This window comes from Taudactylus pleione, unplaced genomic scaffold (assembly GCF_031769625.1).
Source record: "Taudactylus pleione unplaced genomic scaffold, aTauple2 ptg000333l, whole genome shotgun sequence".
In the NCBI taxonomy this organism is placed as follows: Eukaryota; Metazoa; Chordata; class Amphibia; order Anura; family Myobatrachidae; genus Taudactylus; species Taudactylus pleione.
In genome coordinates, this window is record NW_028284734.1 from 9,185,590 (window position 1) to 9,306,497 (window position 120,908).

General features: G+C 45.5%; 1 protein-coding gene and 1 pseudogene across 5 annotated transcripts; both read right to left on the reverse strand.

Moving 5' to 3' along the window:
• Window positions 1-372: 372 nt before the first annotated feature.
• Window positions 373-92,643, reverse strand: GTF2H2C (GTF2H2 family member C). Of its 5 annotated transcripts, XR_015869498.1 has the most exons (19): window positions 92,497-92,624; window positions 88,955-89,041; window positions 88,792-88,869; window positions 86,344-86,380; window positions 86,172-86,258; window positions 83,608-83,658; window positions 74,948-75,002; window positions 58,734-58,839; window positions 57,902-57,992; window positions 57,723-57,810; window positions 50,228-50,335; window positions 49,840-49,903; window positions 49,417-49,520; window positions 45,526-45,628; window positions 43,599-43,638; window positions 42,143-42,286; window positions 4,057-4,159; window positions 2,189-2,228; window positions 373-1,092 (listed from the first exon to the last, which is right to left on the reverse strand). XR_015869498.1 is itself a non-coding variant. In XM_088443703.1 (17 exons), exons 2-16 carry the CDS (start codon window positions 89,008-89,010, stop codon window positions 42,167-42,169), a joined length of 1,188 nt encoding a protein of 395 aa, XP_088299829.1. In that variant the 5' UTR covers window positions 89,011-89,041; window positions 92,497-92,624; the 3' UTR covers window positions 34,882-35,036; window positions 42,143-42,166. The 5 variants fall into 5 exon arrangements, 4 of the variants coding, with proteins under 4 accessions (XP_088299829.1, XP_088299831.1, XP_088299832.1 ...); XM_088443703.1 differs by lacking the exons at window positions 373-1,092; window positions 2,189-2,228; window positions 4,057-4,159 and adding an exon at window positions 34,882-35,036; XM_088443705.1 differs by lacking the exons at window positions 373-1,092; window positions 2,189-2,228; window positions 4,057-4,159 and adding an exon at window positions 35,059-35,081.
• LOC148509033 (5S ribosomal RNA) lies at window positions 62,552-62,670 on the reverse strand (annotated as a pseudogene).
• Window positions 92,644-120,908: the final 28,265 nt, after the last annotated feature.

Here is a 120,908-nt window from a genome sequence, read left to right on the forward strand (position 1 = left end):
TGCACATCATTATCCCAACAGTACCTTTAAAAATACGTCTTAATTGGCAGTACAGAAACAGTGTTTCTGGAAGGAATAAATTGCTACTGCTGATTTCTTCACAAGTAGTCAGCATGGCTTTGAAATCCCTGCAGAGTGCATGCACAGCTTGAACATAACTAGACCATCTTGTGTTGCTACGTGCGTAACAGTTGATGTGAAAGCAAGTCACTTTTTTTTATGGGTTTTTTTTTGCATATGCACCAAAAGAGTATAAGTTCATATCAGTATTTTGCATAGTACTGCTTTCATTAACATTGTGTTTATTTGTAAGATGTTTAATTGTAAGGTCTCACTGAATTATGTAGTTCCGTACAGGCACAATTAATGCAAATAATAACAATTAATGCAAATAATACATTTTATGAACCTCACTGATACAATAAAATTAATTGAGACACCACATGATGTCTATACACAAAAAAGAATAAAAAACCTTCAAAGCCGCTTTTTCATGCTATAACCAATTTGTGCACAGCCGCTCTTGATTGGTTATTTGAGAACAAGCCCCTGGTCTGTAGTTTGTCTTACAGCTCTGCAAAAAGCAAGTGGTCATCATCTAACATGGTTTATCATCTTTTATTCTATGGATTATCACACAAAAGGAAAGAAGAGCATGTCAAGCCAGATGAATTAGCCCTAAAGAGATCCCCTTATTGGTAACCAAACAGCACTTTTTCTTACAAGTGACTTAAGTGAGAAGGAGAATACACATTTTTGAAAATCCTTACAAATTATTACCATAAGTACAATTAAAATATTTTCTAAGTATGCTAGGAAGGGTAGCTTATACATAAAATGCTTTGTTCTTTTCTGGAATGCAAATGGACAATCAAACCATGCAAATAGTGCCCATTTCTGATCACGTTCTGTGGTCTTCCTTGGCACACACCACACATCGCTTCTCACCTCCCTGGCACTGGAGAAACGTTGTCATACTACAGAAGGGTTCGGCTGTGCATGAATACATCCAGGGCAGCAGTGTAGAGAATCGTGAATAAACATATCACACTCCACACAGAATACACCCTGACAAACTAGGCAAATGTAAACCTAAAACAGAAATGAACACAATTTTAGTCATAGTAGTAAACTACTATTGGAAGAGAACTAGTAAACAATATTTCAGAAGTAATTTGACCGAAACAAAAATGTAAAAGTGTAGATTTTCATAATCTATTTCAAATACCTGCACCCCCTTGCCTAGTACTAAACTGTTTCCTCCAAAATGCCCAGGTGCCTTCTCCAAGACCCCTAAACTGTGTGATGTAGGTGTTCCTGAAGAAATCCTTATAATAAACCTAAAACCCATATAGCAGGTCTGCTTTGGAGCAAACAAAAAGACAATGATCTTCTGCACTCACCAGCCAGAACGAGAAGATTTTAGCATGAGTTGGTCAGCTTAAAATATAGTATAATATGTGTAACTAACAATCCATGTTTTTAATAAAGTTTACAGCTAGAAGGAACTGTAATAGCTATGAAAATGTCTAAGGCGAGTACAATGGAGCAACGTCTTTTGGTTGCACAATGTGGTCACACCCCTCTAGCGCTACATTTAATTTTATTTCTCTATATTCATTAGCCTGATTTGGCGTAGCAAACAGGATACTGTGTTGGATCTTACCATACAAGGACTTTTAGGTGGACCCATGATGTAGACATAGAGCTAACTACACAAATAAGGAATTTATGTTTTGGGCCAATTTGTTTGGGGCCCTGTATGACAGAGAATGTATCAGTAAGTGTTAGCCAGAGGTTAGTTTATAATGTGTTACACCCAAAGGGCAATCTCTGTTTTGTACAATGGGGAGCAACAACCATTATTAGAGGATATGAATAAGAAAGTTTTACTGTTCTGGAGTTTAATTTGGGTGTCAAATTAGATATGGTTATAATAACATAATCAGTGGGGTCCTGCATAGGTTTCAGGAATAGGACACTTATTTCAGCTTAATGCAATCACCCCACAATCTTCTAGGCAGATACTCGGTACAGCAGGTGTCAAGAACATCACATATGTTGAGAACAAATGATATGTGGACTAATGCCAAGGCTGCTTCCCACATAATGCAAGATTCTGTATGTCAAATTGGCATCACCTTATTCCCCCTAAACACTCTTGGCTTCATACAATTCTTTTACTTACTTGCTGGTCTTTTAGCTCTCCGTCACAGCCCCAACGGCACCTTCAAAAAGCGAAATTAAGAAAATAGTTGTATAAACTTTTTACTAAAACAGTGTTCTATGGTATCCTCACAAGCAGAAGACACATCCATGTTTTATTGAATATATTACGAAACAGTGATTAGCAATAACGCAACAACTCAAGGTGACATTGAAGAACAATACTGCATGATTTACAGTGAAAACATGCATGTTAAGATACTCACAAATACAAAGTTAAGCAGTAGAATAATATTTTAGTTGTATAATGCTTAAACGTATTATAACCTGTACTTAATATACAACTGCAATTCAGGAGAATGAACTTCTAGTTAATGCCAATCACAAACTGCACATATACAGATAATCTGCATCAGTACAAATTTATGCTGCCCCATTCCCTGAAATGACACGTTTTGGTGTTTTTTCCATTAAAACGGAATGTAGTCCAACCTCCAGGAGGTATTTTGCTTTACATTTTGAATAACTAATTATTAGGTTACCCAGTTGAATTCTATGTATTTAGTTCGCATACAGGGATTTCTTTAGTTGGCATTTTTCAATAGATATTATTTTCTATTCAAATTATATAGGCAAATATGGACAAATAATACACTTTTTAAAGGTTTTTTAGGACCATTTTTAAAGGACCATTTGATCCTGAACTCTATGGCTGGCTATTATTTGAAATCTCTGCATTACAATCTCCCTGTTCTGGAGCTGCTAAAAGCGAGAGGACATGGTGATGGATACATGTAAATACTAGAAATGATAGTGGTCTCAGTGGACTACCACCAGCGTACTATGATAAATAGGGGTATATGGAAAAAGAAAAGACGCTCCACTCACTTCCACTTTTTATTTGCTGGAGTAAATATGGATAAGATTGTAAACTTGCAAGCAGGGCCCTCTTACCCTTATGTATGTCTTTTATGTATGTATGTATGTCTTTTACAACCCAGTATAATGTCAATGTTCATTGAAATTGTAAAACGCGACGGGATTTGCTGCGCTATATAAGAAACTGTCAATAAATAATAATAAATGGTGAACGGTCACATATGTTGGTACAAGCAAAGACTGTAATCCAGGAAACCAGCACACAGGAATTGGTTTATATATATATATATATATATATATATATATATATATATATATACACTTTATTCATACATAGAGTAAAGTATGCAAGATGCATCCTAAAGATCGTATCAGGCATTTGGTCACCAAAATGTTTGTTAGGACACCAGTTGCAAACTTGACTTTCATTATATGTATATTTATAAAAAAAATAAATTAAAACATATTCAGTGTCCTGGATTTACATTCCACTTGGACCTGATCTTAATCTAACCAGGCATCTGTGGGATGAGGTGGAACAAACTATTTGTAGCAGAGATCCCCCACCAATGAGACACCCTGACACCCTGAAACAGACATAACCCAGAGAAGCACTTTCAATACTTTGCTGAGTCAATGATCTGAAAAATCAGGATATCCTGAGAGAGGAAGCTGTAACTAATAAAGTAGCTACTCCATGTAAGGGTTTGTGAACGCAGCTAGAGGCTCTTCTAATAAGAAACTTTAGCACCTTTTAGTTTAGCTATCTTAATTATTGTAAATATTTGTTTTAGTTTGATAGCACCAAAATATTTCACAGCACATTTCAGAAAATATTGAATCACTCACATCAGTCCCTCATAGTCTAAATTACGCAGCACAAATGTACAGTATGCACACACTAAAGTCCATCATTCTCATTAACATATGTTACTATGACAGTTAACAATATCAAGTAAATTGCTTTAAATATTTTGGGGCTTTTTGTACTAGATAATATAAAAATATCACCTCTCCCCTTCATATTCTGCAAAAGAAACTTCTTTAAAAGCATCGAGAGGAAACAGATGATGATACGATCGGGCCAAGTGAGGCGCAGACACTAATGTAAGACCTGAAAGAGAGAGAGTAAAAAAAATATATATAGTGTTGTTTGGTTTCAACAGTTTCCACAACAGGAAGTAAACTGCAGGCGAATGAGCATTTTACTTTTTATTGAGAAAGACAGCATGACAATAGATGCATATTTAACAATATTTCTATGTTATTTAATATCTGTATACTTGGAAAAAAAAACATAATTTACTGGCAGAAAAGAACATACAGGTCCATCCAGCGGAATGGGTATGTAATGCCGGCTGTTGGGATGCCTCCTGTCAGAATAACGACAGCAGCATCCCGATGGTTGGTATCCCGGTAGTCGGCCCCCCGGATTTACCTCAGTCAGGTTCGCGTTCCGGTATTGGGATTAAGACGCCTATCTTAAGTCCCATGTTGGGATTTCACTGTAGGTATTGAGACCGGTGGCATCGCGGCCCCCAGTCATAACTACATCCCCATCCAGCATTCTTTAATATTTGTTTGTTTTTCATGTTCTACTGTAGAACCACATCTTAATAACAATCATGTTAGTTTTCTTGAATTATATTAAAAAAAACATTAATGACAGTGGTTAAGGGACTTTGCAGCCCAAAATTGTAAAAGTACCTCCATTTTGTTTTAGAATACTTCATTATTATATTAATTCTACTTACTTATTATGTCAACATTATGTTTGTCAGAAGACGGTAATATATTTATGTATTATGTTATATAGAGAAGGGGATATCATGGAGGGTTTGTGCGCAATAGTTAAATAAAGGGAAGCAATAGTGTATTCAATTGAAGGATACACAGAGCTAGGGCATAATGTTATTGTCTATTAAGTGAGAGAAGCTAATCTCTTGCCACTGAGGAGGTGCTGTGAAGGCAGCTATCAACGTGGTGGATACACTAAGGGCCTGATTCAGAGATGGATGGTATTGCAGAGCCACAGGGAAGCGGATGTGCAACACCATCCAACTAAAATGTAAATGCAGCAGGAGGTGTTTGTAGGAAATGACACATCCTGCATGCATCTGCGCTCAGAGTGCAGAGTCCATAGACACTGCCTCGGATCACCATCGCGACCATCGATAAGGTTCGGCACTCCTCTTGGACAACACGCCCGTTTTGGAGAATGGTCCTTGTTTCCGCCCCCAAACATGTCAATCATGCTGCAGTTAAGGGGAGACTGAGCGATCACACAGGACCCATTCTGCACATGCGCAGACCCCAAACAAACGAATATGTACGCAAACCATCGGGTTAGCCAACATCTCTGAATTAGACCCTAAGTACAGTCTTTAGGCAAAATGGAAGGAATGAATAATGGAAATAGTCCTTTCCAATGATGAACGTAAAAGACTCTGAGTTCCTCCCATATATGAATGTGGAAACCTGCATTCTGAGTGTCTACAGGTGTCACAAAGCTGCCTGGATGAAATGCATGGATGACCCCACCCACTTCAATTACTCCTAGCCAAAAAAACGGTCAGGACTTTAAGGCCCAACACAGGAAAGGAAATGTAGTTTTTGAGAACCAAGGAAAAAATTTTACAGAAACTCAAGGCAGAATTCCATAGGAGACTGAAAGCTGATGAATGTTGCATTTCCCAGGTTGGATTCCAGAATGCCAATAAAATCTAGAACTCAACTGAAGAATTTTTGTGCCTCTCCTCAGGCACTAAATAAAAACAAATCAGTTGGTGGAGGAAGTGGGATGGCTTAGAGCAGGGGTAGACAGACTTTTGGACTCTGTGATCTACTTTTAAAACTTAAAACCTTTAGTGATCTACCGAGCCAAAAACGGGGGCTTGGTATGCAAAAAAAGGGGGCGTGACCTCACAGCAAGGACGTGGGGGTCTGTCCTGGCAAAATCACACATGGTATCTCCAATCAAACTACTCCACACAACAGCACAATTTTATTCACATTACACCACATAGTAGTGTCCCTTATTCACATTACGACACACAGTAATGCCCCTTATACACAATTCCCACAGTAGTGCCCCTTATACAATGACCACCGTAGTAGTGCCCTTATTCAATGCCCTCAGTAGTAGTGACCCTTATGCAATGCCCCAGTAGTTGTGCCCACTATGCAATGCCCCCTGTATTTGAGCCGCTTATGCAATTCCTCTCTAGTTGTACCATTTACGAAATGCCCTCTGTATTAGAGCCTCTTAAGCAATGCCCCTGTAGTTGAGAACATTATGCAATGCCCCCTATATTAGAGCCCCTTATACAGTGCCCCAGTAGTGCCCTTTATGCAGTGCCCCAGTTGTGATATTTATGCTGTGACCCCATTAGTGCCCTTTATGCAGTGTCCCCCATTGAGCCCTTTATGCAGTGCCCCTTATACAGTGCCACCAGTAGTGCCCCTTATGCTGTGCCCCCTTCCCTCTGCATTACTTACCTGGCCATTCGCTGCCTGATGCGGGCTGGATCTATTTAGATCCAGCAGACACGCAGGCTCTTCACATCGCAGGAGACGTCATGATATCACCCACGCTCCCGCGCACTGCATCACTGGGAACGCTGGCCTCTGAAGCGATCAGAGGATTCTTTAGTCTCTGTTCACTTCAGAGACCAGCATTCCCAGGAACTGCAGCAGGTTGGTCGCTATCTACAGGTGGGAGCTCCGCGATCGACCTTTTGGACGGCCCTGGCTTAGAGTGTCCCCCAGACAGGATGAAAGTGGAAAGACAGCTAAATCCACCAATTCATCCAGCAGCCATCAGTGTCATTAAGGAACATAAGCAACTGCTAGCCTGCATGTATCTGGGCGAAGAATAAGGGAAAAGAGGGAAATTGGGAGTGAGTCATTTTGGATTATTCAGTGGGTTTAGTGGTTTTTTTACCCTTTAAATAGTGTTGGGATGGGAGGGCCTCTATGTCGAGTAACAAAAACAACTAGATTAAGAAAGTGGGAGGACATCAGTTCAATTTTAGTCCAGAAAGGTACATCAACTACCTTCTCTAACAGAGGGTTAATTATCTGTGAATGGCACGGGGACTTATAATATTTTCTTTGAATTGTGATCTGCAGACAAATTCATCAGGTGTAGGTTCTTATTTTCACAACCAATGAGTCGAGTGAGATTCTGATCAAAATTGTGGTGTTCTAGGTCTACATGGAGTCAAACAATACAGTTCCTGAGCCCACTTCTTCTTTGTTTTTGTCGTCCAAGCACCATAGACTAAGGGGTGTAGTATTGTATCTGTTGTCAAAAATACAGAATTATGGGGGCGTGGCCAAGATGGACATGGAGTAGCTAGCACTTTGCTGAGCTCTCCAGCCGCAATATCCGTTGCCAATATCCTGACCTCTGCCCAGCGGTACCCACTATACCTGGCTTGTGGGGGAAGGTGTGCTGCCTCTACATGAACAATTTGAGCCATCTCCCACCTCCTCCTGTCCGTCCGCGCGGCTCTGCAGTGTGAGTCCTCCTGCCCTTACACGTGGCTCAGTCTCCTGCTGTGGCTTCCTTCCTGCCGCTGAGCTCCCTGGCTTTAATACTTGCAGTGTCTGCTGCTGGAGAACCCTGCGGCTATCTGCGGGACACGTGCTCCCTCCTCCTGCCCTTCTATTACCGGGTGCTTCCTGAGACTGCCACAGGGGAATCAAGAATCCTGCAACCTGCCGGAGCTGGTTGTGCAACTGCTACAAGTGAGTGCCTGACACCCCTCTCATCATCCTTGGATCTCCTGAGCAGCGGTGCTGAGCTACCCTTCCGATTGCTGCACAGCGCTGGTCTTATTACTTCTCTGGGGCTGTTAAGCTCTGTGCTGCTCAGTGCTGGTCTCTGAGGCTGTGAAGCTGTATCCTGAGTTCCTGGTAGCGGCCATTTTCCCTTCTCAGTTAACCCATTGACTCTCTGTCTGCAGTAGCTCTCTATATCACAAGTCTGTGTTGCCCTCCAGCTATGGGGAAAACAAACCACACATCAGCTGCTGCTAAACTGGAGCGCTTCTCTCGTACTCCACAGAAGGAAGTTCTTGTGGAAACGTCTGATTAATCACCTCCTTTAACTACAGCTCCTCCGGGGCGGAGATCACCTTACAGCAGGTGTTGGTTGCTGTAACTACCAGTGAGAAGCGCTTAGCTGACCAGATTGGCTCTGTACAGTCTGATCTGACTGTTATTCATCAAGATTTACAGCGTGTTCGCGAGAGGGTTGGAGAGGCTGAGACACGCATTTCCACCTTGGAAGACTCATTCTCCCTGCTTAAAGTATGAGTTAATACCTTGGATTCTCAAATGTCGGCCGTGCAACGCAAGTTGTCAGATATGGAGGGGCGATTACGTCGCAACAATGTTCGCTTCGTAGGATTGCCAGAAAAGGAGGAGGGGAATAATCCTGAAGAATTTCTAGAAATATGGTTCCTGGAAGTTTTTGGTCGCGATGCTTTTACTTCTCACTTTGTGGTGGAACGGGCTCATCTCGTCCCTACTAGGGCACCACCACCTGGAGCACCTGCCCGCATGTTTATAGCCAAATTCATTATCAAGATCGTGACTCAGAATAGTTCGTGTCAAAGGTCCTATGGAAAGGAATGGCTGTCGGGTCTCAGTATTTCTTGATTTTTCTATTGATGTGCAAAAGGAGAGAGCTCAATTTATGCCAATTAAGAGACGCCTACGTGAATTGAATCTCCCATATGCAATGTTATTCCCATCCAAGCTAAGAGTCATTGCTGACGGGGAAACAAAGTTCTTTTTGTCTCCGAAAGAGGCTGCTCTATGGCTAGATCGCAACAGGCCCGGTCGCAGAAGATTAATTCAGCTGGATCATAATTTGCCTTGAACTCACGTAACTATGCTTTAATTCTGGGTACTGACTGTTGTTCTCATATAGGCTGGGTGCTTATGGCTTGCTGTGATCTCCAAGTTATTAATAATTTGTTGACAATAAGCCTGATAGCATTATGAGATCACTATATTCATATTTGTTACTGATTGCAAATAACGACTATTGTTTATTTGTCGGTTTATTGCATTGTACTCTGATTGCGCTATACAAGCTTATGTCACCTTTCTACTGTATGTATTATGTTTAGGTTTGTGCACCTTCCCCTGCTATTGTGTTTTTTTGTTTTTTTTTGCGGGGGCACTGAGGGCATTATTGGCTGGAGAGCTCCCTCATGTCTAGGGGTCATTTAAATGCTTTGCTCCGTACACTGTAGGGGGGTTGCTGTATCGGGATAGTTATTAGAAATTATAGTTAGGGATTTAAGTATGCCAAAGTTGGGGTTAGGTATACGGGGAGGTAATAAGGGTTGGGGTTTTTCTTTTGTTTTTTTTGTGTTTTTTAATGGATGTTTCTATAGTGATGCCATGTTAATTTTTTTTGTATCGCAATTTTTTTTTGTTTTCTTTTATGCATATACCATTGTATATTTAATTTATCTATTTGATTGTCTCGCACATTCTAATGCTATTTTGCGGGTTATCCGCTGTCTATTGTTGCTATTATCTGTTGTTAATCTGGGATGATGGCTACTCCATTGAGAATTGTATCTTGGAATGTCCGAGGGCTTAACAATAAAATTAAAAGATCCTTAGTCCTCCGGCAGCTCCGACAATATGGTTCTGTCATTGCATGCCTCACTGAAACACATTTGCTGGGGGTAGGTTAATGTCACTCAAAAAAAACATGGGTTATCATACCTCGCACACTTAATCATCTAGGGGTGTTTCAATCCTTATACGCAGATCACTTGGTTTTGAGTTGGTTTCCCTGCAAAGTGACCCTTGGGGACGGTATGTTTTTTTACAATGTCGAATAAATGCTGCCCCCATTCTTTTACTGGCTACATATTTCCCAACCCCGTACACATCTGAAGTTATGAAAAAAGCAGCAGAATTTATGGCTAGATTTCCAGATACACCTGTAATTTGTGTAGGGGACTTTAACAACATAATGGATCCTGTTCTTGATAGGCGGAGCAATGCCTCTGGTTCCTCTTCCTCCAGTAGTGGTCGCTTCAGGGCCCTTGTGGCAGAGCTGGGTTTGGTGGATGCTTGGAGGACGAGACATCCTACGGAGAAACAATATTCCTGTTTTTCACATAGCTATCATTCGTTCTCCAGGATTGACCTTGCCCTGATCTCCCCCAATCTGTTGCCTAAACTTCAGTCAGTTTTATACGAAGCAAGAGGGATTTCAGACCACTCCCCATTAGTACTTGGGTTGGACCTGATTGGTCAACGCGGGCATTCCTTCTGGAAGCTCAACCCCTTTTGGTTAACTCATATGGGAGCAGGGTCAGAACTAGAGGCTACCTGGGGTGAATTCTTCTCTAATAACCATGGCTCGGCTTCCACTACGGTAGTTTGGGATGCCTTTAAATCCTTCTTAAGGGGTACCCTGATTAGACGTGTGTCTGAATTAAAATCTTCCTACAAGCACCAGAAGAAAGAGTTGGAATCCTCCTGCAGGGTTTTGGAAGCAGCGTATCTGTCTGATGGGCAGGACTCTTCCAGACTTGCCTGGCTTGCCACGCAAAAGGAGTGGAGTGACTTACGATTGGCTAAGACTCAGTATAGGCTGTTGTTTGCAGCACATTCCCACTATGCCTTGGCTGACTGGCGGGGAAGTTACCTTGTTAATCTGACATGAGCCGAGAGGTCCCCTGTAGCTGTGCTTGAAGTTCTTGATTTGCTGGGGTGGCCCAGATACAGACCCCAGATATTGCTGCAATCTTTGTATACTTCTAGACTGACCTGCACGTTAGACGATGTACAATCCTATCTCGCAGGTATATTACTGCCCACTTTGACGGCGGAGGACAGGGATTACTTGGACTCTCCCCTGACTCGGGAGGAGGTAGATGAGGCTTTGCGTTCATTCCCTGGCGGTAATGCACCCGGGCTAGATGCAGTTCTGATTGTACTTCTTGTACAGCTCAATCAGTTTTATGTCCCACGTCTCCTTGACTTGTTTAACCAGCTATATGAGGGTACTGCTCTCCCACATTCTATGTCAGAGGCACTTGCCTAAGCCGGGGAAGGATCCGAGGATTTCTGACTCTTACCAACCCATATCCCTTCTCCCTACAGATGTTAAAATTTTAGCTAAATTATTGGCCATTCGATTAGGTAGGGTGATTTTATCTGTTGTCCACCCAGACCAGACAGGGTTTATGCCCGGCAAGTCCACATCCATTAATTTACGTCGTCTTTTCACTAATTTGCAGGTCTCTCGTGGTCAAGGTACCTCCTCAGTTGTTGTCTCACTGGATGCAGCAAAAGCTTTCGATTCTGTGGAGTGGCCCTTCCTATGGGAGACCATGCGCTGTTTTGGGATTGGTCCTGGGTTTATAAAATGGGTTCAGCTCCTATATTCAGCCCCAACAGCTAGGGTGTCAATTAATGGCTTTGGCCCTCATTCAGACCCGGACGCAAATGGCCATTCGTACGTTCGGCGTACGTAAAAAAATATGTAAATTCAAGCACTCCCTCGTATTTTTGAACGCAGCCAAACATCCTCCCCAAACTCTACCGACCCCTCCTCTAACTAACGAGCGTGCCAAATAGCGAGCGTACATCCCCAAAGTGGCTTGAAGGGAACGCACGCCCAAGTTCAAACCGGAAGTGGGACTGTCAGATTCCGATTACCTGCTCCTTTTTTCTGCCTACCTCCCTCAATCGTATCATGCCAATCAATATATCAATTAGCTTAATTGTTTTTTTTCACAATGCAATAAACTTTAATCTTGTCCGTGTGTGTGTTTACCCGCAGAATACGTACGGCTTAAACATTCGCTTTTCTTTGTCAAAATACATGTTAGAACCAATTAAACAATTGTTTTATTTGTTTTTAACCACGCATATTTTCCTGGGTTCATTTCTTTATTTAAATTTGCTTACGCATGTCACTGCATCAAGCCTATCATAACTCTCAAGAGATTTCTGGCCCTGTCGAACACATGACTCATACACTAACCAATAGAATTGGTCCTGATAATTACCCAAATACATTAGCCAATCAAATTTATTTTCGGGTCTTTATTAAAAATGATTTTTAACAAATACACCATTGCCATCATGAGAGCCTCGGCATTCACCAGGCACGAGCTGCTGGTGTTAACCGAGGTGATGGATAGGCGGATCACCAGCCAGCCTCCACCCATCACAAATCGCGAGAAGCGTTCCGCATATGCGGAGGTACGTGGCCGCCTGCGTTCCTTCGGCTCACGCCGCCAGATCGGCCAGCTGGAGCGCAGGTGGTCGGACCTGCAACGGCGGACGCGCCGCTTGCTGGCATGCTTTCGCATGCAGATCGCTGAAAGTAAGTTTTTGGGACTGTGGTTTTCATGTTTATCTTTGTGGCCCTAACTGCATGTGCATGTTTTCATGTATGTCCTATTTATTCATTGTACTCATATCTGCATGGCCATGTTTTCATGTATGTCCTATTTATTCATTGTACTCATATCTGCATGGCCATGTTTTCATGTATGTCCTATTTATTCATTGTACTCATATCTGCATGGCCATGTTTTCATGTATGTCCTATTTATTCATTGTACTCATATCTGCATGGCCATGTTTTCATGTATGTCCTATTTATTCATTGTACTCATATCTGCATGGCCATGTTTTCAGATTTGTGTTGTCATAAATTAGTGTTTTACTCGGTTTTGGTTGAAACTAACCACAATTTGTTTCACATCTTTTAGGGGCACAGCGAAGACTACGGCGTCATCGCCATCCAAGACGGCACTCTCGCCCACTCTCCCCAACCCCAAGCCAACCCTCCACACACCCAAATTCCCCTATTTCCCCCTCCTCCCCAGCCTGCCCAGACCCTGTGGAGGATATTTCGGGGCTCCTTCCCCTCCATCCCTATTCCCCCTCTCCTCCAACCACCCCTCTTCGAACTACCCCCTCCCCTGATTCCCAAATCACCCCGCCCAGCTCTTTGGGGAATGGAGGCACCTCCGAGGCGGACGAGGGAGTGGCTTCAGGAGCGGGCGTTATTTTGAACGGTATGGGGTTTTTTTTGTTTATTTTTTGGCAAAAACTGTTTGGATGTAATCATGTGTCGTTCCCTTTTTTTCTGTTTTTTTTGCGAATTTTGGGGAGTTTTCGGGTTGTCTTTACCTGTTCCTGCTGATTTCACCATACACATATCACACCTGTCTGAATCTGATTTTTGGACTTGTAATTTTGGGGTAGACCATTTTGGGGGGCTTGGTTTTTTCGGTGTAATTCTGCTTTGGGCCACAATATTGACATTTTTTGGTAGCTTGGTTTGGCTTGTTTTTTAATGTGGTTTCATTATTGATGTATTAATCCCCACACTTTTCTAACCCACAGAGGAACAGAGGCGTATGGCTGAATTAGCCGGCTGTGTGGGGCGGATGCGGGAACACGTCATCGGGCTGCTGGTGGTCCTTGACCATATTTCGGTCCTCCTTAGGAACCAGTTTTAGTTTTTTTTTGGTCAAAAGATAAATAAATTAATATTTTAAAGTTAACGTTCTGTCTCATTCCCTGTTTCCAAATCAGAGATTGTTTACACTGACATAAGTAGACTCTTCCAGCAAGGATTTGCAATTATTGACACTAAGATTGTGTGTTGTATTTTTTAGGAAAATAGGCACAAGAAACACCTAACAGTAACAATCTGATTGGCCTTTTTTGGTGTTGTACAAATTATCTATTCCTACATTTTACAGGTTCCTATTTGGGGGGCAAGCTGCTTAGGCCGATATTACGAAGCCAACTGATTGTACAGGATTCCTTTGGGTGTTGGTTTGGACCCAGAAAACATCTTACATTTTAGCTCAACTTGCGTCATTACAGGCTTACCCCTTATGCAAATGTAACGTGTGTGAACCTGGTTACACTTGCTTGTAATGGGCCAAAAAAGGTACACAATTACACTCTCCAGACATTTATTCACAACATAACTAAAATAACAAAGTGTTCACTCACAAACAAAACACACAGTGATAATCATAAATACAACACATACAAAAAACTTTACAAAATCACACAAAAAATCAAGAACTGGTTGACGAAGGACCATGCCAACATGATTCCACAAATGTGGCGTTGCAATATGGGTTCCATAATATATTCCCAAAGTTTCCACATGAAGGTTTTTTGAGGGTAGCAGGAAGTAGTCATCGTTGGAGTCCCAAAGATTATGAAAACAAACAGAAAATGGAGAAAAAAAAAACAATAATTAGATGTTCTCAAACAATCCGTACCACATTGTGTCTAAACACTGTTGTTTTGCCAATATTTACCTAAAATATCTGGCCACCACATCATCGCGTATGGCTCCCCCACATACTGACCTCCGACCAACCTCGGGGGGGGGCATCCTCAGGTAAGGCATCCTCTGGCTGCATTGGGACACCACTCCTTATGGCGATGTTGTGAAATATCCCACACAGGACCACAATTTTCGAAACCATATCCGTCAAATACATGAGCTCGCCACCAGAGCGGTGGAGGCATCTGAATCGGCCTTTTAAAAGGCCGATACAGCGCTCCGCCACTTGCCTGGTGGCTGTAAGTGCGGCATTAAAATTACTTTGTGGCCCTGGTGTGGGAGCCAAATAAGGAGTGAGCAGCCAGGGCGTGCAAGGGTAGCTACTGTCTCCTGTGAAAAAGAAGTGACAACATCAGGATCACTGTGTATCAAGCTTAACATTGTTATGTACTAAAGGTCTCCACTTACCCAGAAGCCACGCATCACCAGCTTGTAGGTTGTTTAATTTGTGCCATATCCCTGATTACCGGATAACGAATGAGTCATGTGCACTTCCTGGTAATTTGGCATTCAGGGACAAGATCTGGAGGGAGGCATCACATACCACCATAACATTCAGGGAGTGAGTGTTTACGGTTGCGAAATATGGCCTCCAGGCGTGCTGGAGGCTGAAGTGGTATGTGAGCACCATCCACAACCCCTATGATGTGTGGAAAGCCAGCTATTTGGTAAAAATTGGCCTTGGCCACACTAAGGGAACCCATATCCAAAGGCATTTGAATAAAATGATGGAGGTGCTTGAAAAGTGCCTCCATCACTGCCCTCAGGATCCGGGAAAAGGAGGATTGTGAGATGCCCGCCACTATTCCCACCGTTGTTTGAAACGATCCTGAGGCACAGAAATGTAACACCGCCATAAATTGCGTAAGTGGTGGTATTGCTGTAGGACTGTCAATTTGCCGCTCAAGATCACTCTCTATTAATGAGAGAGTGTCTATGATGATTTTGGGAGGAAGACGGTAGCGTCTTAAAACCTCATCATCGGGCATTCCAAAAAGGGTGACACGTGTTCGAAATATCTGGGGCCTTGCACGCCTACGATGCCTACGTCTGGGACGAGATTGAGGTTGGTCGGCTTCCGGGAGCATGGCCAGAGCAATCCGACCCAGATCAACCTGAAATGGCAAGATTTGAATGTAAGGCTTTTTAACCCCCCAAATAAATATATTTTTACTTAGCTTGATGATACCATCCATTTATGCTTACATGCCGGGGTATTGTCATGATACGTGAAAACTGTAAAAAATCACAATATAAAAATACATAAATGTATGCTGGGCATTTCTGTTTCAAAATTGGGTGCAATGTCGTTTTGCCCAAAGACCAAAACGACATTGCGCAGAATACCTCAAATTGGGGCCAAATGTAATCCACAAATGCTAAAGGGAAAACACAACCAATTTAAGTGGTCTAAATATCAGTTAAAAATGCGCTAATTAGTTCGCAAATACCAGTCACAATAGAAACAGTTAAAAATGCGCTAATTAGTTCGCAAATACAAGTACAAAGATACGCAGACAGAAAAACACGAAATTTTTGAAACATTTCGGACTAATCAAAACAAAGGTTACAAGTGTAAGGTCAAACAAAGTTGCGAAAATACAAACATGAACATTTAATAACCAAGTGAAAAATAAACTTACCAATAGATAATATATAAGTTTCCGGATCAAAAGGTCGTTGGGGCAGAGCCAAAAAAAAAACCTAACAAAGATGAAATTACGAAAAATTAACGTTCCAAAATTCAGGAAAAGAAGGAGACACAAATTGAACAAAAGTTAGACTGCCAAAAACTTACCAAATAAAGAAACGCCAAAAACAAAACCACCAGAAAAAAAGCGAACGGAAAAAAATTAAAGAAATTTAGCCAAAAAAAACAACTCCCACCAACGCCAACTCCAAAACCCGCCAACAATCAACTCCGACCAACGTAACCTCCAACAATCAACAAACGCCACCTCGACTCGAGACGCCCCAAGCCATAAAGTGTTTAGTTTCCCGCACAAATTAAGGAGGGATCATAGGAACGCACAATGATGCGGCCGAAAAATAAGGACGCATGTATAAATACATCACGAGCCAAACAAAAAGTTCTGGTGTATTTCTTGTTTTGAGCTAAGACATGGCTACAGACCAGGGAAACAATGGGCAACAGTCTGGCGGTAAGTATTTCAGGCATTTGGAAACAATGATTAATTTGAAACATAATATAGTGCAAGTTGTGAAGTTTACAATTCTCAACATTTAAACAAATAGGTGAGGAGGATGACATGGAAGAGGCTGCTGGGCCCAGTATTCCGGCCAAAGCTGGCAAAAAGAAAAGGCAGCCACAATTCACAAGAAAGGAGATGGAGGTTTTGGTTCAGAAGTGTGTGGACATCCTGCCACAGGCAGACAGGAATATGAGTGCAAGCCAGAAGTGGAGAATGTTGGAGGAGGTAGCCGTTGCGGTCAATAGGGTGGGTGATTTTGTCCGTCTAGCCCGGGATGTCAAACGGCGGTAAGTAAAAAACTTGACCACCCAAAAAAACTGGGGGAAAGAATGCATGAATAATGGCTACTTTATCACCCACAGATGGCAAGACTTCAAATATCGCCGGAAACAAAAAATGGCTGACAGGGCTAGGCATGCAAGGGGGACAGGTGGGGGTCCCACCCCTGTGTCATTGGAGTTGAATGATTTAGAAGAGCTGGCACAGGGGTGTGTGCAGGCTGTGGAGGTGTTTGGCGTGTCCAACATGGATACGGACATGCCAGACTTTGCGGCTCCTCATGTTGTCCAAGGTAAATATTGTGATGTCACCAACTCTGAAATGTTAATGTGCCAATATGTAGATTCTAATGTGACTCTTTTCTCATTTTACCAACAGAGACACAGGCGGATGAGTCTGCTCCAGAGGGGAGCCTTGGCCGCAGAATTCTGCAGGCTCTGCAGGGGAGGAACCAGTACATCCGGCTGAGGACCCTGCAGAAGCCAGTCCAGGGCAATCCCCCTCGCAGGCAGTGTCCCTCCTCACAGAACTCAATTTTAAATCGGATTTCCATACGGAGATTCTGCAGAGGATGGACGCCAGTCTGGTACGGATGGCTGAGGCCCTGGAGCAAAATGCTGCGGCCAACGTGACCATTGGTCAGGCCCTGGTGGAAAATACCAGGGCCAACATCCGCATCGCCAATGCCCTGGAGCAGCTCGTTCGCCAGCACATGGTGGAGCCGACCTCCCTTCCTGCCGGAACATCAGGATCCTCCACCTCTGGCACCACATCAGCCAATCCTCCAAATGTGCCTAGCCCTGTGCCTAGTCCAGAGGCCACAACATCTGCCTCTGGATAGGCCAGCCCGATGACATCCCTGACCCGGTCTGGCGCCCACCCTCCCCCTGCCAAATGGGGGAAAAAACGTTGACTGCACTGGCTACTTTTCCCACACTCCTTCTGTGCTTGCCCCATATTCCTTTCTGGCCAAAACTTCCCTCTCCTTTCTTGTGAATTGTTTTTAATTTTTAACTTTACGTTTCCATAACTTTTATGTTTGCACAATTATTAAAATGTTTGGAATTAACACTGAAAAAAATGTTTGTGTTAAAAATGTGCATGAAATTGATTTTTTTATAGCAATAAATTTGCCAAAAATATACGACTTTGTATTCTGACATTATAGTAAAAATGGTTTACATTTAATCCTGGCCCACAAGGCAAAAACGCGCACAACCAACATTTTACATGAGAAAAAAAAAGGGCTCTTTAAGGAACGTTTAAAAATTTACCTAAGGATGCAAAATCACCAGGCAAAAGCAAAATGCCCAAAAAAACACAAACATGATGTCATTATTGTTACAATAGGCCAAAAACCAAATATTAACCCAAAAATAAACCCCCACAAATGTACGCAAATTGATTGTGTAATCCTGACATTAGCAGCTATGATTTCCACCTGCGTACGGTTTTGTGCTAACCAAAAAAACTGATTTCAAAACACATACCAAGCCGGTTTTCAATCCAACACTGATTGATTTTCTGACAAGCCGTGATTAATCGATGCAACATCGTGGAGTGCCGAGACGGAGGAGAAGGCCATCGCCAATGTGGTCGAGTAATCCAGACCCTAAGCTGTGCAAGCATTTTAAAGGGAAAGAGGATCATCCAGTGACGTATGAGTTGGTACGAACACATTTGACGTTCGCATCTGCTAATGTATGTACGCCCCAAAAACGCCTCGCCATGCCTGCGTTTTTCCATCTCCACCCCCGTCAACGCCCAAAAACGCCCTGTTCTGTCAATCACATTTGACATGTCACTTCCTGTACGCTATTTGACGAACGAGACAAAAAAAGCTCGCAATCTGCCGTACGCACATGCGCAGTGTTACACCGACGCATGCGCGGTTACTCAACATCGGAACGCAACGAGCGTACTGCTGTTAATGAACGGCTCTGAATCAGGGCCTTTATCTCCTCTTCTTTTCCTTTATCACGTGGAACAAGACAGGGATGCCCTTTCTCTCCCGCCCTGTTTGCTATAGCAATTGAGCCTTTGGCTTGTCTCATTCGGGCACATAGGTGTATCAGGGGATTGGAGCTGGGGGCCAGAACAGACAAAGTGGCGTTGTACGCTGATGATATGTTGCTCTTTGTTTCTGACTATTCCAGCTCCATGCCTCATGTTCTTGATCTCATTACTCGGTTTGGTAGTTTCTCGGGATTTACAATAAATTGGGATAAATCTTGTATTCTCCCCCTTACAGGACCATGCCCTCTGAGTCCGAGTGTTTCACTCCCGCTGAAGTGGGTCAATACCTTTAAATATCTTGGTATTTGGATATCTAATGCTCCCCGAGATTAACAGGGGTATTCAATATGGCAGCGATAAGTCCGTTTTTGCGTTAATATCGGAGCTATGACGTCATTTTCGGAGGTTTTACTTTTACACCTTATTCAATATCAAAGACTTATCGCAGTTTTGAAAAGTCGAAGATAAAAAACGGGGATAAGTTTTCACCATTGAATAGGTGTCGAAAAAAAGTGCAGAATTGGAGTTTAGGGGTGCAGGCTTAAAAAAAATAGCCTGCACCCTTCAGAATTACCCCTTGAAACAATCTGTGTCAAAAAAAAAAAAAATCGGGACACCCCAAAAAAAGCACTTTGAATTTGGGCGCCAAAAAAAAAAAATGTTGGGGAACAAAGTTAAAAAATAGCGAACTTGACTCTGGGGGGGTCCCCAAGTATGCCCCAGGTGTTTTTTCATTGCAGCTCCTTGTGCAAGTGGGTTTTTCACGATTTTATCAAGTCTGTTTAGCAACTTTAAAATATGCTGACCCCCATTTTCAAGTACCCCAAATTTGCTGGGCATAGTTATTTTTCCCCAAAAAAAATTCTAAATGCTCTTTTGCACCACTTTCTTCAAAGTCGCATTTATGCACTTGCCGCGGCTATTAGAAAGCCCGACTTCCTTCAGGAGTTAAAAATGGGGGTAACCATAGTGATCCCCCATGTCTAGACATCATTAGGGGGGTCCCCAGAATATTTCCCGAAAATTCCCGTTTTTGTTAACCTGTAAAAAAAATGTGTAAAAATTTAGAAAAAAAAATGACATAAGGTCCCCCCCCAAAAGCCAAACCGGCCCCACGCTTGCCAGCCAGTGGTGGTTTCTAAAATTACGGGGAACAAGATGTGTAGGGTTCCACCGTATTTTAGAAACCAGCACCAGGCTGCAGGGACTAGTGCTGGTTTTAAATATAGGGGGCAAAAACGACGTGGGGTACCCCTTATATTTAAGACCAGCACCAGACCCAACCGACCGAGGTGTAATGCCACAGCCCGGAGACCCAATCACCGGGGCTCCAGGTCCAAAGCATTACACCCTAAGGCGGTCAGCGCAAGCCGGTGATCTCGGGGGAGTCGGGGACCCCCCCAAAAAAGGGTCCCCCCTCTCCCGAGCACCACAGGCTTACGCTGAAGCCTGGGGCTCTTCCCCATACCCCTTGCTTGGTGGGTATGGCGGTAATAGGGGGGCCAAATAATGTAACACTATTGTACTTTACAGTGGAACTACAAGTGCCAGCATGCCTGTAATTTCACTGTAAAATAAAGACAAAACACACACACCGTGACTAGTATAAGTTTATTACATACACCTACCCATTCACACATACTTACCTATACCAGAAGTTTCTGTCCCCTTGTCCAGTAAAGATCCTTCAAATTTGGCCCTGTAAGGTAGATTTCATACTCACCTACATCCAGCGCTGGTCTCCGCAGTAATCCATGGGATTAAAAAACAAAAAAAACGAGTTACCCGATCCACGCTACAAGCTATCTGTATGTGTGTTGTCACACATACAGATAGCTCCCGAATGGCCGCTGCCGGGGACTTCACGGGGCATTGCAGTCCCATCAGCCAATCAGCGGCAGCGCTCACTGTAGAGCGCCCGCTGATTGGCTCCGGCAACTGACAGTTCCCACGTGGGCTGATCACCTTTGACTGTGTCAAAAAAAGTTTTTAAAAAAATAGGGACACCCCAAAAAATTAATTTAAAAATTGGGGTGAAAAAAAAAAAGGGGAAAAAAAATTGTTTAACAATAGGGAAATAGGTTCAGGGCTATTCTGTATGTATGCGGCAGATGTTTTGAAGAATAGATTTATAGCGGCAGGTGCACAAATGCAGAATTTTTAAAAACTTACTTTAGGGACTTAAAAATAGGCTAGTACCCATTTTCATGTACCCCAAATTTGATGGGACCACTTAAAAAAACGAAAAAAAATAACCTAAATGCTCTTCTGCATCACTTCTTCAATGTCGGGAAAAAAACACCTGCTGCGGCTATTTAAATCCCCGACTTTCAATTAAATAATTATGTTTTTACAACTTTAGGGGGGTCTTACAATTATTTTAAGGAAAAATTCGTAACTTTACGCAAATCCAACTTCGGAGTTTCCCGTTTTCGTTAATTTTATATTGAATACGGGGATAAGCAGGAGCGCGCCCGATACTTTAACGCAGGTAAAAACTCCGATATGAAACGTTAACTTCGACAGTGAAGTTAACGTTTCATATTGAATACCCCTGTATGTGACCTTAAATGTGGTGCTCCAGGTGGACTATTTACGGGCTTGGGCAAAGACATGGAGTAAACTTCCGCTCTCACTCACTTGGCGTGTCAACTTAATTAAAATGGTGTTACAACCTAAACTGTTATATGTATTCCATAACACTCCGATTTAATTTCCCCAAAAACTTTTCCATCAAATAAATAGTTTGATCTCCTCTCTGGTCTGGGCGGATCGTCGAGCTCGCATAAAATTGGATGTGCTTAGTAAGCCTCGTACACAAGGGGGTCTGGCACTTCCCCACTTTCGCATGTATTATTTTGCATCTCAACTGGCGCATTTGTGGCATTGGATAAATGACACCAACCCTCAGGCCCTACATGCCGTTATGATCTCCCAAGTTACTCCAGGCCGTACTCCTCTGCAGGCACTACTTAGTGGTAATATATGTAACACTATGTTACCTATACTTAATCAAGCTGTCAGAATATGGGACTCTGTCTCAAAACTTCTGAAGACACAGGGCTTAGATCCGGCTACTCCATTATGGTGCTCTCGAGCTTTGCCTGAACTTTTGGCGTTGCAGACCAGGGGGGATTTGGGGCAGGTGGGGAGTGGTCTCCTTGGGACAGCTGTATACTGCAGGTGTGCTTAAATCCTTTAGTCAGTTACAATTTGAATTTGGCCTCCCACAGCCACATTTCTTTAGATACCTGCAACTTAGTCATGCGCTAGTGACCCAATTCCCCGATGCTCCCCCAAACATTCAAGATTCCCCTGTCAAAAAATTCTTGTCTATAGGCAGACCTCGTCGTTTTGTCTCTCATGCCTACTCCTTTGTAATGCAGGCTCACCACCATGATGATCTGCCAGTTCTCAGAGCTAAATGGGAAGTTAATCTGGGTGCAATACAGGACGATTCATGGCAGGATGCATTGGGATGTCCACGATTAGCTACCACCTCAATTTGTTTCCAACAAATCCAGCTATTCCTATTGCACCAAGTTTATTTAACCCCTGATCATCTGTTCAGGTTTGGTGGACGTTCAGATTCAAATTGCCCTAAATGTAGTGCCCCATCGGCCAACTTTTGGCATTTGCTTTGGGATTGTCCTCAGATTATGTAATTCTGGGAAAAAATACTCAGGGTAATCTCCTCTACAGGAGTTCCGCGGGCAGTTCTTACTCCTATTGTATGTACGCTTGGAATTATAGATGAACATTTGCTTGATAGACACACTCATCAGTATGTACTGAATGTTTGCATGTTGGCCAAAGTTTGCATTGCCCGCTCCTGGATGGCCTCCACAGGGCCGGAGTATTATGATTGGTTATCATTAGTCTCTACCACAATAGCACATGAAAAATATACCTATTTGGCTAGAAACGCTGAATCTAAATTTGAGCACATATGGGCCAAATGGCTTAATTCTGCTCATGCTCAGACCTCACATCGCCGACTCTATGTCTCCAATTTTGCATCTAGGTCTGTTATGTAATAGTACCAATGGGGGAAATAATGCTACACAATCACTTATTGGTTTCAGAGAGAAGAAAGGGGAAAAAAAATAAATAATTATATATATGTAGACAATTGTTATATATAAATGTTATATGCTAGTCTGTTTGCCCATTGTAATGTGACATCAACGATATGCTATTTCTACATCCTTTTAATTTATTTTATGTTTGTTATTTGTTGTTGTTTTCTTTTTTGAAAAATCAATAAGAAACACTTAATTAAAAAAAAAAATACAGAATTATGGTATAACATACGTTTGATCATTCTTTTTCTTCGAGGTCCATAGGGTCCACAGGAATTACCTTGGGGTATATAGTTGGATTGCATCCAATGCACCAAACAGCAAAGCTTTGGAGCTCCCAGCATACACTGGTCCTCCTTCCTATATAGCCCGCCCCCAGCCACAGGCATTTACTTTGTAACCAAGTCTTGCGGCAAGTGACGGATAGTGGAGAAGAAAGAAAAATTGCACAAGAAAAACTCAATCATGCTAGGAGGGAATCTGTGAAAAAGAGCTTGAAGAACAGATTCCAACTGAGGCCAGGTGCGTCAGGTTGGGAGCCCTGTGGACTTCGAAGAAAAAGAATTATCAAAAGGTATGTTATACCAGAATTCTGTATTTCATCTTCGGGTTCCATAGGGTCCACAGGAATTACCTTGGGGACATCCTAAAGCAGTTCCCTTACGGGTGGGGACGCTCTTGCGCAGAGGAGGCGAATCCATCGCCCAAAGGAAGCATCCTGGGAGGCACACACATCAAAAGAATAGAATTTGATAACGTATTTACAGAAGACCAAGTGGCTGCCTTAAAAAGCTGTTCAGCCGGGCACCATGTCTTACTGCCCACGACGGTCCCACTGACCGAGTGGAATCTGTTGTTACCCTGTTAGGGGCAGAGAGAGCAGCCTGAGTATAGACTTGCGAAATTGTCATACGAAGCCAGCGAGCCAAAGTCTGTTTGTTCGCTGGCCAGCCTGTCTTCTGAAATCCCTATAACACAAAGAGAGACTCAGATTTCCTGATGGCGCTGGTCCGTTCCATGTAAATGTGAAGAGCCCGAACCACATCCAAGGAAGCTTCACCTATAGATAGGTCTGAAGACTTGAAGACCGGGACTACAATTTCCTCATTTATGTGAAAACTGGAAACCACTTTTGGGAGGTAGCTGGCCTTGGTACAGAAGACAGCGCTATCTTGATGAAAAATCAGATATGGTGAGCGACATGACAATTCTGCCGTCAGAAACTGTGAGCTGAAGAGATGGCGAGGACAAAAAGTGTCTTTGCTATCAGCTATCCAAGGGTTCAAAGGGATGCGCCTGCAATACCCTAAGAACCAAAGACAAATCCCATGGTGCCACCGGTGGGAGAAATGGAGGTTGCAGCCGAAGAACCCCCTGAAAGAATGTTCTAACATCCGGCAGAGTGGCAAACTTTCGCTGGAACCAAACTGTCAAAGCTGAAACTTGGACTCTCAAGGTAGCCAGGCGAAGACCTAAGTCTAATCCTGCTTGCAAAAAAGCCAGGACCATAGATACCTTGAACACTTTAGGGTCATATTTTCTGTGGGAGTACCAAAGAAAAAATGAGTGCCAAATTCTGTGATAGATGCGAGCAGAAGCAGGCTTCCTTGCTCTCAGCATCATCCAGGGGTATCTGGACTTTTGGCAGCTGGATTCTTGCAAAGTGATGGCCTTTTTTCAGATCCCACTTGCACTAGCCTGGTAGATAGAGAGATGTCCAACATGCTGTTTGAGCAGGGATGATGGCGGTATCTGTCAGCTCATTGGCGCTGGCCAGGCCCAAAACCCATTAGGCAGAGCAATTGGTGACAACACTCTGCACCTATGACCTACTATCAGAGTGCCGGTAGCAGAAGATCTATCAAAGTTAAGTGCATCGGGAAGTGCTGGGTAGAATAGTCCTCCAGACAGATTGATGACCCAGGATGCAATATACTTGGCCAGAATATATGTTGTGTTAAATATGGTGGTTATTGTACATGTGTTACAGCTTAACCAGTTCTTTATTGAAACATGTAGAACATTTGGCATAAAATAATAGGAATGGCCATCGGTGGGTTAGCCATTGATGGTCACCATCGATGGTACAATCTGTGGTTAGCCTCAATGCTATGAAACTATCTGCTGACAATCATCTATAGTTTCATCCACCAATGTTCATCCCTGCTTTAATAATTGCCAGGCTGTGGCCAATCAGGGAGTGGGGGTGGGGCTTTGCAGGTTATATCGGGGGCAGAGCCCTGTGTCCCTAACAAAAAAAAACACTGTTTTGCTCTGTGCCATCGATAGAGGATCTCTGCTATCAATGGCAAAACCATCGATGGTCAATGGCCATCCCTATAGAATACAGGGATGTCATAGATGTAATAGCGATAAACATATAAAAGCAGCCTTGAGATGTTGCTGGGCATTGTAGTGCGCCGGGCAAGATCGAGGTAAATGCCCAGGTGGGTGGAAGCAGTATTGCCCCTAATTATAGCAGTGGTCATATAGTGCTGTTTGGTGGGAGCCTCCATTTGAATGGAACACCACGGAGGAAAGATGTACTGAGATGCTGCACATTTGCACTAGTGCATGTCAGAGGTTTTGTCGGCTGGCTGAGCTCTGGTGGTTCCTAGTGACTGCCAAGTCAGCTTACCTTGTGGGCACCTTGGACTGCAGGAGCGCACTCCATCTAACATAATGAATTCTAACAGTCATATTTCTGGCGTTATTAGAGCCATACACATCTTGAGATGTGTATAGCTCAACATTGGCAGCACATTTGCATTAGCAGCACATGCTCCTTACACAAGGCAGGACCATATAGCAGGTGGTGTGTACCGCCAGCCAAGTCGTATAAGGTCAAGGGGTGGGCATAGTTGATGCCCTAGCGGCACCTGTGTCCAGCATGAAGGACTTCACCGGGATATAGACTCTGCTCTCGACAGCAAGGTTTCTCTTCTTTGCAGTGCATGTGACGTCATGACATTGAAGCGATGACAGTAAAGAGGAGCCTTTGGAACCCACCAGAAATAAATAGCATGGGCAGGGGGAATTTTAGGCAGTGGAGAAAACTCGTGAGTTTAGTGCCACAGAATCCTGTCCAGGGCTCTGCAATCCTTAGGTACAGCACTGCCGCCAGGCATACATTACATGCATGTAAATCCATTTTTTTAGCCATTTGTTTCTGTAATATCCCGATATGCAAGGGATTACTTGTGACACTAAGCAACGTGCTACAGTGTATGTGCCAACCATGGACTACAATTCCAAGCAGCCGCTGCAGAAGTCAGGACGATGTCACATGAGTGGTGTCAGGGTCACATGAGTGGTGTCCAGTGGTAAGGAAAGTGAGAATTGGAAGCAAAAAGCAACTAAGAAGCAAAAAGAAAAAAGCAACTAAGAACAAAAAGAAGTTGCCAAAAGCAACTAACCAGCGTCTGTCATTTATCTAGCCAGTGCTATTTCTCAGCAGGAACAAGCAGGAACTCAGTTCCTGAAACTCTCATTAACACTATGCTCTCTAATAACACACACACACACACACACACACACACACACACACACACACACACACACACACACACACACACACATATATATATATTTATTTATTATATACCAGGGGATAGAACACCCCAATTACAGAGAAGCACAGATGGACAGCACTCCAAGACTGGTAAATTGTGAAAGAAGTGGTGTTCACATGACACAGTGCAACATACAAACTATATATACTGCCAGTGTCCAAAGCTCCACTTCCGGTTGCAGCCCAGCTGGAGTGCCTGGGGTTTCAATGGGTATCTGTAAACAAATCCGCTCCAGCTAGCGCCACAGTAGCTAGGACTAGCTCATATGGGTTGCGCTGTACCAAGTGAGAAGGTCGCGGCCCTCTCGAAAGGTACCTGGGAGTAGCAGGAAGACCGGAACTATATTAGCATGAATACCTGAACACAAGAGATGAAGTTAATACTTGAACACAGGAGTTGAAACGAATACTTGAACACAGGAGAATGTACTGGAATAGCTAGAGGTCCAGATGAAAGCTAACTAGCAATTAGCACGAAAGCTGACACCACAGGGAGGTGGTTAGAGAGCTGAGCAGCACAATAAAAGACAACACAGGAATTTACAAGAAACACTGGAGTTGAGTGATAGCCAAAGTAACACGCTGGGAATAGCATGGGAACTAATATAAGTAACACTGGTGGTCAGCGTGTGGGCTGAAACAACACACTGTAGATTCTTTGTGGAAAACACCAGAGAGCATAGTAATCACTGGAACAGCAAAGTTGAACAGCAGTTTCCTGTTCACCTGGAGTCCTGTTTATACCCCAGGTTGCTGTCCATTGGATGAGGAAGTCAGCTGTGAACTGACACAGCTACCCCTGGATAAGGATCTATTAGGTGATTCAGCCAAGATGGCTGCACCCATGACCATCGCCGCAGGAACTCCGATATGGAGGATTGCGTGGAAGTCATTTGGGTCCCGTTGAGAATACACAGCAAGTCACCTACCACTGCACCTGACGTCTCACTGCTCTCGCTAATGAGGGGAAGCCAGCGCTGCGGTAAGTAACAGCTGATCCCAGGCAGAATCCTGACATTATGCAGGAGTTTTTCTCTTATATAAGCTATCTGTCAGTATGCAATCAGCCTATTGCTCAATGTACGAGATCCAGCTCCAAGGTGTTGGAGGGGCTCCTGGGAAGGAAACCATTTATGTTCTGAGTAGATGAACTGACAAGAAAGTATTAATACTTTTCTTTTTCTTAAATGTCTTTTTAACTGATATTTGTTTGTGTGGCTCGGTTAACGTCTTTGTATCCAAAGAATCTTCTCTCGTTCTACCGAGAACAAACTCACATCCTTTGCAGGTAATTGACCTTAAAATATGGAAATAAAAGCAACCGACGCTGCAAAGAACAATCCTTAAATATAAACACACACATCAATTGGTGTTATTACTGCAGGTGTTTAGAGGTTGCTAACCATAGAAAAAAACAAACAGGAGAGAGAATAACAGCGCTGTGAAACACCTGAAATCTTACAAATATATAACAGAGAATGTTAAATAATAAATAGCGAATGATAAAAAATGAAATAAAATAAAATAAAAATTTTAATAAAAATAGAAAAAGAGCAACTATGTCAGTCACAATTAGATCAATTTAATACAATGTTATGGTGCATACACACGGTCAGATTTGTCAGACTTGTCAGACTTGTCAGATGAACGACTGAACGACTGAACGATTTTACCAAAGTTTTGAACGATTTGAATGATTGAACGATTTTTGACTGCATTAAAATGAATGGAATCGTCCAAGTCTGACTGCAAACCCATCAGATGTCAGATATCGTTATCTGACAAACGGGAACGCACATCGTTGATCGTCCATCGTTCAGGCATGTCAGATATGTCAGATTTTCCTTCAGATATGAACGACTGAACGATTTTTAAATAGTTATCGTTCATATCTGAAGGAAAAATCTGACCGTGTGTATGCACCATAAAAGATAAAATGCAGTATATAACAGACATCATTGGCCAATGAAAATACACATGTAAAATATGATATGATAAAAATGCAACAAATAACAAAAAAGTGACCAATTGATATCAATCAATATAAGAAATATTAGAACAAAAAAAAAAGGTAGAAAATTGTTGATTTGTTCGGTCCACACAGTACTATATGTCAGCTACCATTTAAGGTAGATAATTATGTCATTAATGTTTCACATCCCATATGTGGGGAAAAAAATATTGTTGTATTTCCAGCAAAGGTGTAACATATGTATCAGTCAAAGTGAATCAAGTTCCACAGAAAAGTCTCACTTTGTAATGAATAGAATAAGCTAGTAGAATCTGTAATGATCTCCAAGTCAATTCCTGTTAGTTAGGTGGCTGTGGTCTCCCACAATGAATAAAGACAGCAATGTCTCACTGTTGTGACATATATTAGTGTGATTAATCACTCACCAGCATGCTCCAAATATGATGAGCCTTAGTTGTGGGAGCAAATGATAAGTTCCACTGGGTCCCGGCTCATGGTTCTCCGCAATGTGAGGGGCCAGCCCGGCTGTTATCTGTGCTGCAGGGCAGTGGCATGGAGCAGACTCCCCACACTGCGGGCTCAGTGGTGGGATCCGCTAGCCATGTCGTTACCAGTCTCGCAGTGCTCGGTCCAAGCACGTGAAGCCGGGCGTTGTCTGGGTAACCTGCGGCAGTGTGTTGATGCCTGGTAGGAGGCAACACTCAGTCTCTCACAGATACGGAAGGTTTGATGCAGCGGGTGGAGATTCGGCTAATGGAGGTAATGCTGGAAATAGGATGAGCTCACAGTGGTGACAGGTGTATCGTTAACGTAAAACCCATTACATTAAGGTGCCAATGCCTGCTGCGTTTATTCTGTAGTTCTGGGGTGTCTATATTATAATGTATGCTCCTTTTAATAGTGCAGAGAGCACCAGTCCAGTGGCTCCCATATAATACAGAGTATTTTTGACCGCCTTACAATATCATTCCTTTATCAATAATCAGCCCTTCCTCAAAAACTACTAAGTACATCCTTATAATAATTACCTTCATAATCCACATGGTTAGATGGGATGTAGTCGGCATCCCGGCGGGCAAGATGCCGACGGTCTGAATACCGGAGCCGAAATCCCTACAGGTCAAGATCCCGGCACCAGTATCCCAACTGCCGGCATCCCAAAGCTAAGTATCGGGGTGCGAGGGTTAGGTAGCAGGGTTAGGCACCGGGTAGGGAGTGTTAGGTTTAGGATGCGGGGAGGTTAGGTTTAGGCACAAGGGGGGGGAGGTTCGGGTGGGTTAGGGTAGGGGTTAAAAAACTAAACAACGTTACTTCCGATGGGTGTCGGGATTCTGGCTGTCGGAATGCCGCTGTCTATATTCTGACCAGCATCATCCCGACGGCCAGGATTTCATACCCAACCCAGTAAAATAGCTCTAACATCAAATAATTCCATGCATGTACATTAATCCCTAATTACCTCCCTCGGTCTATTAAAAAATCAAAACAAAAACCCATTCATTGAAATTTTTCCCAATAAAGCATTAACCCCCTTACCCTCCTATTCTATAAGCTCTAGCCATTCCTACCTATACCCTAACTTAGCTGTTGGAGATCTCACCTGGTTGTCTTGCAGCCAGAGCAGCGTTCAGGAAGTAGCGGCCAGGCAGGTCCTGCCAAAGCTGTGAGGAGGAGTCACCAGAAGGGAGATAACTATATGCTGCCAACTGCCCACCCTCCATGCCCAGTTTACAGAGTTCACATGGCTCTGGCTCCCCTGCTGGCACCCCCTCCTCTTCATCACCTAGGGCAAGTGCCCTACCAGCCCCACTTTCACACCTGGGCAATCTACAAAAATATATATATATATCTATGGGGGAATATGCCTGGCGAGGGGCTGAATTTGTGTAATCTTTGGTTGAGAATATTTACCAAAACTACAGTATGAGTCATGAAGGTCATACAGTACTGCTTATGTAAAGCAGTTGTTTTATGATGTGTCTGGGGTCAAGAACAAGATTGAAATCCCCTCCCACAATGAGATGGCCTTGAGCAATGTGTGAAATGTGTTGAAACTTGTTGAAAAAGAACTTAACAATGTATCAATCTAGGGGGGGGAAATCAATCTAGTGCGATGTTGAATAGCGACGGGAGGGAGCACCCGCAGCGATTCAATTCAACGCACTGTTTGGGCGGACTAAGGATTTCTTCTCGCACCCCCCTGGGCAGCTGTTTTTCTGCTTAGCGCAGCACTAACAGCCGCACGCTGGTCAGAGAATGCTGGTTGTCGCGCCTTAACACCCTTGTTAAGGTGCGAGAACCGGCATTCTCCGACCACACAGCGCACTGATTTGAATAGCTCCGGGAGCTCGCTCTCGGCGCTATGCAATTTGCGTTGAATTGAATTGCCCCCTAGGAAAGATACTGTAGTGTCAGTTCTTTTACAAACTTACTTCTCCATAACATATGATCAGTTTGATTTAATTTCATGTCTGACTTCATGGAAGTGGACAATACAAGGAAACTGATGGATACAAATCTGATGACAAAACTTTGAGTTGAAGTTTCACTTCTGCCTTCATAATAATCCTGAACTCTGTTTCTCTCTGTAGTTAAAACAAATGAGTTGATTCAAGCTCTAGTATAGACAACAATGCAATCATTGCACTGCAACCAAGATAGAAGCAGTGTATATTATATATATATATATATATACACACACACACGTATAGCGCAAGTTAGCACGCTATATGCCAGTCCCTCTCCGATATACAGGTTAATATAGATACCACCGGCACACCAGTAATCGTAGTTGATGTAAGGCTTCCCAGTTGTATAAATCTGTAGCAAATCTTGAGTACATCAGCATGGACCGTTCACTTCCTGAGATGTTGGATCATTCTGATATTTCTGATATTTCTGCCCTCAATAGACTGACTTAATTTTACTACTAACCAGAGCCCGTGTTACCAATATGCTGGTCACACAGCCAAGTAGGGCGCCACAAAGAGGAGGGCGCCCTGGTTTGGCCGCGCCAGCAACATGCAAATTAGAAAATACTCAGCGGCCGCTTCTGAGGAAACAGGTTAAGCCATACCCTGTACTATGACGATCGTGGAAGTTCCCCCAGCATATTGAGACAGCAGAGGCAGTTCGGGATCCCTGGCATATTTGTACAATCACTGAATCAGTGGTGAATCCAGAAGGGGGCGATTGCCCCCAGTAGCACAGATTATGTTCCTGCTGCGATCACTCTCTCCTCCCTGCTGGGAGGATTTTATTGATTGTAAGTTGCTCATAAGCCTGCATCAGCCTTCCCTGATTCTTAGTTCTGCCCATGGTACCAACGTGAGGTCCGATCGGAATCTCAACCCACTTGGGATGCAATGTTACCACTCTGTGAAGTTTTCATCCAAACCTATCCAGTGGAAGGCTCAGAACAGGCTCCCCGGGTCTGAATAGGCTCCCTGGATCAAAGTTCTGCCGTCGTGAGGTCGACCGGGACCCCAACCACTTCATTATGCATCCTAGAACAATTGCCACCTCTCTGTGAAGTTTTCGTCCAAATCCATCCAGTGGAAGGCCCAAAACAGGGTCCTCAGGTCAAAGTTTTGCCCAGCATACACCAACGGGAGGTCCGAGTGGGACCTCAATTCCCTAATATGTCTTCTGGGATCCAACGTTACCACTCTGTGAAGTTTTCATTCATATACATCCAGTGGAAGGCTCAGAACAGGCTCCCTGGGTTAAAGTTCTGTCCAGCGTACACTAACGAGAGGTCTTACCGGGACCCAAAACACCGGTAAACCGGGTTCGGAACCAACTAGACCACTTTGCGTTGGTTTAAGCCCAATCGGTGCTGTGGTGTATGAATGCATAACCAGACAGACAAACAAACGGACCAAATAATTTAAAATATAACATATATATACTATCCATCTGTTATTTTAAACATACATATGTGATAAAAACAGATTGGGAGGAGTCAGGCTAGAAAGGAGGAGACGATAGGATTAATTGTTAACCCACCCCCTACTGGAATACCATCAATAGAAATGAATAAGTTGGTGCACATCATTATCACAACAGTACCTTTAAAAATATGTCTTAATTGGCAGTACAGAACCAGTGTTTCTGGAAGGAATACTTTGCTACTGCTGATTTCTTCACAAGTAGTCAGCATGGCTTTGAAATCCCTGCAGAATGCATGCACAGCTTGAACAAAACTAGACCATCTTGTGCTGCTACGTGCGTAACGGTTGATGTGAAGCAAGTCACTATTTTTTTAACGGTTTTTTTTTGCATATGCACCAAAAAAGTATAAGTTCATGTTTATTTGTAAGGTGCCCCTGAATTATGTAGTGCCGTACAGGCACAATTAATGCAAATAAAAGAAAACAAATCCATAGGAGGTTGACAAATGACGTTCAGACATTAGGCAGAGTGGATCTTGCTAGTAAGAACTTACAGCCTGGAGAGGAGTGGAGTGCAAGTGTCTACCAAGTTCAGCAAGAGCATGTTACTATAACTGTGATACAATTAGGAGAGGGATGGAACTGCAGACAAGGCTTTATATATTATATATTGTAGGTGCTTGACCCTTAGAGCAAAAATCTGTGCTGATATTATATCAGTGAGGTTCATTAACACATTTTATGAACCTCACTGATACAATAAAATTCATTGAGACACCACATGATGTCTATATACAAAAAAGAATAAAAAACCTTCAAAGCCGCTTTTTCATTCTATAACCAATTTGTGCACAGCCGCTCTTGATTGGTTATTTAAGAACAAGCCCCTGGTCTGTAGTTTGCCTTACAGCCCTGCAAAAAGCAAGTGGTCATCATCTAACATGGTTTATCATCTTTTATCCTATGGATTATCACTAGAGATGAGCGGTTCGGATTCTGTGGAATCCGAACCGCTCCGAACATTGGGGATCCGAGTCCACCCGAACCCTGTTCGGGTGTTCACCGCCTGACTCGGATCCCCGTTCGGGACCGAACGGCGGCCGCCTGATGTCGGATTCTCACTAGAGAATCTGACATCAGGTCTCCTATTGTGTAGGGCAGACTCTGCCCTACACAGATACAAACACACAGCCGCCAGCGGCAGCTGTGTGTTTGTTACAGCAGCCAATGAGAGTCACACAGACTCTCATTGGCTGCTGCACGGAGGGAGCCGGCTGGAGCTCACACATGAGCTCCGTCTTCCGGCTCCCTCCGCAGTGTGTGACAGGCTCAGCAGAGCGGACGGCGCGGGAGCGGGGCATCAGGAATCAGGTAAGTTTTTTTTTTTAACTTGTGAAAGTTGTGCAAGGGCCGGGGGCGCTACTGGGGGGGTCTGCTACTGGGGGGGCAATACTACTGGGGGGGGCTATACAACTGGGGGGGTCTGCTACTGGGCGTCCATACTACTGAGGGGCCTGCTACTGGGGGGGGGGGGGCTATACTACTGGGGGGGGTCCGCACTACTGAGGGGCCTGCTACTGGGGGGGCCATACTACTGTGGGGGCATACTACTGGGGGGCTTACTACTACTGGGGGGGCCATACTACAGGGGGGCTACTACTGGGGCAGCCTACTATTGAGGGGGGCCTGCTACTGGGGCAGCCTACTACTGGGGGGGCCATACTACTGGGGGGGCTGCTAATGGGGGGCATACTACTGGGGGGGCCTGCTAATGGGGGGCATACTACTGGGTGGCATGCTAATGGGGGGCATACTACTGGGGGGGCCTGCTAATGGGGGGCATACTACTGGGGGCACTGTATAGGGGACCCTACTACTAAGGGGACTGCATAGGGGGCACCACTGCTGGGGGCATTGTGTAAGGGACACCGCTACTGTGGGCATTGTGTAAAAGGGGCACTACTGTGGGCATTGTGTAAAAGGGGCACTACTGTGTGTCGTAACATAAATAAGAGACACTACTTTATGGTGTAATGTGAATCAGGCCCTATGTGCGGTGTAATGTGAATAAGATTGTGCACTGTGACTCTTTGGGCCGTAGCCCACTATGTAAACAAGTACTGTGACTCTGCTGGCCGTACCCACTGGGTGGGTGCACTACTTTTCATTTCTGCCACTGCTGTGTGGCAATGTGTCATAGATGTGCTTTATACTGTGGTGTCTGTGTCATTGTGCCGCTGCTTTGTCGCTTAGTAACCAGTCAGCTCACTGCAACCTTTGGCCAATAATGTTGAAAACAATATTATAAGCTGTGATATGGTCTAAATTGACTGGAAATTAATGTTATTGAGGTTAATAATACTCTAGGAAGAAAAAAAAGACCAATTTATGTGATTTTAGCTTTTTTTGTCAATTTTTGTAAAAAAAATCCAAATCCAAATCCAAAGCCAGTCACCGCAGTTTGGCAAATCCAAATCCAAAGCCGGACGACGAATTAGAACCAAATCCACATCCGGCAAAATTGGTCCGGCGCACATCCCTAATTATCACACAAACGGAAAGAAGAACATGTCAAGCCAGATGAATTAGCCCTAAAGAAGAAGAAAGAAGAGCATGTCAAGCCAGATGAATTAGCCCTTATTGGTAAGCAAACAGCACTTTTTCATACAAGTGACTTACGAGAGAAGGCTAAAGTACTGTCCTTTACTTTTAGAATTAACTACTTTTATTATTTATCGTTAATGTAGATCATTTGTGGGGCCCTCTCTATTATGGGGTATAGAGGAGCGGGAGCCTGGGCTGCTGGGAAAAAAAAATTGGCAACTGTTTGGTGCCCAGACTCTCGTCTCCAGGCTATACCCATAGTGATTCCTGTGTCCCCTAGTGGAGGAAGAAGAAAAGGAATTTTATTTATTTACTATTAAGTCCCTTTCTCCGAGGCGGTAGGGAGTCACCCAGCAATGCTTAGTCTCTGTTCTACTGTACTAATTTTTCTGACTCTGCTGGGTGGGTAACCGCAAACTGATATGGAGCAGATGTGCCATAGTTGAGGAGGTAATGGTTCATTAGCATGTAAACAGGGTAGAAATACCACCAAAAGCAATGTTAACACGATTAATTTCACTGCTAGATCAATAACAATACGAGATATGGTAAGAACTTACCTTTGTTATCTCTATTTCTACGAAGTCCATAGGGTTCCAAAGGATACCTTGGGGTATAGGTGTGACGTCAGTCATCGGGCACCATAGAGTTAAGCTTTCAGCCTCCCAGGATGCACTAGGGTACCCCTCCTATACCCCGCACCCGAGCCAATGCACTTCAGTTAGTTACCAAGCCATAGGCCGGAGGAGGAGAAGGGAGAGAAAAAAAGATCTGGACACATACAAGAATCACATTCTCACCAGAGGGAGACGGGAAAAAACGGTGACCAGAGCAAAGCCCATCTGCAGCACAGGTGCGACAGGGCGGGAGTCCTGTGGAACCCTATGGACTTCGTAGAAATAGAGATAACAAAGGTAAGTTCTTACCATATCTCATATTTTCTACTTCAGGGTCCATAGGGTATCCACAGGATACCTTGGGGATGTCCCAAAGCAGTATCCTTTAAGGGTGGGGACGCTCCTGTGCTGAAAGGAGAATCCGCCGCCCGAAGGAAGCATCCTGAGAGGCGAAGGTGTCAAACCTGTAATACCGCACGAAGGTATGGACAGAAGACCAGGTAGCTGTCTTGCAGATCTGGACTGCATAGGCACCACGTCGAGCTGCCCACGATGGACCCACAGACCTAGTGGAATGAGCCTTCACAGAAGGAGGAACCGGCAGGCCTTCATGAAGATAAGCTTCAGAAATAGCCATACGGATCCAGGCTGCCAAAGTTTGCTTTGAAGCAGGCCAACCCTTTTTACGGAAGCCATAGAGGACAAACAAGGCGTCCGACTTCCTAAAGGAAGAAGTGCGGTCAACATAAGTCCTTAAGGCCCGCACAACATCCAAAGTGGCCTCACCCACTGAAAGACCAGGTGAGTTAAAGGCCGGAACAACTATTTCCTCGTTAACATGAAACTGGGAAACAACTTTGGGAAGAAATTCAGGTCGAGTGCGGAGCACTGCCCTGTTCCCATGAAAAATCAAGAAAGGGGGTCTACAAGAGAGAGCCCCTAAATCAGAAACACGTCTGGCTGAAGCTATGGCCAGAAGGAAATCAGTCTTAGCTGTTAGCCATTTAAGATCCACTGAGCCCAGTGGTTCAAACGGCGGTCCCTGGAGAGCCCTCAGGACCACAGCCAAATCCCAAGGCGCCACAGGTGGAACAAAGGGCGGCTGAATGCGGAGAACAGCTTGCATAAAGGTGCGCACATCCGGGATTGTAGCAATCCTACGGTGAAACCAGACAGACAGGGCCGAAACCTGTACCTTCAAAGAAGCAAGGCGAAGCCCATGATCTAGTCCCTCTTGTAGGAAGGCGAGTATCCGAGACAGACGAAATTCCCGCGGTGCATAACCTCTCGGTCGACACCACTGGAAGAACGTATGCCACACGCGATGGTATATCCTCGCGGAAGACGGTTTCCGAGCTCGTAACATGGTACGCACCACAGAGCTGGAAAACCCCCTGGACCTCAGCATGGCTGTCTCAACAGCCACGCCGTCAAAGACAGCCGAGTCAGGTCCGGGTGAAGACAGGGACCCTGTGACAGAAGGTCCGGTCGTAGCGGCAACCGCAGAGGACTGTCCACGGACAGACCTTGAAGGTCTGAGAACCAGTGCCGTCTGGGCCACGCGGGAGCTATCAACAGGAGCGTCCCTCCTTCCTGTTTGAATTTCCGGATTACCCGTGGAAGGGAAATCGGGGGAAACAGGTATGCAAACCGGAACGTCCACCGGACGGACAGAGCATCCACCAGAGACGCCCCTTCGTCTCTTGTGCGAGACCCGTACACCGGCAACTTGTTGTTGTGCCGGGACGCCATGAGGTCGATCTCTGGAAGACCCCATCTGTCCACCAGCAGTTGAAAAACGTCCGGGTGCAGGAACCATTCCCCCGGATGAACGTCCTGGCGACTTAGAAAGTCCGCCTCCCAATTTAGCACTCCCGGGATGAAGACCGCTGATATGGCTGGAAGATTGCGCTCCGCCCATACCAGGATCCGAGAGACCTCCACGAGAGCCGCCCGACTTCGGGTTCCTCCTTGCCTGCTTATGTAGGCCACGGTGGTAGCATTGTCCGACTGGACCTGTACCGGACGACCCAGGAGAACCCGATGTGCCTGCCGGAGAGCATTGAAGACAGCACGGAGTTCAAAGATTGGAAGCTCCGCTTCTGTCGGCGTCCACCTGCCCTGTAACAAGTGTGGACCCGAAACTGCTCCCCAGCCCCGAAGACTGGCGTCCGTTGTCAACAGGACCCAATTTGGAACCCAGAACAGACGTCCCTTGCTGAGATGGGTCGTCTGTAACCACCAGGCAAGGGACAGGCGAACCTCCGGGGTGAGCACAATCGTCTGGGACTTCAGAGACTGAGGCAGCCCGTTCCACTTGGACAGGATCAGGTGCTGCAGAGGTCTGGAGTGAAACTGGGCATATTCCACCATGTCGAACACAGACACCATGGAGCCCAGTAACCTCATCGCCGAGTGTAGAGACACCCGGCGGCTGCGCAGAGAACTGCGCACCCTCGACTGTAAAGCAGAGATCTTTTCCCCCGTCACTTAGATCCTTTGCTGTCCTGAGTCCAATAAGGCTCCGAGGTGCAGAATCCGCCGAGACGGGATTAGAGTGGACTTCTGCCAGTTGATTAACCAGCCGTGCCGTTGCAGTAGTGCAATGGTCAGGTCCAAGTGGCGTAGGAGGAGCTCGGGAGATCCTGCCACTAATAAAAGGTCGTCCAAGTACGGCAACATACGGACTCCCTGCAGCCGCAGAGAAGCCGCCATGACCGCCATCACCTTGGTGAACACACGTGGTGCTGTCGTCAGGCCAAAAGGTAACGCCCGAAACTGGAAGTGGTTGCTGCGGATTGCAAACCTGAGGAACTGTTGATGGCGCGAAAGAATAGGGACATGCAGGTAAGCGTCCTGTATGTCCAATGACACCATGTAGTCCCCAGGTTCCAGCGCCAGAATGATGGACCGTAGGGTCTCCATCCGAAACTTCGGCACCCGCAAAGACTTGTTCAGAGCTTTGAGGTTTAGAATCGGACGATACGACCCATTGGGTTTCTGCACCAAAAAAATATTTGAATAGAAACCCTGGCCCCTCTGGGAGAATGGAACAGGCACTATAACTCCAGCCTGGAGCATAGTGTGCAAGAGCTTCCGCAGCTCCGTGGCCTTGTTCCGGTCTGATGGTAGACCCGTGGTGAAGAATCGAGCCGGGGGTCTGTGCCGGAAAGAGAGGGCGTACCCTTGAGAGACCACCTCGAGAACCCAAGTGTCTGTCGTTGTAACCGACCAACACCGGGCGAACTGCAGCAGGCGGCCTCCCACTTTGGGATCCCCCAAAGGGAGGCCCGGACCGTCAGGCCGCAGGCTTGTCATCTGGCTTAGGGGCCGGACGTCTGGTACTCCATGCCTGCTTCCGGGGCTTGGCCGATTTCTTAGGACCAGCCTGTCGAAGAAAAGACTGTGGTTTGGGCCTGCCCTGGGCCCTATAAGACCGAAAGGACGACGGTCCAGAACCAGAAGGAGCAGCGGCCGACGGGAGACATGCCGATTTGGCTGCCGCCAGCGTGGCCACAATCTTGTCCAGATCCGGACCGAAGAGAACTCCTCCGGTAAATGGCAACGCCTCCAAACCCTTTTTGGAATCAGCGTCCGCCTTCCAGGATCGCAACCACAAGGTGCGACGAGCAGCCACCGCTGCTGAAGAAATTCGAGACACCAGGGTACTAATGTCTAAGGCCGCCTCGTTGATATAAGTGGCCGAATCACGGAGATTACCAATCAACTCCGCCTGATCGGCCGGACAGTCGGAATCAAAAGACGCCTCTAATGAATCCGCCCAGCGCTCCATCGCTCTGGCAACCCAGCAAATGGCCATAGCCGGCCGTGCTGCCCCCCCCGCAAGGGAATAAGCGGACTTCAGGCAGATCTCCACCTTGCGGTCCGTAGCATCCTTAAGGGAGGACATGGATGGCATCGGCAATGTGGCACTACGGACAAGACGGGTCACGTGAGAATCCACCTGTGGAGGGGATTCCCACTTTGCAAAATAATTATCCGCGAACGGATAAGCCACCGCCAGGCGCCTTTGCGGCTGGCAACGTTTGCCAGGCTGTTTCCACGCCTCCTCTAAATGGTCCACTAACTGACCCGAAAGAGGAGAGACTGTGGCATCGCCCTTCACATCTTTAAAAAAAAAAGGCATACTTGGATTTAGCCGCTGGGGGAACTTCGTCCTCAATCACCAAGGCTGTGCGGACTGCCCGAATAAGTCCAGGAATATATACCTTGGACTTAGCGTCAGCGTCCTTAGTATGGAGAGGTTCCTGATCGTAAGGATCCAGAATCTCCCCATCATCAGACGTCCCTTCGTCATCCTCATAAGGAGCCGACAGAGACGCCACCGGCCGTTTATGTGGCCGCATCACAGACTCCCCTTGCAACACATCCGACAAGTGCTGTACAGAACTCGTCAGGGAGTTAACCCACGCCGGCTCCTAAGAAACCGGGAGCGGGGAAATAGGGAGACTGTGGGGTACCACCAATTGTCGTGGGAAACCCTGCATGGGTGACGACACCACTGATTGCTGGGACAAACCCATCTGCGTAAACGCGGGCTGCGGAGCTAACTGGCCCATTAAGGTCGTAAGCGCCTGAGCGAAACAAGCCCAGGGCGGCTCCTGTACCGGTGCTGTAACCGTAATAGGCCGCGTCATTGACAAACACTGCCGGCAGAGGCCCTCCCCCTCCGCTAACGGTACTTTACACGTAGTACACTGTAGCCGGAGAGGAAAATCACTTTCAGACATGATGGCACCAAGTATGTGACCCCTCTCACCAATTATATATTAAATAGGCGAGAGACCACCCTGCAGCACCGCACCGCACCGAAAGGGCTTAGCAGAAAGGACAGGGACAGTAATAAAGCTGACAGTTTAGAAGAAAAGTTACAGGCAGCAGCGCTAGCACAGTCACATACAATGCAAAGAAAAATCAATTCCTGCACTAACAGCGCTGATCACTCAACTACGCAGACACAGGGTCTGGTAGGACACAGCGCTACATACACAGACCTGCCACAGCGGAGGAGAGGTATGCGGGGGGACCCAGACCACGATGCTTCCGTCCAGTGCTTCCAGCAGCGTTCACCATGCGTTCAGGAAAGATGGCCGCCGAGGAGCAGAGAGGAGGCTGGCCTGGGGGAGGAGCGCTGCTACAGGACCAGTCGGCAGTGTGCAGAGAGGGCTGTGTGCAGCGGGGGAGGCGCCGGCTGTGAGACAGGGAAGGCGCGCTCCCCTGGCATGCATTTAACCCACGGGACGCCACAGCACTACCGCTCTGCTGCGGTCCGCTGTCCCAGGGGGGTAGTGGAAGCGCAGGTTACATACCTGGCTCCACGCTGCAGCCAGCCCCAGGGAGCCCCCTGCCTGGGGACTCTGGACCATGTAACAGCGGGGACCCACCGCGGGACCCCGCTGCTTACCTTGCTGTCCCCCTTGAATCTGGCCATGGTCCGGAACATCTGGGGTCACCGCTAGCTGTGACCCCAGATGCTCACCAGCATCCCCGGATCGGTACCGGCGGGGGTGTAGGGAAGACAGCATGGACGTCAGGACTGACTGTCCATGCTGTACATCCAGATGTGCAGCCACAGCTGCATGAAGAAAAGCTTCAGGGGCTCTTCTAGCCCCCACTCCAACAGGTGCACCCGACTCCGGCCGGGCACCAAACGAAACTGAGGTGCCTTGGCTCGGGGGCGGGGTATAAGAGGGAGACCCTAGTGCATCCTGGGAGGCTGAAAGCTTAACTCTATGGTGCCCGATGACTGACGTCACACCTATACCCCAAGGTATCCTGTGGATACCCTATGGACCCTGAAGTAGAAATATGCTCATTTTAAATCTGATGATGACACTTTGTATTTTAATGTATAAAAAAAAAAGTATACAAATGAAACCAAGTGAAAAACTGCATTTATACAAAATGCTCAAAGATATTGTATCTAGAATACAATATTGTTTATAGTACTATGCTGAAATAAGGCACCCACAGGGTAATATATTTACATATAGAACATCATATCATATACCTACTTACAGGAGTCCAACACTGCTGAGCTTTTGGAAAGTTCTGCATATCCTTACATATTTAATCATACTCAGTATTCAAAACACATTTGAAATGTACAAAATGTAGCAAATTATTATGGTTCTCAAACATTTGATCCATATATCAGTCACATAAGTCCCTGCAGCCATCAATTCACAATCAATAAATCTCTAATTGCAAGAGTCAATAAAAAAGGTCAAAACTGCTGCTTATATTTAGGAGAATACACATTTTGGAAAATCCTTACAAATTATTACCATATGTACAATTTAAATATTTTCTAAGTATGCTAGGAAGGGTAGCTTATACATAAAATGCTTTGTTCTTTTCTGGAATGCAAATGGACAATCAAACTATGCAAATAGTGCCCATTTCTGATCACGTTCTGTGGTCTTCCTTGGCAGACACCACACATCGCTTCTCACCTCCCTGGCACTGGAGAAACGTCGTCATACTACAGAAGGGTTCGGCTGTGCATGAATACATCCAGGGCAGCAGTGTAGAGAATCGTGAATAAACATATCACACTCCACACAGAATACACCCTGACAAACTAGGCAAATGTAAACCTAAAACAGAAATGAACACAATTTTAGTCATAGTAGTAAACTACTATTGGAAGAGAACTAGTAAATAATATTTCAGAAGTAATTTGACCGAAACAAAAATGTAAAAGTGTAGATTTTCATAATCTATTTCAAATACCTGCACCCCCTTGCCTAGTACTAAACTTTTTCCTCCAAAATGCCCAGGTCCCTTCTACGAGAACCCTAAACTGTGTGATGTAGGTGTTCCTGGAGAAATCTCATAATAAATATGGAACCCATGTCGCAGGTCTGGTTTGTAGTAAACAAAAAGACAATGATCTTCTGCACTCACCGGCCAGAACGAGAAGACTTTAGCATGAGTTGGTCAGCTTAAAATATAGTATAATATGTGTAACTAACAATCCATGTTTTTAATAAAGTTTACAGCTAGAGGGAACTGTAATAGCTATGAAAATGTCAAGGGTGAGTACAGTGGAGCAACGTCTTTTGGTTGCACAATATGGTCACACCCCTTTTGCGCTCCAGTTTTAATTTTCTTTACATTCATTAGCCTGATTTGGCGTAGCAAACAGAATACGGTGTTGGATCTGATCATACAGGCACGTTTAGGTGGCCTGATCATAGAGACATAGAGGGCTACCTACTCAAATAAGGAATTTATGTTTTGGGCCAATTTCTTTGGGGCCCTGTATGACAGAGAATGTATCAGTAAAGCTGGGCATCCACTATACAATTTTCTGTCAGATATCTGTCCAATCTGGCTGGTTGGAATGAAAATCTGGTAATGTATGGGAGTAAATGACAATCGTCCATTTGCTCACAAACACTGGAAAATAACCAAAAATGGTTGTTCAGACAAATTGGTTAAATTTGTGTGTTTTAACCAATTTGAACAATTTGTTTTGTCCTTTTTTCAGTGTTTAAAACCATATGATATACTGTCATTTGCTCCCATACATTACCAGGTTTTCATTCCAACCAGCCAGATTGGACAGATATCTGACAGGACATTGTATAGTGGGTGCCAGCTTTATTGTTAGCCAGAGGTTAGTTTATAATGTTACACCCAAAGGGTACTCTCTATGTTTTGTACAATGAGGAGCAACAACCATTATTGGAGGATGTTAAGAAGAAAGTTTTACTGTTCTGGAGTTTAAGTTGGTGTCAAATTAGATACGGTTGTAATGCAAACAGTGGTGTCCTGCATAGGTTTCAAATGATATGCGGACTAATGCCAAGGCTGCTTCCCACATAATGCAAGATTCTGTATGTCAAATTGGCATCACCTTATTCCCCCTAATCACTTTTGGCTTCATACAATTCTTTTACTTACTTGCTGGTCTTTTAGCTCTCCGTCACAGCCCCGACAACACCTTCAAAAAGCGAAATTAAGAAAATAGTTGTATAAACTTTTTACTGTGTTCTACAGTAACCTCACAAGCAGAAGGCACATCAATGGTTTATTGAATATATTACGAAACAATAAAACAGTGATCAGCATTAACACAGCAACTCAAGGTAAGGTGACACTGAAGAACACTGTATGATTTACAGTGAAAACATGCATGTTAGGATACACCCAAATAAAATGTTAAGCAGCAGAATAATAGTTTAATTGTATAATGCTTAATACACAACTGCAATTCAGGAGAACAAACTTCTAGTTAAAGCCAATCACAAACTGCACATAAACAGATATTCTGCATCAGTACACATTTATGCTGCCCCCATTCCCTGACATGACACATTTGTGTTTTTTGCATTAAAACGGAATGTAGCCTAAACTCCAGGAAGTATTTTGCTTTACATTTTGAATAACTAATTATTAGGTTACCCAGTTGAATTCTATGTATTTGTTTTGCATACAGGGATTTCTTTTGTTGGCCTTTTTTAATAAATATTATTTTCTATTCAAAATATGCAGGTTGAGTCTCCCATATCCAAATATTCCGAAATATGGAATATTCCCGAAATACTGAATTTTTTGGACTTGACGGAGATAATGAAACCTTTGATTTTTGATGGCTCAATGTACACAAAATTATTGAATATATTGTATAAAATGACCTGCAGGCTGTGTATATAAGGTATATACAACACATTAATGCATTCTGTGTGTATACTTGGGTCCTATTCCCAAGATATTTAATTATAGTATGAAATTATTCCAAAATACAGAATATTCCGTTATCCAAAATACCCCTGGTCCCAAGCATTTTGGATATGAGAGACTCAACCTATATAGACAAATAATATACTTTTAAAAGGTTTTTGTTTTTTTTTGCACCATTTGATCCTGAACTCTATGGCTGGCTATTATTTGAAATCTCTGCATTACAATCTCCCTGTTCTGGAGCTGCGAATATTGAGAGGACATGGTGATGGATACATGCAAATACTAGAAATTATAGTGGTCTCAGTGGACTACCACCAGCGTACTATGCTAAATAAGGTTATATGGAAAAAGAAAAGACGCTCCACTCACTTCCACTTTTTCTTTGCTGGAGTAAATATGTTAAACGGTCACATGGTCACACATGCTGGTACAAGCAAAGACTGGAATCCAGGAAACCAGCACACAGGAATTGGTTTGTAATAATCCAAATACACGTTATTGATACATAAATAGAGTAAAGTATGCACGAGGCAGCCTGATGATCGTATCAGGCATTTGGCCACCAAAATGTTTGTTAGGACGCCTGTTGCAAACTTGACTTTCATTTTATATTTATAAAAAAAAATTATTTATTTATTTTTTTTAAACATACTCAGTGTCCTGGATTTACATTCCACTTGGAACAGATCTTAATCTAACCAGGCATCTGTGGGATGAGGTGGAACAAACTATTTGTAGCGGAGATCCCCCACCATCTAAATTGTTACTATGAGACACACTGAAACAGACATAACCCAGAGAAGCACTTTCAATACTTTGCTGAGTCAATGATCTGAAAAATCAGGATATCCTGAGAGAGGAAGCTGTAACTAATAAAGTAGCTACTCCATGTAAGGGTTTGTGAACGCAGCTAGAGGCTCTTCTAATAAGAAACTTTAGCGCCTTTTAGTTTAGCCATCTTAAATATTGTAAATATTTGTTTTAGTTTTTTAATAGCACCAAAATATTTCACTCACATCAGTCCCTCATAGTCTAAATTCTGTAGCACAAATGTACAGTATGCACACACTAAAGTCCATCATTCTCATTAACATATGTTGCCATGACAGTTGACAATATCAAGTAAATAATATAAAAATATCACCTCTCCCCTTCATATTCTGCAAGAGAAACTTCTTTAAAAGCATCTAGAGGAAACAGATGATGATACGATCGGGCCAAGTGAGGTGCAGACACTAATGTAAGACCTGAAAGAGAGAGAGTAGAAAAAATATATATAGTGTTGTTTGGTTTCAACATTTATGATCTGTATACTTGGAAAAAAACAATAATTTAGTGGCAGAACAGAACATCGAGGTCCATCCGGCATGCTGTAATATTTGTTTGGTTTTCATGTTCTACTGTAGATCTACATCTTAGTAACAATCATGTTTGTCTTCTTGAATTATATAATTATATTAAAAAAAAACATTAATGTCAGAGGTTAAGGGACTTATTAAAAGTTTGCAGCCCAAACATGTAAAAGAAAGTATCTTCATTTTGTTTTAGAATACTTCATACTTATTAAGTCAGCAGTATGTTTGTAAGAAGATGGTCATATATTTATGTATTACGGTATATAGAGAAGGGGATATCATGGAGGGTTTGTGAGCGAATGTTACATAAAGGGAACAAATAGTCTATTCAATCGAAGGATACACAGAGCTAGGGCATAATGTTATTGTCTAATTAGCTAATCTGTTGCCACTGAGGAGGTGCTGTGAAGGCAGCTATCAACATGGTGGACACGAAGGGGCTGATTCAGAGATGGACGGTATTGCAGAGCCACAGGGAAGCGGATGTGCAACAAAGTCCAACTAAAACATAAATGCAGCAGGAGAGGTCTGTAGGAAATAGACATATCCTGCATCCGTCTTTGATCTGAGTGCAGAGACCTTAGACATGGTCTCGGATCACCATCGATAGGGTCCGGCACTCCTCCAAAACGGGGACGACATGCCCCTGTTTTGGAGAACGGTCCTTGTTTTCGTCCCCCAAACGTTACAGCATGTCAATCATGCTGCATCTAAGGGGAGACTGTGAGCGATCACACAGGACCCATTCTGCACATGTGCAGACCCCAAACAATCGAATATGTACGAAAACCATCAGGTTAGCCAGTATCTCTGAATCAGATCCAAAGTGCAGTCTTTAGGCAAAATGGAAGGTATGAAAAATGGAATTCCAATGATGAACGAAAAAGACCCCGAGTTCCTCCCATATATGAATGTGGGAACCTGCATTCTGAGTGTCTACAGGGGTCACAAAGCCCCCTGGATGAAAGGCATGGATGACCCCACCCACTTCAATTACTCCTAGCCAAAAAAAACCCTGTCAGGACTTTGAGGCCCAACACAGGAAAGGAGATTAAGTTTTTGAGAACCAAAGAAAAAATGTAACAGAAACTCAAGACAGAATTCAATAGGAGACAGAAAGCTGATGAATGTTGCTTTTTCCCAGGTTGGATTCGAGAATGCCAATAAAATATAGAACTAAACTCAACTGAAGAATTTTTGTGCCTCTCCTCAGATACTAAATAAAAAAAATGAGTTGGTGGAGGAAGTGGGATGGCTTAGAGTGTCCCCAGACAGGACGAAAGTGAAAAAGACAGCTAAATCCACCAATTCACCCAGCAGCCATCAATGTCATTAAGGAACATAAGCAACTGCTAGCCTTCATGTATCTGGGCGAAGAATAAGGGAAAAGAGGGAAATTGGGAGTGAGTCATTTTGGATTATTCAGTGGGTTTAGTGGTTTTTTTACCCTTTAAAAAGTGCTGGCACGGGAGGGCCTTTATGTGGAGTAACATAAACAACTAGATTAAGCAAGTGGGGGGACATCACTCTAATTTTAGCACAGAGAGGTACATTAACTACCTTCTCTAACAGATGGCTAATTATCTGTGAATGGCATGGTGACTTATAATATTTTCTTTGAATTGTGATATGCAGACAACGCATTGGCTCTGAAAATAAGAACCTATCGCTGATGAATTTGAGTGAGATTCTGACCAAAAGTTTGGTGTTCTAGGGCTACATAGGAGTCAAACAACACAGTTCGTGAGCCCACTTCTTTGTTTTTGTTGTCCAAGCACAATAGACTAAGGGGTGCAGTATTGTACCTGTTGTCCAAAACACAGGATGTTCAGTCTCCTTTTGTTGAAATAATTCCCGGAGGGTAATGGTTGTCTGTTTTTGACACCCATGACCAAGTCTGAATGTTGTTCAGTAGAAATGGTTACAGAGTCCTGAAGTCCCTGTTCATCTGAAAGAGTCTTTCTGGATGAACTGGAGAAGACAGGCCTTTGTTAAGAAAAAAATAAGAGTTATGGTATAACATACCTTTGATAATTATTTTTCTTCGAGGTCCATAGGGTTCACAGGAATTACCTTGGGGTACGTGGTTGGAGTGATCCAGGCACCAAACAGTGATCCAGGCACTGATCCAGCTTTAGCTCCCAGGATGTACTGGGTCCTCCTCCATATATACACTGCCCATGGCTACAGGCACCCAGTTTGATACCAAGCCCAAGGCAGGAGAAGGAAAGAGGATAAGGAAGGACAATTGTACACCAGAAACACTCGCTGTATGAAGAGGGAATCATTGAAATACAAAAGAAAAAAAAAAAAGATTACCCAATAACAACCAGGCGCGTTAGGGTGGGTGCCCTGTGGACCCTATGAACCTCGAAGAAACAGAGTTCACAAAAGGTATGTTATACCATAACTCTTATTTTCTTCTTTCGGGTTCCATAGGGTTCACAGGAATTTCCTTGGGGATGTCCCAAAGCAGTTCCCTAAAGGGTGGGGACGCTCCTGATCAGAAAAGGAGAATCCGGCGCCCAAAGGAAGCATCCTGAGAGGCAAAAAGTATCACAGGCGTAAAACCTGATGTGGACGGAAGACCTGAGATTCGCAGCTACAGTAGAGCACCTGAAAATGGTCTCTGGGCGTCTCATATACAAGAGAGGCAGGGAGGAGCAACCCTGACGTGCGAAAACCTCGCCTGTGTATCGGCTTCTGGGCTTGGGGAGGGGCTGCTGGGGAGAGCGTACCTCCCCCTAGACTGTTTCAATACACCGGGCGCACTGGCCTTTTACATGGCTGCCGTCACTGTCCCCAGCGCCAGATTTATATGCCCCAGTGGTCTAGTGGGAGAAGCAGTCGTCCCCGGTTCCCCACTACAGCAACCTTCGGCAGACCTCCACTGCCGGAGGCGCGGACTGCCACGTGCTTCCCCGCAAGCGGGGAACCACCTTGCCTGCATCCCTGTGTCTTCCAGATGCAGTACCGGGCCCAGCATCTAGTCAAACGCCGATTGCGCCCGCCTAAATCACCAGTTCCCTCACTGGTGTTGCGGCGCCGGCGGGGGTAGATGGAGCAGCAGCACGGGTGTCCATTAGGACGCCTAGCGCTGCATACTCGTAAAACAAACAGAAAACCCCCAAAGCTTGGGACTGTCTGAGCAGTCCCCTGTCTAAAAAGGTGAACTGATCCTGTGCACCGAACAAAAAACTGAGTGCCTGTAACCAGGGCCAGGGTATATATGGAGGAGGACCCAGTGGTGCCTGGGTCACTCCAACCACATACCCCAAGGTAATTCCTGTGGACCCTATGGAACCCAAAGAAGAAAAAAAATTAATTAGGCAGATCTATTATTGAGTAATGCAGTGAATGATTATTTAGACCGAAAGTGTATATCCCTATAAGCAAACTGCGCTGCTCTTGCTTGTTACATTTCCCCAGTGTAGGCAGGTCATTACACAATATCAGAACGCCCATAATACCCTGAGTTAAAGGGAACGGTATCAACCTATAAAGAAAAATTCATTAAAAAGTAAAAAAAAAAACATTGAGAAAATAGTATGAAGGGTATTGGGGGGTCTCCCTTCTTTAGCCCTTCCTGCTGTCGGTGGTTCTTTAGCCCTGCCCACTGTGGGTCCGTACCCTCCTTAGTTGCGGAAGAGAATGTATCATGAAACTATACATATACTTACGGCAGACTTTGCATTCCACAGGTAGTTCAGAGTATTTTGATTTACACTGTGGACAGAAGTAGCCACCCAGTGTGAGGCCTGGCTCAGTGTTGCTATCCAGATGCCTGAAAGAAAAACACCAATATAATGTACACCATGAACAATACAATTACAGGCTGATATGGGATATAAATGTCTGTTATATATATATATATATATATATATATATATATATATATATATATATATATATCTTCTAAGTATCAGGAAGCCATGTGACACCAGGAGGTGATTCTTGTGGGAACTTTGAAAAATGGTCAGCGAATCTCTGCAGGTACAACTAGGTCTTTCATGGAGTGTAAGATAAGATACAGGTTTTAAACGTAGCAACTAAACTGAATAAACAGACATGAACCAATAGACACAATAAAAGGTCATACATACGCCATGCTAAAAGACGGCTTCGCATCTTGATCAGAGAGGGAACCCATTGTGTGCTGAGGAAAGCCTAGTAAAAATAAAAAAAATTAAAACTGCAGTTTGTAATTATGACACACAATATACAGTATATAGTTATTATCAACTATCCTCCAAATGAAGAACTAAGGCAATACAAGTGTTGTCATCACCTTGACAACCATAGGGTGTATGCTGAACAAATACTGTATAAGTGAGAATACAGCCAATCACTTTCTGCCTTAATGAAACATACACAAATGATAGGCCGCATTCCCCAGACTATTGGTTCACCACACAGAATGTCTGACTCCGCAGAAAGCGGATGATGGGTGCACTTCATTGGGATAATGAGAATGGATTATAGGATACGTACCCATACGAATAAGAGAGCACTCAGAACTGGTACTGGCCGGAGGAGGGCTGACATGGTGCATCAGGAGTTCTTTGTAGTGGCTCTCATCCAAAATGACATGATAAACTCCTTTAAAATAAACCAAATAGCCCTCATATAATATCACAGTGTTAATCAAAGACATTCTCCAGTAGGCATTAAAGGCGGCAAAACAAATTGTTTTTGGACTCGGGAACAGAATAACCCCTTACCAACCCAATAAGTGTACTATTGTCTTTACCTTTTTCTGAAAGTGATATTTACGTTACTGCATGTGACAAGCCCTATGAAATTCTGATAGGGTGACGGGTTCATTTACTGCTGCTGATAACCGCAGATGATGCAGTGAGCTCACAATGCCTGACAGATTACTGTATGGGGCAAAATATATACAATGTACTAGCAGTAACAAAAGGGCAGCTATACAAGGAGCAATGGATAGGGGACTGTAACAAGCTCGATTATCAAGCATGGATTTGGTATTACTGTGCAAATTATAGGCCTATACAAAACCAATAACACATTTCAAATTTCCTTTACTTTAAAATGCTCAATGGCAGCCATTACAATGGGTAGTTGTTGTTTTGTAAGTCTAAAATGTTTAGTCTTGGATGAATATATAGTGATTGCTCTTACTACATCCAACAATTGATGTTTCTTCTCCTACTGTACATTCCCAGCTGTGGATAAAGGATGGGACTACAATTTCCTGGTTGATATGAAAAGATGACACAGACATCATGGTGCCAGGAAATCCCTTTTGTTTGTAAGTTCCCATCTCTTATAGCAGTAGAATTGCCATTTATAATGTCATCTAATTTAGAGGGACCTTACTCACTGGTTCAAAAGATGCTTTTGTAAGCAAATAAGTACTGCTGAGGTCCAATGGAGCCAAACGATTTGGTGGGACATAAATCATTAGCATTCTCCACGCAGGGAAAACAAACTTTTGCAGATAACCCAGTTCCCAGAAAAATAAACTTGTTAAATAGCTGAAATTTGACTGTAGATAAAGCAAGACCTACACTTTGCCTTCGCTCCAGGCAATAACTTTTATGATCCTATCATGCCCAAGAGGAGACCTTCTTTTATGGAAAAGAACTTGAAAAATGTAAAGCTGGGCACACACCTGGGCCACTTGTCTGCTGACCCAGGCATCCGTCATCAGAGCGACCAATTGGTAAGCCAATACACACTTACCAATCGGCCTCTCGATGCGTCTGGGCTGACATCACAACTGGGAGGGCATTAAAATTTGCCCGCCCAGTTGAGATGTCAGTGTCGGCGTTCTCTGCAGCAAGTGCAGAGGCGGGCAGCGGGTCATCCATACACACAGCCAGAAGTGCCAATATATCTGCAAGATATATCTATATCGGCTGTGCTACAGGTCAGATGTGATGTGCCTGTGAGCAACGTCATCCACAGACATATCTTCTGTACACACTTGCCTATGCACTATGTCATTCGTCAGCTGATTGAATGATATACTGCATAGTGTGTACCTAGCATTACTATTGCTCATTGTTAAATCTGTGTTTGCTATTGTTACTTTGTTTTGAATATTTATAACACTCAGACGTCTTTGTTGTGAAGGAATCAATTGTGATGTTTTCGTTACTTTCGCCTGTGCGGATTCATCCAACACCAATATTTTATCCAGATATGGCCATAGACCCGCAGTTTCCTTAACTCTGCCATCAGTGTTTCTCTCTGCTAGAAAGAATCCATCAGTGTTTCTAGCAGCGCTGTTAAGGTTCTTGGAGAGCTTGCCAGGCCAGACAAGTGCATTGGAAGTATTATCCTATGATCCAGAATCTCAGAGTAGAGTAGCCACAGGGATCTAAAAATTATCATTCTGAAAATCTATCGATGTGAGTACTCTTTCTTGACCAATGTGAGGATCTGGTTTACTTATTCACTGTTTGGAAGTGACTAGTCTCCTGAGATCAGCACATGAAGGTTTCTTGACAGGGAACAGACTGGAATAGAAATCTTTACCCTTTTGGACTAAGGAAACTGAGGCCTTCAGCTCTGATCATGCTTGATATCAGACTTGCAGAGCTTGTAGTACTGCAGAGTCTGTTAGAGTTCAGTATTGTACAAGTACATTTCCTTTTGGATACTGGGGGGAACTATGGGCCAGATTCTGAGTTGAGAATAGAGTAAGAAAGAGCCAGTAACTGTACACCTTGGTAGAACCATGCTGCACTGCAGGTGGGGCAGATGTAACATGTGCAGAGAGAATTAGATTTGGGAGGGGCGTGTCCAAACTGACATCTAAATTCCAGTGTAAAAATAAAGTTGTCCAGCATTTGTGGGCTACATGCAAACGCAGCCAGTATTTATCACACATGCAAAAAAAATAAAAAAAAAAGTATGTATTTGCACCTCTTGCATTACTTCATGGCTTGTGCAGTTACTTGCTCTATTCCCATCTAGAATCAGGCCCTCTATCTGTAGCCCCCCATTACAATTTGTAGCACTCACTGATCTCTGATGTGCTGTGAGCGTGATTCATGGAGGTACACAATGCCGATTATTACGCAGACTGATTGTTTGCCATTGCATATGCATGGAAGCTGCACTGGGCACGCGCAGCGATGGATTCGCGATTACGCCCGCACAGAGGATCCCTTCACAAAGTGAGTGACAGGTAGTCAGCGTTAGGGGGAGGTCACGGGGGGTGGTTAGGCAAATGGAGATGTCTCTGACCATTTAAATGGCCTTTCAAGGGTGTGCATAGATTAGCCATTGTCATCTCCTTCGTAGCATGAGAGCAGGTTCTTTGATTTGTCTCTCATATATTGAAGACACAATAGGGCTTCCTGGAGGCAGAAGGATAATTCTGCATGTTATACCGTTTTCCAGGTTCACTACTTGCTGCATTACTGTACTGCTTGTATGAGAAGGACGGGAATCTCTGTCACAGAGGTATCGGATACTTTACACTCGCAAATATTTGTAGCATACAATCTAACTGATCCCTGATCAACAAACTTTCCTCATATGGGAGATAAATCAAGCTATATTTCGATTTTTGATATACAGTCCAGAGCTGTAAGTAAAGGGCTCCTATCTGTTATGGACGATGCTATCATTCTGGATGATAACCCACAATGTCCAAAAAAACAATTCCTCTGTGTGATACTTTATAGTAACAATCTCTGATTATCTTCCCCGGGACATCTATATGGAGAGTCTCTCTATAGCATGAGAGCGCTATATACTGAGGCCATGGCAATGCCAGGCTCCAATGATATTCCTGAGAAAATATAAAGCTGATTATTGTACATTATTCTGTCCATAGGGTCTCTAAGGGATTATATCTGTTTGTGAAATTACAGCTCTGCCATATATGTAGCTATAGCTGTGTGCACTTTATAGACCATCATCATTCCAGGATGTCTAATCATCAAATGAATCCAAATGTTACAACTGAGGTTTCCCCAATTGTGACCATTCCTTCAGGATGAATTCCTCAATAAATAGCATGCAGGGAACACCTTACTTTTAGGAGTAGGTTTCTCACAGTTATCTGTTCAGAGGCAAAAGCGGTTATGATATATATCACTTAGGATTTATACATAGTTGTTTCAATAGAATATTATGCAAATAAAATATTCTAGGCGTTTGCTTAACCTGATTCCTCACTGGAGGGGATATCTGCCACATCTGAGGAATCATGTTCTGAGTATGAGCACCTGCGCCTGGTTCGGAGTTGTGTGCAGTGCCGATGTCGGACTCAGCGGACCGATGTATTTCTACTGCACATACATCACTCAGCACACATGCCCGTTTGCATCTGAATCAGTGCTGTGACCCTGTGCAAGAACACAGTCTCAGAAATGTATTGATCGTCCTGGGGTGGTGTTAGGGAGGGGGCTAATAAGACGCACGGACCTGCTGTGTCTTACAGGCGAGTTATGGGAGTGCTGTGTGTTGCTGAAGGTGGTTGCATACACAGACGCATCATAGCTCACATTGGAGGCCATACTCTGAAACTGCACTTGTCATGGGGCTGGTGCAAGTTTTTGATGGTGCGACCGACTGTAAACACACTCAATGTGGGCGTCTCAGTCCTTGTACATTCAGAAGCACGGCTGTACTCCAGGGAAGGGCTTTAGTAACCAAAGCCTGCTGCATCCATGGAAATACAGCCTTACACTGCTCAGGAGGCCGTAACCTTGTAGTGAGCGCTGCATATACACAAACATTTCTATTTCTCTCTGCTAGAAAGAATCCATCACCTGCAGCACAAGACTTGTATAAAGGCATCTTCTTTACCAAAGAGCACACGGGAATGCTGAATACATCTCCTATTACTATTCTCACTATGCACTTTCCAACATTAGTAGCTCATCCCTGCCGTTAGGACTTACTTTGAACAGGTGTCTATCAGCTTTTTGGACATAGGAGCTGATTCAGAGCCGCTCGCCCAATGTGTAAGCAAATTGTGTAGGGAGTGCAATCGCACAGCAATGCATTATCACGCCCAGTATTTCTTAGAGAGAGATCACATAGTGTATGCAGACACCCACCAGCCTGTTTTAAGATGCCCACTTGTGCACGTCATGTCCAGGAAGTGTATGCAACCATCGGTACATCGGATGCTATCGCAGCAGCGCTTGAAGTTGACCATACCCTGCCGCAAGCACTTCAGTGTAAAAACAAGCCAGATGACGTGTACTATGATGCTGTCTTATAAATATGCACACCTCTAAAACGCTGTTGAGATGCTCAGGCAGGCACCTCCACTCCCCCGTTTTAAATGGCCAGCCCCTGTTACCATCTACAAATGGCTTCCCCTGTCACTCACTCTGCTGGGTTGTCTATGCGCAGCGAGCAAATGCATTGAGAACTTTTGCCAAGGTATGCACATGCGCACTGCGATGCAAGCGGACAATGCATACACACTGCATACCATCGATAGCAACGAGAGTATGCATCTTAGCGAGCGGGTCTGAATGAGGTCCATAGGGTCACGTTAAATCGCAGGTTCTGGCTCCACCTGGGTCTGTTACTTCTCCCCGCTTGTGCGAAGATTTAAAATGTTTATCTGAACACTGTTGTTGTCTCTGCGAGAACATGTATTCTTCTCTCCTGTAACATATGTGAAGCTCTCTGCATGGTCCATGCTAAGCTATGTAGAACTACATGTTATACTGGACTCCTAGTTTTCTCTTGTCTCACATTTTAAGGGACTGAGGCCCTGATTCAGAGCCGGACGCTCTGACAGAGCACTCGCTCTGAATCAGGGTGTTTTTTTTTTTTTTTTTTTAATGGAGCGGCCCCCTGGCCGCTCGCATTGCTGTGGGTTACCACCCACAGCTAATGCGAGCGGCCAGGATGATGGCTTGCGACCAGACCCTTGTGGTAGGGTCTCGTGGCCGCAAGCCCCAGAGAGCTTTCGGCTCTCACAGAGCCGAAAGCCCTCCCACTGACATCACTTGTGGGAACGCCTCCGTCTGGGCAGCCACCCCCCCGGCCCGCCCAACAAAGGGGGCGTGCTGTCACTCAACATCGACAGCACGCCCCCTTTGGTGCGAGACCCGGAGCAATGGATTGCCCGTCGCTATCCGGGTCTCGCACATGCGCATGACGGAGCCGGCTCCGTCGTGCGCATGCGCTCTGGGCCACCATCGACCCGGTTGCGAGCGCTCAGCACTTGCGACCGGTTCTGAATCAGGCCCTGAGTTTGTGACATTGGTCCTGCACCACTTCTATACTTCAGTGTTCTCTAAATGTTTCTTTCAATGCTGCAGTTTATTTACCCCTTTACTGATATACTTTATTTGTTACTCAGCGTCATTATATAATTTGTGCATTACACTTTTTCATTGGCTAAGCAGTTTGTCTAATTATACTCTTTTCTGATCCCTGCATAGTAAATGTGCTATTGCTGCCACCTGGTGGCCGAACTCCCTTACTGCAGTGTGCTTCTTGGATTTGCTTGCCTGAATGCAAGTTGTTACGCTTTTTGCATATATCCTTTCACACACCTCCTCTCATCTATAGATTACCACACATAATATCTTGCATCCTGTAGTAGCACAAACTGCTTATCTGGATACTGCCCCTCTGACTCTGATGAAGTTCACTTTTTCAACTTTAAGGTGGCAATAGAGGTAGTGAATCTGCCTGCTGTCCTCGAACGAAAAAGGTAGTATCTGCCTGCTATCCTGCTTTTGATCCAGCCCTGATATCTGGCCTTCCCATATGCCCAGATATATTGAGGCTAGGCCAGAGGTTCCTAAACGCGGGACAGTTTCGGAGCCTCTGGGCTCGGCGATTCTGGGATATTTGTAACAACCCTCCCTAATTCAGTATCCGTCCCTGCTGCTTTCATGCTGGTTTGCACTGCTGGGGTAAAGGTCTGTCTTCCTGGTTCGACAACCTGCTACTGTCATGTTTACTTCAGATTTGTGGGTGCCCAATGGTCTTCCAGGGTGGTTTCTTCTGTACTGTTCTGGGTCTCCTCGTTCTCTGTCCTTCATCTCACCCTATGGGTTGAGGGAACTACAGTGTGATGAGGTCCATTGTTTACCCCAGTGGTGTATGGGATGCAAATGTAGGCCAGGTCTCATTAGTATCAGCTTTTCAGTCTTTGCTGTTACTGATACTGAATCTGTATGCCTGCTCATCACAGATCATTTATCTTTCGAGACCTTCTAGAGATAATTACTTAAACACATTGTTTGGATGCTCCTTGTAGTGTGTAACTTACTTGGCTCCCTCATTTTGTTTTGTTTTTTTGGGGGGGATATTTCACTGTCCTCCCATGGTTGGGGATTTTATTATGTTTCGGACTACAGATGGATCCACTATCCCTCCCTCGTTTTACTGTGTGCTTAATTTTTATGTTTGCTAAGTTACCATGGTGCACCAGTGTCAATCTTAGTACATTGTGCTAGTCTGCTTGGCAGGGAAACAAAGAAAATGTTGTATTCTGAAACATTCTATTTTAATCTCCGTATGTTGATTCTTCTATTATTGTAACACTGGCCTATAGAGCTTATTGTTGGCATGTTCTGTTACATTGTTGTAATTTTTTTCACTAATGCCCCTTTGGTGTCTCGTATGTATCTTTTGTGTGTTTTATACTGAATTATTGATACCAATGTTTCTTCTATTATGTTTCTGAATGAGTAATAAAAGGTAAGCTGACAGAACTGCTCCTGAGGCAGCAGACTTTAGTGCGCAGGGTAGCCATACCTGTTATTGGAGCTGCAGTGCCATAGTGCGCCTCCCGGACTACACAGTTATGCCCCTAAATCCTTAAAAAAAAAGCAGTAACTGCATGCCTAACAGAGTCAGGAAAGGAGAACCCCATTACATACCATCACAGGGGGTGTTTTTTTTTTCAAAGTACCTGTCTATCTATCTAGAATGGGTTTTTTACCCATTGTAATGGCTATCACGGTGTATGAAGAATAAATGTATTTCTCAATCAATGTTACAAGTGACATGTATATCTTACCACCAGTCTCCCGAGTAAGAACCGTGCAGACACGAACCTCCGCAGAAAGACCTATGACAGACACCTGGATTTTGCTAGCTTTCAAACACTGCCAGGAAAATCAAATTCAGTAAATCAACTCACAGTATAAAATTGAAAAACATATATGGCTAGAATTCAGTCATGTGTTAGACACTTACCTTTATCATATCGTATATATTAGATGGGTCACATGTCGTCAGGCTGCTAAATATCACCAAGATCTCACGACTTGTGTGACCAGGCATGTGTCTGTATGACAAAAAAACAATGACATCAGAACTAATAACTTATTGCATGCATGTACATTATACTTCTCAGACAGCAGGCTTCACAAATCTTTTATAACTTGAAGTCCGGTATCAGAAAAATGATCAGTAAATAATTTTATTACACAAATGCAATAACGACATAAAACTCCCTCCAAATCTCTCTAAAGCTGGGTAAACACACGGTTGACTTGACAGCCAACTGGCCATTGCGACGACTGATTCAGGTAAGTATACACACTTACCGATCGGCTGCTCAACGTGTTGTCCTGACAGCACAGCTGGGCGGGCATTTAAATTTGTCTGCCCGGCAGTGAAGTCAGTCCCTGCAGCAAGTGTACTGATCAGCAGACCACCCGTGCACAGCCAGATGGGCAGATATATCGCCGGGGGGCTGTGCTGCACAGCCAACGCGATATATATCTGTGAATTACGTTGTTCACACCCACCGATGTACTCTCGATATATGGGTCGTACAATTGAACACCCGATATATCACCCAGTGGGTACGCAGCATAAGAGCAGATAAAAATCAGTATTGTTTAGATCTAAAGTTACAGGATTTCTGGCAAGAGTTCAAATAATGCTGGTCTACTGTATGCACTAAAAGTCTCAGAGGTCAGAAGTTAGGTTTTACATTGCAAACATGAATATTTCCCCTATAAGTGACAAATTATGTTTTCTGGAGGATTGAGCTTTCAAGGTACTGTAAGGTATTACTGACTTTAGTGTCTGCAGAGCGAGGTTGAGAGAGTTGTAGAGAGACGGCTCGCCATTGCAGGTCATGTCTACAGCTTTCTTCAAAGCGGTTATGTGCTGCCTGGGGTTACCTAATGGCAAAAAAAAAAAAAAAAACAACTTTGTCTTGGAAGGAGTTAGCCAAGATAAAAAAAATAAAAAGTAAACACTTACCTCTGCTCCCATGATTAATCTAAATTTGAAAAACACTCAGCAAAAGTGAGGAGCTCCTTCTAATACCATCACAACCAGTGTCCCCAAAAGGTACCTCCAATTGAATGGAAAACCTTTAGAAGTGCTTTTTTACATTGGATATTACATATAGGTGCAGGTTTTGTTCTGTGGTGAGAATTCCAAAATAAATTTGCACTGAACTAAATTTCCATTAACTTAACAGGTATGCTCGTTCACTCCTCTGCCGCATAAAAGGGATGAGCTCCCCTAACTTATCAGGCAGAGAAGGACTGACAGCTTTGTAGAACTGCTGCCCAGGAATGCACTGTTTGTACTGCTGTATACACGCACAGAGACAGTGACTGATCTGTCTGACCTGTATAACATCCCATCAAGATAAAGTTGTTGGAGGAGTTGTTGCCGAGTATAGTGGGGAAACAACGTTTTACTATTTAATAGTGCTCCAGTGGAAAGCCAGAGTAAAACTGGGTACACACAGGAAGGGATGGGCATTCGTTACGACATTGGAACGAAAATAGAAATTGCCTGTACACACTTGAACGAGTTAATGAACAACGGAACGATCACTGTTCTATCCTTCATTAACATACCACAGGTCGCTAGCGACAGCGGGAGAGCGCAATCGCCCATACACGCTGAGCAATGCAGGCGATTTGTCGTTACGAAATAGCAAATCGGCCCGACCTCGCTCCAGTGTACCCAGCTTACCATGGTACATATTAGATTATTTCAATTTTGGGAATTAGTGACCCTTTATGGCACAACAGAAATATTACTCTCAAATGTGGGAACACATGGGTATGGCTAAACTGGAAAAGATCTGGACATCTGACCTCATTTGACAACATGCCCAGCAATGATCCTATGGGATTAACAATTATATCGATTGAAATCAAGTCATTTTGGGGCCACACACGCAATGAAAGCAGCCAAGTGGTAGAGGATAAGTTAACACTAATCAAACATATTAGAGAATATCAATCAACAATCGCCCGTAAGAAAACAGAGTTCCTTTCAAATGAGATCAAGGCAGCAAACAATAGGCCGGCTCAGCTTTTCCGTACAGTGGAGATGCTTTGCAAACCAGCATGCCTACAGCTTGATGAAACCCTCTCCCAGTCAAGATGCAATGAGTTTGCAAAATTATTTGCAGATAAAGAATCCTCCATCAGGACTGGAATCCCCACAGTGCCATCAAAGGAGTGCCAAACTACCAAGCCTGCCAAGGTAACCCACCTGTCTCCCTGGAACAGCTTTGACATAATGGATGTAAAAGACATTTCTAAAATTATCAGAATGTTGCGACCCACCACCTGTGATCTCGACCCTGCTTCAACCAAGCTTCTCATAGGGTGTATAGACATTATTGGCCCTGTAATTGCAAAAATTGTTCAATGCTCTTTGCAAACAGGCATTTTTCCAGAACCACTAAAGGAAGCAATTGTTACACCACTTCTTAAAAAACCTAATTTAGACCCTGACTGCATAACCAACTATAGACCAGTATCAAACCTTCCTTTTCTAGGAAAGGTCATTGAGAAAGTGGTGGCAATGCAACTGGAAACCCACCTGTCTACCCATGATATTTATGATCCATTCCAGTCAGGATTCAGGAGAAGACATAGCACTGAAACAGCCCTGGTATGTGTGCTTAATGATCTTCTGATGAAAAGAGACAGAGGTGATTATTCAATCTTAATCCTTCTGGATCTCTCAGCAGCATTTGATACTGTGGACCACAGGATTCTAATTAAGTGCCTGAAAAATGTCTGTGGTCTGGATGGCACAGGCCGTAGCTGGTTCAAATCATTTCTCACTTGCAGGTCACAGAGAGTTTCTTCTGGAGTAAACTCTTCATCACCAGTGTCACTTCCATGCGGTGTCCCACAGGGTTCTATACTATCTCCCATGCTTTTTGCAGTATACATGCTACCATTGGGTGAAATAATCAGACGTCCTGGCCTGGTCTACCACTGCTATGCAGATGATACACAACTGTACCTGTCCTTTGCTCCAGGTACAAATGACCCAATAACAACCCTAAATGGCTGCCTAGCTGAGCTCCAGGAGTGGATTAGTGCCAGTTGGCTGTGACTGAACTCTGATAAAACAGAGGTTCTTATGATAGGTCACAGTACAGGGCTACAGCATAGCCAACCAACAGGACTTACGCTTGGGGGTTCAGAATTACAAAACACTAAACATGTGAGGAATCTTGGTGTTGTCCTGGATAGTGGCATCTGACACTTAAGCATCAGGTATCAGCCACAATCAAATCCTCATTCTTTCATCTGAGGAACATAGCCAGAATCAAGCACTTAATTCCCTCAGAAGATCTGCCTAAAGTCATACATGCATTTATATCATCACGCCTAGACTACTGCAACGCCCTCTACCTCGGTCTCCCAGCAAAAGAATTGCACCGCTTGCAGATGGTACTAAACGCAGCTGCCAGGCTATTAACCAACCAGGCCTGTTCCAGCCACATAACACCCATTCTCTACTCCCTTCACTGGCTGCCTGTCAGATGGCGATTTGTTTTCAAGATTGGCTTACTAACTTACAAAGCCCTACATGACCATGACCCAAGGTACCTGAAGCAGCTTCTGTCCCACTCGATTACTGCGATCCATTGACGAAAAACTATTAACAGTACCTAGAATCTCCTGGAATTCATCTGGGGGTCGAGCTTTCAGTTTTGGGGCTCCAACCTCAATGGAACTCACTTCCCCGCACAGTTCGAGAGGCCTCCACTCTAGAATCCTTCAAAAATAGACTCAAGACTCCCCTATTCACCCAAGCATTTCACTATTGTCCCTTGTTTAAGCTTATTTTGTATTTTGTACTGTAAATGTAAAGCACTTTGAGTCCTTTAGGAAAAAAGCGCTATATAAATAAAATTATTATTATTATTATTATTATTATTATTAAGTGGCCAATATTGCAGCATGTGCAGCCAGCATAAGAGTGTCTGTAGTTATAAATGCACATACTTCACTTAATATCAAATCAAATATTCCTGATAAAATGGTCTGACAACTGCTCAAATGAATGAGAATATTTATTTTAATAAAATATAATTAGGAGAAAGGGGAGTTCCGCACAGAACCTATCCAAATTGTTTTAACCAACCAATTTGTAAATTGTTGTAATATAACTAATTATTCAAAAGCGGTGGTGGCGCTCCCATAGCCTATATGCACAACTGAATACACAAAGAGAAAAAAAGAAAGGCTAGTTGCTGGGGCACTCTTAGTAAATATTTAAGGTTAAGAATAAAATATAACTTTTATTTAGATATCTTTAAAAAGGTCATAGGAAGATTCACTGCACATACTTGAGACAACAGAAGAACAAAAAATAGGTACCAATAAGTATTAAATTATATGAATGGTGAACATATTTGAAAAATCGGGGTACCAATGCTCCTGCGTATTATTCTGATATGTCTTATTTGAACGGTACCCAAAATTGTCCCTGACCTATTGCAGCATGCTGTTATGTGAGTACCAGAAGTGTTAAAAAATAAACAAAAAAGAGAGAAAGGAGACAGAGAGATATAAAAATCTCTACTGTGTTACCGATGTGTCCCAATACACCTTAATGTACTACCTACAATACCTGGTATTCCCTGGTGGTCTCCCATCCAAGTACTATCCAAGCCCAAGACTGTATAGCTTCCAAGATCAGACGAGATTGGGCACACTCAGTCTGGTATGGTTGTAGGTGCGTATATTATTTGGTGAGGAAAAGGTGGAATGCCCAGGTAAACACAAAAAGAGGTAGTTGTAGGACTATCACAATAAAAAGGTCCACTTTATTACGGTTATAACATTCCAGAATCCCAGCAACTAGCCTTTTTTTCTCTTTTTTGTGTATTTGTTTAAAATATAATATAAGAATGTTATGGCTCCACTTTTACTTTTTCTTAAAAATATCTTCTCTGAGGCCAGTTTATTAGCTACACCTGTACACTTAGCTACACCTGTACACTTGCTCCTTAATGAAAATATCAGTCAGTCATGTCAGCAAATCAATGCATAAAATCATGCAGACATTACAAAATGGCTCAAGAGGTATCTGTTCAGACCAAATACGAGAAAGGAGAAGATATGACTGACATTGGAAGGATTGCTGGTGGAGAATGGCCAGACTGGTACAAGCGGACACAAAGACGCCAGTAACTCACTCAATTAATGATGTTATAACAGTGGTATAAAGAAGAGCAAGTATGGACACAGACCACCAAAGGGGATGGGATACAGAAGCAGATGAGCACATTGGGTCTACACCTATCAGCTAAGAACAGGAAACTGAGGCTACAGCAGGAACTGACTCTCCAAAACAGTACAGCTGAAGATTGGAAAAAAGTTGGGGGTCAATATATCAACAAGTTTTATCATACGCAATGAGTTTTAAAACTTGTTGTGTATGATAGTGGTTATACTTTATATAAAGAAATTATGAAATCTAGTATAGTGAAATTGCCATATAGAATTGAAATTGTATAAACAACCTTGCATGCATACAAAGCTGTTGAATTCCCACTCCTATGTGGAGAAAATCTGTGTTCCTAGCTCCTTGGATACTAGTTGTTACAAATTAATGCAAATGTATCATTAAACTTGTCATTGAAAGCAGGTGTGTTGTGATAGTATTGTTCTCAAAAAGACAGCCTGAAAAATTGCACTCCGCAGTAGTGAGTGATATACTGGCGTCCCAGTAATATTCACAGTATCTTGCGGTTTGAATATAAGTAATTTGTTACCTCGATCCAAATGGGCAGGTATAATTCCAATTGTGGATATCCCCTAATCACTGCAATGAAATACGGCCCCACATAGATGTCCAAATCCGGGTACCTTCCGCTGTGTAGAGTAAAGGGGTCTCAATAGACCGTACTGGAGGTTGTATGCGGTGTGAGAGCCACTGCTGCTGATGTTCCCGGGGACCAGATGATGGTGTCCACACGGGGACAGGTAGCCGGCAAAAGTGAAAATATGCGGTGGATGCGGCAATAGTATACAGCCGCTGCTGCTGGTGTTCCTGTGGATTGTATGTCTATACAGGAACAGGTGACCGGCAGCAGTAATCAGGAGTGGTGAAAAGAGCAGCCATTGCTGCCGATATTCCTACGGTGTCAGGTAGCCAGCAGCAGTGAGGGGAGCGATGGATTCTGTAGCGGTGGTAATAATCCTGTAAGTCAGGAGCAGGATCAGGTGGCCGGCAACAGGCTTGTCTGAAGTACGTGCGTGGTAGGAGGGTAAAGGTCAACGCGTTTCGTCCCGTATACCACCGGGACTTTCTCAAGACTGAGGGCCTGATTCAGAGCCGAACGCTCTGACCAGAGCGCTCGCTCTGAATCAGGGCCCTCCTCCATGAAAATGGAGCGTCCTCCTGGACGCTCGCATAGCTGTGGGTGACCGCTCACAGCTTATGCGAGCGTCCATGATGATGGTCGCGATGGTCAAGACCATCGCGACCATCGGGCTTGCGACGGAGACCCTGCGGTAGGGTCTCCCTGATGCAAGCCCTGGAGTGATTTTGGCTCTATCAGAGCCAAAATCACTCCCACTGACATCACTAGTGATGTCAGTGGGGCCGGCTTCAGACGGTAGGCGTTCCCATGGGAACGCCTCCGTCTGGCAGCCACGCCCCCGGCATGCCCACCAAAGGGGGCGTGCTGTCAATCAACATCGACAGCACGCCCCCTTTGGTGCGAGACCCCGAGCGACGGAGAGCACGTCGCTATCCGGGTCTCGCGCATGCACACGACGGAGCTCCCTCCGTCGTGCGCATGCGCAGTGGGGCAACATCGACCCGCTTGCGAGCGTTCTGCGCTCGCGAGCGGGTCTGAATGACCCCCTGAGTACCATGGCATTTGCTATTTCCTTAAATCCCTCCAGGCATCACAATATTTACATAGTAAATTGGTAACACCTAAATGACTTCATAATAGAATCTCTTGTCTTAATTTGTTACTATCTCCTTAGAGCTTTTGTTTCTTTAGTCAATCAGTTACAACAATTCAAGTAAAAATCTCTTACTCTGTATTAGTATATACAGTATATTAAATTCTAAATACATTATATAGTGGTATATATCAAATAAATATAAAAAAACAGGATTTTGGTACTTACCGTTAAATCCATTTCTCCGATTCCACAGGGGACACTGGAGCTTCATGACAGTGGGGTATAGACGGTGGGTTGAGTTGCGCCTGGCACTTTAAAAATCTACAAGTGTGACTGGCTCCTCCCCCTCTATGCCCCATCAGCCCCAGTTTTAAAGAACTGAGCCCGAGAGGAGACGGAGAACAGACTGAAGAACAGAGAAGGAGAACAGGAAAGAAACAATCCAACATACTGACACACTGCAAGAACACAGCAGGCTGCAGTGATAAACAGTCACACAACGAAAACAGACCAAACTGCAACAGAACTGAAGCAGAACAAGTAATTGATAACAGGCAAGAAGCACTGGGTGGGCATCCAGTGTCCCCTGTGGAATCGGAGAAATGGATTTAACGGTAAGTACCAAAATCCTGTTTTCTCCTTCATCCACTAGGGGACACTGGAGCTTCATGACAGTGGGGACGTCCCAAAGCTACCCTCCTGGGGGGGAGAGTGCTGAACGCCCTGCAAGACACTGCGACCAAAATTTGAAGCAGAAGCCGCAAAAGTGTCAAATCTGTAGAAACGTACAAAAGTATGAACCGAAGACCACGTAGCTGCTCTACAAAGCTGTGAAGCCGAGACACCTCTACGTGCCGCCCAAGAAGTACCCACAGAGCGCGTAGAATGCGCAGAAATGGATACCGGCGGTGGTCGAGCAGAAGCAACATATGCCTGACGAATAGTCAGACGAATCCACCTGGCCAAAGTCTGGTTAGATGCAGGCCAGCCACGCCGATTGGCATCATAAAGGACGAACACAGCCTCTGATTTACGTAGTCCCTCAGTACGGGCCACATAAATGCGAAGTGCCCGAACCACATCCAAAGAGTGAGAATCCCCGGAAGAGTCCGACAACGCTGGGACTACAATCGGCTGATTCAGATGAAAACCCGAGACCACCTTGGGCAAAAAGGAAGGGCGGGTACGAAGTTCCGCCCGATCTTCGTGAAAAATCAAGTAAGGAGAACGGCAGGACAAGGCTCCAAGTTACGACACTCGTGTGGCCGAAGCCAGGGCCAATAAAAGGATCATCTTCCAAGTCAAATACTTCAATTCCACATCCTGCAAAGGCTCAAAGGTGGATGACTGAAGAAAAGATAAAACAAGATTCAGGTCCCAAGGAGCCGTGGGTGGCACAAAGGGGGGCTGAATTCTAAGTACCCCTTGAAAAAAGGTCTGAACCTCCGGAATCAGAGCTAGGCGACGCTGGAAAAAAATAGAAAGAGCAGAAATCTGCACTTTAAGCGATCTCAAGCGTAGGCCCGCATCAAGGCCTTTTTGAAGAAAAAGAAGACGAGGTAAATGAAAAGAGGAAGTGGAAGATCCACGACCCTCACACCAGGAGATATAAGCCCTCCAAATGCGATGATAATGCGCTGATGTTACCGGTTTTCTAGCCCTAAGCATGGTAGGAATGACCGACCTAGGAACACCATGGCTTCTTAGTATGGCGGTCTCAATAGCCACGCCGTTAAACGAAGCCGCCGTAAATCTGGGTACACACATGGACCCTGCTGTAGAAGGTCCGATCGTAGCGGAAGAGGCCAAGGTTCGTCTGCCAGAAGGAATAAGAGATCGGAGTACCAAACCCGACGAGGCCAATCCGGAGCCACTAGGATGACGGTGGACGACTCTCGTTTGATCCGCTTGAGAATCCGAGGGAGAAGCGGAAACGGTGGGAACAGGTACACAAGGCTGTACGGCCAAGGGATCAGTAAAGCATCTGCTCCCACCGCTGCCGGATCCATGGTCCTGGAGCAGTAAAGGGGTAGTTGATGATTTATCCGTGATGCCATCAGGTCTATCTGTGGTTTCCCCCATCTGCAAACCAATTGATGAAAGACCTCGGGATGAAGGGACCACTCCCCGGGATAAAGATCCTGACGACTGAGGTAGTCCGCTTCCCAGTTGTCGACTCCCGGAATAAACACTGCGGAAATTACCTCTACATGTCTTTCTGCCCACAGAAGGATGCGACTGGCTTCTCTCATTGCCAGACGACTGCGGGTTCCTCCTTGGCGATTTATGTATGCCACTGCAGTGGCGTTGTCGGATTGTATCCGAACCGGAAGTCCTCGTAACAGAGGAGCAGCCTGTATCAAAGCTCTGTAGACTGCCCGCAGTTCGAGAACATTGATTGGTAAGAGGGATTCCTGCTGCGACCAAAGCCCCTGGAAGTGACTGCCCAGAACCACAGCTCCCCATCCGCGGAGGCTGGCGTCCGTGGTGACCAAGGTCCAATTCCAAATTCCAAAGCGCCGACCCGCTAACAGATGCTCCGTCCGAAGCCACCAGAGCAAGGATATGCGGGTCCGGGGAGACAGACGCACCAGCCGATGCATCTGTAGGTGGGACCCGGACCATTGAGACAGAAGATCCAGTTGAAAAATTCTGGAGTGAAATCTGACGAATTGGATGGCCTCGAAGGAAACCACCATCTTTCCCAGGAGACGGATGCAAAGATGCACGGACACTTTCCTGGGTCTGAGCACCAAACGAACCAGCTCCTGTATGGCTATGGCCTTGTCCCTTGGCAAGAATACACGAAGCAGAACAGTGTCTAGAATCATTCCTAGGAACTGAAGTCTCTGGGACGGCATCAACTGAGACTTCTGGAAGTTCACAATCCATCCGTGTTGAATGAGAATCTGATGTGTAAGGGACACTTGGTGTAAAAGGACTTCTGCCGTTGGAGCCTTGATGAGTAAATCGTCTAGGTACGGAACTATCGTCACCCCCCGAGAGCGCAAGTGGGATACCATGACGGCCATCACCTTGGTGAATACCCTGGGAGCTGACGAGAGACCGAACGGCAGGGCCTGAAACTGGTAATGAGCTTCCTTGATGGCAAATCTGAGGAAAGCCTGGGGAGGAACCCAAATTGGGACATGCAGATAGGCGTCCTTGATATCGATCGACACCAGAAACTCTCCTGCCTCTAGTCCCGCAATGACAGAATGGAGAGACTCCATTTTGAACCTGTGAAATGAAAGATACTGGTTCAAGGATTTCAGATTCAGAATGGGTCTGACTGACCCATCCGGTTTCGGAACCACAAAAAGGTTTGAGTAAAACCCTTGTTGTCTTTGTGCAGTGGGAACCGCCACCAGAACCTCGGCCAGCAAAAGTTTCTCGATCGCTTGACGCAAAATTAGTTGCTTCAAGGGATCGACGGGCAAACCTGTTGTAAAATAACGCACAGGAGGAGTGAAAGCGAACTCGATCTTGTATCCCTGAGATACCAGATTCCGAACCCAAGTGTCTGGAGAAGTCCATCTCCAAACCTCCGAGAAACGCTGGAGGCGAGCCCCCACCTTCGGATCTCCGAGATGGGGTGGGAGCCCGTCATGCCACAGGCTTGTCTGCTGGCTTGGGATCTGGACGGCGGGCATTAGTCGCTTGACGTCCTCTGGCCCGGCCTCCTCGCCCCGCTGAAGACGAACCTCGCGATCGTCCCTGAAATCTTGCAGATGCTCGAAAGGAACGAAATGAAGGTCCCCTAAACGAGCGACGCGGAGGAGGTGCTGATGAAGGTAGAAAAGTACTCTTACCTCCAGTGGCCAGCGAGATCCACTTGTCCAGCTCTGGACCAAATAAAATATCGCCTGTGAAAGGAAGAGCTTCCACTGCTCTCTTTGACTCAGCATCCGCTTGCCAGGCACGAAGCCAAAGTGCCCGGCGAGCAGAGATCGCCGAAGCAGAAATCCTAGAGCCTACCTGGCCGATATCTCTGGAGGCGTCTCCGAAGTATACTGCAGACTCCTGAATATGTTCTGCCAAGGTAATCAGATCTGCCCGCGGAGTGCTGGATTTAAGACCCTCAGTCAATTGTTCCGCCCACTTTTCCACAGCCTTGTTGACCCAAGATCCTACCAAGGCCGGCCGGAGAAGAGCACCTGCAGCCGTATAAATGGATTTCAAAGTGGTTTCTAATCTCCGCTCTGAGGTTTCCTTCAATGTAGTAGCTCCTGGAACCGGTAACGTGGTCTTCTTTGACAACCGAGAAACCGAAGAATCCACAGGTGGCGGGGTCTCCCACCTCTTTCTATTTTCGGCAGGAAACGGGTAAAGAGAGAAAAAACGCTTAGGAATCTGGAATTTACGGTCCGGATTCTGCCAAGCTGCCGTCATCTGTTCGTCCAACTGGAGAGAAACAGGGAATGTGATAGCAATCTTCTGTGACCTGGCAAACAAGGAGTCTTCTAACGATTCTGGAGCTTCCGGGCCAGAAATCTTAAGAACTTCCCTCACCGCTAGGATGAGTGAATCAATACCTTGCATTGCCTCAGGTTCTTGTGAGTAAGTCTCTACGTCTGATTCGTCCAGCATCTCCCCTTCCTCCTGAGACGAGTGATCCGCTGCCGAGTCCTCATCCGACTGGAGAACCGCCGGAAGAGCCCTCTTCTTAGATGAGTGACTTACCGTAGCTTCAGGAGCTTTAGACGCAGAACCCATAACCTGAGCAAGGCTATTCACCGAGCGGACTAAATTCTGAGCCCACGCTGGTTCTGTTGCTAGAAAAGAAGGGTGAGATGTGCTAGGTAGATCTCTGGAGGCCTCCCGTTCCCTACGGGAAGCGGCTAATTCAGAAGAAAGATCCGCCATGACCCCAGCCAAACTATTTATGAAGGAGGGAGTGACAGACTGCGTGCTAGCACTCTCTGCTTCACACGTCTCGCACAGGGAAGACCCTTCGGAGCGAGCAGGGGTAAATTTTTCCCTGCACTTACTGCAGGCAAACAGCTTTTGTGAAGCAGCTTTTTCTGTTCTGGATGTCATCATTCACTCACAGACAGACACCACTCAGTAGTGCAAAAGGAGTATAGGGAGAAGCAGAATTTCAATAATAATGCTACTCAAGTATGGGAGCAGACAGAGCAATAAGGGAGGAGCAGAATTTCAATAATAATGCTACTCAGGGTGCAGACAGAGCAGTATAGGAGGAGCAGAATTTCAATAATAATGCAGCTCAGTAACAGGGGCAGACAGTGCAATATAAGGGAGGAGCAGATCAATAAAAAAAAACAGAAGGTAGTGAACTACCTTACTGTAATTACAGACCCCCTGTAGAAGCTCAGTCTTCTCCCCTCCGATCCGCTCTAGCTCTACAGAGGCGTCACTCCCTCTCAGAGCGCGCCAAACGAGCCCAGCAGTGAAGGAGGAAGAGGAGGAGGGCCTATAAGCTCCACCCCCTTTTGTCAATGGCCGCAGCAATTATATGCGCGCGGCATAGCCCTGCATCTGACAGCCGCGCGCTGTTAAAAAACCCCAGCAAATTATTTTCACCTCTCCTGCTAGACAGGAGAGGTGTGCATACTCACAGGGCTGCTGCGGCCAGAGCGCTGGGCTGTGAGGGGAGAGCGGGGACCCGGACACAAGCCAGTGTTAGCTGTGGCGGGCCCCGCTGAGTCTGATGACTCCTTCACTGCCAAAAGGCAGCCTCACCTCCATAGGGTGACCGGACACAGGCTGCAGTAGCCGTGTGGTCCCCTCTCTGGCGGCTCCCACGATGCAGGCAGACTGTCACAGCTAACAGTCTGCCTGTCCTCTTGTTTCTTCTTTATAAATTAATATATATATACTTAAGGGCTGGAGACAGCCCCTGTGCCCCGGCTCTACTCGGGCACATTCTAAAAACTGGGGCTGATGGGGCATAGAGGGGGAGGAGCCAGTCACACTTGTAGGTTTTTAAAGTGCCAGGCTCAACTCAACCCACCGTCTATACCCCACTGTCATGAAGCTCCAGTGTCCCCTAGTGGATGAAGGAGAAATATATAATTTCGATATCTCGGAAAACATCAATTACAATAACCACAATAGACATAAATTAATTATAGAAAATAAATAAAATGGATCATAACATGTAAATATATATAAATGATGTACGTATATATCTTGGCATATCTGCATACATATATGTACACATATATGCAAAGCACATATCATAGCCTCCCGTCTAAAGATATATACCACTAAATAATGTATTTAGAATTTAATATACTGTATATACTAATACAGAGTAAGTGATTGTTACTTGAATTGTTGTAACTGATTGACTAAAGAAACAAAAGCTCTAAGGAGATAGTAACAAATTAAGACAAGAGATTCTATTATGAAGTCATTTAGGTGTTACCAATTTACTATGTAAATATCGTGATGCCTGGAGGGATTTAGGGAAGTACCAAATGCCATGGTACTCAGTCTTGAGAAAGTCCCGATGGTATACGGGACGAAACGCGTTGACCTTTACCCTCCTACAACGCACGTACTTCAGACAAGCCTGTTGCCGGCCACCTGATCCTGCTCCTGACTTACAGGATTATTACCACCGCTACAGAATCCATCGCTCCCCTCACTGCTGCCGGCTACCTGACACCGTAGGAATATCGGCAGCAACGGCTGCTCTTTTCACCACTCCTGATTACTGCTGCCGGTCACCTGTTCCTGTATAGACATACAAGCCACAGTATGCCATCATAGTAACTGTGAATATATCAACTGTGTTTTTATCCTTTGGTTCTTTATTGTCTAGATACAATCTAAACTGGGGTCTCTTTACAAACAGTAACCTGTATCATTTGCAACCAGTCCCCTTGATAAAGATTTTTACAATATAGTGGTTATACTTCACTACCAAATGTTATTTGTTGTGTTGTCTATTGTATATATGTGGTATATATATTAAAATATTTTTATTTTATCAAGCCTCCTGTTTAATCAGACAGCAAACCGACTTATATTTAAATATCTAAATTGTTAATTCATCTATAAAATACAGTGTTTTGCGCAGTATAATCTTTTCTGTTTCACTATACAGAGACTGCAGTCTCCAGGGTTCTAACTAAACCCTTAAATACTTGCTGCAAAATACTGCAACATTTACCTTCATTTAATTAAGCGCCAGGTGTGGCCAGCAGTTTCACTGCTGATCACTTATTATTCTATGATAGTGGTGCTCCAGCCAATCACCTCCTAACTGTCATTTTTCAAACAGATGACAGTTAGGAACTGATTGGCTGGAGCACCATTATCATACGCAATGTGTTTTAAAACTCATTGGGCGGAATTCAATTATTTCTAGCCGCTATCGTGCCCGACGGAGCTATTCTATTCTTGCTCCTGTCAGGCGCGATCAGCAGCCAGCGCTACATTTCAGCTCGCACCCCCTGGGGCATGAGAGCTGAAATGTGCGAAAAGTGACATGTTTGGGCGCCCAAACATCACTTTTCGCGATCGCGCCCAGCACTTTGGTCGGGTTTAGCTGCTTTACGCGGCTAAACCTGACCTCTATGGGCGCGATCAGCGCGAACATCTTGGACAATTGTATAGCGGGCCGCGATCTCCTGTCACTTTAGACAGGAGATGCGGGCCGCGAATACAATTGAATTCCGCCCATTGTGTATGATAAAACTTGTTGATAAATGGGCCCCTTTATCTTGCCTGATAAATCTTGGATTTCTGCTCGGATGCGCAGATGACAGTGTCACAATTTGGCATAAACAACATGAATCCATAGTTCTATCCTTTTTGTGTCAACAATTCAGGTTGGTGATGGTGGTGAACTGGTGTGGGAAATGCGTTCTTGGCACACATTAGTCCCCTTAATACCACTTGAGTATTGTCACAGCCTGCATGAGTATTCTGGCTGACCATGTGCATCCATTTATGTCTACAGTCTTCTGATGGCTACGTCTGCAGGATAACAGGTCACGTCACATACAGTAGCACACGTTATTTCAAGCTGCTTCAATGAATAGTACTAGAACTTCAAATGTACTACAGTGCCAAAAGATATCAGAGCAATACAGCACTTTTGTTATATGGTGGAACAGAAGATTCACGGCACGGATGTGCAGCTAATAAATCTGCAGCAAGTGTGTAATGCTATCAGGTCATCGTTGTCCACAATCATTATAGAATGTTTCCAGCACTCAGTTAAATCCATTCCACAAAATGTTCAGATTGTTCTAGGGAAAAAGGTGGGTCCTAACCAATATAATAAGTGTATATCTTCAGAAATATATTCCAGTGCACATTCACATCACAGAATGGACTATGCGATAAGATGTAGACAATCAACAATTATGAGCTTTCACGTGCTCAGAGGGAGTGACTAATGTACCTGGGATTGTGCACAAATAACGTTTAAGGCTCTGCACAGTGAGTGTTGGGGGTGTGGGAAACATGCAAAGGAAGAAGGTGAAACATTGCAATATTCACTTTCCAAGGGACAGATGAGTTTGGCTCTCAAATATTAGAATTAAAATGAATACAATAATGTAAAAGGCCCAGTGCCCACCTCATCTGCAAGACACTGGGAAGAAATAACTTTGGAGGAGCAGAAGGTAATAAGGAGGAGAAGCACCGGGGTATAGGGAGGAGAAGCAGAGAGCAGGGGCTTAAAAGGGAGAATGAGCGGGTAGTAGAGAGGCTACAGGGAGGAGGATCAGGGGGGCTATAGGGAGGAGGAGTGGAGAGCAGGGAGTTATAGTGAGGAGGAACGAGGAGTAGAGGGGCAGTAGAGAGGAGCAGCAGATGGTTTAGTGATAAGCAGGGGGCATTGGAAGCTATAGGAAGGAGGAGCGTAGAGTAGGGTGGCTACGGGGAAGAGGAGCGCAGAGTAGGGGCGCTACGGGGAAGAGGAGCGCAGAGTAGGGGCGCTACGGGGAAGAGGAGCGCAGAGTAGGGGCGCTACAGGGAAGAGGAGTTGGGAGAAGGGGCGCTATGGGGAAGAGGAGTTGGGAGAAGGGGTGCTATGGGGAAGAGGAGTTGGGAGAAGGGGTGCTATGGGGAAGAGGTGTTGGGAGAAGAAACGTTATAGGGAAGAGGAGCGCAGAGTAGGGTCGCAGAGTAGGGTCGCTACAGGGAAGAGGAGCGCAGAGTAGGGTCGCTACAGGGAAGAGGAGCGCAGAGTAGGGTCGCTACAGGGAAGAGGAGCGCAGAGTAGGGTCGCTACAGGGAAGAGGAGCGCAGAGTAGGGTCGCTACAGGGAAGAGGAGCGCAGAGTAGGGTCGCTACAGGGAAGAGGAGCGCAGAGTAGAGTCGCTACAGGGAAGAGGAGCGCAGAGTAGGGGCGCTACAGGGAAGAGGAACGCAGAGTAGGGGCGCTATGGGGAAGAGGAGTTGGGAGAAGAAACGTTATAGGGAAAAGGAGCGCAGAGTAGGGTCGCGACAGGGAGAGGAGCGCAGAGTAGGGTCGCTACAGGGAAGAGGAGCGCAGAGTAGGGTCGCTACAGGGAAGAGGAGCGCAGAGTAGGGTCGCTACAGGGAAGAGGAGCGCAGAGTAATGTCGCTACAGGGAAGAGGAGCGCAGAGTAATGTCGCTACAGGGAAGAGGAGCGCAGAGTAATGTCGCTACAGGGAAGAGGAGCGCACAGTAATGTCGCTACAGGGAAGAGGAGCGCAGAGTAGGGGGGCTATAGGGAAGAGGAGCGCAGAGTATGGGGGCTATAGGGAAGAGGAGCGCAGAGTAGGGGCGCTATAGGGAAGAGGAGCGCACTGTAGGGGCGCTATAGGGAAGAGGAGCGCAGAGTAGGGTCGCTATAGGGAAGAGGAGCGCAGAGTAGGGGGGCTATAGGGAAGAGGAGCGCAGAGTAGGGATGCTATAGGGAAGAGAAGCGCAGAGTAGGGATGCTATAGGGAAGAGGAGCAGGGAGTAAGGGGGCTATAGGGAATAGGAGAGGGGAGTAGTGGTGCTATAGGGAAAAGGAGAAGGGAATAGGGGTGCTATAGGGAATAGGAGCTGGGAGTAGGGGACTATAGGTAGGAGTAGATCAGATACTTTTCACTTAGTACGATTCTAAAGTGTGCAGGCAAAAAAAATCCATACCAGCAAGTTCTGTCAACTTTTCAGCCCGTTTATTTCTGGTTACAATGAGTCCGATCTAAAGAAAGTGAAAAATGTCAAGTGTGCCTAAATCAGCAATGATATATAGAGAAGGTACGTTTAATGAAACAACTCTATTTTTACATGCATGCTCATATGTATGTAAATTAGAAATGAGACATTCAGCAAATAGTCAATCAAGGTATCTAAACTCAGAGTAGCAATAGGAAGCCCTGTCATAATGGTTTGGGAAGATTACATTGCTAACAATTCAGATGTATGGACTTTGGATCATATAGAAGTGCCTTTAGGTATGATTCAGTTTCTTTCAAGTGGCTATAAACACAAATCATCAGATTCAATCAATTTAACTGCCTATTTATATCCCGTAATTTAGTCACAACTAATTGTTAGTATTTACCTTATTTAACACTCCTCTACCCCAAGAGTATGTATTAAAGCAACAGGACGAAGGCGGCTTCAGTAGCTATTCCAGTAATGTAAAAAGACTGCCCCTACCACAGGTCTGTAAAACAAACAGAGGAGGAGATATAATCTCCTGTTCCGAACACACTTAGTGCCGTATTTAACTAGGTGCGAAAAGCCATTTTCGGCTAAAAAGTTTCGCCGTTGACGTAATTTCGCCAGCGGAAACTTATCCCCGTATTCAATTCTGGTGACTTTTTGCCGGTGCGGAAACTCAATGCATAGAACCTGGCGGAAAAGTTTTGCCGATGAATAGCTGTCGAAAAAAAGTGCAGAATTGCGGTTTTGGGGTGAAAAGGTGGGGAAACCAACCTGCACCCTTAGGACAGGTCCCCAAAGGTAAACTGCATAAAAGAAAAAAAATAATAATTAAAGAACACCCCAAAAAATGACTGAAAAAAGGGGACAAAAAAGTTAAAAGTAGGGGGGAGGTTTTTGTTATTGCATGTGCTTACTGAAGGTGCGTTTTTCACGTTTTAAAAAAAACTCACTTTTGCGACGTAACCATGCTTGCATCCATTTTCATGTACCCAAAATTTACTTGTACCCATTTTCATGTACCCCAAACCTCCTAAATGCTATTCTTCACCACTTGTGCAAAGACGATAATTAGCAGCTAATGAAAGCATTTAAGGACCCCAAATAGCTTCAGCAGGGCTATTCGGGGGCATCTACATTGATCCCCAATGATAGTGCATCTTTTGGGGGGTGTCAGGCTGATTTCCCCAAATCTGACAGCGGGAATGTGCGGGCAATACTTTTTCGCATGGAAAACCAGGGATGACGGCGTAAAGTCCGGCATGCGAAAAGTACGGAACTTTTCGCACCTATTTGAATATGCCCTTTAGGGGCATATCCAATTATGTGAGAGATTTTTACAGCAAAAATTAACTCTCCTATCTTTTCAATTACTGGGGCTATGAGAGATCCCGATTGGCACATTAACAAAGTGAAAAAATAAGGCATGTTACTTTTTCTGGCAAGAACACGCAGGAAGTTTAAAAAAATAAGGGGAAATCAGCCTGTTTTGTGCATTTTTTTTTAAAAATGATACAAAAGCAAACTTTTTTTCATTTAAGTAAAATAAATTTCACCCCAATAATGATATGTAATTATTGGTCCAATTAAGCTAGAAAGCTTCCAATTGCCTAATTAGTCACTAGAGGGGTGTCCAAGGGGTTCTGAACCAGGCCCCGATATTTTTACCTTAAAAAGGAGATTTATGTGCTTACCTATTATATCCTTTTCTTCGATTCCATAGGGGACACAGGCTTTATGCAGGGTATAGGTTGGTGGGATGGAGTCCAGGCACCACATGGTTAAACTTGTTGAGTACAGCACAGACTCCCCCTCCCCCTATACCCCGCCCCTAGCTACAGACACCTCAGTTTAGTTAACAAGCCTAAAGCCAGGGGCGAGAAGGAGGAGGAGAAGGAAGACCGAAACGCACTCAAGTGCATACACACAAGAAATGTGAACAGGAGAACCGGAAGCAGAGCAAAGCCCCGGAAGGTCAGGGTGGGCGCCCTGTGTTCCCTATGGAATCGTAGAAAAGGATTTAACAGGTAAGCACATAAATCTTTTTCTTCTTCCTCCTTAGGGGACACAGGCTTTACTCAGGGACTTTCCAAAGCTATTCCCCTAAGGGCTGCACTGAGAACTCTTCACCCAAAAGCCGCATCAGGGGAGGCGATGGTGTCCAAAGAATAAAACTTTAGAAACGTATTGGCATGGGACCACGTGGCCGCTTTACACAGCTGCTCTACAGAAGCACCATGTCACACTGCCCACGAAGTTCCCACGGACCGGGTTGAATGAGCCATCACCATGGCCGGTGATGGAATATCTGCTGCTGCATAAGCGTAGCGAATAGTCAAACAGGACAAAGAGGATCTGTCCTAAGTAAGTCCAGTCCATGTAGATCCGGAGAGCTTGCATGATATTCAAAGAGGCCTCCTCCGGTGAGGAATCCGGAACCTGGAAAGAAGGAACCACAATCTCTTGATTGATGTGGAACTTAGAAACAACCTTAGCTAGGTAGCCTAGTCATGTTCGAAGGACAGCTCTGTCCTGGTGAAAGATTAGAAACGGAGAGCGACAAGAATTTGCGCTCAAATCTGATACCCATTGCAGTGTTCTCCAGAGGCTGCTTTCTGCGGGCGCATCGCCCGGCAGAAACAGCCTGCCGCCCGGCACTTTTCCCCACCGACCCCCGCTGTGGAACACTGGCCTCTGAAGTGACCGGAGGCTAAAGAAGCCTATGATCACTTCAGAGGCCAGCGTTCCCAGTGATGCACTGCGCGGGTGACGTTATGACGTCACCCACGACGTGATTAGTCTGCCCCGCGCGCCTGCTGGATCTAGTTAGATCCAGTCAGCACGAGGCAGCGGCGAGCGGGAGAGCGAGCAGCAAGTAAAGGTAAGTGCTGGGGCCAGGACCAGTCTGGGGGCACTATTTAAGTCTGGGGGCACTGCATAAAGGGACCAGCCTGGGGGCACTGCATAAAGGGGCCAGCCTGGGGGCACTGCATAAAGGGGCCAGCCTGGGGGCACTGCATAAAGGGGCCAGCCTGGGGGCACTGCATAAAGGGGCCAGCCTGGGGGCACTGCACTAGGGGCCAGCCTGGGGGCACTGCATTAGGGGCCAGCCTGGGGGCACTGCATTAGGGGCCAGCCTGGGGGCACTGCATTAGGGGCCAGCCTGGGGGCACTGCATTAGGGGCCAGCCTGGGGGCACTGCATTAGGGGCCAGCCTGGGGGCACTGCATTAGGAGCCAGCCTGGGGGCACTGCATTAGGAGCCAGCCTGGGGGCAATGCATTAGGAGCCAGCCTGGGGGCAATGCATTAGGAGCCAGCCTGGGGGCACTGCATAAGGGACACTTTAAACCTGTGGGCACTGCATAAGGGGCCAGCCTGGGGGCACTATTTAAGCCTGGGAGCACTACATAAGGGACCAGTCTGCGGGCACTACATAGGGGCACTACTTCAGCCAGGGGGCACTGCATAAGAGCAAAGCTAAACTACAGGGGCAAATGCATAAAGGGGAAAACTACAGGGGGCACTGTATAAAGGGCACAAATACAGGGGGCACTGTATAAAGGGCACAAATACAGGGGGCACTGTATAAAGGGCACAAATACAAGGGGCACTGCATAATGGGCACTTTTGTCTGAGAGCCAGTGGGGGAGCAGCCCGAGACATGTTGGGCTGGATTGGTCTAGGAAATACCCCTTTTCCCGGCGCGAGCATAATTGCGAAGGCCCCCATCCGGCTACTTTTGGATGCCACCCGGCTGGAAAAAATTTCTGGGGAGAACACTGCATTGTGGAGAAGCTATGGCAAGGAGGAAGACAGTATTCCAAGTAAGCCAACAAATATCTACAATTTCCAACGGCTCAAAAGGCGAAGACTGAAGGGCCCTAAGAACCAGAGACAAATTCCAATGAGCCACCAGCGGTACAAACATGCTCTTGTACGTGGAGAACACCTTGAAAAACGGCAGCAGCGCAATCTGCCTCTGAAAGAGACGGAATGACCTGGGGTTAAGATTCCTAGCCGAACACCAGTCAAAGTAAGTTCTCCAAACCCAATGGTAAATCCTAGCTGAAGAGTGCTTACGGGCATTGAGCATAGGATTAATGACTGACCTGGAGAACCCCTTAGCTCTCAAGACAGATGTCTCAAGAGCCACCCCATCAAAGCGAGACAGGCCAGAACCGGATGAAAGCACAGGCAGAGATAGAAGACCTGGCCGCAATGGAAGACGCAGAGGAGCGGCCCTGAAGATCCACATACCACGCCCTCCACGGCCAATCGGAAGAGACTAGGATCACCATGCCGCTCTCCAACTTCAATTTGCGGAGAACCCGCAGAATTAGGGAGATTGGAGGAAAGATGTACAGGAGCGGAAAGGTCCACTGAACCACCAGAGCATCCAGCAGAAAGGCCCCCAGATCTCTGGTGCGAGAGCAGTACCTCGGGACCTGGTGATTGTGTTGAGACGCCATTATGTCGATGTTCGGCAAGCCCCAGAGAAGAACCAAGAGATGAAAGACGTTCGGATGTAGGGTCCATTCGCCGGAATGAACGCCCCAGCAGCTTAGGAAGTCCGTTTCACAATTTTGTACTCCGTGAATATAAATTGCTAACAGGGACGGAAGATGCCTCTCCGCCCAAAGAAGAATGCGGCCGACTTCCCTCATGGCGGCACCACTGATAATACCACCCTGATGGTTTATGTAGGCGACCCCGAAGCAGAGGTAAAGCCAGACACAAGGCCCTGTAAACTGCTCGGAGTTCCAGAGTGTTGATCGGCAATCAGATCTCTCGGGCCAAGCACTGTCCCTGGAAAGTCTGCTGACAGGACATCGCCCCCCATCCCCGATGACTTGCATCAGTGGTAAGGAGGACTCAGTCCTAAACCCAAAAGGGATAACGCCTGGTCAGATGGTACTCCTGGAGCCATCACAAGAGAGAGTGATGTAACTCCTGAGAGAGAGCAATCATCTGAGACCTGAGATGTAGATTAGATTTGTCCCACTGGGCTAGAGTTTCCAATTGGAAAGGCCGGGAATGAAACTGGGCATACTCCACCATGTCGAAGGTGGTGCCCAGAATCTGCATGCAGGAGTGAATTCACACCCAGTGGCGACGCAAAAACAAACGAATCTTGGAAAGTCCCGAACCTTGTCATCTTCCGGGAGGAACACCTGCTGAGCCCTCCAGTCCAGCGAGGCCCCCAAATGCAACATTTCCTGAGAGGAAGTCAGAGGGAATTTCTTACAATTTATGACCCATCCATGAGTCTGGAGAAGATCCACTGTGACCCGTATGTGCTCCCTGAGAATCTCTGGGGACTGGGCCAGGAAAAGCAAGTCGTCCAGAAAGGGAAAAATTAGGATTCCCTTGTTCCAAAGATGAGCCGCTATGACCGCCATGATTTTTGTGAAGATCCGAGGAGCCGTGGAAAGTCCAAAAGCATGAAACTGGAAATGACCCTCCTGACAGCAAACCTGAGGAATCGCTGGTGACTGAGATGCATGGGAACATGCAAATAGGCATTCTGAATGTCTAAGGAGGCCATGAAGTCCCCGGCCCCATGGCTAGAATAATGGAGCGAAGGGATTCCATTCAGAACATGGGAACTCGTATGTACCTATTGAGAGACTTCAGGTTGAGAATCGGTCAGAAAGACCCATTCGGCTTCCGGACCAGAAACAGATTGGTATAGAAGTCCGTGTCCCGCTGATAAGTGGGCGAATGGACTCTTTTAAAGCTCCAGGCGTCCTCCGTGGTCACCTTCCAGATTTCTAAAAAAAGAAGAAGCTGGCCTCCCACGCTGGAGACCCCCAGGTGGAGGCACGTCCCGTCATGCTGCAGGCTGACTTAGCAGCTGGGCGTCTGGTAGACCAGGGCTGCTTACCTGCTGGCTTAGACCCATTAGTAGAGGACAAAAAGGAGCGAAAATTAGAAGAATGCAACCTAGGAGCTGTTCCGGAAGGAAACAGACCGTCTTAGATGCTGCTAGAGTAGCAACTATTTTATCCAGTTCCGGTCCAAAAATAACATCCCCTGAAAAGGGGAGAACCTCAAAGGCCCTCTAGGAGTCGGAATCCGCCCATCAGGAACGAAGTCAGAGGACTCTTCTAGCTGAGACTGAAGAAGCCGAAACCTTGGAAGTTAGAATACAAGTGTCTACAGCCGCTTCCCCAAGATAAGAAGCCCCTTCACAGATATGCTCCACCAGCGACAAAAGCTCATTCCTGTGGGTACCTGAGATAAGGCCATCTTCCAGGGCGTCCGCCCAGCGACCAATGGCCTTACCAACCCAGACTGATGCAAGGGCCGGGCGAGCTACCACACATGCATTAGAATAAATAGACTTAAAAAAAAACATCTAGCTTTTTATCCGTAGGATCCTTAAGAGATGCCTAGTTAGGAAGAGGAAGGGTGACATTTTTATCACGGCGGACAACATGCGCATCAACCAGGGGAGGAGACTTCCATTTAGCCTGATCTGCAGGAGGCAAAGGATATAAGGAAGTTATACGCTTAGAAACTAGGAAGCGCCTATTAGGGTGGAACCAGGCCTCCACCAAAAGGTCCTCAAGCTGCACAGAAGAAGGAAATTCCACAACTGCATTCTTTTGACGTTTGAATACTGGAGCATTGGACAAAGGAGCCGGATCTACATCCTTGATGAGCAAAACTGACTTAACTGCTTTAACCAACTTGAGGCTGGGAATCTTCTGAAATAAAGGAAGATTCCACATCGGAAACAACAGATACATGTTTTTCATGATCTGAAGAGACTTCAGACTATCAGACAGGGATGCAGAGCTATCCCTTTTAGAGGGTCTACGCTTAGAAGGACGCTCTCTTCCCAGCATCTGTTTGAAAGATTCTGACAGTTGCGCTAAACCCTGAACTGACTGCGCAAAAGACTGCATCCAAGGAGGCTCTATGGCAGAAGGCAGCAAAGGGGACTGCAATATTAAATGCAAGACAATAAATGCTCAACAAACCACCCCAAGAGGGGGGAAAGGAGCTAAATGTATAACCTGACCGCTGAGGGCGAGGAAAACGGGGAGACAGGAGCCTTCACTCTCCACAGACAAGCTGCACCAGCAGGCACCTAGAAATAGCTGCCCAGCATCTGTGAGGAGGGGAGAGAGGAAGAGGAGTGACCCTGGGACGGAGTGCCTCTAATGACGGAATGAGCCCAGGGGTGGGGGAGGAGCCAACGGGGAGAGCCTACCTCCCCCTTCTGGCATGGACCCCAGGGCAATGGCCGCCACTACCGCGGTGCCCCGCTCCTTAATAGTGCTCTGGTGGTCTAGTGGGGATGCAGAGAAGACCTGGTCCCCCCCCGCCAGCACCGCCTGTGTCTCCCATACCGGCGGTGTAAAGCCACGACCACGCGGCTCCCTGCAAGCTGAGTGCCACCTTACCTTGTCCCTGCTTCTCCCTGCTGTGTCCATAGCAGCGGGCGAGGACACTGACCCATTCGCCAGCGCTGCAGCACCGCGGGCATCCTATAGGATGCCTAGCGCTGCTTACTCAGTAATAAGAAAAAAAGTAAAAATAAAACAGAAGTAAAACCTATGAAGCTCCACATTGTGCCCTCTGCAGGCACCAACACTAAACTGAGGTGTCTGTGGCTGGGGGCAGAGCATAGGGGGAGGGGGAGTGCTCAACAAGTTTAACCGTGTGGTGCTCGGACTGCATCCCACCAACCTATATCTGCGTAAAGCCTGTGTCCCCTATGGAGGAAGAAGAAATAGGGATTGTCACTGACTTTGCACCTGCTATGAAGCTGCAAGAACAAAATCTGCATTAATTCCTATAAGAAATTCCTGTGACCTGTAGAATAAAACCTCACACTGTAGGAAAAATGTAAATCTCGCCTTTAATTGGATATGCCCCTTAGAAAGACTAGTACATATTTTATGTTTTCAACGGACCACGTTTTTTTGTGTGGGTGAATGTTCCACTTTCCATGAACAGTAAAAGATACAGACATAAATTGACTCTAAGGGCCTGATTCAGAGCCGGACGCAATTAGCGCTCGCTCGTCCAGAAAATAGGGGTGGCTATTCAAATGAACCGTTCGCTGTTTGCGGTCTGTTCACGCCTCTAGGTCTGAACGAGCGTACAAAACTTGCGGTCGTTTTTTGGGAAACTACGCCCCCTGGCCGCTCGCATCCTACGTCATGTCCGCTATTTATTAGATTAATCGAGTACATCGACCAGGGTATGAACTGCTCGCTATTCTTGTGGTTGGTTTTTGCTACCACAATTTTGCGAGCAGTTCTGGCTTAAAAAAAACCCAGTGACGTGGTCAATGACGCTGCTGTTTTAAATATGCACACCCATAAAACGCCCGTTTTGACCTTTAAGCACGCCTGCGATCGGATCTCCACTCCCCGTTTTCAAGCACCTTCCCCTGTTACCACCCACATACGCCTCTTTCTGTCACTCAAATTAGCAGGCATTCGCTATTTTGTGAGCACATGAATTTCGGCCGCACTGACTGGTTCGCGCATGCGTATAACGATCCGTATGCATGCGCAGTTGGGCAAACATCGCTCAGAGCGAACGAGCTGCCGCTTACGAGTGGCTCTGAATCAGGCCCTATGTTCAGAATGCAAATTATGAGCAACATCAATACACGTACCTGACTTATAGGGTTTTGAACAAAGTATTCATCTACAAAGTATTCCAGCAGCTAAAGAGTGAAAATAAAGATATTTCTAAATCAGAGAAAGTAATAACACAGATCCTGAGCAGAGAAAGTGATTTGTTTGTTTATATGTCCAATGCATGTTAGGACATAACAGCAAACCACATGCCTTCATATGTACATGTTGCACAATCTCAGCATTTTCACCTTCATATGATGCAACATAGATTTGGCATAATTTACATGATTTTGCAAAAAAAAAGAATTGAAGTTGTCCTATAAATGCACGGTATGTAGTTGTAGCAATGCTGCGATTTGGTGGAATACAGGTGACTGTCAGTGAGATGTACAAATGTGCACTGTAGTGTCAACTATAACCTCTCTCTGATAATGAATGTAATCATTGGTATTGTATAATAAGGACACATGATCAGAATATACAAAGAATGGTGGTCTCTATTACACAGCTCACATAAAGGGCAGAGACATAGCCATCAGATTGCTAATAATCACCAGACTGATGCTGAGAATTCTTAAAAGAAAATACTTTCTAAGGTCATAAAGACATTTAAAGAGACTATTATTATTATTACCAGTTATTTATATAGTGCACACATATTCCACAGCGCTTTACAGAGAATATTTTACCATTCACATCTGTCCCTGCCCCGTGGAGCTTACAGTCTATGGGGGAGATGTATGAAGCCCAGAAGCGGTATCAGCGCACGTTATATACCACTTCTCTATGATGGATTATCGGGTGTCTGGGCGGTAAATGACAGGGGCGCTACGCGCCCCTGGCATTATCGGCGCTGCTATCTACAAGATAGCAGCGCCGATAGCCTGGGCCATGTACGAACGGTCAAATCGCCTGACCGTTCGGACCGCTGTAGCTGTTATCGATAGCTACAGCCTGGCGCTAGCCTATCCCCACAGCAGGAACAGCAATGTCCCTGCTGCGGCGGCTGCCGGCTGCACGCGGGGATCTCGCGATACTTGCGAGATCCCGCGCATGCTCAGTGGAGTCGACCGGGACTGACACACAGCGCGTCAGCACTAGGCTGACGTGCTGTGGTCTCTAGCGGGTAGCGCCGGAGGGGGGAATTAACGCTCCCCCTCTCCGTCCGATGAGATGTTCTTACATCTCATCGGTAGTGCTTCCTGCTTCACCTCGGTAAAGAGGCAAAGCGTTACAGCGGCAAGGTAAGTGCCACTATCATACATCTACCCCTATATTCCATATCACATGTTCACAAACATATACACTACAGTCAATTTTTTTTGTGGGGAGTCAATTAATCTACCAGTATATTTTTGGAGTGTGGGAGGAAACCAGAGTACCCGGAGGAAATCCACGCAAGCAAAGGGAGAATATTTAAACTCCACACAGACTACTTGAATATCATTTGACAGATCCATAAACCAAAATAACCCCCTCCTGTGTATTTCACTACAGTTCTAGGGCCTGCTAGCCGGATCCCTTTCCCAGGTTGAACCCCTCTTATAGGAAAAGTAAAATTAAATTACCGTAGTTGTTCCCCATTTCCAGTCTGCTTCATCAATGTAATATGATGCAACAAACTGCTTCAGCAGTTTATGTGCTAGAAACACCATAGCAGAGAGCGACACCCCAGGCAGGAACGAAGAACTGCACAGGTTGTGACAGATGCAGGGTGCTAGAATGGACACTATTAATCCAATAGATATGTTGTGGCAGTTCCTGAAGCAGAGTGATCATGCAAGAAGCCCACATACATCTATGAGTTTAAGGAATTCTGTAAGGAGGAATGGACCAAAATCCTCTAAGTCAATATGGGGAACTGATCAACAATTACTTCAGCAGTTGATTGAAGTTAATGCAGCTCAAGGCGGGAGGGGGACCACACTAGTTGCTGAATCATAGAGGTTCACATAATTTTTCCGACAAAGACATTTAATGTTGGATCATCTTGAACAATAAATTAATGAAAAAGTATATGTTATTGTGTATTTTTTGATTTATTACGTTTTCTTGATCTATTTTAATGGCTTAAAAATATCTGAACACAGAATGGGAAAATTTAAGCAAAGATGTAGAAAATGCTGAGGGAAATCACACACTTTCTAGTAACGCTGTAGATTACCCTGGAATGGATGAAAGGTTCATGTACGTGTTCCTGAGTCTCAAGCGTTGTAGCAGCACTTACTTCTGAAAGTCACAAAATAACTGTTTATATGGAATCCACTAGACTTAGGGGTCTATTTACTATGCAGTGTTAGCAGACAGAGTGAAAAGTGATAAGGTGCCAGCCAATCAGCTCCCAGCTGCCATGTTACAGGCTGTGTTTGAAAAATGACAGTTGGGAGCTGATTGGTTGGCACCTTATCACTTTTCACTCTGTCTCCTAGCACTGCTTAGTAAATTGATCCCATAAGGTTTAGTGGGTCATTAAGACAAAAAAAATAACAATTCTGAAGAAGGCTGGTACGGATTACAGTGAGCACAATTTACTTTCTGTCCATGCATTATGCCTGTAGTATTCTATAAAAAAAGAGACAGAACTAAGCTCTCAACTTACCTTCAACGTGCTGGTAAGTCGGTTAGGTTTCAGATCTTGCTCCTCCATTGTTCTTGATCCATCAATTATCACATACATGTGGCGCATCTAGTAAGTCATAATTACACATTATAAGCACAAGCCAACCAATAACATCTAAATCTGAAAACATTTCAAAACAACTGATGCTTACCATTCCCAGCCGAACCTGTCCGCGGTTAGTAAAAACCCTGTAAGAATGCATACATGCAGGTAAGTTCATTTATACAGTCCATGGTATATTCTAATGGTAGATGGTAAGCACTGTTGGCACTCGTCTGTCAATAATTTTGTAATGTTTCAGGCCATGTAATTATTACACATAGTCTTCAAACTGATAATGTGTGTGAGGACCCTATTAATGTATTCTGGACCTTGAGTAACATACACATACTGGATTTCATTATACTAAAATTGTACATGTCAGGAAACTATGAAATAATTGATGTTATAGGGGCGTATCTGTTCTAAATGAATTACCAGCCTGACCTGCACACTTCTGAGACCCCATCAATAATGACAATCTATTTTAATCAGACTTGCCTACTGTGCAGTACTACAGATGAGGTTTGTTGTCGCACCACTTACCTAAAGGCTCACAGTAGCACAGAGATAATACGACAAGCCTGCAAATCTGCACCACTAGCTTCTGCAAGCTATTAGTGATAGCCCAGCATGAGGCCAAGTACTAGAGGTTCTAGGCTCCACTATTAAATAGCCTATTGGAAGCAACAGTTTGCTTTATACTTCACTCAGACTCCAGATTGCATGTTTCTTAGTATTATTATCAATGTTTGTTAGTATTGTCAAATAATTTACGTCTTTCAGATATTTAGTTCTTTATTTATTTACAATAATCTTTAAGAGGGGCAATTCTAGCAAAAGTGTGTCAATATACATTAAATTCAACCACAGTGTTAAAAAACGTGTTCCACTTTTATCTAACCAGTCTATCAGTTTGTGTGTGCCAGCCTACAAAATTTACTAAATGTATTACTTTATCTTTATGGCTTCCTTTTGTGCCTTATAGCTTAAGCCTTAATATAACCAGCCACAGATGGTACCAATTATGCAGCGAACATGAAATGTGACCAAGCATAGTGACAATAACTTCTGGAAATGGCTGCTATGAACGTTTGCTATAACAAGTCAGCCGTATTTGCCTGTGAATCATGTAGCTCAGGTTCCTAGATAGAGGTTAGTGGAGGCAAAGCAACTGTGATCCATGAACAACTGCAATACATGATCTTGTGTTTAGAAAAGCTTAGACTTGATCGACTAATACATTATAAACTCTACACGTATTGATCTAGAGAAAGAAAAAACAACATCCCAAGAAGCGTACATTGGGCGATTCCTTCCCAACCCCACACAATTAGATTTATTCCTTGAATCAGCCTTTTCTGGTCTCATTAGGCCTATTGAAAGGCACACAATTTATTTTGAAATCCATCAGGTGATTCCACAATTACTACCATACTTTGCAATGGACTCCACAGTACCCTAATAGTGATAGTGCCTGCCTAAGGGACTGAGGGCCTGATTCAGAGCCGAACGCTCTGACCAGAGCGCTCGCTCTGAATCAGTGCCCTCCTCCCTGAAAATGGAGCGGTCTTCTGGCCGCTCGCATAGCTGTGGGTGACCACCCACAGCATATGCAAGCGGCCAAAAAGATGGTCGCGATGGTCAAGACCATCGCGACCATCGGGCTTGCGACGAGACCCTGCGGTAGAGCCAAAATCACTCCCACTGACATCATTACTGATGTCAGTGGGGCCGGCTTCAGACGGTAGGCGTTCCCATGGGAACGCCTCCGTCTGGCAGCCACGCCCCTGGCACGCCCACCAAAGGGGGTGTGCTGTCACTCACCATCGACAGCACGCCCCCTTTGGTGCGAGACCCCGAGCGACGTATTCCTCGTCGCTCGCCGGGTCTCGCGCATGTGCACGACGGAGTTCCCTCCATCGTGCGCATTTGCACAACATCGACCCGCTTGCGAGCATCCTTTGCTCGCTCGCGGGTCTGAATGACCCCCTGATTTAGAGTTGCAGAAGCAGAACATGCCATCATCGACTTCCTGAGTGAGCCCATGGTCACTCTGAATGGGCACAGTAACAGACACCGGAGCCATGTTTCCTGCGTACGGGATCGCAGATGCAGGATGAGATGCGGCTCCGAAATGGTCGATACATGCCTTCGTTTTTAGCCAACACTCCCCGTTGCCTCCCCCCAAACGCTCCCTGACTGTCAATCACACTGCGAATAAAAATCTTCAGCGTGTGACTATGGTAATGTACCATGACGCATGAGCAGTGGCAAAAAACAAACAAACACTCCATTTGAGAAAGCATTGGCATAACGCACAACTCTGAAACAGGCTCTATGCGGCTAGTAAATCCTTGTTTTTCCAGTGAATACTCCTCTAAGTATATAAGTGATCAGCCACCCAACCAGCAGTCAGTACACAGTTGTCTATTGTGTTTTTCTTGTTTCTCGTCCAAGAATCTAAAAAATTAGAGCCAATCTAGCACAACCAGTGTCCTATTTGGAATCAGCACCGCAGTTAGAATCTGATATGATAGGCAAACAACATAACAATGACCTTTTCCTTTTATCTTTGAAGAGAATGTCATCAATTGTGGCCTTCAGAGATCCCGACTCATCTTCTTTGAGAACCTCCCTGAAGTAAAGAAAAACATTAATTTGAAGCAAACTGATAAATAACATACCGGAGCAATATCCAACCAAAAGAAAAAAGATCTTACCAAGTTCTTTCATAGCCACCTTCCCATCGCTTGGTTCTTTCCGGTTCTTCATCCATGTTTAATTTATCTGACCAATAAGATTCTTTACTATAATATAAGAACAAACTTTTAAATACCATTATTCAATCAGTATTTAACTGTGAATGAATGAAAGTGATAATGTATGTTGGACATTAACAAAATTGTGGTAAATTTAATAAACTGCAAATCTAGCACCTAAATGGGCAAAATATTGCAGGCTTTTACATTTACCCCCTTAGTATCCAAAGAGGAAAGGAACATAAATGACCCCCCCCCCCCACTCCTAAAATAAAATATTTACTTTCCATTATAATCTGTGACAACATCAGAACGTATTTCCCACTAGATTACACCTTGTCAAAACAAACTTTCAGTGGTAATTCAATGGTATTACTATCCCTTTTCCACCAAAATCCCGGGTCGAACCCGACATTTTGAACACTGGTCCAACCTGGGTCGGACCCAGCTTCAGACACTTTTCCACTGCACTTCGACCTGGGTTATTCCCAGGTCAGCCCCGTTTCCACTAAACCCGGGTCAGCCCTGTAGAACACTATAGATGTCATTAAAAATTTACTTTTTTTAGGCACACAAAGATGAGGTCACAAAGGGCCTCAATCACCGTCTAGAAATGTACCCGGGTCACCTAACCCAGGTAGGGTCCGTTTCCACTGCCATCTAACCCGGGTCCTACCCTGGTCGAGACCTGGGTAGGATTGCCGGGTTATTTTTTTGGGGAGCCGTTTCCACTGCAGCCTGACCCGGGTTTTGGGCAGTGTAAGAGTTCCCTCCTGGTACCTGGGACTGATTAATAAGTGCTCAAAGTCACCAGCAATTTTTACTTGGTCTGCCACCAGAGGCTAGACGAGAGAACACAGCCAATCACATTGGTTAGGGTTAATTCCATCATTTATGGCATGTATAAACATGTCAGTGTCAATTGGTGCATTTTTCATTTATGCATATATATATCTTTTCATCTATTCCACAAAACTACATTTTAAGCCATATTGACTATTGTAATATAGTGCATAATACTGTACACAAGTTCCATGCATGGCATTATATGTGTGCCTGCATCATAGGTGGGAAAAAAAATACTACTACTTTAAAGGTCACAAGGAGCCAACAATGGGGTTTAAACAGTGTCCCATTCTTCTTCTCCACAATGCTGCCATGATGTATATTTACAACTGAACTTCATGATTAACAAAACTGCTAAGTTTTATAAACTTTTACACCCAGAATTAGGTTTCTACTGGAATACAAATGGGTCACATTTCTTAGTAATACATAGAAAGCTACGAGCTCCCATCTACATACAAACCATTCTAGTTGCAGCCACAACAAACCCCTCTTGTATTAGAATGGATGGATGCATAGGAGGACTTGGATGGATGGAGGGAAGAGGACTTTTGTTAATAGAACTAAGTGATACTTTTATATTCCAATGCTCTAAGGTTGCTTTGTTTGAAAACTATTACCTTTATATATTTCTCATTTATTTTCTTTGCAAAAGCAATCCATTCTCTGATTGAATAAAATGATTAATACTTATACCAGTCAGATAAAATATGATATAGATCAGAGGTTCTCAAACTCGGTCCTCAGGACCTCACACAGTTCACGTTTTCCAGGTCACCCAGCAGGGACCCAGGTGTATTCATTACTCACCGACATGTTTTAAAAGATCTACAGGTAGAAATAATTATATCACTATTGATATTGAGGAGACCTGGAAAACATGCACTGTTTGGGGGTACCGAGGACCAAGTTTGAGAACCTCTGGTACAGATGGTACTGTATAAGTTAAAGCATGTGAGGCATATATAAACGGCCTGCAAGAAATTATACTGTGGCCTATAGGAAGCAGAACATATACAGAAGACTGGAGACAGAATGATCACAGTAGTGTTTCTGTGCTTGCTTCCCAAATCCACCTGTAGCCTATGTCCTGTTCCCCATTGCCCTGGATGCCAGTACAGCTGCGTGGCAGGGTATTGGGGCAAGCAGGTCCATCTGGCAGAGAATCAGAATGAATCAGCTGAAATCCGATTCACTGCCGGAATATTACAGTGAACCATAATCCAAGTCTCAATTTATAACCAGTCGTGGATTTTAATAGGGGTCATTGAGGCTACTGGAGCAGTAGGTGACCCAGGGTTCAGCCATGTTCTGCCCCATCAGTGGTGTCATTGACCATATGGAGATGTAATAAACAGCCTGTCCAGCAATAAGGAGGCAGCTCTGACTGACTAGGCAGCGTGCTGGATACTCACTAGTCTGAGATTTTGATACTAGTAGCATTGCCCTTGACTCTACTTTCCTCCTGTGTCCTGCTTTAGGAAAATGTGACACAACAAACACTTAAGGAGTGTACACACTAGACGATATGCTCCGAGTGATTTCGTCTAGTGTGTCCCCGGCAGGGTGTGCTCAATGTCGTTCATGACATTGAGCTCAGCCGCTGAACGATATCATGAACGATATGGTTCAGCGCCGGGTTCTCTGCCCAATTCCCCAACATGCAGCAACCTGACAACATCGTCAGGTTGGCCTGCATGTTTACTCGATGAACGATAATGACGAACGACCCGCGGGAACGCGCGTCGTCGTTATGGTTCGTTTTGGTGTTAAAAATGGACGATAAAGTGGACGACTGAACGATAACGATATCGTTATCGTTCAGTCGTCCACTTTAATCGCCCAGTGTGTACTGTATTCAATTGTTTTCGCGGTCCGGATCTCCCGTCTAAAGTGACAGGAGATTGCGGGGCGCTATTCAATTGATGCCTATTTTCACGCTGATCGCGCCCATAGTGGTCGGGTTTACTTTTCACCCATTTCAGCTCGCACCCTCCTGGGGCTGCGAGCTGAAATGATGCGCCGGCAGCTGATCGCGCCTGACAGGAGCAACAATTGAATAGCTGCTGTCGGGGCGCGAAACAATTGAATACCGCCCGTTATATACATGTCAGATAACAGCCTTGGTATTGTGTGTGACTATACATGGTTGTAATATAAATGTCAGATTACAGCCTTAGTACTGTGTGTGACTTTACATGTATGTGATATGTCTGATAACAGACTTGGTACAGAGCAACTATACATGTGATATAAACAGCAGATAACTGCCTCAATACACCGTGTGACTATACATGTACGTGATATGTCAAATAATACTTGGTACTGTGTGACTATACATGACATGTGATCTCTCAGACAACAGACTGTATGTGTGTTATATACATGTCAGGTAATAGCTAGTGTGACTATACATGTATGTGACTTAGATGTGAGATAATCGGATTGGATTAGTGAGACTATACATCTGTGTTATATAAATGTCATGTGTCTGATATACATGTATTCCCCAGCCATGCAATGAGTATAGGGGACTAGTCTGGTGCACGCAGGACACAGACCCCACATCATATCACTATATGAGTAAGCATGACACATTATACCGCTGCTGCACACATCCCTCGCACTGACATGTATGACACATATCATCACCTGACCTGTATACAGGTCCTTAGTACTGCTCTGCTCTCCTCTCCAGTGTACCTGCCACGTGTGTAACGCCGCACAGCTCCCCGTGGAAACAATTGCACTGAACAGACGTTCCGGCTACACTTCCTTCCTGTAGCTGATAATTATTACAGCAGCACAACCTATACCATGTAGTCTCCCATAATACCCATGAATTAGCAGAATGTTTAATGCCAGCCCCTCTCCTTCACCTATACTAGCACTGTTGTCCTGCTGAAGACCTGACAGTGCAGGCTTGAGTTGAGGAAGCTTATATATCCCTCTTATGTTAGTAAAGGATCCTGAGATGTAGTACATTGCTGCAGACCTATTATCACTATTTTAAGTATTATCTTTTATTACCTGAGCACCACACAGTTGTACAAGGGGTAAGCATAATAACATATCAGAATTACATATGACTTGTTCTATCTTGTTTCTCCAGGGCCCACTAAGAGCTGCTTTAAGGATCCATTTCAATTCAAATCCACAGAGTGAATATAGAAAGTTCTGGATACACTACTGTAAATTTATAAATAAATATATATAAGCTGTACTCCATCAGTCAATGAACCACAAGTCAGGGAAAACCTGCTCATATGCAAGTTCTCTGTGTTTTACTGGAGATACCAGGACAGGCCTGAGGCCAGCATACTTATCAGATGCATTACCCCTAGCGGTTGCTGCTATTTCCAAGTTGGAGAAGGGACCTCTGTGACGTAGACACCACGTGACCGCTGCAGGAGGCTGGACAGCTCCTGCGTTACCATCCACTAGGGCATAGAGGGGGAATAAATATCTGTGGCGAGCCACCGTGCCCGAAGCGTGGCGAGCGGACACTTTTGGTCCCCCGTTACCATCACCGCCCCTCCCCCTTTCAGGCCGAGTCACGTGGGTGTGACGTCACAGGGCCATCAGCCCTCTATAGTCTAGACCTAACCATTTCCTTGCTGCTGGGATTGCCCACTTACACGTATTTTTACTCCATTCCTTTTGTGTGCTGTAGAAGGTCAGGGTAGATTATAGTTGGAGCAGATACTATTGTTTTTAAACCACGGTGGCCAAAAGCACATTGGAATCAATCATATTATGCACGATGCACTCGCGGGTGTGAGTCATCGCGACAACGGCCGCGCTTGACGGCAGCCTGAATCAGCTCAAAACAGTTCGCAGCCCCGTATGGCTGCATACAAAATTTAGCGAATTCAACCTAAAAGAGGACCACGAGGGGTGCAAGATGCGGTACCGTTGGCAGCGTTTGAACACCATGGCAATGTCAAAACGCATCCCATTCGCACCCCTCGTGGCTAATTGCATTGACCCTATAGAATGATTATTTCACCCACAAGTCATTGTCAAGGGCTGGTCATAAAACAGCTGGTAGACTGAGTAAATAGGTTTGAGCAACCAGTCTCCGGGGTCACTGAAGATGTAGAGTACATGGGGTAAATTTACTAAAGTGAGAGTTTTTAGAAGTGGAGATGTTGCCAATAGCAACCAGTCATATTCTTCTTAACATGTAACTAGCACCTTCTAGAAGATAATAGCTAGAATCTAATTGCTTGCTCCGGGCAACATCTCCACGTCTAAAAACTCCCACCTTAGTAAATTTACCGCCATGTGTCCATATACACCTATGCAAAAATTGCGCCAAATAGCCCCATTTGGCACGCCACAGACTATGCAACGAAGCTGTGCCTTGCGTCCCGCCCGTGTAGTAGAATATCTGTAGATCCAAGCAGAGGTGCACATTCATCTTAGTCTGAATGCTATTAAAGAAAGCAAAAACGCATGGAAAAATTATCTGTTGGTTTCTTATTACATTTTCTTAATTTTTGTATTTGTTTTCTTAATTAGAAGTTTCACCTCAGAAACAAGATACAAAACAGTGTTATAGTTAGAATAACATCCAATATAATGTGAATTCATTAGTCTCTGTGAGTGTTAACCTGACCTTTCATAAATTTATCATGAGTTTAAAAGTTCACAAGGGAGTGCCACCTGCCAATATTTCCATGTCATACATTGATATGAGTTGTAAACAGTTGTTAAGAAGAATTTTTGTATTTCTATGTATTGTTAACCCCTGTACGTCCTGCAGGTACTTTGTGGCACCATGTAAATAAAAATAATATTAATAGGTAAAGTGTTACCATAAGACATACAAACATTACAGAATTTACTAGTTAACTTTTCCTTATTACAAGTGCTTCCACCAACCCATATGAAAGAGATAAGGTAACATAAGCTGGCCATACACGCTACAATTATCGGGGCGATCCGCCCGATATCCGCAGTTTGCCCCGACAATTGTAGTGTGTGTGTGGAAGACCGAGGGTTAAATATTGCTCGGTCGGGCATGCCGGATTGTCCAGCATGCCTGTCCGATGCGATATTTAGGGGGTAAGCTGTCGGCCGCATCGGGCAGTGTATGCCCAGCCGCGGCCGGCAGACCGACATTTCCTATGTTCCTTCCCATGGAAGGAACAGGGAACTATCTCCTCCACCGGGGGCGGAGCACAGATGTCGGCCAAATACACTGTGAGAAATCTCACAGTGTATGCCGCGGACATCTGCGGCTGGCAGAAAAAATGTCTGTCGGTCTGACAGACATTTTATCTGGATGTGTATGCCCAGCTTTACTAATCACCATACCCAAGCTATCCTTACTGATAATATCACTTTCAGTATGTGAAGGGTGGTTGTTATCATTACATTTATGTTTCCTTCAGAAAGGTGCTTATATCGATGTTCCAAAATATCCAATCAGAAGTTATGGTGAATGAAAAATGTAGGTGACAACATAATATAATCTATTGGTTTTTTTTGTTTGTTTGTTTGTTTTAAATTCTTGTATGTTACGGCACAAGCATAGACAGTGTTACAATTCTTCTGGCATTTGTAACAGTTATTATCTGTCACGCTTATGCTGGCCATACACGCTACAATTATCGGGGCGATCCGCCTGATATTGGCGGATCGCCCCGATAATTGTAGCGTGTGGGGGAACGACCGAGGGTTAAATATTGCTCGGTCGGGCATGCCGGATTGTCCAGCATGCCCTTCCTATGCTATATTTCCCGGTAAACTGTCGGCCGCATCGGGCAGTGTATGCCCAGCCGCGGCCGACAGACAGATATTTCCTGTGTTCCTTCCTACGGAAGGAACAGGGAAATGTCTCCTCCCCTGGGGGCGGAGCGCGGATGTTGGGCTGATACACTGTGAGAGAAATCTCACAGTGTATGCCGGCGACATCTGCGGCTGGCAGGCTGCCAGATAAAATGTCTGTCGGTCTGACAGACATTTTATCTGGCCGTGTATGCCCAGCATTAGTAATTATTAACTTGGCGTTGAGGTAAGCTCAGAGTTAGGGGTAATCTGATTGGTTGATAGGAAAAATCAGTGCTGGTGGCTGCCAATCATAACCTATGTGGACAAACAGAAGCCCAACCCTGGTCACCACCACATAACTGACCCTAAGGATGACAGGTTTCTCAATTAGAAACTTTTGGCCTCGGGGTTCCATCATGAATAAAGTGCTGATACTCAAGGGTGCCGTGATTCAAGAAAGTTTGGGAACCACTGCTCTAAAGTAAAATGTTATTTTATCAGCTATATACCAAGAGACCTATTTATTATAGGGATAAAACTATTTTCTCTAGTGAAAATACCAGATTTTGCCAGGGAAGGGCTTCTCTCTGTGATAGCTATCGCAGAGTATTGCCGGTAATAGCTTTTGCCAGCTTTCTAGTAAAGGGTTCACTTTGCAAAACATGAGCAATTATTTATTTATTTATATAGCGCAAACATATTCCGCAGCGCTTTACAAAGGATTGGCCATTCACATCACTTCCTGCCCTAGTGGAGCTTACAATCTATAATAACTACACATGTATACACACTAGGGTTAATTTTTGTGAGCATACATACCAGTATGTTTTTGGATTGTGGAAGGAAACCTGAGCTCCCTGACCCACACAAACACAGGAAGAACATACAAACTCCACACAGTTAGCGCCATGTTGGAAGCCGAACACAAGACCTCAGTGCTGTAATGCTAACCATTACACCTGTAATACCCCACTATGTGAGTTATTACGTCTGACTTGGCATTACATTGGCAGACAAGTCCCGGCGGACTCTGCGGCTACTGAAGAGACCAGGAGCAGCAGGAGACATGACCAGTGTCAGGTCAGTGACAGTTGGAGCTGTGGAGAGAGGAGAGCTGAGGGGACGCCTTTGCAGAGTGATGAACAGCTGTAGTAACAGAGACAGAGGAAAAAATAGAAGAGTGGCTGGGACTTATAGTGCCACATAGTAAGCCAAGCTGAGAGTCCTGTCCAATTGTTCACTGTGGCTACCTTTTGAAGAGAAAGTATCATCCTAATTTTGGTCCTCAGATTTGGTGAGAGGAATCCATTATTACACATAACTTCTATGACACTGCTCCTAATATATATATAATTATATATATATATATATAATTATATATATATCAACACTGCAACATTGCTGCTTGCCATTCAGTTGTAAATACGCTTTAAGGGCCCAAACGTTTGCACAAGGAGTTACCCGTAACCTGGGTTATAAAGGACATGTCATCTATCTTAGGTTATTGGGACATTCTATTAATTTGAAAAGAACATTGCTAATTTAGTATAGGAATACTCAATTAGAAAAGCAGTAAGTTTGTTATTGTAATTTATGTGATTTATTGTGTGTTTATTGTACCAAACCTATTGTTCTATAACACTGACCCATTTCAGTAATTGTGGGTTACTAAAAATAAATCCATATAGCTTTTGCATGAATTTTGTCTCCCATTGTCTGTGTCTGATTGGGGAACCCTTGCCTCTCTGTGAGTGTGGTCTGAATTGCCGCCAGTTACACCTGCACCATACCATCTGTATTTTTCCCAGTGGGGTATTACACACCATGCTGCCCAGGCCTATTGTCAAGGGCAGCGGTGATACTTCTATCTTCCTAAGGCTATTGCACTCTCAAAGATCCTTACAGGAGAAAATGCTTTTTTATTTAAATAAAGTATCTTTTCTTAAGACAAAGATATATATAAAAAAAAAATTCTATTTTTTATTTAAACAATTTCTTGAGTAGAATACCAGTCGGGCATTGGGGAACATTGATGAGGCCAAGGACTACTGAGTCAAATGCCTTTGGAATAACCAAGCAAGAAAAGGTCTCCAAATATTTTGCAGCGTAATCTTGCCATTATTAATAGCTGTCAGCAATATTGCACAATCTAGCACCTGGGTGAGACCACTGAAGATGTGATGGTTAATTATAAGCTGCACCAGTAAGGTGGCTAGGATTACCTCTGCTGCGGTAGCACAGAGTGACTGTGATAACAATTTCTGGAGCTGATGTTACTGGAGAGAGAACAGAGGATTTACCTTATATGCCCCTTCCGGAACCAGTTAGACTTTGCTGTTTCATGAACACTTGGGGCATTCTGCTGTTAGATGACTAGGCTCAGCGCAATACAGGCATAGATTGTGCTTAAATCTCTTTTCCCATTCATTAGGGATTGGTCAAGAGAATCCCAGTTGCATGGGCTCTTGTTGCACGATTACTAGTATGTGAAGCAAGGACAATCTAAAAGTGGAGTGAAAGGAGTGGTACATGCCTTGAGTCCGCTCTCTAGTTTGCAGTTTATCCATCATTCTGATGCCAGATACCACTTTTGATATTCTGCCAGGTTCATCATAGTTTCCCATAAAAGCATCCAAAAAGGGGTTACAATTTCCATAATGGGGGCAGTGCATTTCCAGAGAAGAGCATTCATTTATACTCTATATATCTGTATATATCTTTTCACAAATATGTATTTCTATATACGCTCACACAGGGGCGGATTGGCCATTATATTCAGCGGGATAAATCCCGGTGGGCCGATTGGTCTGTGGGGCCGCTTGTAATCTGTGGCCCCATCCCCTGAATCACGTCACAGCCTGTCCCTGCTTTATGTTTGAATGACAGGCAGCCCGTCGGCTGCCTGTTACATCTAGTGAAGCAGCCCGCCTCTCTCATGCTCCTCCTCTCATGCCAGGCACCACGGAGGAGGAACAGGTCTGCGGCTGGCGGCGGCGCAAGTAAGTCATAGAGGAGGGTGGGGGGATGCCATACCTGCCAGCCAGTCAGCCCACCCACCCGCCGGCCGGCCCGATTGTCTCCTCTCCATTCTTTCCCCTCCCCAGGCTGTGAAGTTAAACTGTAACTTCACAGCCTCGGAAGGGGACAGAGTGAAGGGGAAACAATCGGGGCTGGCTGCCTGGGAGATCAGGCAGGGGAAGCCAGGAGTGGAGTCAAACAGGGCTGGGGGGATTCTTTTTTTTGCTCCCAGCCCATCCTACTGCTCCCAGCCCAGCAGTGGCCTGCGTTCTCCTCCAATGCATTGCGGGCTGCTGCTGCTGCGAGCAGGTGAGCCACCACATAGAACAGCGCAAGCAAGACACAAAGGCTGGAGCAGCTGCAGGAGGAGGTACTTGAGTTAGGGTCCCCAGGGATAAGAGGTGCCTTGTGTGTGTTGGCAAAGGGCACAGGCCCCTGGGATATGGACAGGTGGTTACCCCCAAATTTGTATTTGGATTAACCATAAATCACTTACCTGATACACCATTCAGTGTATGGTGTATAGGTGTGGAGGTGCATCACACCTTCCCCCTGTGCCTCTCACCTCTCCTAAAGCTTTGTTAAGGAAGGGAGGGGGGCAGGGGTTAAATGACTAAAGCTTGTTAGTACTGGGGGGAGGTACACCTTCTGCATGGTTTAGGGTGGCCCCTGTATGGAGATTCCTGGGACCATAATGCCCCTTCATGGGCCTTAACCCATTCAGTGCCACCTTGTGGTGGGGAAATGTATCATCCTGCAGGGAAAGGGTTCCTTTGCCTAACCTCTTCACTTCTAGGTTTGTGGGGGCTGAGGGTCCGGAATGTCCTTGCTTAGGTAATTTTTCAAAAGATCTATAGATGTATGGTCTGGTTGACACCCTCCTTTCTCCGCCAGTGTACGTATGTGTATGTGAGACCATGGGGGCAGTGTGTGTGAGGCTATGTGGCAGTGAATGCATGAGACTATGGGCAAAGTATGTGCGTGCAAGGCTATGGGGGCAGTACATGTGTGCGGCTATGGGGCAGTGTATGTGTGAGGCTATGGGGGTAGTGTGTGTGTGTGTGTGTGTGTGAGGCTATGGGGCAGTGTATGTGTGTGAGGCTATGGGGCAGTGTATGTGTGTGAGACTATGGGGCAGTGTGTGTGTGAGGCTTTGGGGGTAGTGTATGTGTGAGACTATGGGGCAGTGTATGTGTGAGGCTGTGGGGGTAGTGTGTGTGTGTGAATCTTTGGGGGCAGTGTGTATGTGTGGCAATGTATGCATGTGAGGCTAGGCTATGGGGGCAGTGTATATGTGAGGCTATGGGGCAGTGTATGTGTGAGGCTATGGGGGCAGTGTATGTGTGAGGCTATGGGGGCAGTGTATGCGTGTGAGGCTATGGGGGCAGTGTGTGTGTAAGAGGCTATGGGGGCAGTGTGAGTGTGAGGCTATGGGGCAGTGTATGTGTGAGGCTATGGGGGCTGTGTGTGTGTGAGGCTATTGAGCAGTGTGTATGCGAGGCTATGTGGCAGCAAGGGGTGGATTGGCCTGTGGGGCCACTTGTAATGTGTGGGAGGAGGGATCTGCTGCTCTAGTGGGGGAAGATCTGTCTGTGAGGGAGGGGGGATCTGCTGCTGTACTAGGGGGAGATGATCTGTCTTTGGGGAAGGGGGGATCTGCTGCACTAGGGGGAAATGATCTGTCTGTGTAGGAGGAGGGATCTGCTGCTGTACTACGGGGAGATGATCTGTCTGTGGGAAAGGGTGATATTGTTTGCTAAGGGAAGATGATAATGATCTGTTGGTGGGGAGTGGGGATAGTCTGTGCTAAGGGAAGATGACTTGTGTGTGAGGGAGATGGGCTATTCTGTGCTAAGGGGAGATGATCTGTGTGTTAGACAGGGGGGGTATTCTGTGCTAGGGCAGGAGAATGCCACTGGGGAGATGCAGAATAATTGTGCTGGGGAGGCGCAGGATGATGGTGCTGGGGAGATACAGATGGTACCAAATGAGCAAATATATTTTATTAATAAAAAAAATTTGATATGGGAAATCCCCACTTTGTCCTGCCCCAAAACTTCTGTTACTATGTATTATCTGGTTGAACCTCTGTTGCATGTTGATGACATTGGCTTTATTACTACGCTAACAGGTGGCTTCTGGACCATGTGATCTCCTGCATGAATAGTGAATACTGACTCAAGACACTGCCTGTCCAGGGGGGATCAATTTCTTCAGAGGTACCTCATTGCCGAGAATCATACAGGTAAGAAAATGCTCATTCACATGCTCGCTGTGCTTATACACTGGAGAGAGGGACTGGGGGGCCTGGCTATCAGCTCCTGGAGCGGTGGGCATGCCCCCATCTTGAGAAAATAGGGGAAGTGGCTTGCGGACATGGCATTTAACATTAGACCACACCCCTTGTAACTAGGCCCCACCCACCTTTCCGGGCGCGCGCCTTAGGCGCGCGCACACAGGGCCTCTTTCGCAGTTTTTTCCAGGGCCACTTTAAATTCCCAATCCGTCCCTGCGCTCACATGACTATATGGAAGCATCTCAAATATTTTAATAAACTCATATTGCCCCAAAGAAGACTATTAGGGGGCAATTCAGTTTGGAGCGATGTGCACTGAATACCACCAGACGGGTAGGTGACAGTACTGTGTGATGAAGATCTTTGCTCGTATTTCCTCCCACCGTATAGAGGTGAGCAGAAACTCGTGCAAAGATTTCTTTTTAAAAGGTAATGCGCACATGCAGACATTGTTTCAAATTAATTGCCCCCCTAAACTATCTAAAAAGCTAGCGGTAACCAATGTAGTAAAAGTGGGTATTTGCAGACCTATTTCATTGTATGTAGATATGTATTTTTTTCTTTAATTGAGTACTTATTTATTAAAATTTTAATAAACAACAAACTAAAGTCCAAAACATTCAAGATAACATTAAATACAAAGCATCTTGCAGTTCAAACATAGAATGTAGCCATCATACTAATAAATACATATCATGTTTACCATATATGTAATTTGCAGAACACATACAGCGGTACTAGCGGTATCATTTTATACAAACAAACATACAAAACAAAAGTAACTTCGGTGCAGACTGAGAAAAATATCATCTTGTACAGAGTATATAAAACATTTCCCAATAAAAAAATAAAAAAAACAGTATAAACAGTATACCATAAGAATGTATTATCTTCCATTTACCAATGCGGTAAAATGGCATATATAACTACAGTATATAAATATCAATTGTAGTATAACTCCAAATTCATATACAACCGTAAGCTATACCAAAGGCAGCTCGGACTGATTCAACGGCATTTGGCGTATTTAGATTGTAGCCATCTCTGCCAAATCCTGTCCTAACCTGTAGTAGCCACCCAAGCAATATAGACCTTGGTCAATGTGCATAGATTAAGAATGTATTGTCTAGTGTACCTGTCAAAAACATCCTCAGCCAAGGTACCAAGAGTACAAACCACCAGGGTTAATACAGACTGAGTTATATTGGATGAAGTAATCACTCCAATCACCTGACCCCAGAAACTATGTACCTTTGGACAAGACCACAGAAGGTGCCAAAAAGTGCCTTGGGAACTCATGCATTTGGGGCAAATATCATCAGCCTGACCTACAAATAGAAGGAGGCGCACAGGGGTGATAGGTTCTATGAAGTATGAATAATTAAATTTGCTGAAATCTAATAACTGCCGTAGAATCTCTTGGATTACCAAGGGCTATAGCCCAATATTGGGCCAACCTCCACCTCCCCATTTTTGCTTAAGACCGGGTAAATTAGATGAATGAAAAGCATTTATAATAAAGGTATAAAGAAATTAAAGAGATTTACGAGGACCTAAGGATAACAAAATTAGCTTGAGAGTAGAGTCCTGTAAAGTTGGTTGTGCGCCCGCAAACTGAACATTTAAAGCATGCCTAAATATCTATAGAATAGTATGAAAGGAAGATTTCATTCACTACACAATTGGGCAAATGATTTCAACATGGGTCCATCATAGACCTGTCTCAGTGAAGCTATTCCTCTGCTACCCCATACTTTCCCAGCCTCTAAGCATAATAATTTCGGTAGCGTCATAGCATTCCATAAGGGAGTATCAGGGTCAATATCCATATAACCAAGAAGTTTGTGGACCACCATCCATATTTTAACAACTTGCATAAGTAACCGGGGGCCTATTCTGTATTCTTTGCCAGCCGCAAGGGCGTATGTCTCAGGGATGCATGAGTTACTAACAAAGTATGCAGAGCAATAACCGAGGTATCCAGCAGCCAAAACCAAAAATGTGAAAGTTGAGCCGCATAATAGAACTGAAAATGAGGCAACGCCAGACCACCGTAAGGGTAATATAACTGATTTGAGCACGTTTACCTACCCAGAGAGGAAATCAAGCCCTTAACCTTACGGAAAATTTATATTTCAAAGATATATAGGGGACTGATGAAAAATATATAGAAGTTTAGGCTGGACTACCATTTTAACCAGGTTCACACTACCAGTTAAGGTAAGGGGCAATTTGCTCCAAGATCTGGTTTTGGCCTTTAAATACTCCAGCTGTGGCTGGACAATTAAGGCTATATAATCTGATGAGGAGTTACTTATCAAGACGACTAAATATTTAAACATATCTATCCAGCGAAGAGGAAGTGACAATAAAGGGCAGTTTGAGCAGGCTTCTTGTAAGGGAAGGATTTGTGATTTCTCCCATGTTGTAGATAAACCCGAAAAATTTGCAAATGTGAACATCAGCTGGAGGACAATCACCATACATGTGGAACAGTTAGACAAAATAACAATATATCGTCTGCATATAATGCCACCCTGTCTTCATGTCCCCCAACCTAAGATCACCAATGCCTGGGTGTGTTCGCAACTAACATGCCAATGGTTCTTTTGCTAATGCAAACAGGGCCGGAGACTGGAGCAACCCTGTCTCGTGCCCTTATGTAGGGGAAAATAGGGAGAAATAGATCCATTGATGGACACTCTGGGACAAGCAGCAAAATATAACAGGTACACCCATTTTATAAACACTGGACCTAACCCAGAACCATTCAGGACCTCCCACGGAAAAGGCCACTCCACGGAGTCAAATGCCTTAGCTGCATCTAGAGAGACAATAGCCAAGGAGGACTCATCCCTGTGGGAGGCCCGAATATGAGACGTCGGATGTTCACCGCGGTGGACTGCCAAGGCATAAGACCGGTCTGGTCTTGGTGGACCAAGCTAGCTATTACCCTATTCAAGCTGATAGATAATATTTTTGCCAATATTTTAGCATCATTAGGAATTAATGATATGAGATGGTAAGAATCTGGCAACCTGGGATCCTTCCTGGGTTTGGGCATGTCATCGGGAAACAAAATGGATCCTTCCCGGGTTTGGGCATGTCGTTGGGGAACAAAATGGCTACCAAGGCACCATACTTGTATTTGCTTTTAATGTATGTGTCAGTATTTAGAAGTGTATAAACAGAAATCAATTGTGCCAGCGAGGGAATGTGTACTTTGGCCCACATTCCCACCATAGATTTGTATAATCCAACATTGTGTGCCTTTGTTTGCAGTAGCAGAGAGATATATACAATTGTAATAATTAGATAATAAAAAATAATAATAATTAGATGCGCTACACATTGTTATGCATTGTAGGTCATAAGGAAATCTAGAATCCACTGGTTAATTCCATCATTAATAATAATAATAATAATAATAATAATAATAATAAATAGGCAATACTGCCCCCTATTGATATTAAAGTATAGTACCAACACATGGATCATTTTTATGGAGATCATATTATCCTTGCCACACCCACCACACAGGTTATAAACTAGTTGTCAGGATGCGGCCTGGGTTTGGCCGCTACTCACCTCCGCGCCAGCGGCGTCCATGGGCTTAGGTGTTCAGTGGATGTTAATGGTGGCTTAGTATTCTTCCCGGGGTCTGCTAGGGTTTCCGTGTGTGCGTCCTGGTTCCCGTGGTCATGACATCACATGCACAAACAGAGGAGCCAGGACGCGCGCCCCCCAAAAAAATTAAAAGAGCAAATTGCGTTCTGGCAGCCTGTTTGTTCCACAGTGCTGCCCTTTATATGTACAAATATAATTTTTAGGTGCTTGCATGAGGGAGGTGAGGTGAGGGAGGGGGCCTCAGTGGCTGAGGAGTTTCATAGATGGTGCTGGCCTGCTATAATCAGTAGGGGGGAGGAGGAGCATTTATATATTTAATGCAGTCAGTGACTTAGGTGTTTTATAGGGGATGGTGCTGGCCTGCTACAATCAGTGGGGAGTGGGAGTTTGCAACACTGATATGTAATGGGGGCTGATATATAAGGGGGCTGGAGTGACAGGACACTGAAGGCTGGAGTGACAGGGGCAGGGGCGGATTGGCCATTATATTCAGCGGGATAAATCCCGGTGGGCCGATTGGTCTGTGGGGCCGCTTGTAATCTGTGGCCCCATCCCCTGAATCACGTCACAGCCTGTCCCTGCTTTATGTTTGAATGACAGGCAGCCCGTCGGCTGCCTGTTACATCTAGTGAAGCAGCCCGCCTCTCTCATGCTCCTCCTCTCATGCCAGGCACCACGGAGGAGGAACAGGTCTGCGGCTGGCGGCGGCGCAAGTAAGTCATAGAGGAGGGTGGGGGGATGCCATACCTGCCAGCCAGTCAGCCCACCCACCCGCCGGCCGGCCCGATTGTCTCCTCTCCATTCTTTCCCCTCCCCAGGCTGTGAAGTTAAACTGTAACTTCACAGCCTCGGAAGGGGACAGAGTGAAGGGGAAACAATCGGGGCTGGCTGCCTGGGAGATCAGGCAGGGGAAGCCAGGAGTGGAGTCAAACAGGGCTGGGGGGATTCTTTTTTTTGCTCCCAGCCCATCCTACTGCTCCCAGCCCAGCAGTGGCCTGCGTTCTCCTCCAATGCATTGCGGGCTGCTGCTGCTGCGAGCAGGTGAGCCACCACATAGAACAGCGCAAGCAAGACACAAAGGCTGGAGCAGCTGCAGGAGGAGGTACTTGAGTTAGGGTCCCCAGGCATAAGAGGTGCCTTGTGTGTGTTGGCAAAGGGCACAGGCCCCTGGGATATGGACAGGTGGTTACCCCCAAATTTGTATTTGGATTAGCCATAAATCACTTACCTGATACACCATTCAGTGTATGGTGTATAGGTGTGGAGGTGCATCACACCTTCCCCCTGTGCCTCTCACCTCTCCTAAAGCTTTGTTAAGGAAGGGAGGGGGGCAGGGGTTAAATGACTAAAGCTTGTTAGTACTGGGGGGAGGTACACCTTCTGCATGGTTTAGGGTGGCCCCTGTATGGAGATTCCTGGGACCATAATGCCCCTTCATGGGCCTTAACCCATTCAGTGCCACCTTGTGGTGGGGAAATGTATCATCCTGCAGGGAAAGGGTTCCTTTGCCTAACCTCTTCACTTCTAGGTGTGTGGGAGCTGAGGGTCCGGAATGTCCTTGCTTAGGTAATTTTTCAAAAGATCTATAGATGTATGGTCTGGTTGACACCCTCCTTTCTCCGCCAGTGTACGTATGTGTATGTGAGGCTATGGGGGCAGTGTGTGTGAGGCTATGTGGCAGTGAATGCATGAGACTATGGGCAAAGTATGCGTGCAAGGCTATGGGGGCAGTACATGTGTGCGGCTATGGGGCAGTGTATGTGTGAGGCTATGGGGGTAGTGTGTGTGTGTGAGGCTATGGGGCAGTGTATGTGTGTGAGGCTATGGGGCAGTGTATGTGTGTGAGGCTATGGGGGCAGTGTGTGTGTGAGGCTTTGGGGGTAGTGTATGTGTGAGACTATGGGGCAGTGTATGTGTGAGGCTGTGGGGGTAGTGTGTGTGTGAATCTTTGGGGGCAGTGTGTATGTGGGGCAGTGTATGCATGTGAGGCTAGGCTATGGGGGCAGTGTATATGTGAGGCTATGGGGCAGTGTATGTGTGAGGCTATGGGGGCAGTGTATGTGTGAGGCTATGGGGGCAGTGTATGTGTGAGGCTATGGGGGCTGTGTGTGTGTGAGGCTGTGGGGGCAGTGTATGCGTGTGAGGCTATGGGGGCAGTGTGTGTGTAAGAGGCTATGGGGGCAGTGTGTGTGTGAGGCTATGGGGCAGTGTATGTGTGAGGCTATGGGGGCTGTGTGTGTGTGAGGCTATTGGGCAGTGTGTATGCGAGGCTATGTGGCAGCAAGGGGTGGATTGGCCTGTGGGGCCACTTGTAATCTGTGGGAGGAGGGATCTGCTGCTCTAGTGGGGGAAGATCTGTCTGTGAGGGAGGGGGGATCTGCTGTACTAGGGGGAGATGATCTGTCTTTGGGTAAGGGGGGATCTGCTGCACTAGGGGGAAATGATCTGTCTGTGTAGGAGGAGGGATCTGCTGCTGTACTACGGGGAGATGATCTGTCTGTGGGAAAGGGTGATATTGTTTGCTAAGGGAAGATGATAATGATCTGTTGGTGGGGAGTGGGGATAGTCTGTGCTAAGGGAAGATGACTTGTGTGTGAGGGAGATGGGCTATTCTGTGCTAAGGGGAGATGATCTGTGTGTTAGACAGGGGGGCTATTCTGTGCTAGGGCAGGAGAATGCCACTGGGGAGATGCAGAATAATTGTGCTGGGGAGGCGCAGGATGATGGTGCTGGGGAGATACAGATGGTACCAAATGAGCAAATATATTTTATTAATAAAAAAAATTTGATATGGGAAATCCCCACTTTGTCCTGCCCCAAAACTTCTGTTACTATGTATTATCTGGTTGAACCTCTGTTGCATGTTGATGACATTGGCTTTATTACTACGCTAACAGGTGGCTTCTGGACCATGTGATCTCCTGCATGAATAGTGAATACTGACTCAAGACACTGCCTGTCCAGGGGGGATCAATTTCTTCAGAGGTACCTCATTGCCGAGAATCATACAGGTAAGAAAATGCTCATTCACATGCTCGCTGTGCTTATACACTGGAGAGAGGGACTGGGGGGCATGGCTATCAGCTCCTGGAGCGGTGGGCATGCCCCCATCTTGAGAAAATAGGGGGAGTGGCTTGCGGACATGGCATTTAACATTAGACCACACCCCTTGTAACTAGGCCCCACCCACCTTTCCGGGCGCGCGCCTTAGGCGCGCGCACACAGGGCCTCTTTCGCAGTTTTTTCCAGGGCCACTTTAAATTCCCAATCCGCCCCTGGACAGGGGGCTGTAGGCTGGAGTGACTGGGAAGGAGGCTGACGGCTGTAGTGACTGAGAAGGAAGCTGGAAAGATGGGGCAGGAGGCTGGAGAGACAGGGGGCAAAAGGCTGTAGAGGACATGGGACAAGAATCAAGGGTCTGGTTCAACCTTTGTTGTATGATTATGACATTGGTTATATTTGTCATGATCAGGGCCGGCAGGCTGCCAAGATCGCGGTCCTTACCGCTTCGGGCGCTCTGGCGTGGGGCCTCCGGGGTGCTGGATCCTGGAGAGCGGCACTAGGTGCTGTGAGCCTCCACAGACTAAGGGCTTCCAGCTGGAGGCAGGTGAGAGGGGCTGAAACTGGCAGCGCTTCCACGATGTGAACACACTGGGCGCGGCCATCTTGGATTTAGACCACATGTCTGATCAGGCCAATCAGGTTACAGCCTGGACTGGGGAGGCTAGCAGCCAATCCTGCACTACCTGAGGGTACTAAAGGGCTGTCAAGAGGCTCTTTAGTTGCCAGTGCAACGTCTATCACAGCATAAGCTGTGAGCTAGTTCTCTGAGCTCCCATACTCCTAAAAGTGCCATAGCTCCAGTGTGTGGTTACAGTTACTCTCTCAGCCTTGGTGCGGTCCCGCAACGGTTACTGTCCGTTCCTGGTTCCTGATACCCGCTATTTGGCCAGCCGACTCCGGTTCTCTGAGTACCGACTGCATCTCTCAGCTTCATCTGCCTACGTGTGTACCCTTTCCTTCATGAGTCATTCCCCCCTAAGACCGGCTGCTTTCCAGTACCAGCAAACGAACCCTCACTTGCCATCCGACTCCACTCCGGGTCCAAGTGCACGCCCAGCCGTGACAGTTTGCACTGGCCAAATGGATTTGGCTAGTGGACAGGATTTGAGGGCCGACCTGCTTCAAGGTATCGTCAGTCGCTTAGAGGGACTAGAAGCTTCACAGCTGCAAATTGCTCAGTTCCTGCAGGAAATGTCTCTCCGTCAAGACACGTTACAAGCCTCTCTGGTTACAGTCAATATGCCTGCCGCCACAAACCAGCCAGCAGTTGTCCCGGTTCCATCTACACCTTCCCACCTGCATCTTCCCACTCCCAATAAGTTTGACGGGAACCCCAAATTGTGCCGAGACTTTCTCAACCAGTGTGACGTCCATTTCACCTTACAGCCTACGAACTTTCCGTCCCCTAAATTCAAGATGGCGTATATTGTATCTCTGCTGTCCGGCTCCGCCCTAGATTGGGTTTCGCCCCTCTGGGAGAGATCTGACCCCTTATTAGAGAACTATTCTGAATTTCTCACGTCCTTCCGAAGGATTTTCGATGAACCCGGAAGAACTACCTCAGCAGCAGCGGAGATCCTGCGCCTTCATCAGGGGAATCGACCCGTTAGCCAGTATATCATTCTATTTCAAACGCTGGCTTCGGAGCTGAAATGGAATGAGGAGGCCCTGATTTCTGCCTTTTGGAGTGGGCTGTCAGATCGTATAAAAGACGACCTCACCACCCGAGATCTTCCACCTACCGTCAATGATCTGAGCTCCCTCTGTAATAAAGTGGATCTGCGGTATCGAGAACGACAGAGTGAGAAGAGCAGGGTGTCAGAGTTCAGCCGGGGATCAGCCGTCCCTTACCGTCCCGCCGGCTTCCTCTGACTTCCCGGGCTGGCGCGGCGACGTGGGAGGAGCTGAGCATTCACCCTGTAGCTGTGGTGTCAGGCGACCCGGTGAGCGGGGATCGCAGTTTCCGTCATGGGTGCCGCCATGACACTTTTCCTATGTCACTACTTCCTTCCCTGGGTAGCCTGGTTGGTCAGCTGACGCTGTGGGCCTATCAGCAGGCTTCCTGGGGTATATATCCGGCTCCTGTGCTCCAGGTAGTTGCCTGAACAATCATTGTCGCCGCTAGTGTAACTAGAGGAGTCTCGTTCCAGGCTCCCGTGCTTCCAGTGTGTTTTTTCCCAGAAGCTTCTAAGCGATCTCTCCACAGTGCCTTTACTAATCAACAGCCTGTGTGCAAGTTTAACCTCCATCTCTCCACAGTGCCTTTACTAAGCAACAGCCTGTGTGCAAGTTAACCCTTCATCTCATCACAGTGCTTTACCATCACAGCCTGTGTGCAAGTTAACCCTTCATCTCATCACAGTTCTTTTACCATCACAGCCTGTGTGCAAGTTAACCCTTCATCTCACCGCAGTGCTTTTACCATCACAGCCTGTTTGCAAGTTAACCCTCCATCTCATCACAGTGCTTTCACCATCACAGCCTGTGTGCAGGTTAACCCTTTGTCTCATTGCACCCTAGTGCATGATCTCCAGCCGGCAATCCGGTATATACTTCGTGGGATATCCAGCTGTTACCTCAGCCTACCAATAAATCTCCACACCCCTCTAGCCAGCACCTCAAGTGCCTTTCTCCAGCCAGGAGTTCTATCCCACTCCCCACGTGCCTATTCCAGGCATTACCCTTGGGCCACGGGTGTTTTGATTCTCTTTTCCCTGCAGGCCTTGGTCACCAAGTCAAAGGACCGCGACCTGCTTACAGGGAGCCGCACAAGCCCATATCCCGCTTGGAGGGGTCACTGGCAAACACCTCCTTGTGAGTTAGACTCCGCACCATTGACTAGGTCTAGCCAACGACCAAGACTTGTGGATGCGGAGATCATACGTCCAGGCCCCTCGCCTTCGCCTCCTCCCACAGCCTCAGACCTCGGCTTTCAAAAACCCGCCGCCAAGCGTGACACAGGGGAGATCGCTTTAGATTCCGGCCGGCCACTACGCCTACCACCCTCCTGCCTGAACCGGTGGGTGACGAACCCATGCAGATCAATTGGGCTCGCCTAACTGTAGAAGAACGGCAATGGCACAGGCGGTAGAACTTGTGTATGTACTGCAGGGAGACCGGTCATCTGGTCGCAGCCTTTCCACGTCGTCCGGGAAACTCCCGATCCTAACCTGTACCGGAGACACCAGGTTGGGAGTGATGTCCTCGTCTTCATCAAACACTGAATCTACCTTGTCCATTACTTTAGAGCTTCTCCACGGTTCTAAAATAGTTCTCTCTCTCCTTGATTCAGGGGCTGCCAAAAATTTCATCACCGCCGAACTTGTCCACAGATTTCGAATTCCTGTGTCTTCCCTCAATCATACTGTCGGCAGTGGATGGCACCCAGATTATCAACGTAGTCGTCTCTCTTTGTACCCAACTCGTCCTCGGATATTCCTGGTTACGCAAGCATTCTCCCAATATTGACTGGGGCACCATGCAGATTCTGTCCTGGGGGAAAGCTTGTCTAGCGTCCTGTCTTCCTCAAATCAAGCCCATCAAAGAAATTCACATGGCAACCTCTACTCCAATTCCCAGCCTGTACCGCTCCTTCTCTGACGTCTTCTACAAAACAGGAGCCGATATTCTACCTCCTCATCGGAAGTGGGATTGTCCCATTGACTTGATCCCTGGCAAAACTCCTCCATGTGGGCACACTTATCCGCTGTCCCTGCCCGAGACAGAGGCCATGTCAGAGTACATCCAGGAAAATCTGCAAAAAGGCTTTATTCAACCATCTTCTTCACCAGCTGGTGCAGGCTTCTTTTTTGTGTCTAAAAAGGATGGAGGTTTGTGCCCCTGCATCGATTACAGAGGCTTAAATGACATAACAGTCAAGAACCGCTACCCGGTACCCCTCATTACCGAACTTTTTGATTGAGTAAAAGGAGCTACCATTTTCACCAAACTGGATTTAAGAGGGGCATATAATCTTATCAGGATACGGGCCGGTGATGAGTGGAAAACAGCATTTAATACTCGGGACGGTCATTTTGAATATCTCGCAATGCCCTTTGGCCTTTGTAACGCTCCTGCTGTTTTCCAAAACTTCGTGAATGAGATCTTTCGGGACTTATTATATGTTTCCATAGTGGTTTATCTAGACGATATCTTGATATTCTCCTCCAATATTGACAAGCACCGGTCTCAAATCAAGGAAGTTCTAATTCGTCGTCGAGAAAATCACCTGTACTGTAAAGCAGAGAAATGCGTGTTTGAAGTTTCCTCAGTTCCATGTTTAGGTTACATCATCTCCGGTTCCGGACTTGAAATGGATCCCAAAAAGGTACTGGCAATTTTGGACTGGTCCCGTCCAAATTCGTTGAAAGCGATACAAAGATTTTTAGGCTTCGCTAATTATTACCGAAGATTCATCAAGGGATTCTCCGCCCTCATGGCACCCATTTCCGCCCTGACTCGCAAGGGGGCAAACCCATCACAGTGGCCTCCTGAGGCCGAAACCGCCTTTCAGCTTTTAAAACAAGCTTTCATTTCTGCCCCGGTACTGAGACAACCTAACGTCAATTACCCATTTTTCCTAGAAGTGGATGCCTCCTCCGAAGCTGCAGGGGCGGTATTATCCCAGAGACTCGAAGATAAACAAGTTTCATCCCTGCGGGTTCTTCTCTAAGAAATTCTCCCTAGCGGAGAGGAATTACCCCATTGGAGAGCAGGAATTGTTGGCCGTTAAATTGGCCTTTGAAGAATGGCGTTATCTTCTCGAAGGAGCTACGTTCCCCATCACCGTTTATATACGGATCATCGGAACCTCCTATATTTGAAGAATATCCAATGCTTCAGTTCTCGTCTGGCGTGGTGGGCAATATTCTTTTCTCGTTTCAACTTCACTTTGACCTTTCGCCCCGGCTCACTGAATCAAAAAGCAGACGCTCTCTCCCGGTCACTTTCCTCCAACGCATCTTCTGAGAATCATAAGGAGACCCCCGTTCTAGACTCCAGAGTATTTGCTGTCACCCGCATCCAACCTCCTCCTGGGAAAACCTTTGTGACCTCAAATTTACGCAAACAGCTATTGAAGTGGGCTCATTCCTCCCGATTCTCCGGACATCCAGGAATACGTAAGACTTTGGAATTGCTGCAACATTCCTATTGGTGGCCTGCTATGAAGTCCGAAATCGAAGATTTTATTTCCTCCTGTCCACAGTGCGCCCAGCATAAAACATCCAGACAAGCTCCTGCTGGCACACTGCAACCCCTGTCGATACCCACTCGTCCATGGACACACCTATCCATGGACTTTGTAACAGACTTACCCATTTCTAATGGGTTCACCACCATCTGGGTAGTGGTGGACCACTTCTCCAAAATGGTACATTATGTGCCTCTCAAGAAACTGCCAACCGCTCCGGAGTTGGCCCAGTTATTTGTTGACAAAATCTTCCGTCTCCATGGACTCCCAACTGAAATTGTCTCTGACAGAGGGGTGCAATTTGTAGCAAAATTTTGGAGAGCTCTTTGTTCCGTCTTCCAAATCAAATTAAAATTCTCAACGGCTTACCACCCTCAGTCTAATGGTTCTACAGAGAGGGTCAATCAGGACCTTGAAACCTTCTTACGAATCCATATGTCCTCCTCTCAAGACAATTGGGCAGACACTCTACCCTGGGCAGAATTTGCCCATAACAGCTCTTATCATTTATCAACGGGGCAAACCCCATTTTTTGTAGTGTTTGGTCAGCATCCTAAGGTACCAGAGTTCAAAGAATTGCCAGTCTTCGATGTACCAGCAGTAACCTCTAAACTACAGAAATTCTCACAAATGTGGACTCAAGTTCATTCCGCTTTACGTAAAACCTCAGTTCGTTAGAAACTAGCGGCTGACAAGAAAAGGAGAGCGGTGCCCAACCTAAACACTGGTGACTTGGTGTGGCTATCTACTCATAATCTTCGTCTTAAAGTCCCGTCTATGAAGTTTGCTCCCCGCTTCATCGGTCCATTTCCCATCATTCAAGTGATCAATCCAGTGGCCTACAAACTGAAACTCCCGTCTTATCTCAAAATACCAAACTCCTTCCATATTTCCTTACTGAAGCCTCTTATCCTGAATCGCTTTCACAAGGTCCTGCCATGCTCTCCCAAAGACCTTACTGAGAGCGGAGTAGAGTTTGAGGTCAAACAAATCCCAGACTCTCGTTTTCGCTACGGCCAACTTCAATACTTGCTGGATTGTGGAGAGGTTATGGTCCTGAAGAGCGTTGTTGGGTGAAGGCTGAGGATGCCCCTTGTCTGGTGCTTAAATTTCATGCAGAAAATCCTGGAAAACCCAAGGAGTGTCCAGAGGCCACCCCTAAAGGAGGGGGTACTGTCACGATCAGGGCTGACAGGCTGCCAAGATCGCGGTCCTTACCGCTCCGGGCGCTCTGGCATGGGGCCTCCAGCGGGGGTGCAGGATCCTGGAGAGCGGCGCTAGGTGCTGTAAGCCTCCACAGACTAAGGGCTTCCAGCTGGAGCCAGGTGAGAAGGGCTGAAACTGGCAGCGCTTCTGCGCTGTGAACACACTGGGCGCGGCCATCTTGGATTTAGACCACATGTCTGATCGGGCCAATCAGGTTACAGCCTGGACTGGGGAGGCTAGCAGCCAATCCTGCACTACCTGAGGGTACTAAAGGGCTGTCAAGAGTCTCTTTAGTTGCCAGTGCAATGCCTATCACAGCGTAAGCTGTGAGCTGATTCTCTGAGCTCCCATACTCCTAAAAGTGCCATAGCTCCAGTGTGTGGTTACAGTTACTCTCTCAGCCTTGGTGCGGTCCCGCTCCGGTTACTGTCCGTTCACGGTTCCTGATACCCGCTATTCGGCCAGCCGACCCCGGTTCTCTGAGTACTGACTGCATCTCTCAGCTTCATCTGCCTATGTGTGCACCCTTTCCTTCATGAGTCATACCCCCTAAGACCGGCTGCTTTCCAGTACCAGGAAACGAACCCTCACTTGCCATCCGACTCCACTCCGGGTCCAAGTGCACGCCCGGCCGTGACAATATTCCTACACAAACAGGCATCTTCCGGACCCTGTGATCTCCTATATGCATGAATAGTGGATACCAACTGAAGATTGTCTGCCCGGGGACAATATTTATTTAGAGGTTTCCAATTGCAGATCACTGCCATATAGATAAGGTGTATTTGTATTAAATACACACAAAACTGTATTTTATTAGTGAAATTATTTTAGTGGGTTTGAATATATCTAGCTCTCTATGCCCCAGTTTGATACTGCCCCTAATGTTTATTTTTACTTCCCTTTACTTTAACCCCATATGGACCCGACTCCTCCCTGAAACACTAGAGGGGGGCGCCATAGCACGCATGTGCTCCGGGCGCCCTGGCTACACGTTACACCTCTGGGAAGTGGACACTACAGAGCCACTCTCGTCAAAAATCTAAGCCACAGTATTTGAGGGATGTTCAAAATTAATCAAGTGGGCTAAGTACCTCCCTGTCCTATCGGCGTATGTATAATGGGAGTGTTGGGAGTTTGCAAGTTTGCCGTCCAAGCTGCCTGAGAAGCCAGCCATTTGAGTCTAGAGGATTCAAGGCTATCACTCAGATATGCCAGTTCCAATTTTCTACATGTTGTCTCAAGCTCCAATTCCTTTTATCTATAAAACACTTTAAATTCAGCTACCCTTTTTGTTAATGTACCTCTTAGATAAGCTTTAAAGGCGTCCCATGTCATCCCTACTGAGGCAGAACTTATATGATCTGAATAAAAAACCCAGATCACATTGTTTCCAGCTCCGAGCCTGCTCCCATCTGCTGTAACCAAAATAGATTGAGTTTCCAAAATGTCTGCCCTTTACGGCTAGCCAGGTCAATAACCATTGTGAGCGGGGAATGATCAGATATACCTCTTGTTTCGTGGTGTATATTTGAAATCATAGGTAGTAAATTATTATTAGTCTATTCTTGAAAAGGAATGCTACATATAGGAAAAACAAGAAAATTGGCGCATATCAGGGTGTTTAATTCTCCAAACATCATGCCAGCCAAGGGCAGCTATGTAATTGGAGAATCCACTTCCAATCTGCATTAGAGGTACATTTGACTCCCCCCATCTATCAAGGGCTGGGTTACACACATTATTAAAATCTCCAATACATATTACTGATGTGGATGGGGAATTAGCCACGAAACCTGCAGCCTTTTTTAGTATCTCATATGAAAAAGTAGGAGTGATGTACTGTATATAGCTAGAATAAAGAGGGCAATTGAATTAATCTTGCAGTCAAGAAACACGTATCGACACCCTGGATCAGTGCACCCTGAATTTAAGACAAAAGGGACTGTTTTGTTTTATTTAAAATAGAGACTCCCCTGGAAGCTGACGTAAAAGAGGCATGACATGCCCACCCCATTCACGGCCTTTTAAGGGAAAGCAGCTTACTCCCAACTAAATGGGTCTCAGTAACTGCATCAGGGTCATATAGTTTCAAATGTTTAAGGACAAGGGAGCGCTTGAGCTCATCGTTTATCCCACTAACATTCCAAGTTAACAATTTAGTCATGACATCTGAAATTTAATCGCAGACTTTGTTGTATGTTCTGATAAACTGACCATTAATGCCCTGAGAAACCAAAAGTATACAAAACCAAGCCCACATGTGCTCTGCAATCTTCTCACAAATATTAAAATATTCAAAGACAGGAAATATAAATAAATAAATAGGGTATAGAAAACAACAAAAGAAAAGGAAAAAAACCTAAACTCCCCTTCCCTGTACACCACCCCCAACCTAGGCAATCTTAAAACCCTAAACCAACTAAAAACAGGAAAAATGAAAGGCGGAAAAGCCTTATGGAAGCGAGGCGAGTCCCCTATATCATGTATTAGGCATCAATCAAAGAATTATACATGATAGAATTATGGTTTTCTAGCCACATATAACAACTATAATAAAATTATGCAAACCAGACCGGAGAAGTAAGGCAGAGGTGAGGACTCAATAGGAACTAGAATAGTCTACAAGCAAGGCCTGTATGTCCCATAGCCACTTAACTGATCCAACCTTATCAACAGTAACAAAAGGAGGGTCACGGCTTCTCTGGGAGTTGGTTTCACCGTTGGCCACCACGCAGAGTTTCGATGGAAACAACATGGCATAAGGCATATTTAAATCATGTAGATGACGCTTGATAGGAAGAAACAGGGCTCCGTCTTTCTGAACCTCCATTGTAAAGTCAGGGAATACAGATATATGTACTCCATTATGCTCCAAAGGACCCTTAGTTCGGGCCAGACGAAGTACCGCATCACTATCGTGTAAAAATTTCGCTATGAAGGTACATAGCGGCACCCCTGGTGGTAAGGGTCTGGTAGGGATACGGTGCGCCCTTTCAACGGCAAACTGAGGAGTAAATGAATCTCTACCAAATGTATCAGTCAACCAATTTACCAGAAAGACTTCAGGGGCTGTACCCTCTTCTTTTTCAGGGAGGCCAATAAATCTTACATTATTCCGTCTCAAGAAACCTTCAATGTCAGAAATTTTGCTTTGCATAGTAGCCATCTGGGTGGATAGGGTATCAACCTGCTACTTTAAGGGAGAGTATGAATCTTCCAGTGTGGAAATGCGGTTTTCAGCCTCCCCAACCTGCTCCCGTAACCTCTGAAGGTCTTGACATAGTAAAGATAGATCTACAGATGGGCCCAGTTAGTTTGTTGCTCATAGCGCGACATTCAGGCTTCTGCAGTCAGCATATTCGCAGAACCAATCTTTTTAATAATATTGCAGAAGCTTATTGAACAGGACGCAAATCAGTACACATACAGTACTGTACGGTAGTGTAATTGCCGTGTTGTTATGAGGGTATAACCAAAACATTAACGAGACGCACATACAGCTTTCAATGAGACCAGATGAATTATTATTCACTAATGTTAGGGTTATGTGTTTACATGCACTAGTATAATATTTTGAAAGGAAGACACATTTTTATTATCATCATTATTTTTATGCTTTCCTCACTGCGCCCTCCCTAACAGCAGCGGGTGGGTGGAGTGCACAAGGATTCAGTCGATGGATGTGAAAGCCTTCTTGGCCTAGTGGTAGAGCAGTGGTTTTACCTTGCCATGGTCCAGCGTTCAAATCTCTTCACAGCCCACGCAGTGCGATGCATACGCATGTGCAGTACAAAAATATCTGCCAAGTGCGTGCGTTCTCTCCTTTGCATTGCTTGCTGAATCAGGTCCAATGTACCCGGTATTTAATGGGCTTCCTGTTCAGCTTCCTGGGCGTGGTGCCCCTGTCCAAGAACAGTGCTGGCTTCCCTGGGAGGTGCCTCCTGTTCACTGAGAGCCTGTGGCTGAGCGGAAGCATCACGCTGGAGAGGGAACAGGGAACACTACATGGTGGAGTGGTTGCCGGAGTCTGTCTGCAGGTTCAGCATAGGGATGGACATCGAAATCTAATGGTTACTAACCATCAATGTTTTTGTTCCGATGGTAGTGTTTTTACCATTTGATAGTGGCAGTCCAACGTTTGCCACCATCAAATGGAAATCATTTGAATGTGTTCCGATGGTTGTTTTCTTTTTTTAAAATTCCTGATAGCGATGCCTCCACTGGCTCCTGTGTCTGCATCAGGGCATCTTCATGGGTTCATTAGAGATGGTCTCTAACACTCTGTCAGCCTCAGATGTGATCCTGCTCAGTCCCTGACTCACTCCCCTCTCTAGGATGCTGCTGAGCTACAGGGCACATTGATATCTCTGATTGTCTCTTACTATCTCAGAGAGCCAATCAAAGCACAATCTTCTGCCCTGCAGTAGCAGTCACTCACACACAGTGTTTTATGTGACTTGATTCATTCCAAGCATCAGTTTCAGATGCTTGCTTGCTGTTTCAGCACCCTGGCCAGCTCCTATACAGCAGTTTGGTACACAATTTTTTTTTTGTCACTTGGTTCACCAATATCGTCACTGTTCAGCTCCCTTTTGTCACAGATGAATGGTTACACCTAAACCAATGCTGTATAGAATAGAGAAAATAGGATTTTTGGGTACTTACTGTTGAATCCTTTTCTCTGAGTCAGGCTGGGGGACACTGGACCATGGGTTGTAGGTGGGAAGGCGTGGATTTGGCACTAACACTGAAAACTATAACTCCTCCCCTCTGCAACCCCTGACTTCAGTACAACTTCAAAAGTGCCTGGTAAGGAGAAGCAATACTCAGTGACACTGTCACTCTGAAAAATAAAAATTAAATTGACGGTCAACACGACCCAAAATCATAACTCATACTCAATACCGCTGAGCGTGAGGGAGGGAATGCAGTGTCCCCCAGCCTGACTCAGAGAAAAGGATTCAACGGTAAGTACCCAGACATCCTATTTTCCCTTTCGTCTGGGCTGGGGGACACTGGACCATGGGATGTTCAAAACCCACCCCCATGGGAGGGAATGCTCAGATTGCCTGACCGGAGAACTGTACGCCCAAAATGGTTGTCTCTGGAGGCACAAACATGAAACCTGTAGAACCGCACAAACGTGTGGACAGAGGACCAGGTAACTGCGCGATAAACCTGTTCTGCCAAGGCCCTGTGATGCGCCAGCCAGGAGGCCGCCACGGCCCTAGTGGAATGAGCCAACACCCTAGCTGGTGCCGGGTGCCCCGCCTCTGAGTAAGCCCTTGAAATCACTGAGCGGAGCCATTTTGCAATGGTCTGCTTTGTTGCTGGCCAGCCCCGTTTCTGGGCATCGTAGAGAACCAACAGAGAGTCCATCTTATGTAAGATCGAAGTTCTGTCTAAATAAATGCACAGGGCCCGGACAACATCCAACAGTGATAGATCGTCCTGGTCCCCTGAGGACTCAGAAGATGAGAAAACAGGAAAAACAATCTCCTGGTTTAAGTGGAAAGATAAAACCACTTTCGGTTGAAAAGAAGAAACCGTCCTGAGCACAGCCCTATCGTCATGGAAAACAAGAAAAAGTGTTTGCAGGACAAGGCCCCCAACTCAGAGACCCGCCAAGCTGAGGCAATGGCAATAAGAAAAACCACTTTCCACGTTACGAACCGAAGGTCCACGGATTCCAAAGGTTCAAACTGAGCCTACTTAAGAGCCGACAGAACCACGGGAAAAACCCATGGCGCTACTGGTGGTTGAACCGGAGGCTGTATTCGCAAGACCCCCTGTAAAAAAGTCTGCACCTCTGGGAGGAGAGCCAGACGCTGCTGAAAGTAAATGGAGAGAGACAAAATCTGTACCTTCAAAGATTGAAGCCGTAGGCCAAACTCCAGGCCGCCCTGCAGAAATGCTAAAAACCTTGGCAGGCGGAACTGGGCAGTATGTACTCCTCACTGCTCACACCACACAATATAGGTTTTCCAAACCCTGTGGTAGTTCTGCGTGGAAACCTGCTTCCGCGCCCGGAGCATGATCCTGATGACTGAAGGGGGAAAACCCCTGGCCTCCAAGAGTCCGGTCTCAACAATCAGGCCATTAAAGCCAACCGAGGTAGGCCCTCGTGACAGAATGGCCCCTGTAGCAGAAGATCTGGACTTAGAGGCAGACTCCAACCTGGCTCTGTGGCTAGCCTGGGAACCGTGGCAAACCACGCCTGGCGCGGCCAGTTTGGAGCCACTAGGATGATTGAAACCTGCTGCTCCCTGACTCGACGGAGTACTTTTGGTAACATGGGAATTTGAAGAAAAATGTAGGCCAGACAGACGTTCCAGGGAACTGTCATGGCATCCACTGCAAATGCCAAAGGATCTCTGGACCTTGCACAAAATCGAGGGACCTTGTAATTGTGGCGAGACGCCATCAGGTCCACCTCCGGCAGCCCCCATCTCTGGACCAGCTGCTGGAAAACCTCTGGGTGGAGAGACCACTCCCCTGGCAGGAACGTAGTCCTGCTGAGGTAGTCTGCCTCCCAATTCTCCACCACCGGTATGAAGAATGCTGAAATTGCTGCGAGGAATGTCTCCGCCCAAGAGAGAATGAGACTTGCCTCTGCAATGGCAAGTGCGCTTTTGGTTCCGCCCTGTTGGTTTACATATGCCACTGCCGTGGCGTTGTCTGATTGGATCCTCACTGGTCGGCCCGCCAGGAGGGCCTGAGCCCCGCACAGTGTCTGATAAATGGCCCGGAGCTCCAGCATATTTATTGGGAAACCTATCTCTGATGACGACTAGGTCTCCTGGAGACAGAGGTTCTCCGTCACCGATCCCTAACCTCTGAGACTTGTGTCTGTGGTGACAATAATCCAGTTGAGAGTCACCAGGGAC

What these genes read in the sequence shown, in the direction of transcription:
- GTF2H2C (XM_088443703.1), bottom strand. Translation starts at nt 89,010, where the DNA reads ATGGATGAAGAACCGGAAAGAACCAAGCGATGGGAAGGTGGCTATGAA. An exon ending in ATATATACGATATGATAAAG is followed by an intron (nt 57,811 to 57,901) that starts GTAAGTGTCTAA and finishes TTTTCCTGGCAG; the next exon opens with TGTTTGAAAGCTAGCAAAAT. An exon ending in GTGCTCTCTTATTCGTATGG is followed by an intron (nt 49,904 to 50,227) that starts GTACGTATCCTA and finishes TATTTTTACTAG; the next exon opens with GCTTTCCTCAGCACACAATG.